Genomic DNA, 112395 nt, shown 5'->3' with positions numbered 1-112395 from the left:
CTTGGGTCTCCTCTCAGCACGACGAGCGAGGTCCCTTGAATCCAGCAACTCTGTCCAAGTGACTCCCACAGTCCAGTGACTCTTCAGTCCAAGTTTAGTGGAGGTAAGTCCTTGCCTCCCCACGCCAGACTGCATTGCTGTGAACCGCAACTTTTGCAGCTACTCAGGCCTCCGTGCACTTCCAGCGGTAATCCTTTGTGCACAGTCCAGCCTGGGTCCACGGCACTCTAACCTGCATTGCACGACTTCCTAAGTTGTCCTCCAGTGACGTGGGACTCCTTTGTGTGACTTCAGGTGAGCACTGTTTCACGCATTTTCGTAGCCTGTTCTGGCACTTCTGCGGGTGCTGCCTGCTTGTGAGAGGGCCCTTTGTCTTGCTCGACGCCCCCTCTGTCCCTAGATGCAATTGGCAACATCTTGGTCCCTCCTGGGCCACAGCAGCATCCAGAAATCCTAACCACACAATTTGCAGCTAGCAAGGCTTGTTGGCAGTCTTTTGGCGGGAAAATACTTCTGCACAACTCTCCACGGCGTGGGGGATCCATCCTCCAAAGGGGAAGTCTCTAGCCCTTGTCGTTCCTGCAGAACCTTCAGCTTCTACTGTCCAGTAGCAGCTTCTTTGCACCCACAGCTGGTATTTCCTGGGCATCTGCCCATCTCCGACTTGCTTGTGACTTTTTGGACTTGGTACCCTTGTTCCACAGGTACCCTCGACTGGAAATCCATAGTTGTTGCATTGCTGGTTTGTGTCTTTCCTGCAGAATTCCCCTATCACGACTTCTTTGTCCTTAGGGGAACTTTAGTGCACTTTGCATTCACTTTTCAGGGTCTTGGGGTGGGCTATTTTTCTAACCCTTACTATTTTCTAATAGTCCCAGCGACCCTCTACAAGGTCACATAGGTTTGGGGTCCATTCGTGGTTCACATTCCACTTTTGGAGTATATGGTTTGTGTTGCCCCTATCCCTATGTGTCACTTTTCATCCTATTGTAACTATACATTGTTTGCACTGTTTCCTAATACTATTACTGCATATTTTGGTATTGTGTACATATATCTTGTGTATATTTGCTATCCTCATACTGAGGGTACACTCTGAGATACTTTGGCATATCGTCATAAAAATAAAGTACCTTTATTTTTAGTATATCTCTGTATTGTATTTTCTTATGATATTGTGCAAGTGATACTATTGGTACTGTAGGAACTTCACTCGTCTCCTAGTTCAGCCTAAGCTGCTCTGCTAAGCTACCATTATCTATCAGCCTATGCTGCTAGACACCCTATACACTAATAAGGGATAACTGGGCCTGGTGCAAGGTGTAAGTATCCCTTGGTACTCACTACAAGCCAGTCCAGCCTCCTACATTGGTTGTGCAGCGGTGGGATAAGTGCTTTGAGACTACTTACCACTTTTGTCATTGTACTTTTCATAAGAGAAAAATATACAAAACAAGTTCAGTGTATGTACACCTAACCAAAAAGGTTTGCATTTCCTCTTTTCACTCTTTTCTAAGTGCTGAAAAGTACCTCTAAACTTTCTAAAAAGTTCTTAAAAGTTTAAAAAGTTTTTTTTCTGTCTTTCTAAAAGTTCTGAAAACTTTTTTTCTCTTTTTCTATCACTTTAACTCTTTCTAAATTGTCTGGCACAGGCCAAAATGTTGATCTGTCCAAACTTGCATATGACCACCTTAGCTGGAAAGGAGCAAGGAGTCTCTGTGTAGAAAGAGGTTTGAGTGTAGGGAAGAATCCTTCCTTGGAATTATTGCTTAACATGCTTAGAGAACAAGATAAGGCCAAAAGGGCCCCATCTGTTGAAAAAGTAGCTAATGGTTTCCAATCTGATCCAGGGACTCCCCTAGGAAAAGATGCAGGAAAGAAACTTCCTAGCCTGCCCATTACTAGACAGTCTAGCATAGTTGGTACTGATGTAGAGTCACACCATACAGATAGTGTTGTCTCACATCATAACAAGAGCATTCCTTCTCACCACGGTAGAAGTGAGGTTTCTGTTAACCAAGCTGTTAGGGTGCCTTCTGTAAGGGATAGGTCTCCTTCTGTCCATTCTCACCATACTTCTGTTTCTAGGCATGTCCCTCCCACCTACCCTGATGACAGATTGTTAAAAAGGGAGCTCAATAGATTGAGAGTAGAACAAACCAGACTGAAGCTCAAGAAGCAACAGCTGGATTTGGATAGACAGACCTTAGAAGTAGAGAAGGAGAGACAGAAGTTGGGTTTAGAAACCCATGGTGGCAGCAGCAGTATTCCCCATAGTCATCCTGCAAAAGAGCATGATTCCAGGAATCTGCACAAGATAGTTCCCCCTTATAAGGACGGGGATGACATTAACAAGTGGTTTGCTGCACTTGAGAGGGCCTGTGCTGTGCAGGATGTCCCTCAAAGGCAGTGGGCTGCTATCCTATGGCTATCATTTAGTGGAAAAGTTAGGGATAGGCTCCTTACTGTGAAAGAAAGTGAAGCCAATGATTACAAAGTTCTTAAGAATGCACTCCTGGATGGTTATGGCTTAACCACTGAACAGTACAGGATAAAGTTCAGAGAGACCAAAATGGAGTCTTCACAAGACTGGGTTGATTTCACTGACCATTCAGTGAAGGCCTTGGAGGGGTGGTTACATGGCAGTAAAGTTACTGATTATGGCTGCCTGTATAACTTGATCCTGAGAGAGCATATTCTTAATAATTGTGTCTCTGATTTGTTGCACCAGTACTTGGTGGACTCTAATCTGACCTCTCCCCAAGAATTGGGAAAGAAGGCAGACAAATGGGTCAGAACAAGGGTGAACAGAAAAGTTCATACAGGGGGTGACAAAGATGGCAACAAGAAGAAGGATGGTATGTCTTCTGACAAGGGTGGGGACACATCTAAAAATGAGTCTTCATCAGGCCCACAAAAACACTCTGGTGGGGGTGGTGGGCCCAAATCCTCTTCAAATCAGAACAAGGACAAGAAACCATGGTGCTATTTATGTAAAATAAAAGGCCATTGGACAACAGATCCCAGTTGTCCAAAGAAAAGCACTAACGCTCCTACCACTACAACCCCTACTGCTACACCTAGTGTCCCTACTAATAGCAGTGGTGGTGGGAGCAAACCTACTAATAGCCAATCCAAGGGAGTAGCTGGGCTCACTATTGGTAACTTAGTTGGGGTTGGTCTTGTTAGGGAGACCACAGAGGCTGTGTTAGTCTCTGAGGGGGCTATTGATTTAGCCACCTTAGTTGCTTGTCCCCTTAATATGGATAAGTACAAGCAGCTACCCCTAATAAATGGTGTTGAGGTTCAGGCCTACAGGGACACAGGTGCCAGTGTCACAATGGTGATAGAGAAACTGGTCCACCCTGAACAACACCTACTTGGTCACCAGTACCAAGTAACCGATGCTCACAACAACACACTTAGCCACCCCATGGCTGTTGTAAATCTCAAATGGGGGGGGTTACTGGTCCAAAGAAAGTTGTGGTAGCCTCAGATTTACCTGTAGACTGTCTACTAGGAAATGATTTGGAGACATCAGCTTGGTCAGATGTGGAGTTGGAGGCCCATGCAGCAATGCTGGGCATCCCAGGGCATATTTTTACTTTAACCAGGGCTCAGGCCAAAAAGCAAAAAGGAGAGGGAAACTTGGATCCTGGAACAATGGACCAAGTGCTCCCTAAAGCTAGGGCTAGTAGAAGTAAAGCACTACATACTATCCCTCCCTCTACAGTGGATTCTAATTCTGAGGAAGAAGAATTTCCACCCTGTGCAGAACCTACACCAGAGGAGCTGGAAGCAGACACTGCTGAGCTTTTGGGTGAAGGGGGGCCTGCCAGGGAGGAGCTGAGTGTGGCACAGCAAACCTGTCCCACACTAGAGGGTCTAAGACAGCAAGCTGTCAAACAGGCTAATGGGGATGTCAGTGACTCTCACAGAGTTTACTGGGAGGACAACCTCTTGTACACTGAAGCAAGGGATCCTAAACCTGGAACTGCCAGGAGGTTAGTGATTCCTCAGTAGTACAGAAAGTTCCTCCTAACTCTAGCCCACGACATTCCCCTAGCTGGACATCTGGGACAAATGAAAACTTGGGACAGACTTGTTCCCTTTTTTCATTGGCCTAGAATGTGCGAGGACACAAAAGAGTTTTGTAAGTCCTGTGAAACCTGTCAAGCCAGTGGCAAGACAGGTGGCACCCCAAAGGCACCCCTTATTCCACTGCCTGTGGTTGGGGTTCCCTTTGAAAGGGTAGGGGTTGACATAGTTGGCCCCCTTGACCCTCCTACTGCTTCAGGCAATAGGTTTATCTTGGTGGTAGTGGACCATGCCACCAGATATCCTGAAGCAATTCCTCTAAGGACCACTACAGCTCCTGCAGTGGCAAAGGCACTCCTGGGAATATTTTCCAGGGTGGGCTTCCCAAAAGAGGCGATATCAGACAGGGGAAGCAATTTCATGTCTGCTTACTTAAAGGCCATGTGGAAGGAGTGTGGTGTGACTTACAAGTTCACTACACCCTATCATCCACAAACAAATGGACTGGTGGAGAGATTTAACAAAACTCTCAAAGGCATGATTATGGGACTCCCTGAAAAACTCCGCAGGAGATGGGATATCCTTTTACCATGCCTCCTTTTTGCCTACAGGGAGGTACCCCAGAAAGGAGTGGGCTTCAGCCCCTTTGAACTCCTCTTTGGACACCCTGTTAGGGGTCCACTAACACTTGTCAAGGAGGGTTGGGAACAACCTTTAAAAGCTCCAAAACAAGATATTGTGGATTATGTACTTGGCCTCAGATCAAGGATGGCTGAGTACATGAAAAAGGCCATTACTTCATCAGAGCTAAACATATATGTAGATGCGTCCTATATCATAAGTATTCCTTACAAACGAATCCCAGAATAATTCCGTTACGCAACTTATCTGCTGATATCAGTTATATCAATCCACCTTCCAATGAGTCAAAACGTGAAGCGCGAGTTTTGATACTTCATCGATACACACGCGTACTCGCGCTTCACGTTTTGACTCATTGGAAGGTGGATTGATATAACTGATATCAGCAGATAAGTTGCTTAACGGAATTATTCTGGGATTCGTTTGTAAGGAATACTTATGATATAGGACGCATCTACATATATGTTTAGCCCTGATGAAGTAATTGGGAAATTCCCAGACGAAACACGTGTTGGCTATCAATTTGGATGCTGCTGCTAAAAGCCATATCATCTTTTGAAGAATATGATTGAACTTTGATTAGAGAAATCTGGACTTGGACTTTGGATCATAGCAATCTTGGAACAACAGATCAATGAATTCTACTATTTGGATTTGGACAGTGATACTGTAATTGGGGATTATGTTGGAAATAATCCTATTAATTTTCAGAAATATATGACATAACATTGCCTATGTATACTGACTCATGAGTACTATTATTTTTCATGTTATAATGAGTGCCTCTTGTACTTTATATTTGCAATAGTGCTTTTAGCATCTATCAAGACCTTTTGGGTGTGGTCTTTCGAGAGTGCACCATTTCGAGATTCGACATTCTTCGTTGATATTCACCTCGCTTTCCAGAGCGCCTAGTTTTCTCCCAGTACAATACACCCACATGTAGTTCAAATATGGACAACACAACACATATTTTGCATGGTGGAACTGTCAGTCCAGATTTAATTTGACAATCACCAGGTCCCTGAGCCACAACCCATGATAGTAATGTCCACCACAACACACTAGTGCAACCAATCAACAAAACAGGAACACACACAATACCAGAAGCAAGTCTGATTCACCACTCCACCTAAAAATAACATCTGCCATGGCACATACAAAACCGATAATATGTAATATGCATGACCAACACATGTTCTCTCATTCCTGTTCAGCTAACCAAGGTTACAGCATCCAGCCATGGGTGATGACTTCTTTTGCCAACCCGACAACGGTGGAAGAGCGGGCATACAATGAAAGGCACAGAAGGACACGAAATGTGATGGACAGGACATTTGGGATCCTAAAGTCAAGGTTCAGGTGCCTGGCCCTGACAGGAGGAAGCCTGTTGTATGCAATCTTGCATGATGTATGTATTCGGACTAATGTCCCCTGGGATGAACTGTTAGATGTCACCAATGAGTAGAAGGATGACAATGGTACAGAACAGGTGGAGGGGGAACAACAAAACACTGCTGCTGGAGTTCGCAGGAGACAATAAATTGTACAGCACTTCTACACCTAGACACTGTACAACTGTTATCACCCTTAAATCACTTTGCACCAGATTGTTCATGCTGTACTCATTCTCTACTACATATACCATTGGAATGTTGCTCATACCTCAGCGAGCGGGAAAAAAACACAACAGTTAAAAAGATTGTTGAGCACAAGTCACACATAGCATCCTGTCCATGTATGACCAAATGTTGCAGCAGAAGATGTGTACAAAGTGTAAGCAGCCTAAAAAATGCCAACAATGTAGAACCAAATCAATTTCAAGCAAGATATGCCATTAATGTAGGAGAAGGTACACACATAGACCAATACTGACTGTGCAACACAACAATGCTACCATGTGAACACCCTACATATGTCCACAGAGGACGTCTAGGTCAGTACATAACCCATTCATGTTTGCAACAACAACAATGAAGATACCCATCGCATACTATTCTAACAGAAGGCAGTGACAGATGACATCATCTGTCCCTTGGGTCCAAAAACATAAACAAGGTACACTAGAGATACATGCCCTAACCAAGTTGCATATGAAAAATACTAACAATGTATTACCATTTGTGTTAGACCATGCCATACATGTACAAGCAGCCAGTCCCCTGTACATGACAGGGCAAGCCTGACATCAATTACCCCAAAGAAATTTGAAAATCCCATGCCATGGGATCACATCTGTGCAGGTGTCTGTCTGCAGTGAACTGCGCATTGCGCTGCTGAAGAGCAATCATGATGAAGGTACATCCCAGTCTAAGACCCCCTAACTCCCATGCTGAGACTACATTGATTGCTGACACAGTCAGGGGCCTGATGCATGTGCACAGTGGGCTGAGCTAAGTGAACTACAGTTAACCTGTGTCAAAACATGCAACCATGGTTCTGTGTGGGCACGCAAAGTCCCACAGGAGCAATGATGACTAGGGTGCCCTAATTGCCTGACTGCAACCCTGCTACACAATTGTATGCCATTGTATGCAACAGTCATATCAAGCATGTTGTGGTCGATTGCATGTACCTAGTTTGTACCTTGCACACATAGGTCTGATTTCTCTGCACACATGTACCACTTCAATTGTACAGGCCTGGTATTATCGATTGAAGTATCCACAAATATCTTTACACACACACACGTCACATACAAACCTTCATTGACACATGTGAATAGACCATCTCCTGCATCATAGATGCATGGGGAACCATCTGTTACATGTGTAGCATAGCAGCATGAACCCTGAACCACACAACATACCACAGTGTGTAAACAGATGCACTCCCATAGTCATGGGTTACTTGAAATCGACCCAGCCCCAGTCCACTGCATCTCTGAGTACAAATTGCCAAGGGTATCACATGAATAAACTTGTATTGGACATATCCGTTCATATCTAATGTGTTGTTGTCAAAAGTACATCTGGAAATCAGACATGACAATATGGTAGACCCACACATATGTGTTACATCACTTATGTGCACTCCCAGTACACATGTGGTAACATGTGTGTGGAAAAAGTCTACCATCACATGCACATATGCAAACAGTGTCAGTCATCGCATGCATCACACACACATATAAACATATAGGGACTGATTACAACTTTGGAGGAGGTGTTAATCTGTCCCAAATGTGACGGATATACCACCAGCCGTATTACGAGTGGCATAGGATATAATGGACTCCTGATACGGCTGGTGGTATATCTGTCACATTTGGGACGGATTAACACCTTCCTCCAAAGTCGTAATGAGGCCCTGTAGGAGGCTGGACTGGCTTGTGGTGAGTACCAAGGGGTACTTACACCTTGCACCAGGCCCAGGTATCCCTTATTAGTTTATAGGGTGTCTAGCAGCTTAGGCTGATAGATAATGGTAGCTTAGCAGAGCAGCTTAGGCTGAACTAGGAGACGTGTGAAGCTACTACAGTACCGCAAGTGTCACTTGCACAATATCATAAGAAAACACAATACACAGTTATACTAAAAATAAAGGTACTTTATTTTTATGACAATATGCCAAAGTATCTCAGAGTGTACCCTCAGAGTGAGGATAGCAGATATACACAAGTTATATGTACACAGTACTAAAAATATGCAGTATAGTCTTAGAAAACAGTGCAAACAATGTATAGTTACAATAGGATGCAATGGGGACACATAGGGATGGGGGCAACACAAACCATATACTCCAAAAGTGGAATGTGAACCACGAATGGACCCCAAACCTATGTGACCTTGTAGAGGGTCGCTGGGACTATTAGAAAATACTGAGGGTTAGAAAAATAGACCACCCCAAGACCCTGAAAAGTGAGTGCAAAGAGCACTAAAGTTCCAACAAAGAAAAAGAAGTCGTGATAGAGGAATAATGCAGGAAAGACACAAACCAACAATGCAACAATGGTGGATTTCCAATCTAGGGTACCTGTGGAACAAAGGGACCAAGTCCAAAAGTCACAAGCAAGTCGGCGATGGGCAGATGCCCAGGAAATGCCAGCTGTGGGTGCAAAGAAGCTTCTACTGGACAGAAGAATCTGAGGTTTCTGCAGGAACGAAAAGGGCTAGAGACTTCCCCTTTGGTGGACGGATCCCACTCGCCTAGTAGAGTCGTGCAGAAGTGTTTCCCGCCGAAAGAACGCCAACAAGCCTTGCTAGCTGCAAATCATGCGGTTAGCGTTTTTGTTTGCTGCTATGGCCCAGCAAGGACCAGGATGTCGCAAATTGCGTCAGGAGAGAGAGGGGACATCGAGCAAGACAAGAAGCCCTCTCAGCAGCAGGTAGCACCCAAAGAAGTGCCAGAAACAGGCACTACGAGGATGCGTGAAACAGTGCTCACCCAAAGTTGCACAAAAGAGTCCCACGCCGCCGGAGGACAACTTAGAAAGTCGTGCAATGCAGGTTAGAGTGCCGTGGACCCAGGCTTGGCTGTGCACAAAGGATTTCTGCCGGAAGTGCACAGAGGCCGGAGTAGCTGCAAAAGACGCGGTTCCCAGCAATGCAGTCTGGCGTGGGGAGGCAAGGACTTACCTCCACCAAACTTGGACTGAAGAGTCACTGGACTGTGGGAGTCACTTGGACAGAGTTGCTGGAATCAAGGGACCTCGCTCGTCGTGCTGAGAGGAGACCCAGAGTACTGGTAATGCAGTTCTTTGGTGCCTGCGGTTGCAGGGGGAAGATTCCGTCGACCCACGGGAGATTTCTTCGGAGATTCTAGTGCAGAGAGGAGGCAGACTACCCCCACAGCATGCACCACCAGGAAAACAGTCGAGAAGGCGGCAGGATCAGCGTTACAGAGTTGCAGTAGTCGTCTTTGCTACTTTGTTGCAGTTTTGCAGGCTTCCAGCGCGGTCAGCAGTCGATTCCTTGGCAGAAGGTGAAGAGAGAGATGCAGAGTGTAGGAAAGTACCATCTTGCCTGGCATGTTGCCCCCATTTTTCACTGTATATATGTTGTTTTAGTTGTATGTGTCACTGGGACCCTGGTATCCAGGGCCCCAGTGCTCATAAGTGTGCCTGACTGTGTTACCTGTGTAGTGACTAACTGTCTCACTGAGGCTCTGCTAATCAGAACCTCAGTGGTTATGCTCTCTCATTTCTTTCAAATTGTCACTGACAGGCTAGTGACCAATTTTACCAATTCACATTGGCTACTGGAACACCCTTATAATTCCCTAGTATATGGTACTGAGGTACCCAGGGTATTGGGGTTCCAGGAGATCCCTATGGGCTGCAGCATTTCTTTTGCCACCCATGGGGAGCTCTGACAATTCTTACACAGGCCTGCCACTGCAGCCTGAGTGAAATAACGTCCACGTTATTTTACAGCCATTTTACACTGCACTTAAGTAACTTATAAGTCACCTATATGTCTAACCTTTACCTGGTAAAGGTTAGGTGCCAAGTTACTTAGTGTGAGGGCACCCTGGCACTAGCCAAGGTGCCCCCACATTGTTCAGGGCCAATTCCCTGAACTTTGTGAGTGCGGGGACACCATTACACGCGTGCACTACATATAGGTCACTACCTATATGTAACTTCACAATGGTAACTCCGAATATGGCCTTGTAACATGTCTAAGATCATGGAATTGCCCCCTCTATGCCATCCTGGCATTATTGGGACAATTCCATGATCCCAGTGGTCTGTAGCACAGACCCTGGTACTGCCAAACTGCCTTTCCTGGGGTTTCACTGCAGCTGCTGCTGCTGCCAACCCCTCAGACAGGTTTCTGCCCCCCTGGGGTCAAGCCAGGCTTGTCCCAGGATGGCAGAACAAAGGACTTCCTCTGAGAGAGGGTGTTACACCCTCTCCCTTTGGAAAATGGTGTGAAGGCAGGGGAGGAGTAGCCTCCCCCAGCCTATGGAAATGCTTTCTTGGGCACAGATGTGCTCAATTCTGCATAAGCCAGTCTACACCGGTTCAGGGACCCCTTAGCCCCTGCTCTGGCGCGAAACTGGACAAAGGAAAGGGGAGTGACCACTCCCCTGACCTGCACCTCCCCTGGGAGGTGTCCAGAGCTCCTTCAGTGTGCTCCAGACCTCTGCCATCTTGGAAACAGAGGTGCTGCTTGCACACTGGACTGCTCTGAGTGGCCAGTGCCACCAGGTGACGTCAGAGACTCCTTCTGATAGGCTCCTTCAGGTGTTAGTAGCCTATCCTCTCTCCTAGGTATCCAAACCCTCTTTTCTGGCTATTTAGGGTCTCTGTCTCTGGGGAAACTTTAGATAACGAATGCAAGAGCTCATCCGAGTTCCTCTGCATCTCTCTCTTCACCTTCTGCCAAGGAATCGACTGCTGACCGCGCTGGAAGCCTGCAAACCTACAACATAGTAGCAAAGACGACTACTGCAACTCTGTAACGCTGATCCTGCCGCCTTCTCGACTGTTTTCCTGGTGGGGTGCATGCTGTGGGGGTAGTCTGCCTCCTCTCTGCACTAGAAGCTCCGAAGAAATCTCCCGTGGGTCGACGGAATCTTCCCCCTGCAACCGCAGGCAGCAAAAAGCTGCTTTACTGGTCCCTTGGGTCTCCTCTCAGCACGACGAGCGAGGTCCCTTGAATCCAGCAACTCTGTCCAAGTGACTCGAACAGTCCAGTGACTCTTCAGTCCAAGTTTGGTGGATGTAAGTCCTTGCCTCACCTCGCTAGACTGCATTGCTGGGAACCGCGACTTTTGCAACTACTCCGGCCCCTGTGCACTTCCGGCAGAAATCCTTTGTGCACAGCCAAGCCTGGGTCCACGACACTCTAACCTGCATTGCACGACTTTCTAAGTTGGTCTCCGGCGACGTGGGACTCCTTTGTGTAACTTTGGGTGAGCACCATTTCATGCATCCTCGTAGTGGCTGTTTCTGGCACTTCTCCGGGTGCTACCTGCTGCTGAGAGGGCTCCTTGTCTTGCGCGACGTCCCCTCTCTCTCCTGGTCCAATTTGCGACCTCCTGGTCCCTCTTGGGCCACAGCAGCATCCAAAAATGCTAACCGCACGATTTGCAGCTAGCAAGGCTTGTTGGCATTCTTTTGGCGGGAAAGTACTTTTGCACGACTCTCCACGGCGAGAGGGATCCGCCCACCAAAGGAGAAGTCTCTAGCCCTTTTCGTTGCTGCAGAAACCTCTGCTTCTTCTGTCCAGTAGAAGCTCCTTTGCACCCACAGCTGGCATTTCCTGGGCATTTGCCCATCTCCGACTTGCTTGTGACTTTTGGACTTGGTCCCCTTGTTTCACAGGTACCCTAGATTGGAAATCCATCATTGTTGCATTGTTGGTTTGTGTCTTTCCTGTATTATTCCTCTATCACGACTTCTTTGTCTTTGGGGGAACTTTAGTGCACTTTGCACTCACTTTTCAGGGTCTTGGGGAGGGCTATTTTTCTAACTCTCACTATTTTCTAATAGTCCCAGCGACCCTCTACAAGGTCACATAGGGTTGGGGTCCATTCGTGGTTCGCATTCCACGTTTGGAGTATATGGTTTGTGTTGCCCCTTTCCCTATGTGTCCCCATTGCATCCTATTGTAACTATACATTGTTTGCACTGTTTACTAAGACTATACTGCATATTTTTGGTATTGTGTACATATAACTTGTGTATATTTGCTATCCTCACTCTGGGGGTACACTCTAAGATACTTTGGAATATTGTCATAAAAATAAAGTACCTTTATTTTTAGTATAACTGTGTATTGTGTTTTCTTATGATATTGTGCAAGTGACACTTGTGGTACTGTAGTAGCTTCACACGTCTCCTAGTTCAGCCTAAGCTGCTCTGCTAAGCTACCATTATCTATCAGCCTAAGCTGCTAGACACCCTATACACTAATAAGGGATACCTGGGACTGGTGCAAGGTGCAAGTACGCTTTGGTACTCACTACAAGCCATTCCAGCCTCCTACATTGGTTGTGCAGCGGTGGGATAGTGCTTTGAGACTACTTACCACTCTTGTCATTTTACTTTTCATAAGAGAAAAATATACAAAACAAGTTCAGTGTTTGTACACATTGCTAAAACGTTTTGCATTTCCTCTTTTCACTCTTTTCTAAAGTGCTGAAAAGTACTTCTAAACTTTCAAAAAGTTCTTAAAAGTTAAAACAGTTTTTTTTACTGTCTTTCCAAAAAGTTCTGAAAACTTTTTTCTCTTTTTCTATCACTTTAACTCTCTCTAAAAATGTCTGGCACAGGCCAAAATGCTGATCTGTCCAAACTTGCATATGATCACCTTAGCTGGAAAGGAGCAAGGAGTCTCTGCATAGAGAGAGGTTTGAGTGTAGGGAAGAATCCTTCCTTGGAATTGTTAATTAATATGCTTAGAGAACAAGATAAGGCTGTAAGTGCCCCATCTGTTGAAAAAGTAGCTAATGGTTCCCAATCTGATCCAGGGACTTCCCCAGGAAAAGGTCCAGGAAAGAAACTTCCTAGCCTGCCTATTACTAGATAGTCTAGCATAGTTGGTACTGAGGTGGAGTCACATCATACAGATGATGTGCTCTCACATTACACTGTCAGCCAAGCTGTTAGAGTGGCTTCTGTAAGGGACAGGTCTCCTTCTGTTCATTCCCATCATACCTCTGTATCTAGGAATGTCCCTCCCACCAACCCTGATGACAGAATGTTAGAGAGGGAACTCAATAAGTTGAGGGTGGAACAAACCAGACTGAAGCTTAAAAAGCAACAGCTGGATTTGGATAGACAGTCTTTTGAATTAGAGAAGGAAAGACAGAAGTTGGGTTTTGAAACCCATGGTGGCAGCAGCAGTATTCCCCATAGTCATCCTGTAAAAGAGCATGATTCCAGGAATCTGCACAAGATAGTTCCCCCTGATAAGGAGGGGGATGACATTAACAAGTGGTTTGCTGCACTTGAGAGGGTCTGTGTTGTACAGGATGTCCCTCAAAGGCAGTGGGCTGCTATCCTATGGCTATCATTTAGTGGAAAAGGTAGGGATAGGCTCCTTACTGTGAAAGAAAGTGATGCCAATAATTTCCATGTTCTTAAGAATGCACTCCTGGATGGTTATGGCTTAACCACTGAACAATACAGGATAAAGTTCAGAGAGACCAAAAAGGAGTCTTCACAAGACTGGGTTGATTTCATTGACCATTCAGTGAAGGTCTTGGAGGGGTGGTTACATGGCAGTAAAGTTACTGATTATGACAGCCTGTATAACTTAATCCTGAGAGAGCATATTCTTAATAATTGTGTGTCTGATTTGTTGCACCAGTACTTGGTGGACTCTGATCTGACCTCTCCCCAAGAATTGGGAAAGAAGGCAGACAAATGGGTCAGAACAAGGGTGAACAGAAAAGTTCATACAGGGGGTGACAAAGATGGCAACAAGAAGAAGGATGGTAAGTCTTCTGACAAGGGTGGGGACAAATCTAAAAATGAGTCTTCATCAGGCCCACAAAAACACTCTGGTGGGGGTGGTGGGCCCAAATCCTCTTCAAATCAGAACAAGGAAAAGAAACCATGGTGCTATTTATGTAAGATAAAAGGCCAGTGGACAACAGATCCCAGTTGTCCAAAGAAAAGCACCAATGCTCCTACCACTACAACCCCTACTGCTACACCTAGTGTCCCTACTAATAGCAGTGGTGGTGGGAGCAAACCTACTAATAGCCAATCCAAGGGAGTAGCTGGGCTCACTATTGGTAACTTAGTTGGGGTTGGTCTTGTTAGGGAGACCACAGAGGCTGTGTTAGTCTCTGAGGGGGGCTATTGATTTAGACACCTTAGCTGCTTGTCCCCTTAATATGGATAAGTACAAGCAGCTACCCCTAATAAATGGTGTTGAGGTTCAGGCCTACAGGGACACTGGTGCCAGTGTTACAATGGTCATAGAGAAACTGGTCCACCCTGAACAACACCTACTTGGTCACCAGTACCAAGTAACCGATGCTCACAACAACACTCTTAGCCACCCCATGGCTGTTGTTAATCTCAACTGGGGGGGGGTTACTGGTCCAAAGAAAGTTGTGGTAGCCACTGATTTACCTGTAGACTGTCTACTAGGAAATGATTTGGAGACATCAGCTTGGTCAGATGTGGAGTTGGAGGCCCATGCAGCAATGCTGGGCATTCCAGGGCATATTTTTGCTTTGACAAGGGCTCAGGCCAAAGAGCAAAAAGGACAGGGAAGTTTGGATCCGGGAACAATGGACCAAGTGCTCCCTAAAGCTAGGGCTAGTAGAAGCAAACCACTTCCTACTAACCCTCCCTCTACAATGGATTCTACTTCTGAGGAAGAAGAATTCCCTCCCTGTGCAGAACCTACACCAGAGGAGCTTGAAGCAGACACTGCTGAGCTTTTGGGTGAAGGGGGGCCTGCCAGAGAAGAGCTGAGTGTGGCACAGCAAACCTGTCCCACATTAGAGGGTCTGAGACAGCAAGCTGTCAAACAGGCTAATGGGGATGTCAGTAACTCTCACAGAGTTTAATGGGAGGACAACCTCTTGTACACTGAGTAAAGGGATCCTAAACCTGGAGCTGCCAGGAGATTAGTGATTCCTCAGGAGTACAGAAAGTTCCTCCTAACTCTGGCACACGACATTCCCCTAGCTGGACATCTAGGACAAATGAAAACTTGGGACAGGCTTGTTCCCCTGTTTCATTGGCCTAGGATGTCTGAGGACACAAAAGAGTTTTGTAAGTCCTGTGAAACCTGTCAAGCCAGTGGCAAGACAGGTGGCACCCCAAAGGCACCCCTTATTCCACTGCCTGTGGTTGGGGTTCCCTTTGAAAGGGTAGGGGTTGACATAGTTGGCCCCCTTGACCCTCCTACTGCTTCAGGCAATAGATTCATCTTGGTGGTAGAGGACCATGCCAAAAGATACCCTGAAGCTATTCCTTTTAGGACCACTACAGCTCCTGCAGTGGCAAAGGCCCTCCTGGGAATATTTTCCAGGGTGGGTTTCCCAAAGGAAGTAGTATCAGACAGGGGAAGCAATTTCATGTCTGCATACTTAAAGGCCATGTGGAAGGAGTGTGGGGTAACTTACAAGTTCACCACACCCTATCATCCACAAACAAATGGACTGGTAGAGAGATTTAAAAAAACTCTCAAAGGCATGATTATGGGTCTCCCTGAAAAACTCCTCAGGAGATGGGATATCCTGTTACCATGCCTCCTTTTTGCCTACAGGGAGGTACCCCAGAAAGGAGTGGGCTTTAGCCCCTTTGAACTTCTTTTTGCACACCCTGTTAGGGGTCCACTCACACTTGTTAAGGAGGGTTGGGGACAACCTTTAAAAGCTCCTAAGGAGGATATTGTGGATTATGTACTTGGCCTCAGATCAAGGATGGCTGAGTATATGAAAAAGGCCAGTAAAAACCTTCAGGCCAGCCAAGAGCTCCAGAAGCAATGGCATGATCAGAAGGCTGTTTTGGTTCAGTACCAACCAGGGCAGAAAGTGTGGGTCTTGGAGCCTGTGGCCCCAAGAGCACTCCAAGATAAATGGAGTGGACCCCACACAATTGTTGAGAAAAAGGGTGAAGTCACCTATTTAGTTGACTTAGGCACTGCAAGGAGTCCCCTTAGGGGACTCCATGTAAACCGCCCGAAACCCTACTATGACAGGGCTGATCTCACCCTGCTCATGGCAACTGATGAGGGACAGGAAGAAGGCAGTGATCCTCTACCTGATCTCTTCTCTTCCACAGAACAAGATGCTCTTGTGGAAGATGTAGTTTTGGCTGATTGTCTTACTGCTGAGCAGAAAGACCATTGCATAAATCTCCTAGATCAATTCTCTGAACTCTTCTCTACTGTGCCAGGTACGACTCCTTGGTGTGAGCACACTATAGATACTGGAGACAGCTTGCCTGTCAAAAGTAAGATCTATAGGCAGCCTGACCATGTCAGGGACTGCATAAAGCAAGAAGTCCAGAAAATGTTAGAACTAGGAGTGGTTGAGCACTCTGAAAGTCCATGGGCTTCTCCTGTGGTACTTGTACGAAAACCCCATTCCAAAGATGGAAAGAAGGAAATGCAGTTTTGTGTAGACTATAGAGGTCTCAACCTTGTAACCAAAACTGATGCTCACCCTATACCCAGGGCAGATGAGCTCATAGATACACTGGCATCTGCCAAGTATCTAAGCACTTTTGATTTGACTGCAGGGTATTGGCAGATCAAGTTATCAGAAGATGCTAAACCTAAAACAGCATTTTCAACCATTGGAGGACATTTCCAGTTCACTGTAATGCCTTTTGGTTTGAAAAATGCTCCTGACACTTTTCAAAGGTTGGTGAACACAGTCCTGCAAGGGCTGGAAGCTTTCAGTGCAGCATATTTGGACGATATAGCTGTCTTTAGCTCCAGCTGGGGTGATCACCTGGTCCACCTATGGAAAGTTTTGGAGGCCCTGCAAAAGGCAGGACTCACTATCAAGGCTTCAAAGTGCCAGATAGGGCAGGGTAAGGTGGTTTATCTGGGACACCTTGTTGGTGGGGAACAGATTGCACCACTACAGGGGAAAATCCAAACAATTATTGATTGGGTTCCCCCTACTACACCGACTCAGGTGAGAGCCTTCCTAGGCCTCACTGGGTATTACAGGAGATTCATTAAGAACTATGGCTCCATTGCAGCCCCTCTTAATGACCTCACTTCCAAGAAGATGCCTAAAAAGGTATTATGGACAGCAAACTGTCAGAAAGCTTTTGAGGAGCTGAAGCAGGCCATGTGCTCTGCACCTGTCCTGAAAAGCCCTTGTTACTCTAAAAAATTCTATGTCCAAACTGATGCATCTGAATTAGGAGTAGGGGCAGTCCTATCACAACTTAATTCTGAGGGCCAGGATCAACCTGTTGCTTTAATTAGTAGGAGGTTGACCCCTAGAGAAAAGCGTTGGTCTGCCATAGAGAGGGAGGCCTTTGCTGTGGTCTGGGCACTGAAGAAGTTGAGCCCATACCTGTTTGGCACTCACTTCATTGTTCAGACAGACCACAAACCTCTACTTTGGCTAAAACAAATGAAAGGTGAAAACCCTAAATTGTTGAGGTGGTCCATATCCCTACAGGAAATGGACTATACAGTGGAACATAGACCTGGGAGTAGCCACTCCAATGCAGATGGACTCTCCAGATATTTCCACTTAGACAATGAAGACTCATCAGGTCATGGCTAGTCTTATTGCCCTTCGTTTAGGGGGGGGTTTGTGTAGGAAAGTACCATCTTGCCTGGCATGTTACCCCCATTTTTCACTGTATATATGTTGTTTTAGTTGTATGTGTCACTGGGACCCTGTTCTCCAGGACCCAGTGCTCATAAGTGTGCCTGAATGTGTTACCTGTGTAGTGACTAACTGTTTCACTGAGGCTCTGCTAATCAGAACCTCAGTGGTTATGCTCTCTCATTTCTTTCAAATTGTCACTGACAGGCTAGTGACCAATTTTACCAATTCACATTGGCTACTGGAACACCCTTATAATTCCCTAGTATATGGTACTGAGGTACCCAGTGTATTGGGGTTCCAGGAGATCCCTAAGGGCTGCAGCATTCCTTTTGCCACCCATAGGGAGCTCTGACAATTCTTACACAGGCCTGCCACTGTAGCCTGAGTGAAATAACGTCCACGTTATTTTACAGCCATTTTACACTGCACTTAAGTAACTTATAAGTCACCTATATGTCTAACCTTTACCTGGTAAAGGTTAGGTGCCAAGTTACTGAGTGTGAGGGCACCCTGGCACTAGCCAAGGTGCCCCCACATTGTTCAGGGCCAATTACCTGAACTTTGTGAGTGCGGGGACACCATTACACGCGTGCACTACATATAGGTCACTACCTATATGTAACTTCACAATGGTAACTCCGAATATGGCCATGTAACATTTCTAAGATCATGGAATTGCCCCCTCTATGCCATCCTGGCATTATTGGGACAATTCCATGATCCCAGTGGTCTGTAGCACAGACCCTGGTACTGCCAAACTGCCTTTCCTGGGGTTTCACTGCAGCTGCTGCTGCTGCCAACCCCTCAGACAGGTTTCTGCCCCCCTGGGGTCAAGCCAGGCTTGTCCCAGGATGGCAGAACAAAGGACTTCCTCTGAGAGAGGGTGTTACACCCTCTCCCTTTGGAAAATGGTGTGAAGGCAGGGGAGGAGTAGCCTCCCCCAGCCTCTGGAAATGCTTTCTTGGGCACAGATGTGCCCTATTCTGCATAAGCCAGTCTACACCGGTTCAGGGACCCCTTAGCCCCTGCTCTGGCGTGAAACTGGACAAAGGAAAGGGGAGTGACCACTCCCCTGACCTGCACCTCCCCTGGGAGGTGTCCAGAGCTCCTCCAGTGTGCTCCAGACCTCTGCCATCTTGGAAACAGAGGTGCTGCTGGCACACTGGACTGCTCTGAGTGGCCAGTGCCACCAGGTGACGTCAGAGACTCCTTCTGATAGGCTCCTTCAGGTGTTAGTAGCCTATCCTCTCTCCTAGGTAGCCAAACCCTCTTTTCTGGCTATTTAGGGTCTCTGTCTCTGGGGAAACTTTAGATAACGAATGCAAGAGCTCATCCGAGTTCCTCTGCATCTCTCTCTTCACCTTCTGCCAAGGAATCGACTGCTGACCGCGCTGGAAGCCTGCAAACCTGCAACATAGTAGCAAAGACGACTTCTGCAACTCTGTAACGCTGATCCTGCCGCCTTCTCGACTGTTTTCCTGGTGGTGCATGCTGTGGGGGTAGTCTGCCTCCTCTCTGCACTAGAAGCTTCGAAGAAATCTCCTGTGGGTCGACGGAATCTTCCCCCTGCAACCGCAGGCACCAAAAAGCTGCATTACCGGTCCCTTGGGTCTCCTCTCAGCACGACGAGCGAGGTCCCTTGAATCCAGCAACTCTGTCCAAGTGACTCCCACAGTCCAGTGACTCTTCAGTCCAAGTTTGGTGGAGGTAAGTCCTTGCCTCACCTCGCTAGACTGCATTGCTGGGAACCGCGACTTTGCAACTACTCGGGCCCCTGTGCACTTCCGGCGGAAATCCTTTGTGCACAGCCAAGCCTGGGTCCACGACACTCTAATCTGCACTGCATGACTTTCTAAGTTGGTCTCCGGCGACGTGGGACTCCTTTGTGTAACTTCGCGTGAGCACCGTTTCATGCATCCTCGTAGTGCCTGTTTCTGGCACTTCTCCGGGTGCTACCTGCTGCTGAGAGGGCTCCTTGTCTTGCTCGACGTCCCCTCTCTCTCCTGGTCCAATTTGCGACCTCCTGGTCCCTCTTGGGCCACAGCAGCGTCCACAAACGCTAACCGCACGATTTGCAGCTAGCAAGGCTTGTTGGCGTTCTGTCGGCGGGAAAACACTTTTGCACGACTCTCCATGGCGAGAAAGATCCGTCCACCAAAGGGGAAGTCTCTAGACCTTTTCGTTCCTGCAGAAACCTCTGCTTCTTCTGTCCAGTAGAAGCTCCTTTGCACCCACAGCTGGCATTTCCTGGGCATTTGCCCATCTCCGACTTGCTTGTGACTTTTGGACTTGGTCCCCTTGTTCCACAGGTACCCTAGGAAATCCATCGTTGTTGCATTGTTGGTTTGTGTCTTTCCTGCATTATTCCTCTATCACGACTTCTTTGTCTTTGGGGGAACTTTAGTGCACTTTGCACTCACTTTTCAGGGTCTTGGGGAGGGCTATTTTTCTAACTCTCACTATTTTCTAATAGTCCCAGCGACCCTCTACAAGGTCACATAGGGTTGGGGTCCATTCGTGGTTCGCATTCCACTTTTGGAGTATATGGTTTGTGTTGCCCCTATCCCTATGTGTCCCCATTGCATCCTATTGTAACTATACATTGTTTGCACTGTTGTCTAAGACTATACTGCATATTTTTGGTATTGTGTACATATAACTTGTGCATATTTGCTATCCTCACTCTGGGGGTACACTCTAAGATACTTTGGCATATTGTCATAAAAATAAAGTACCTTTATTTTTAGTATAACTGTGTATTGTGTTTTCTTATGATATTGTGCAAGTGACACTTGTGGTACTGTAGTAGCTTCACACGTCTCCTAGTTCAGCCTAAGCTGCTCTGCTAAGCTACCATTATCTATCAGCCTAAGCTGCTAGACACCCTATACACTAATAAGGGATACCTGGGCCTGGTGCAAGGTGCAAGTACCCCTTGGTACTCACTACAAGCCAGTCCAGCCTCCTACACAGAGGAACTCTGATGAGCTCTTGCATTCGTTATCTAAGGAATTCCCCAAAGCAGAGACCCTAAATAGCCAGAAAAGAGGGTTTGGCTACTTAGGAGAGAGGATAGGCTAGCAACACCTGAAGGAGCCTATCAGAAGGAGTCTCTGACGTCACCTGCTGGCCCTGGTCACTCAGAGCAGTCCAGTGTTCCAGCAGCACCTCTGTTTCCAAGATGGCAGAGGTCTGGAGCACACTGGAGGAGCTCTGGGCACCTCCCAGGGGAGGTGCAGTTCAGGGGAGTGGTCACTCCCCTTTCCTTTGTCCAGTTTCGCGCCAGAGCAGGGCTGAGGGGTCCCTGAACCGGTGTAGACTGGCTTATGCAGAAATGGGCACCATCTGTGCCCATGAAAGCATTTCCAGAGGCTGGGGGAGGCTACTCCTCCCCTGCCTTCACACCTTTTTCCAAAGGGAGAGGGTGTAACACCCTCTCTCTGAGGAAGTCCTTTGTTCTGCCTTCCTGGGCCAAGCCTGGCTGGACCCCAGGAGGGCAGAAACCTGTCTGAGGGGTTGGCAGCAGCAGCAGCTGCAGTGAAACCCCTGAAAAGGCAGTTTGGCAATACCCGGGTCTGAGCTACAGACCAGAGGGATCATGGGATTGTACCAACAATGCCAGGATGGCATAGAGGGGGCAATTCCATGATTTTATACATGTTACATGGCCATATTCGGAATTACCATTGTGAAGCTACACATAGGTAGTGACCTATGTGTAGTGCACACGTGTAATTGTGTCCCCGCACTCACAAAGTCCGGGGAATTTGCCCTGAACGATGTGGGGGCACCTTGGCTAGTGCCAGGGTGCCCACACACTAGGTAACTTAGCACCCAACATTTACCAGGTAAAGGTTAGACATATAGGTGACTCATAAGTTACCTAAGTGCAGTGGTAAATGGCTGTGAAATAACGTGGACGTTATTTCACTCAGGCTGCAGTGGCAGGCCTGTGTAAGAATTGTCAGATCTCCCTATGGGTGGCAAAAGAAATGCTGCAGCGCATAGGGATCTCCTGGAACCCCAATACCCTGTGTACCTCAGTACCATATACTAGGGAATTATAAGGGTGTTCCAGTATGCCAATGTGAATTGGTAAAATTGGTCACTAGCCTGTTAGGGAAAGTGGGTTATTGGTACGGGCAGGTAATTACCTACACTTAGCAATAGGCCACTAACCCCCACTAGGTCCAGTCAGGTCTCAATAAATTAATCCCACTCAACCTTTGGTAGCTTGGCAACAAGTGACAAGGCTTAACTTAGGAGACATGTGTGTAAAGCATTCAAAAATCACAAAACAGTAAATAAGTAAAACAAAAAACACAATAAAATCCAACATCAATTAAAAATAGAGTATATGTTTATCTTTAAAATGACTCCAAAAGGATAAAAATCAGTTAAGGGGAACCAGAGATATGAATTTTTTAAAGAATTAATGTTTTGTAGCGCATAGAAACCAAAAGCCCAGTGTGGTCATCTGGTCACACTAGACTTGGACAAAGTCAAAGTCTGAGGCCGATCGCGATGAAGCCTTGCTCGGCTACAGCAAGCAGGAGGCCTCGGTTAAAAGTTTAACTTCAGACTTAGGCCCATATTTATGGAAGGTTTGCGCCACTTTACTGCCATTTCTTTTAATGCTAAAACAGTGCTGTTAACTCCATATTTATATTTTGATGCTAGACCCGTCTAGCGTCAAAATATTGAAGTTAGCGCTATTTCTAGGCAGCACCAACCCACCTTGCATCAATGAGATGCAAGGGAGGCATTCCCTTCCTAAAAACGAAGCTAAGCCTTTAGCGCCATATGGACCAAAATAATGGTTCTAAGCCTGCTTAGCGCCATTATTTAATGCCTGGGTCAGACCAGGCGTTAGAGTGCAGGTAGGCCCATTTCCATGGGGAAACACCATAGAATGGGCACAGAGATACCCACCCCAAACACCAGCAACATTACCACCCACCACTTCCTCTGTGTTCAGACCAGGCCACTTGACACCTCATCAAGCAGCCTGGCCAGGCTGTCAGAGGCTGGCCAATCAGAAAAGGGCACTACAGAGCTGTAACTGTTAACTTTTAGGAAGAGTTCTAAAACTCTTTCTAGGTGAAAGTTATATTATATTTAACAATGCCAAGTTGTTGTATTTATTATAACAATCAGTCTGGGACCATACCTGATATGTCTAGCTCCTTTGGGGACTTTATTAATTAAAATAAAGTCTTCCTATTTTAGCCTATGGAGCCTATTCACGACAATGAGGGAAAAACACATTTGGGTATTTTTCCTCACCAGGGCTTATAAAACATATTTTATAAGGTCCCTGCTTAGAGTTAAACTGAACCCACCACTGGGGGCACCTAGGGCACACCTTAGGGGTGACATATGTAAAAATAAGGTAGTTTAAGACTTTGGAACTACTTTTAATTCCAAAGTCGAACTTGCATGTAACTTTAATTTAAAAGCAGCAAGCAAGGTAGGCCTACCTATAAAATGACACTGGACACTTCAGCAGTGCACCTATGGGTGCACCACCTATGCTGGGGTGTGTAAAATTACATGCCCTACCATAGACTATGGACTTATAGGTAGGTTGACATTGCCAGTTATAATACGCCTAATTTGCATACTCATTGTACACAGAGCACAGGCCCTAGGACTGGTTAGCAGTACCCAGGGCACCATCAGAATCAGGAAAACACCTGCAAAAAGTGAAAAATGGGGGCAAAAAGTTAGGGGGCCTCTGCAATCAGCCCAGTGTTCCCACAGGAGAGTTTAACCGGATGGTGTCAGAAAACTCTTTGTATCTGGTCATTGACATATGTAGGAGCTGTTTGCCATCTTAGCATTCAGAGTCACCAAAGAGGAATTGTCTAGTTTATTATTGACAAACATTGAAGCATGTACATTATTTTGAAAGTCTGATATAACCCCATGACAGGCCATTGATCTGCAGTCTGTTATTTCACTATGACATGTATATGTTGGCCAGATGAAAAATCAATAACTGTGACACAAATGTGTCTCATTTCATATTGAAACCTATTTTATTCTTTCTACATTTTCTTCCTAATTCGGTCAAGCAAGGTATTTTGTTTATTATCTTTTTCCCATTTCTTTCTGAATATTGTCTCTTCAGTTCTGTCAATGTCAGTGAATGCTTCTGGAGTTTGAAGTTTGTCTTTTCTCATTTTTGTGAAGCATGTTAATATGTATGGATGTAATGCTTTTCTTCAGAATTGTTTAGTTTCTATCTTTCTATGGAAAGAGACATTTAACCTTTAGGCATTAGCACACTTCTCTTTGCATAATTACTAGGACCTGAACCCCCCTAAGGACATATTTTAGACAATGTTCCAAATGTATACTTCCATCAATGGTAAAGTGTAGAGTTTTTCAGTTATGTTATTTTCATCAATAAAAAGCTCATGGAATCCTTATATTTTCACAACTGTTTGAGTTCCCTCTTGTAATTCATGTTACACATGTGAGTTGCAGAGAAGCATTACAGTATGTTTTCATACTACCGAAATGCTGCTACCAAAATAATATCTTCATTGTTTAGCTATGGCTTGCATGCTGCTCCTGTTTACAAAATGAATCCTAGGCAGAGAGTCGACCTTAGAATAATAAAAGGCTGAGCAGGACGTGCATTGATTCTGATCCATGCAAATTATTACTTATGAGTCAAGGTGCATTGTGGGTTAATCTGCTATTTCTATTCGTTATCAAAACAGTGAAAATCAGTTATGAAAGAAACATTAGTTGATATTCAATCAATCATAAAACAGAAAAGTGCTAAGCACACTGATTACAGATGTTCTGTGAAAAAACACAAAGGCATCATCATCAAGAGGCATAAAATACATAGCAAGAGAAAACAGGTCACACATTTAATTTGCATGTATTAGGTCAAAAAGTAAGGTAGATGTCCATGTGTTTATGTTAGGAAAGAGGCCGTGTGCAGAGCATCATAGTGATAATTATTACACTTGAAAAATGTGCCTTAGTATTGAAAAAGTCTGAATTCCTTCAGAATATGAGGGTCAGGATTACAATGTCTTCCCTGTTCTCAATCAAGGTTAGTGGATGTCTTTAAGGTTGGAATTATTGCAGTATTTTGTTTCTCACGGTTTCATATACCAGACCTGAGGGCATTGGAACACTTTGCAAAAGAACCAGGTGAACATCCATGGGTAGGTGAAGTGATCTGACCAGATTAACAGGATGTTCAGCTGAGACCCAGGATTTAAACATGGGCTCAGATTAGCTAAGCCTTTGCTTTGTCCCTGCATCAACAATGTAAAGGCTTAAGTAAGATTTACAAAACCACGCAAGGGGAGATATGCATGAGTTTTTAAATAAATATAATGCAGCAAAACTGCTTGCACCAGATTAATTTAGATTACATATTAGTAGGCATTTGATGGATGAAGCATGGGAATTCTGCAAAGAAATTTGATGCAGTCCCAGATTTACTGAAATCAGACAACCTGGAATTGCACCAAAATGGTACGCCACTGCAACAATGGTGTAACGAGGATAAATATGTTTATTTATCCTTGTCATTTCTCCTTCTATGCGTGATGCGTTCTGCATAGCTTGTCACCCTAACCAACTAAGGTTTACAGTTTTGAGAGTAAGCTTTTCCACAAGACTACCATCAGACACACAGTCATAAACCTAGAAAGGTTTACAAAATACTGTCTCACCAATTATGGGCTAATAGGAATTCTCACACAGCAAGCCTTCATCATCCATTGTTTGTCACACTGAATGAACCACACAAAAACATTGCTTGCTATGGTAAATATGTGGATTGCATAATACATCATACTTATCTATAGGCTTTAAAATTGATTAATATGCTTTTCACAATAAAAGTGTCAGGCCTAGTGCCTCTATCATAACCTTTAATCATAGAGATATCAGGCCTATAGTCATACTCACTGGCCTACCACTATAAACTACTCAGTCCTGCTGTATCGAGTGTAAAATGTGCCACAAACTAAAATACACAACACAAGTAGTTTCTTAGTGGAAGCATACAAATTTGGCCCATTTAAACCCAGTTGTCATGAGAACCAAGATGTGGGTGGAGCCTATGCCCCTCTCTCATTAGGACCCCCAAAGCTCTTTTTTGATGATCATTTAAGGTCATCAAAAAAGACTTCATGCTTCAAAAAAACTCCATGTAGATTAGTGAAGACCTGGGACTCAAACACAAACTGCAGTCTGAAGTGCAAAGGTAATAACCGCCCTCCTATCATCTGTGCTGCTGCCAGAGAAAAACAAACACTGTCAATTATCTAGTTATGTTAAGTTTAAGCTCAGGCAGCTGTATAAAACAAATACATGATCATAGCTGTGTGTACTGTAAGACATTTTTTGTAGAAGCACACAACTTTTGCCTAATCAAAATATGTACTCCAGGCTAACAACATGTGGACTGGGCAAAACCCTCTCTCCTATAAGTGCTTCTAAAAGTCTGTTTTTAGGATTGATTGCATAATGTCTGCAACAGCTGCAATATCGGCCAGATCTAATGATCTTGCAGATGAATGGTAGGTAAGTGATGGGCTGATTGTTGGTGAGGTCATTAGGGTCCAATGTAGGATTGTTTAGGGTTGGGACTGTCTGGCCTGTCTTGAGAGCTTCAGAGAAGATATTTTGAGTGAGAGAGGCATTGGAATGGGTGAATATGGGTGAGAAGGAGTCCCCTGAGAGAGGTTTGATGAAGGGCGAGGGTAAGACATTAAGGTCCATATTTATACTTTTTGATGCAAACCTGCGCTAGCTGAGGTTTGCATCAAAAAGATTAACGCTGGCTACCGCCATTCCAACGCACCATCTGGGCGCGATATTTAAGGCATTGCGCTAGCTGGCGCTGCGGCCTGGTTAGCGTCAAAATAAATGACGCTAACCAGGCAGCTGAGGCGTAGGGAAGAATGGGGGTTGTGCGTCAAAGAATGGTGCAAGTCAGGTTAGAGTCAAAAATATTGACGCTAACCTGACTAACGTCATTTTTTGACACACAAACCCCATGGAAATGATTCCTGTCTTGGCAAAGACAGGAGTCATGCCCCCTGCCCAATGGCCATGCCCAGGGGACTTCTGTCCCCTGGGCATGGTCATTGGGCACTGTGGCATGTAGGGTGGCCCAAGTTAGGCCCCCTATGCCACTTAAAAAAAAAAAAAATACTCACCTGGACTTACCTTGGATGGGTCCCCCCATCCATGGGTGTCCTCCAGGGGTGGGTGAGGGTGGCAGGGGGTGGCCCTGGTTGCAGGGCAGGGCACCTGTGGACTGCTTACATGGTCGGAGACCATGGAAATGAGCCCACAGGTCCCCTAATGCCTGCCCTGACCCAGGAGTTAAAAAATGGCACTAAACAGGTCTAGCGCCATTTTTTAAGGCCCTCCTCCTCCTGTGCGTCATTTTTGCGAGGGAGGATAAATATGAAGCTAGGGCCTTAGAGAATTTTTTTGCCCGGGAACGCCTACCTTGTATCTCATTGACGCAAGGTAGGTTTCCACAGTAAAAAAATTATGCTAACTCCATGGATTTTGACGCTAGGCGGGTCTAGCGCCAAAGTATAAATATGGAGTTAGCTTTGCTCCAGATTTGCATTCAAAAAAGCCTCAATATCAGCCAGATCTAATGATCTTGCAGATGAATGGAAGGCAAGCGATGGGCTGACTGTTGGTGAGGTCATTAGGGTCCAATGTAGGATTGTTTAGGGCTGGGACTGGCAGGCCTGTCTTGACAGCTTAGGAGAAAATATTTTGAGTGAGAGAGGCATTGAAATGGGTGAATATGGGTGAGAAGGAGTGCCCTGACAGAGGTTTGATGAAGGGCAAGGGTAAGACATTATCTTTCTAAGAAGTGGCTTTCAAGGAATTGAATATGATGATGATATCTGAGAGAGATAGGAATTTGAAGATGGACTATTGCTGGATTTTATGGGAAGGTGTGTGTGGAAGAGATGAAGCAGGGTTGGTGTTGTTGATGTGCTGTTGGATCTTTGTATTCTTTGACTTCACTGAAGAAGAGGTTGACAGGATTGTACTTTTCTGTGTAATGAGGAACAGGTGGGTCTGGCAGCAGTTGATGCAGTGCTTGATTTTATGCCATCTGTTGGCTAGAGGGCCTAGTCAGCTGGGAGCGCGCTCACAATTAAGGAAAGAAGCTTAGAAGATGTGAGAGCTTTACCCAGAGGTATCACATAGCAAAATGCAAGAAAAGAAGCAGATTACATAGTTTGACAGAAACTAAAGTGAAAAATTGTTATAGCAACTCCTAAAGCTCACTGCTTGGAAGCTACAGCTTCCTTCACCCTACGGTTAGCCTCTTTCAGCTCATGTATGATGTTTGGTAATCTAGCAGAGATCAGGAGCTGGTAATCTGTACTATTTTCAACCAGGGGGCGAACACTCTCTACAATTTCATTCATGATTGGCAGTATCTGATCAAGTGTTCCACTGAGCTCCATCAACATGTTGCCCACTATGGTCTTGCCAGCCAAGGTGCTCAGTAAAGTGGTGCATTTCCTCAAGGAGATGATGAAATTTGTTAACTTTTGTTGCAGAGTTCTTTCACAGTTTAAGTTCTGTTGACTGTTTTGAATTTCTCTGGTGTTAGCCCAAATTTTCTGCTTTGTGGAATGGATTTCATTACTGTAGGATTGAGACTCATCCTCATATCTGGACACAGCCCAGCTGTGATGTCCGACATCTTGTATAGCTTCAAACATAATCTTTTTAGCATTTTGAATAGCTTCATTCGCTTTACTGATTGTGATACCACCTAACAGAAATGGAAAAAAGACTACATGTTTATTTGCACAAACTAACACTGAAGTGTATGAATACATATAAATTATGAGATTCTTCAGACCATGCACGTACCAGTGGACAAAGCATATAATTTCTAATTTTTAGAATTTGGCTACGAGGGGCCTTCTTAAAAGGATTACATTTTTTGCTACTAGGATAGCATGCTGTTATTATTAGGCCTGGGTGGATTTTTTAATTCCGCCAGCAGAATTGGAGAAATTTGGAAATTCTGCTTTTTTTAAATGGAATTACTGATAAATGATGCCACTCTGCTGGTGGATTTAATCTGCAGTTGTTGAGTTCCAAACAGGGCTGGGTGAGGGAGCAGTCCCTCTATGTTTAAAAACCACTGCACACTAAAGTTTAATCTGCAATAATTTTTTGACATAGAGGGACTGATTAACCCTATTTAGAAACCACTGCCCAGCAGTGCATACCCTTCAGTAACTACTGCAGAGTATTTAAGGGCCCGAGGGATGTGCACTGCAGTGTATTTGGTATTTGGCTGCGCTATGTCTTAGTGCAAAATGCATTCTAGCCTATATGTTTGCATGCAAGGGTGCATTTTGCACTAAGAAAAGAGTGCCAAATGCCCACTCTGTCCAGTAGTGGAATTCTGTGGAATTTTGTAGAATTGTAATGTCATTCCACAGAATTCCACAGAATCAAACTCCACCAATTCCACCCACCCCTAGTTATTATATGTAAAAAACATGAAAACATTTCAAATGACACTGCTTCTATGATTCATTCGCAACCCACTATAAATGTTAGGTGCAGGGCAAGAACAATAGGGTTTTTGAGTGTGTGCTTTTGATTTTAGGCTGTGCTTGTGATGGTCGGACTGAAAATTTTAATATATGTCTATGCCAATACTGCTTGGCTTCGCAATGAACGAAACATACCTTGTAGGAAAATTGGAGGTATATTAACTAAACGTTTATCCAAAGCAGGGTAGCAAGCAAAGATGCTGCGCTGTCCTCTGTAAAATGGAAAGAGCAGAAGTGCTCCATATTTACAAAGATATGGAGCAGTTCTGCTCTCTTCTTGTGCTGATGGACTGTGTAAAGCTTAGCGCAATGCGGGAACCGTTGCACCATAGTGCAAGGTTGCCTGGGTTACAGCAAGGATTGTCTTTGAGTGGAAAGGAACACCTTCTTGCACAACAACAATCCTTAGAGGTATTTTCCTTGTTCTATGTGTGCTGCAGAATTGAGCACAACTGAAAGGAGGAAATAACAAAGATAAATAAAGATATTTCTCCTTGTTACACCTCACGTGGGAAGGAGTAACATTTCAGCACAATCTCAGCTTTACTGACCTTAGTAAATATATCATTGCATCAAAATCAATTGGTGGATGCATGGGAATGCCCATGCTCCACCTATGGAGCGCCGTCTCAATTCAGAGTAATGCAAGGCGGCAATTTGGGATAAGCCAAGCAGAGTCACGCAAGGTGGGTCCGCATGGCTTAGTAAATCCTATTTAAAGGCTTGCATTTCCTTCTGTCACCTTAGACCTTGGTGTCTTTCTATAGTTATGTCTATAGAGTTGGTATTTGTTCACCATGTGTGTGTATGGGTGGGTTAGTGTGTATGTGTTTGAGTGTGTGTTGGTGTGTGTGTGTTTGTGTGTGAGTATGTGTTTGTGAGTTATGTCTTTGCAGATGAGCCTCTTTATGTGTATGTAGGTGTGTGAGCATGGCGAGTTTCTGTGACTATGTCTTCCAGAGTGATTTGCCTGTCTATATGAATGGGTGTATAAGAGACCATGGGCCAGATTTACAAAGATTTTGCATCCGGTTTGTGTTACTTTCTAGACACAGAGCCGGTGCAAAATCAAGGATGTAATTTATAAACCAACGCAAATGACAATTTGTGTTGGTTTATGACCAAAAGTAATGCAATGCAGAGCTGTGCTCTGATTTGCATTACTTTGCATCAGGGGAGTATTCCATGGATGGTGCATGGGCATTCCTATGCATCCACCCATGGAGTTTGAATCAAATTCATATCTCTGAAGACTTGTATACATGGATTTACACCTCCATGAGGGTGGCACCATGAGAGAAAAATAAGTATGTGTTTTCCTTTCTTCCTCTGCGTGTGTGCTTCATTCTGCAGCACCCATAAACAGAGGAAATTCCATTAAAGAACAGTTTCTGTGCAGACAGGAACTCTTTTCTGCACAAAAACTATGCTGCCCACAACTCACGTGCCTGCTTTGATGCAAGGCCTGCAAAAGTCCACGAGTACTTAGAGAAGGCATCACTACACCAATTCTTTATAGATATAGAGCAGTTTTCCTCTTGCTGTCCTACGTTGCATCAAATATTTTTAAACCTGTCCCTAGGTGTTTATCTTTGTGTCTGTGGCTTTGTGATAAGAATGTGTGTGTGTTATTTTTTTTGTGACATTCAGTAAGAGCAGAAGGCCATATATACCTATTATTGGTCCAACTATAGGAATAAATATTAGGCCAATGCCTAATTTCTGTTCTTCCTCTGCAGCTTGCTTTGCTGCAAATGCTCTGTGTAAAGCATAATTTGCATTGTTGACAGCTTGCTGTGCTGCTTGCAGTTGTTGTCTGGCGAGGGACTCCTGCACTTGCAGTCCAGAGAGATGCTCTTTGAGACCTTGCTCTCGAGCTTCTAGACGCTTCATTTCATCATCCAGACTCTTTATCATCCCAACGCGCTCTTCTAAATTTAAGCTCAATGCTCTAACTTGTACATTGGATGCGTTCTCTGCCTCTGTCAGGCTCTTTACGGATGCCTTTATGAGTTGGTCAACTTGTTGAATGTCTTGCAGGAAGTCGGTGCTGGTCTGCAAGGTTTCAGCAACAGACTTTAAGGAATTTAAGCCATCCAGGAAGGGCGGCAGAACGGCCAGTCTATAACTCTTTTCTGTGACAGGAATGACAGCCAGAATGTGACCTGGAAGCACTGCTCCTTGAAGGGGAGGAGAGAAGAATGAAGGTTAGAGACCTATTCAGAAGGAGGCAGTCATGTTTTCCAATATATTTTGATAAGGAGATGTCAAAATACAAAGGCACTACTCTACAACTTGACCATATTTTACGATTAACACGGGTAAGACAACTTTCTGGCAAAAAAATAGTGCTTGAAATGCAGTGGATAGATACTTAGCTATTACTAAACCAGATCTGATTGGCCCCAGTGAAGACAACTTTGTCCTGGTGCATTAGGCCCAACACGAATATGCATCAGTATTGGGGTCAGCAGAATTCCTTTATTTCGAGTCTTAGTCCTGGCTGGGGGTTCACTGGGCACTAAACATCTTCAACATCTTTATGGCAGGAAGCTTAAAGGAGAACACAAACACCATCAGCTACTAATTCACAGGTACTCAAGAGATAAACTGTGATTTGGGGGGCAGGTTGTGTGTTCTCTGAGCTTTGTATGAAAGAATTATGCATGCACTTTAAGACAGTCAGAAAAAAATATCTTTAGGGCATATTTTGAATCTTCGAAGGTTTATATGAACTTTATGGATGCTCTATAAGGATGGCACATAAACATTTACTGTTGAGTATGTATAACTCTCAAAAGGATCATATTTTAGCAACATTGGAATAATAAAACATTGGGGAAAATAGAAAGGCTCTAAAATTATGATTAGCTGTTGAGATGCATCTCCTCGATGGTAGTCAATAAATCCATAACTGGTGGAACTTGTGTCACACCAGGATTTCTGCTACAGAGCCAGTAACCTGCTGAGCTATCTGCATAAAACACAAATATGTGCCTGCCTACTAAATCATATTTGTTGCAGCAGACACACTAAGGGGCATATTTAAGGAAAGTGGTGCTGCACCCAGTGGTATCCGCTACACAGTTTGGCACAGTCACCCACACCATCCTCATCCTCATCCAAAGCCTACACAACATTGAAATACAAGGACACATACTCCCGTGAATTTGCTCCTTCCTGACTGGAAGGATCCACTGAGTCAGCCTGGTGCTGAACACCTCAGATGTCCAAGACCTCAACTGCAGAGTTCCACAGGGATCCTCTCTGAACCCTACCCTCTCCAATGTGTACACGATCACTTGAGCCAGCATCATCTGCTTTCATGAAGTCAATGTCCTCTCCTATACTGACGACATGGTAAGAAGTCAAGTGCCTGGAAAAAATGAAACGTCTGCATGACTGATATTGCCCACTGGATGAAGACCAACTTCCAAAGCTAAACACTGACAAAACCGAAATTGTGATCTTTAGAAGGATCCCTTCACTGTGGGAGTACAAATGATGGGCAACAGAGCTGAGACTTTCTGACACCAATCCCCACCACCCACGCCAAGAACCTCAAGATCATCATCAACATCAAACTCAACATGACCACACAAGTTAATGCCATCACGATCTCAAGCTTCCATACCCTGAAGATGCTGAGTTAGATTTTCAAATGGGTCCCAAGTCACAATCACCGTACAGACAACCATCATGTACACCCTTCTCATAAGCAAACTAGACAAGGCAATACCCTCTATGCCAGGATCAACTTAAAAACTCACCAAAAGGTTGCAGACCACGCAGAACTCGATGGTTCGATTCACTCTTATTCTTACATGGCACACTCACATCACACTACACTTGAAGGAGCTCCCCTGGCTCCCATACACAAGGAAGCAAAATTCATACTCCTTTCCACACTTTTAAGGCACTACATAACAGTAGCCCAGCATACCTCAACAATAGCAACTACTTTCACAAACCTTTCAGAAACCTGCACAGATCTCACATGTATGGAACACCGGATGCAGCAGTTGAGTTGTCTCCTACATCACTCCTAAAGCATGAAACAACCTGCTGCTATGTTGTAGAACCTCCTCCTCACTTCTTGAACTCTTCAATAAGTTAAAGACCTTGCTATTCATGTATACCTACTAGGCTCTATGTTTAGCTAGACTCGCACAAGCAAAGTACCAGGCTACCCTCCCAGGTGCACTCTAAACATTTGCGTAACATAACCTACAGATTTGTGCTGAGAAATGTCTTCAAAATTTGAAAAGCTGAAGCAGTCCTGTTTTACCACCTTACAAGTGCTGTTTGCTTATCATGGGTATTTTAAAGGCATTTGCTCTAAGCTGGAAATATCACAGCATTTCTTTTCTTATCTAAGATGAAGAAGAGAACATAACACAATAAGTTGCACAAAACAACATAACAATACAAATAAAAGAGTACAAAGCAGTCAAAACATTATCCAACTCAACTCCAATTCGGCACAACAACATCATTGCATTGAAGTAACAACTCATACAAACAAAGCATCACAAAAATAATAGAAAGCATTGACAAATGTACACAAACATTTTTGTTACACATTACCACCAACATAAACTTGTTTTCATCTTAGGGTATTACAATTTCTTTGCCCGAAGCTCTTGCTTAACTTTTCACCAATCTTTGGAAAGGGCGAGGAGAGCATCACGGCCCTGTAAACTGCCAGGGGAGCCAGGAAAGAGTGATGTGTGTGCATTCATAAAGTTCATTTATAAGATGTGTGCAAACATCAATATTGGCAAAAACTGGTGTGCTTGTGAGAAGGGTGATCTTCTATCTTGATGGGCTAGCGCAACTACCTTAAAGGCTGCCTATATGAAGATTTTTTACTTTGGTACCATTTCCTAGTAGATTCTTTGCAAAGCCCCACTATGAATGAGAAGTGGCTTTGAGTGTTGAATCCAAGACACTTAGCACTAGGAGTCTGGTGCTCTAAGAACCCTTTTAGGTCAATACCAAGGAGCTAAGGGGCTGATTCACAAAGGAATTGAGATTCACTGATTACAAGTGCAAATTCAGGTCTTTGATGTACAAAATCTAAAACTGAACTTGGAAACCTACTTACTCATATTTAAAATGCTGACACTGTGGTAGGATTTTACATTTTAATCAAACTATCAATGGTGGCATTTGTGGGTTCATCAATGACATTGATTTGTACCAAAGTAGGTGAGCGTAGGTGAGGGTTCAGACAATTGGCAAGGATATTTCCACCCTCAATCTAGTTGACATGGAAATCTCTACTCTGTCTGCAATTTGCATGTGCATTTCCGCATGGATGTGGTTGGATATTTACTCTGATAAATGTTGTATGACGGTTTACGAATGGATGGGTAACATCTCCAACAGGGGAAACAAAACTGAATTACAAAAAGTAAATGCAAACACATATCTGTCATATACAAAAGAAATGTTCTATGTTTGTTGTTCTGGGTAGGCTCAGAAATAAAAATCTTAAGCATTTTGCATAATATTAGTTTTTGTTATGGGTGTACACATTATGTAACATTTTTGCATGTGGAAGACTCATCTAAACAGAAAATGTCAAGCAGGTAACTGTGAAATTGGATGTGTTGCGTGTTGCGGCTGCAAGTGTTTTGCTGAGAATGTTAATTGTATCAAACTCTTTTGAAAATAAGGCCCAGATTTACTAAGATTTTCATTGTGATTGCATCATTTTTTGATGCAGTCCTGACGCAAAATCCTTTTTTGGGATGCCCAAAGCCACTCAAACTGTAAAAGCAATGCAATGCATTGCATTAGGGTACCTTGCATTGCCTTGCATCAGGTAGGCATTACCTGGGTGGTGCACAGGCATATCATGTACACCAAAGCGTATGAATATGCATTTGCGCCAAAATGGTTCGTCTACCTGAGGCCGGTGTAACAAGGAGAAAATATTTTGTTACTCCTTGATACTTGCTTTTTGCAGCACATATAACAAGGTGAAATAGCCTAGAAGGTTAGTTTTTTTCACAAAGAGACCCATCTTTACAAAACAACTATCCTTTCCACAATGCAGGCACAGTTGGGCCATGGCACAAGAGTGCGTGCATTTGTGCTAGGCATCCCAAAGTCCACAAGCACAATGAGAGAGGAGAACTGTGCCATATATAACACAATTCTCCTCTCTGAAGTTGACACAATATAGCACAGCAGCATTGCTTACTGTGATCATTAGAAATTGTCTCTTTAGTAGGTATGTACCCTGTCCAAGTAGGGACCACAATCCTAGTCAGGGTAAGTCAGATACACACCATACATTAACCTGTACTCAGCCTCTGGTTGCTTGGCACAGAGCAGACATTCCTAACTTAAGAAGCAATGTGTAACGTATTCTGCAAAACATAATACAGTAAAACAGTGAAAACACCACACTGAAATATACCACACCTGGTTAGGAAAATATAACTTAATTTATTAAACAAAACAAGACCAAAATGATAAAAAACCAATAAGTTGAAGTTGAGATAGGAATTTGTAAAGAATATAAATGTTAATAGCGCTTAGAAGCAATGAGCGCCTATGGGGGTTATCTGGTTGTGCTGGACCAGGGCAAAGTCAAGAATTTAGGCTGACCGCGATGGAGTGCGGGCCAGATACAGGCACCATGCAGGCCCTCTGAACCAAATAACTCAGTCCTGGTCACAACAACGAGAGGAGTGGATTTTCTTCACGCAGTGGTGGCGATGCGTCGGTTCCGAAGATGAAGCGCAGAGAGGTTTTGTCTCCATAGACAATGCACCAGGTTTCTCCACAGAGTCGAGGGGTTGCATCGATCTTTCCACACTGCTCCTGCAATAATGACAATGCATTGGTTCTGCTACTCACAGACAGGTGATGCGTTGGTTTGACAGGAGCAGGCATGTGGGTTCTTTTTCAATGGATCAGGCACAGGAGCAGGAGGTAAGACTTTGTTATCCCAGAGTCGTCTCAGAAACAGGAGGCAAGCCAACAAGCACTTGGAGATCACTCTGGGATCAAGCAGAGTCCAATTCTTTCTCAGCAGGGTCAAAAGGCAGCAGGCCGCAGGGCAGTACAGTAGGAAAGCAGTTTTCCAGAGCAGCAGTCATAACAGAGTGACAGTCCTTGTAGCAGCACAGCAGTCCTTCCTCATGACAGAGTTTCTTTACAGGTCCAGAAGGGTCTGAGTTGGTAGGGTCAGAGGTCCAGTATTTATGCTTAGTTGTTCCTTTGAGGTGGGAGTGACTTCAAAGAAGGGTCTTTGAAGTGAACATAGGTCCTTTCTTTCTGCCATGGCTCCAGACTCATTACGGTGGGGTAGGCAGCCCTTTGTGTTAGAGCAAGACCCTCCCTATTCAGGTCTAATTGTCAGCTCCTCCCTTTCATCCTGCTTAGGATGGCCCATCAGGATGTTGGTGGCCTATCAGTCACACCTAAGACTCCTTTGTGTGTAGCTGCCTAGATGGAATGCACAATCCCAGCTGTCACCCCAGCCCAGATGTGTATTGGAGACAGGCGAAAGGCACACAGGGTTAAGAGCAGGAAACTGACAACTTTTTAAAAGTGACATTTTCAAAATTGTAACAATAAATCTGACTTTACCATTAAAAAAGATTTATTATCACAATTGCATAGGTACTAAACATGACATGTGTACTCCTTCTCAATGTAATAATGAATTCCCTATTGTAGGAAAGTCCTCCTTTTTGCCCTGGTCACCCCCACACTTTTTGGACAGGTACTGCTGGTTACTGACTCTTGGCTGTGCCCTGGGTACTGCTTACCAGTCCCAGGGCCAGTGCTCTGTGTAAAGTAGATATGCAAATTAGGCTAATTATAATTGGCTACGTTAACCTACCTATAAGTCCCTAGTATATGGTAGGGCATGTAGGTTTAGGGACCACAGCATAGGTAGTGCACCCATAGGTGCACTGCTGAGGTGCCCAGCGTCATTTTAAAGGCAGGCCTGCCTTGCTGGCTGCTTTTAAATTAAAGTTATATGCAAATTAAAAGTAGTTCCAAAGTCTTAAACTACCTTATTTGTACATATAAGTCACCCCTAAGGTGTACCCTATGTGCCCCTAGGGCTGGGCGCCCTGTAACTATAAGCAGGGACCCTATAAAAATAGTTTTATAAGCCCTGGTGAGGTAAAAACAGACAAATTCGATTTTCCATCATTGTAGTAAATGGCCTTCATAGGCTAAAATGGGGAGACTTTATTTTAATTTTTAAAGTCCCCTTAAACTTAAATTATGGATACCAAGAGTTTGGTATCAAATTGAATGTTATAATAAATCCCACAACTTCCAGTTGTGGGATTTAATATAACTTGTTCAGGTAAAGAGTTTTAAACGTTACCTGAAAAGTTGCCAATTTCAGCCCTGCATTGTTTTTGCTGCTGTGCTCTGCTCTCGACCGGGGCAAAGTCAAAGTTTAAGGCCGACCGCGATGGAGCCCTGCTCGGCTACAGGCCGCGGGAGGCCTCGGTTAAAAGTTTACCTTCACACTTAGTCTCTTTTTTGAAGATTGTTTTCAGCGGGACGAACCTGCCAGTCCAATCCGACCTCCTGGAGCCCTTCTCCGGATACGCATCGCGGGAATTCTCGGTGGAGATTTTTACCTTCGGACGTAGTCGTTTTTTCGAGGTGAAAATCCTTCGACCGGGGTAAACCTGGATCTTGATCCGACATCCCTGGAGCCCTCCTCGGGTACGCTGGCTGGGAGGTCCCGGTCAACTTTTTACCTTCAGACTTAGGCCCTCATTCTGACCCTGGCGGTCGGCGGAGAGACGGCGGTCGGACCGCGAACAGACCGGCGGTATTAAAAATGGCATTCTGACCGCGGCGGTCCCCGCCGCGACCGACCGCCACTTCTCCACTCCGACCGCCACGGCGGTCATGACCGCGGGGCTGGAGTTTGCGCACTCCGGCCCGGCGGTCGTCCCAAGACCGCCAAGGGTATTATGACCCTGCCTACCGCCGCGGTTTCTTGCGGGCGGGAACCGCCGTGCGAACCATGGCGGTAAGCACTATCGGGGCCAGGGAATTCCTTCCCTGGCACTGATAGGGGTCTCCCCCACCCCCCACTACCCACCTGAGTCCTCCCCCCACACCCTCCACCCCCCTGGCACCCCCCAGAGGTGGTACGAACCCCCTCCCCACCCCCACCCCGACATGCACATACATACACCCCGACATGCACACACCCCATGCATGCACATATACACACCTCCTACACACACATACACAACGGGGACACATACCCGCACACATACATGCAGACATGCGCACCTGCCGAACAGCACACATTACCCATAGACACAGCAGCACCCCCCGCCCGCATACACGCACTCACACACCCCCTCTACACACTCACACGCACACCCCCATGCACGCCCACATCACACAACACCCCCCCACCCCCTCCCCTCACGGACGGTCAACTTACCTTGTGCGTTGGTCCTCCGGGAGGCGACGGGAGCCATGGGGAGGTGACCGCCAACAGAAGACCACCAACAGAAGACCGCCACACAGAAATGTGGGTCGTAATTCTGTGGGCGGTGTTCTGCTGGCGTGGCGGTGGAGGTTGACCAGTCTCCACTTTCCCGCCGACCGCCAGTGTGGCTGCTGGCGGTTTTCCGGCGGAACGCTCCCAGCGGTCAGAATGCGCACAGCGGCATACCGCCGCGGTCGGCGGTCTTCACCGCGGCGGTAACTCGGCGGTCTTGCGAAAAGACCGCCAAGGTCAGAATGAGGGCCTTAGTCTCTTTTTCTGAGATTTTCTTTACCGGGACGAACCAGCAAATCAGGCCGGGTCGCAGTTGAGGCAAGCCGGCTTGAGTTGCCACGGCGGGTCGGTCCCTCTATGGAGCTTTTTTACAAAAGTTGTCCAAACTTCTCCAAACTTCTGGGGCTTCTCCCAGATGTCCTTTTAAGATTCTCTTGAGGTCCACAGCTCACCCCAAGGGTCCAGAAGTTCTGAGATGGTCCTTGGGGAGTGCGGACTACAACTCCCAGAATGCACCTGGCGCAAACTCCTTTTTGGCCACTGAACAGTGGTCAGCTGGTCGCTTTCTTCAGGAGTTGGTGCAGGGGACTCTGGTTAGCAATTTTTCACCTGTAGCAAACAGGGAGTCCCTCCTTGAACCAGTTGAAGCCAGGCAAAGTCCTTCTTGTGGTGAAGCTCAAGTGTGCAGCTGGTGCAGTCCTTCTGAGTGCAGGTTCCAGGTGCAGGCCAGGGGTCCAGCAGGGCAGTCCTTCTTCTGTAGTCCTTCCTTGTTGGAGGTGGTAGGGAACTGAGGTGTGGGTGCAGGTCTGCCAGTTTTATCCTTGCTCCTGGGTGAAAGGCAGGGGGGTCCTTGTTCTCCAATCAGGTGCAGGGTCCTTCCCCCTGTGATGACCACTTCCTGGGAAGTGTGGCAAAAATCAATCCCAGGAGGCAACATTCTCCAAAAATCCATCATGGCTGAATCTGATTTTTGGAGGTTACATCTGGCTGAGCCTACCCATTGGTGTGGCTAAAAATCATAAACACACCCCTCTCCTGCCCTCTCCTAATCTAATCAAGGGGGCACCTAATTATCTGGGGTTGCAGGATGGGGGGTGTTGCTGGTTGCTCCAAATGTCCTTCTCTGCCTTTGAAGACCAGTTTGTCAGCCCTCCCCCTTCCTGCCTCACCATCTGCTGAGGGGAGATTCCTTCCCACAGGCACATTCCTTTGTGTGAAGCCAGGACACTTCACACCTCATCAAGGCAGCTTGGCCAAGCTGCTAGAGGATGGCCAATCAGAGCACAGCAGCAAAAACAATGCAGGGCTGAAATTGGCAACTTTTTAAAACTCTTTACCTGAACAAGTTATATTAAATCCCACAACTGGAAGTTGTGGGATTTACTACAACAATTAATCTGATACCACATTCTTGGTATGCATCATTTAAGGAGACTTTAAAAATTAAAATAAAGTCTCCCCATTCTAGCCTATGGAGGCCATTTACTACAATGAAGGAAAAACGAATTTGGCTGTTTTTACCTCACCAGGGCTTATAAAACTATTTTTATAAAGTCCCTGCTTATAGTTACATGGCACCCAGCCCTAGGGGCACATAGGGCACACCTTATATGTAACAATAAGGTAGTTTAAGACTTTGGAACTACTTTTAATTCCAAAGTCGAATTTGCAAATAACTTTAATTTAAAAGCAGCCAGCAAGGCAGGCCTGCCTTTAAAATGACACTGGGCACCTCAGCAGTGCACCTATGGGTGCACTACCTATGCTGTGGTCCCTAAACCTACATGCCCTACCATATACTAGGGACTTATAGGTAGGTTAACTTAGCCAATTATAATTAGCCTAATTTGCATATCCATTTTACACAGAGCACTGGCCCTGGGACTGGTTAGCAGTACCCAGGGCACCATCAGAGTCAGGAAAACACCAGCAAAAAGTGGAAAATGGGGGCAAAAAGTTAGGGGGCCTCTTGTAGGAAAGTACCATCTTGCCTGGCATGTTACCCCCATTTTTCACTGTATATATGTTGTTTTAGTTGTATGTGTCACTGGGACCCTGCCAGCCAGGGCCCCAGTGCTCATAAGTGTGCCTGACTGTGTTACCTGTGTTATGACTAACTGTCTCACTGAGGCTCTGCTATCCCGAACCTCAGTGGTTATGCTCTCTCATTTCTTTCCAAATTGTCACTAACAGGCTAGTGACCAATTTCACCAATTCACATGGGCATACTGGAACACCCTTATAATTCCTTAGTATATGGTACTGAGGTACCCAGGGTATTGGGGTTCCAGGAGATCCCTATGGGCTGCAGCATTTCTTTTGCCACCCATAGGGAGCTCTGACAATTCTTACACAGGCCTGCCACTGCAGCCTGAGTGAAATAATGCACACATTATTTCACAGCCATTTTCACTGCACTTAAGTAACTTATAAGTCACCTATATGTCTAACCTTTACCTGGTAAAGGTTAGGTGCAAAGTTACTTAGTGTGTGGGCACCCTGGCACTAGCCAAGGTGCTCCCACATTGTTCAGGGCAAATTCCCCGGACTTTGTGAGTGCGGGGACACCATTCCACGTGTGCACTACACATAGGTCAATACCTATGTGTAGCTTCACAATGGTAGCTCTGAATATGGTCATGTAACATGTCTAAGATCATGGAATTGTCCCCTCTATGGCATCCTGGCATTGTTGGCACAATCCCATGATCCCACGGGTCTGTAGCTCAGACCCGGGTACTGCCAAACTGCCTTTTCAGGGGTTTCACTGCAGCTGCTGCTGCTGCCAACCCCTCAGACAGGTTTCTGCCCTCCTGGGGTCCAGCCAGGCTTGGCCCAGGAAGGCAGAACAAAGGACTTCCTCAGAGAGAGGGTGTTACACCCTCTCCCTTTGGAAAAAGGTGTTAAGGCAGGGGAGGAGTAGCCTCCCCCAGCCTCTGGAAATGCTTTCATGGGCACAGATGGTGCCCATTTCAGCATAAGCCAGTCTACACCGGTTCAGGGACCCCTCAGCCCTGCTCTGGTGCGAAACTGAACAAAGGAAAGGGGAGTGACCACTCCCCTGACCTGCACCTCCCCTGGGAGGTGCCCAGAGCTCCTCCAGTGTGCTCCAGACCTCTGCCATCTTGGAAACAGAGGTGCTGCTGGCACACTGGACTGCTCTGAGTGGCCAGGGCCAGCAGGTGACGTCAGAGACCCCTTCTGATAGGCTCCTTCAGGTGTTGCTAGCCTATCCTCTCTCCTAAGTAGCCAAACCCTCTTTTCTGGCTATTTAGGGTCTCTGCTTTGGGGAATTCCTTAGATAACGAATGCAAGAGCTCATCAGAGTTCCTCTGCATCTCTCTCTTCACCTTCTGCCAAGGAATCGACTGCTGACCGCGCTGGAAGCCTGAAAAACTGCAACAAAGTAGCAAAGACGACTACTGCAACTCTGTAACGCTGATCCTGCTGCCTTCTTGACTGTTTTCCTGGTGGTGCATGCTGTGGGGGCAGTCTGCCTCCTCTCTGCACTAGAAGCTCCGAAGAAATCTCCCGTGGGTCGACGGAATCTTCCGACTGCTACCGCAGGCACCAAAGAACTGCATCACCGGTCCCCTGGGTCACCTCTCAGCACAACGAGCGAGGTCCCTTGAATCCAGCAACTCTATCCAAGTGACTCCCACAGTCCAGTGACTCTTCAGTCCAAGTTTGGTGGAGGTAAGTCCTTGCCTCCCCACGCCAGACTGCATTGCTGGGAACCACATCTTTTGCAGCTACTCCGGCCTCTGTGCACTTCCGGTGGAAATCCTTTGTGCACAGCCAAGCCTGGGTCCACAGCACTCTAACCTGCATTGCACGACTTCCTAAGTGGTCCTCCGGCGGCGTGGGACTCCTTTGTGCAACTTCGGGTGAGCACCGTTTCACTCCTCTTTGTAGTGCCTGTTCTGGCACTTCTGCAGGGGCTGCCTGCTTTAGAGAGGGCTGCTTGTCTTTCTCGACGCCCCCTCTGTCCTCAGACGTAATTGGCGACATCCTGGTCCCTCCTGGGCCACAGCAGCTTCCAAAAACCCTAACCGCACGATTTGCAGCTAGCAAGGCTTGTTGGCGGTCTTTCTTCAGGAAAACACTTCTGCACAACTCTCCACGGCGTGGGGGATCCATCCTCCAAAGGGAAAGTCTCTAGCCCTTGTCGTTCCTGAAGAATCCTCAGCTTCTACTGTCCAGTAGCAGCTTCTTTGCACCCACAGCTGGCATTTCCTGGGCATCTGCCCATCTCCGACTTGCTTGTGACTTTTGGACTTGGTCCCCTTGTTCCACAGGTACCCTTGACTGGAAATCCATTGTTGTTGCATTGCTGGTTTGTGTCTTTCCTGCAGAATTCCCCTATCACGACTTCTATGTCCTTTGGGGAACTTAAGTGCACTTTGCACTCACTTTTCAGGGTCTTGGGGTGGGCTATTTTTCTAACCCTTACTATTTTCTAATAGTCCCAGCGACCCTCTACAAGGTCACATAGGTTTGGGGTCCATTCGTGGTTCGCATTCCACTTTTGGAGTATATGGTTTGTGTTGCCCCTATCCCTATGTGTCCCCATTGCATCCTATTGTAACTATACATTGTTTGCACTGTTTTCTAAGACTATACTGCATATTTGTGGTATTGTGTACATATATCTTGTGTATATTTCCTATCCTCATACTGAGGGTACTCACTGAGATACTTTGGCATATTGTCATAAAAATAAAGTACCTTTATTTTTAGTATATCTGTGTATTGTGTTTTCTTATGATATTGTGCAAGTGACACTAGTGGTACTGTAGGAGCTTCACTCGTCTCCTAGTTCAGCCTAAGCTGCTCTGCTACGCTACCATTATCTATCAGCCTAAGCTGCTAGACACCCTATACACTAATAAGGGATAGCTGGGCCTGGTGCAAGGTGTAAGTACCCCTTGGTACTCACTACAAGCCAGTCCAGCCTCCTACACCTCTGCTATCAGCCCTGTTTTCCCACAACCTCCTTTAGGGGTGACATATGTATTAAAAAGGAAGGTTTGGGCCTTGAAAGAGAGTTACCTTGAGGTTCGACACAGCAGTTTGAAACAGCAAAGGTAGGCCTGAGGAATGTTTGAAGGGCTACTTAGTGGGTGGCACAATCAGTGCTGGAGGCCAACTAGGGGCATTTACCTTACAGGCCCTGGGCACAGGTAGTGCACTTCACTAGGGACCTGCAGAAAGGGTCATTTCCAACAGTGTAGTTTTGCATATTTTTTTGTAAATAAATTCAGTGGGTATCTTGTGTAACATTTCCACATGAGGCATAATGCAAGTGGCTGCCAAGCACAACCCTAATAGTCCACATTGGTTTTCTGTCAGTTACATGTTCTACAAATGGGAACAATTTTATTCTTCCCAACCCTACTGTTTGAGTGGAAGCTCCGGTTGAAGCTTCCTTGGAGTATTCCAGGGAACTTGACTGTTCATGACAAGAGTCAGGTACTCAAGTGACGCAGTAATGATAGCATTTCATAAAAGGTGATTCTGAACTCATAAGTAGGTCTACTAAGGCTTTTATTTCTTAAAATAAAGATGTTCACAGGACTGGCCAGTATATTTGTTCAAAGACTGAGTTAGATGATCAGTCTTTGGTTCTTCTAGTAGGCCCATTCCCATCCTGGTTAGGGGTTTAGGTCAAATTGTGAATGCTGAAGATGAAAAAAGGGGCAGGAGAACTCCTGAAACTGATGGAGCTGATGGGAACAGGAGAACAGAAGGAACGGATCGTGGAAGTGTGTTCTGCATGTTATTCAGGTGTCAAGATTGTGGGCGATGTTTTATCTGCTGTGTCTGCTAACATGAGGTTGCATGGATAAAGGGAAACTAGGAATCTTTGAAACTTTTTATCTTTTTATTTTTAACTTTGATATAGCGCCTGCCATGTTGTTGTAAACAACTTAGCACTTTACACATGTATTAAGACAGATTAAAGTGAAATACCTACGGCTCAACATACATTAAAAATGAGATGCAGTTGAAACAAATGACAGAGAAATGTAAGCATTGTTATGTACAATAACAAAGAGTAATATATGGGCAAATGAAGGACATGCAGATGCATAGATTGATGCCCATATTTATGAGTGGTTTGCGTCATGCTTGCGCCACGCAATGTGGCACATGTCTGACCCAAACCTAAAGTCTTATTTTTTAAGCCATGCAAAGCCACTTAGCGTGGCTTTGAGTGGTTCCAAAAATATGGAGTAAGGCAATGCAGCGCAAATTGCAGTGTTGCCTTACCTTACCCTGGTAGGCGTTCCTTGGGAGTTGCGTAAGTGTTGCTACACAACTCCCATGGTTTTTGACACATTCTCAGATTTACAAGACCTTATAAACCTGGGGACGGGCCAAAAAGATACACCTTCCGAGGGGAGGCATAACAAGGAGAAATGTGTTTATTTCCCCACGTTTTTTCCTCTTTCTAAGTGTACTGCACCCTGAAGCACACATAGAAAGAGGAACATGTCTCTCAAGATTGTTTTTGTGCAGGAAAGTCCCTTTCTTGCACAAAAACAATTCTGCCTTCAACACAGGCACCTTGAACGATGGTGCAAGAGTGCCTGCATTGGTGCTAGGCTGCCAAAACGGCACCAGCACAAGGGGAAAGAACAGGAATGCACTGTATTGGATTAATGCAGTGCATTTCTGCCCTTTCACTATGATGCACGGCATCTGTGAACATAGGGCCATATGTACGAACACTTTTTCCCATAGACACAGAATGGGTAAAAACCTTTGCTACATCTGGCCCATAGTTTTTTGTAAATGTAACCAGTGTATTTACCACTGGCCATTACAACAATAAATGTGATTTACAGTGGCTACATAAGAGTGCAGATATGTAGAATGAATGGTTGGGTAGAGCTTTGCAATGGTCCATGATGTATAGGGTTGGACTGTCTATCTCACTGGTCCGTATAGCATGATCAATTATCTGCTATTTAATCCCTCTGGTGAGACTTCATACTGTACGTATGCACATTTGTGTGACATCTGAGATGTGAAATCACTAACCTGTGATAATGGTTAGAAGAAAGGAGCAAAGCTGCGTGGAATCCATGCCTTTGCTTTGGTTCATTCAGCTGGAAAAATCCCAGCACCTGAAAAACATTAAGATATGATTGTTGTCAATGAGGTCAAAGAGTCCAGAAATGGCAAATTAGTAAGACATTTGTAGTGCTTGGAAACTATTGTATAACACTAGTAATTCTACTTTTAAATCACCGTGATCAAAATAAGTGACTAGATCATATGAAATTGAATGTAATAAATACTTTCTTTACATCAAAATTGTGAATGTTTCCTATTTATGCATTTCAATGACGCATCAACACATGCATACACACATAATGAATATCTAATCTTGCTTATAACTTTGGCCCTGTTTGATAAATTTCCAAGAAACATCTCAAAAAAGTGCTACTTTCTGACAAGTGGGTGCATGGAAAGTTTCAGCGTGATCCATCAAGTAGAGGCCGAGAAAATAGGAGTGTCCCAAAATACAAAAACCCCTGTGCATTTTCTATAGTGTTCTTAAGGAAGGGCTACAGCAAAAACTACTGAAAGGATTTACACAAAAGTTGACTGGAAGCTAGATCTTTGACATTAGATTGTGATTTTTGTTATTTGGTGTAAATCCCTTAAGTGGTTTTTGAGAAATTAAGGTTAAAAAATATTTGTATATCTGGACCGTTGGGTTTGAGGGACTCTTGCAAGAGTCCTTCGAACCCAGTTTTAAAAAACAGAGCACTCCGATTGGCCTTGGGAGTTTTTTTCCCCTTGGACCAACTTCCTCCCACAGGAGTCAGACTCCTGGAGAGCAAATGCTTTGATTGGCTGCCAGCAACATGAGAAAAATGTTGTTGGCAACCAATACAGGACTTGGGGACCCAAGGGCATATGTATGGGGTTTTTGCGCCGGGAAGGTCAGCAAGTCACCTTGCTGTGCTAGCCTGCATCAAAGTGAAAGGGCAGAAATGCACCATATTTATCCAATACGTTGCATTTCTGTCTTCTTCCACTGCGCTGGTGCCTTTTTGGCTGTCTAGTGCCAAATTAGGCACTCTTGCACCATTCAGGATGGTTCTTGTGTAGGAAGGGTACCGTCCTGCACAAAACAATCCTGGGAATCTTTTTCCTCTTTCTATGTGTGTTGCACAATGCAGCACACATAGAAAGTGGAAAAAACTAGGAGAAATAAAGATATTTCTCCTCTTTGCGCCTTCCCTGGTGAGGCGTCAGGTTTTGGTGTATCCCCAGGTTTAAAAGGTCTTATAAATCTGGGATGTGTCAAATTCCATGGCTGTTGCACTACCGTGCCTCACTTCATATCTATGAGGCCATTCAAAGCCACACAAAGTGGCTTTGCGTGGCCTCATAAATATGATTGAAAGGTTTGCAAGGTTTGTGCCAGCCGCTGCATAACAAAAGGTGATGCAATGGTGGCGCAAGGGGCCCATATATATGTCCCATAGTTCTCTGTCCTAAACTTATATAAATAATAATATAAGGGCAGCTTAGGGATGCTTTGGGCCCCTGTGCCCTATGGGAAGGACCCAGAGGGACCCTCCTGGGGCCAAAACCAAAATAAATTGGCAAAAATTGCAGCAATCCTGCAGGACTCCCACAGATCATAAAAAGTGATGGCTAGAGCTGCTTTGTTTTATTAATATAAGGGGGCATGCAGCCCCCTTCCCCTAGTCTTTATAGGCACCTGTCAGCCCATCCCCAGGCTGAAATTATTGAATAAGAGAAAGGTGGATGTGCGGCCTCCCTCCCAGAGACATCACAGGCCACAGGAAGCCCACCTCCAGGGCCACAATTATTGAACATTGGGAGGGGGATGCGCAGTGCCTCTCCACGAGCCATTACAGGCCCCAGGCCCACACATAGGGCTAAACTTTGCCAAAAAGAGCAGGAGGAGATGCGCCACCTGTAGGAGGCTGGACTGGCTTGTAGTGAGTACCAAGGGGTACTTGCACCTTGCACCAGGCCCAGTTATCCCTTATTAGTGTATAGGGTGTCTAGCAGCATAGGCTGATAGATAATGGCAGCTTAGCAGAGCAGCTTAGGCTGAACTAGGAGACGAGTGAAGCTCCTACAGTACCACTAGTGTCACTTGCACAATATCATAAGAAAACACAATACACAGTTATACTAAAAATAAAGGTACTTTATTTTTATGACAATATGCCAAAGTATCTCAGAGTGTACCCTCAGAGTGAGGATAGCAAATATACACAAGTTATATGTACACAATACCAAAAATATGCAGTATAGTCTTAGAAAACAGTGCACACAATGTATAGTTACAATAGGATGCAATGGGGACACATAGGGATAGGGGCAACACAAACCATATACTCCAAAAGTGGAATGCGAACCACGAATGGACCCCAAACCTATGTGACCTTGTAGAGGGTCACTGGGACTATTAGAAAATAGTGAGGGTTAGAAAAATAGCCCACCCCAAGACCCTGAAAAGTGAGTGCAAAGTGCACTAAAGTTCCCCTAAGGACAAAAGAGTCGTGTTAGAGGGAAAAATGCAAGGAAAACACAAATCAGCAATGCAACAACGATGGATTCCTGACTGAGGGTACCTGTGGAACAAGGGGACCAAGTCCAAAAGTCACAAGCAGCTCGGAGATGGGCAGATGCCCAAGAAATGCCAGCGGTTGGTGCAAAGAAGCTCTTACTAGGCTGAAGAACTGTGAATACTGCAGGAACGACAAGGGCTAGAGACTTCCCCTTTGGAGGATGGATCCCCCACTCCTTGGAGAGTCGTGCAGAAGTGTTTTCCCGCCGGAAGGACGCCAACAAGCCTTGCTACACGCAAATCGTGCGTTTGGCGTTTTTGGACGCTGCTGGGGCCCAGGAGGGACCAGAAGGTCGCAAATTGGACCTGCAGAGAGAGGGGAAGTCGAGCAAGACAAAGAGCCCTCACGGAAGCAGGTAGCACCCGGAGAAGTGCCAGAAACAGGCACTACGAGGATGCGTGAAACGGTGCTCGCCGAAGTTGCACAAAGGAGTCCCACGTCGCCGGAGACCAACTTAGAAAGTCGTGCAATGCAGGTTAGAGTGCTGTGGACCCAGGCTTGGCTGTGCACGAAGGATTTCCGCCGGAAGTGCACAGGGGCCGGAGTAGCTTGCAAAGTCGCGGTTCCCAGCAATGCAGCCCAGCGAGGTGAGGCAAGGACTTACCTCCACCAAACTTGGGCTGAAGAGTCACTGGACTGTGGGGGTCCCTTGGACGGTGTCGCTGGATTCAAGGGACCTCGCTCGTCGTGCTGAGAGGAGACCCAAGGGACCGGTAATGCAGCTTTTTGGTGCCTGCGGTTGCAGGGGGACGATTCCGTCGACCCACGGGAGATTTCTTCGGAGCTTCTGGTGCAGAGAGGAGGCAGACTACCCCCACAGCATGCACAAGCAGGAAAACAGTCGAGAAGGCGGCAGGATCAGCGTTACAGAGTTGCAGTAGTCGTCTTTGCTACTATGTTGCAGGTTTGCAGGCTTCCAGCGCGGTCAGCGGTCGATTCCTTATCAGAAGGTGAAGAGGGAGATGCAGAGGAACTCGGCTGAGCTCATGCATTCGTTATCTAAAGTTTCCCCAGAGACAGAGACCCTAAATAGCCAGAAAAGAGGGTTTGGCTACCTAGGAGAGAGGAAAGGCTACTAACACCTGAAGGAGCCTATCAGCAGGAGTCTCTGACGTCACCTGGTGGCACTGGCCACTCAGAGCAGTCCAGTGTGCCAGCAGCACCTCTGTTTCCAAGATGGCAGAGGTCTGGAGCACACTGGAGGAGCTCTGGACACCTCCCAGGGGAGGTGCAGGTCAGGGGAGTGGTCACTCCCCTTTCCTTTGTCCAGTTTCGCGCCAGAGCAGGGGCTAAGGGGTCCCTGAACCGGTGTAGACTGGCTTATGCAGAATTGGGCACCTCTGTGCCCAACAAAGCATTTCCAGAGGCTGGGGGAGGCTACTCCTCCCCTGCCTTCACACCATTTTCCAAAGGGAGAGGGTGTCACACCCTCTCTCAGAGGAAGTTCTTTGTTCTGCCATCCTGGGCCAGGCCTGGCTGGACCACAGGAGGGCAGCTGCCTGTCTGAGGGGTTGGCAGCAGCAGCAGCTGCAGAGAAACCCCAGGAAGGGCAGTCTGGCAGTACCAGGGTCTGTGCTACAGACCACTGGTATCATGGAATTGTACCAACAATGCCAGGATGGCATAGAGGGGGCAATTCCATGATCATAGACATGTTACATGGCCATATTCGGAGTTACCATGGTGAAGCTACATATAGGTAGTGACCTATATGTAGTGCACGCGTGTAATGGTGTCCCCGCACTCACAAAGTTCAGTGAATTGGCTCTGAACAATGTGGGGGCACCTTGGCTAGTGCCAGGGTGCCCTCACACTAAGTAACTTTGCACCTAACCTTTACCAGGTAAAGGTTAGACATATAGGTGACTTATAAGTTACTTAAGTGCAGTGTAAAATGGCTGTGAAATAACGTGGACGTTATTTCACTCAGGCTGCAGTGGCAGGCCTGTGTAAGAATTGTCAGAGCTCCCTATGGGTGGCAAAAGAAATGTTGCAGCCCATAGGGATCTCCTGGAACCCCAATACCCTGGGTACCTCAGTACCATATACTAGGGAATTATAAGGGTGTTCCAGTAAGCCAATGTAAATTGGTAAAAATGGTCACTAGCCTGTTAGTGACAATTTGAAAGTAATGAGAGAGCATAACCACTGAGGTTTTGGTTAGCAGAGCCTCAGTGAGACAGTTAGGCACCACACAGGGAACATATACATGCACACCTATGAGCACTGGGGCCCTGTGTGACAGGGTCCCAGTGACACATACATATAGGCCACAAACCTATGAGCACTGGGGTCCTGACTAGCAGGATCCCAGTGACACATAACAACCATACTGAAAACATAGTGTTTTCACTATGAGCACTGAGGCCTGGCTATCAGGATCCCAGTGAGACAGTGAAAACAGTGACAAACACCCTGACATACACTCACAAACAGGCCAAAAGTGGGGGTAACAAGGCTAGAAAGAGGCTACCTTCTCACAGGTGGTAGGAGGCTTGGTGCTTTTCTTAGGACAACTGGGATCTGTTGTCCAATGGCCTTTAATCTTACATAAATAGCACCATGGTTTCTTTTCCGTGTTCTGATTTGAAGAAGATTTGGGCCCACCACCCCCACCAGAGTGTTTTTGTGGGCTTGATGTAGACTCATATTTAGATTTGTCCCCACCCTTGTCAGAAGACTTACCATCCTTCTTCTTGCCATCTTTGTCACCCCCTGTATGAATTTTTCTGTTCACCCTTGTTCTGAACCATTTGTCTGCCTTCTTTCCCAATTCTTGGGGAGAGGTCAGATCAGAGTCCACCAAGTACTGGTGCAACAAATCAGACACACAATTATTAAGAATATGCTCTCTCAGGATCAAGTTATACAGGCTGTCATAATCAGTAACTTTACTGCCATGTAACCACCCCTCCAAGGCCTTCACTGAATGGTCAATGAAATCAACCCAGTCTTGTGAAGACTCCTTTTTGGTCTCTCTGAACTTTATCCTGTATTGTTCAGTGGTTAAGCCATAACCATCCAGGAGTGCATTCTTAAGAACATGGAAATGATTGGCATCACTTTCTTTCACAGTAAGGAGCCTATCCCTACCTTTTCCACTAAATGATAGCCATAGGATAGCAGCCCACTGCCTTTGAGGGACATCCTGTACAACACAGGCCCTCACAAGTGCAGTAAACCACTTGTTAATGTCATCCCCCTCCTTATAAGGGGGAACTATCTTGTGCAGATTCCTGGAATCATGCTCTTTTACAGGATGACTATGGGGAATACTGCTGCTGCCACCATGGGTTTCTAAACCCAATTTCTGTCTTTCCTTCTCTACTTCTAAGGATTGTCTATCTAAATCCAGCTGTTGCTGTTTAAGCTTCAGTCTGGATTGCTCCACTCTCAATCTATTGAGCTCCCTTTCTAACATTCTGTCATCAGGGTGTGTGGGAGGGACATTCCTAGACACAGAAGTATGGTGAGAATGGACAGAAGGAGACCTGTCCCTTACAGAGGCCACCCTAACAGCTTGGCTAACAGAAACATCACTACCACTGTGGTGAGAATAAATGCTTTTGCTATGATGTGAGACAACACCATTTGTATGGTGTGGCTCTTCATCATTACCAACTATGCTAGACTGTCTAGTAATGGGCAGGCTAGGAACTTTCTTTCCTGAATCTTTTCCTGGGGGAGTCCCTGGATCAGATTGGGAACCATTTGCTACTTTTTCAACAGATGTGGCCCCTTTGGCCTTATCTTGTTCTCTAAGCATATTAAGCAATAATTCCAAGGAAGGATTCTTCCCTACACTCAAACCTCTCTCTATGCAGAGACTCCTTGCTCCTTTCCAGCTAAGGTGATCATATGCAATTTTAGACAGGTCAACATTTTGGCCTGTGCCAGACATTTTTAGAGAGAGTTAAAGTGATAGAAAAAGAGAAAAAAGTTTTCAGAACTTTTTAGAAAGACAGAAAAAACTTTTTAGAACTTTTTAGAAAGTTTAGAAGTACTTTTCAGCACTTAGAAAAGAGTGAAAAGAGGAAATGCTAAACTTTTTAGCAATGTGTACACACACTGAACTTGTTTTGTATATTTTTCTCTTATGAAAAGTACAATGACAAGAGTGGTAAGTAGTCTCAAAGCACTTATCCCACCGCTGCATAACCAATGTAGGAGGCTGGACTGGCTTGTAGTGAGTACCAAGGGGTACTTACACCTTGCACCAGGCCCAGGTATCCCTTATTAGTGTATAGGGTGTCTAGCAGCTTAGGCTGATAGATAATGGTAGCTTAGCAGAGCAGCTTAGGCTGAACTAGGAGACGTGTGAAGCAACTACAGTACCACAAGTGTCACTTGCACAATATCATAAGAAAACACAATACACAGTTATACTAAAAATAAAGGTACTTTATTTTTATGAGAATATGCCAAAGTATCTTAGAGTGTACCCTCAGTGAGAGGTTAGCAAATATACACAAGTTATATGTACACAATACCAAAAATATGCAGTATAGTCTTAGAAAACAGTGCAAACAATGTATAGTTACAATAGGATGCAATGGGGACACATAGGGATAGGGGCAACACAAACCATATACTCCAAAAGTGGAATGCGAACCACGAATGGACCCCAAACCTATGTGACCTTGTAGAGGGTCGCTGGGACTATTAGAAAATAGTGAGAGTTAGAAAATTAGCCCTCCCCAAGACCCTGAAAAGTGAGTGCAAAGTGCGCTAAAGTTCCCCAGAAGACAAAGAAGTCGTGATAGAGGAATAATGCAGGAAAGACACAAACCAACAATGCAACAACGATGGATTTCTAATCTAGGGTACATGTGGAACAAGGGGACCAAGTCCAAAAGTCACAAGCAAGTCGGAGATGGGCATATGCCCAGGAAATGCCAGCTGTAGGTGCAAAGAAGCTTCTACTGGACAGAAGAAGCTGAGGTTTCTGCAGGAACGAAAAGGGCTAGAGACTTCTCCTTTGGTGGACAGATCTCTATCGCCGTGGAGAGTCGTGCAGAAGTGTTTTCCCGCCAAAAGAGTGCCAACAAGCCTTGCTAGATGCAAATCGTGCTGTTAAAGTTTTTGGACGCTGCTGTAGCCCAGGAAGGACCAGGAGGTCGCAAATTGAACCAGGAGAGAGAGGGGATGTCGACCAAGACAAGGAGCCCTCTCAGTAGCAGGTAGCACCCGGAGAAGTGCCAGAAATAGGCACTACAAGGATGCGTGAAATGGTGCTCACCCGAAGTTACACAAAGGAGTCCCACGTCACCGGAGACCAACTTAGAAAGTCGTGCAATGCAGGTTAGAGTGCTGTGGACATAGGCTTGACTGTGCACAAAGGATTTCCGCCGCAAGTGCACAGGGGCCGGAGTAGTTGCAAAAGACGCGGTTTCCAACAATGCAGTCTGGCGTGGGAAGGCAAGGACTTACCTCCACCAAACCTGGACTGAAGAGTCACTGGACTGTGGGAGTCACTTGGACAGAGTTGCTGGATTCAAGGGACCTCGCTCGTCGTGCTGAGAGGAGACCCAAGGGACCGGTAATGCAGCTTTTTGGTGCCTGCGGTAGCAGGGGGAAGATTCCGTCGACCCACGGGAGATTTCTTCGGAGCTTCTAGTGCAGAGAGGAGGCAGACTACCCCCACAGCATGCACCACCAGGAAAACAGTCGAGAAGGCGGCAGGATCAGCGTTACAGAGTTGCAGTAGTCGTCTTTGCTACTATGTTGCAGTTTTGCAGGCTTCCAGCGCGGTCAGCAGTCGATTCCGTGGCAGAAGGTGAAGAGAGAGATGCAGAGGAACTCTGATGAGCTCTTGCATTCGTTATCTAAAGTTTCCCCAGAGACAGAGACCCTAAATAGCCAGAAAAGAGGGTTTGGCTACTTAGGAGAGAGGATAGGCTAGCAACACCTGGAGGAGCCTATCAGAAGGAGTCTCTGACGTCACCTGGTGGCACTGGCCACTCAGAGCAGTCCAGTGTGCTGGCAGCACCTCTGTTTCCAAGATGGCAGAGGTCTGGAGCACACTGGAGGAGCTCTGGACACCTCCCAGGGGAGGTGCAGGTCAGGGGAGTGGTCACTCCCCTTTCCTTTGTCCAGTTTCGCACCAGAGCAGGGGCTAAGGGGTCCCTGAACCGGTGTAGACTGGCTTATGCAGAATTGGGCACATCTGTGCCCAAGAAAGCATTTCCAGAGGCTGGGGGAGGCTACTCCTCCCCTGCCTTCACACCATTTTCCAAAGGGAGAGGGTTGTAACACCCTCTCTCAGAGGAAGTCCTTTGTTCTGCCATCCTGGGACAAGCCTGGCTTGACCCCAGGGGGGCAGAAACCTGTCTGAGGGGTTGGCAGCAGCTGCAGTGAAACCCCTGAAAAGGCAGTTTGGCAGTACCAGGGTCTGTGCTACAGACCACTGGGATCATGGGATTGTGCCAACTATGTCAGGATGGCATAGAGGGGGCAAATCCATGATCATAGACATGTTACATGGCCATATTCGGAGTTACCATTGTGAAGCTACATATAGGTAGTGAAATATATGTAGTGCATGCGTGTAATGGTGTCCCCGCACTCACAAAGTCCAGGGAATTGGCCCTGAACAATGTGGGGGCACCTTGGCTAGTACCAGGGTGCCCTCACACTAAGTAACTTTGCACCTAACCTTTACCAGGTAAAGGTTAGACATATAGGTGACTTATAAGTTACTTAAGTGCAGTGTAAAATGGCTGTGAAATAACGTGGACGTTATTTCACTCAGGCTGCAGTGGCAGGCCTGTGTAAGAATTGTCAGAGCTCCCTATGGGTGGCAAAAGAAATGCTGCAGCCCATAGGGATCTCCTGGAACCCCAATACCCTGGGTACCTCAGTACCATACACTAGGGAATTATAAGGGTGTTCCAGTAAGCCAATGTAAATTGGTAAAATTGGTCACCAGCCTGTTAGTGACAATTTGAAAGAAATGAGAGAGCATAACCACTGAGGTTCTGATTAGCAGAGCCTCAGTGAGACAGTTAGTCACTACACAGGTAACACATTCAGCACACTTATGAGCACTGGGGCCCTGGATATCAGGGTCCCAGTGACACATACAACTAAAACAACATATATACAGTGAAAAATGGGGGTAACATGCCAGGCAAGATGGTACTTTCCTACACCACCCCGCTTCCCTGAGCTTCTAAAGGCCCTAAGAACCCCATTCCATGGTCTGCTAACCTACTTAAAAGGGATGGGGCCATGTGCCCCAATCCCTGAGCCATTAATGGCCCGGGGACCCCATCCTACAGGACCAGCTCACTAGTTATGCCTTCTGGACATATTGGTTTTCATGCCCACATTGGCATGGCCAGGAAAACCTGTCTTTGCCCCCTCTTGGCAGGAGCATTTTGGGATCTCCCACCGAATGGGTGCCAATAGCAAGCATGCTCCCAGCTGGCAGGAGCTTTGAAAATGCTGCAGCTGGCTGGGAGCAGACCTTTGATACGTTTCCCTGCATGCACGGTTGCAGGCAGGGAAACAGATCAAATATTGCTCCCACCCAGAGGGAGCAGCATAGGTGCATGCTCCCTGTGGGCAGAAGCAATGCCTACTCCTTCTGCATGCAGGAAGATGGCTGCGATGGCCCTGGGGCTCCCCACATAACCTCCAGCAAATGCCTTGGGTGGGCACCAGGGAACCCACCTTTAATAAAGCAGGTTCCCAGCCCCAGAAAAGGCTCAGGGAGGAGGGACGTCCTGCCCCCTCCCCTTTATTTTAAGTAGTGGCCCTGGGTGATGAGGTCCCCAGGGCCTAACAAGGCTTGGGGAGGAGTGCCGCATGGGCCCCCTTATGTTTAATTTTTAAAATAAGACCCTTGGAGATGGGGCTCCCAGGATCTAAGAAAACTCAGGCAGGTGGCTGTTTGGCCCCCACACTTTTAAAAAAAAGGACCTGGGGAATGGGGTCTCAGGGCCTAATAAGGCTCTGGAAGGGGGGCCACTTGGCCCCCCTTCGCTTAAAAAAATATACACATATTACATCATTCATGACTATGAAATGATTGAAGACGTCACTGATGACATCTCAAATGAGATCATTGATGGCATCACTGATAGCATCATCCAAGTTTTTGTACATATTGCTCTACAGATTATTGTGGCATTAAAGACCTGAAAGTGAGTACAAAATAGCTCAGAAAAATATGAGGCATCATTTCTGCAATCACAGATACAACTCCCTTAGGTGTAGAAAGCATGGATCATGAGCAAAATTAACCCTATCCCATACACTTCACGGGTAGCGTCGTTCAGATTAACAATCAACCACAGACATATGGGATACCCTCATTGCATACAATGTTCAATCCGTAGAGAACTGTTCAGAGAAAGCCAAGTTCCTAAAAATACTGAACGTCTGTTCCAAAACAACTGGTCTACAACATAAAGCTTTTATCTGTATCGAACCCCTGACAGTCACTGAACCTACATTGAGAAATTATGGGGCATATTTATGAAAAGTGGCGCTGAACCTAGTGCAGCGCCACTTTTCTTGCGCCCCTTAGCGCCCACCTAACGCAACCATGTGTGCGCGGTATTTAAAAAATGGCACACCATGGCGGTAGTTAGGGGTACTAGCGTCAAAAGTTTTGATGCTAGTCCAGCACTTTACAGGACTAGATTCCAAAATGTTGACGCTAGTCCTGCAAAGCACCCAGAGGCCCATTGAATACAATGGGAGCCTCTTTCTTATGCCTGCGAAGAGCAGGCGTTAAAAATGCTGATAAAAATGGCTCCCCTTAGTGCCGGAATGCCCCCCTTGCATACATTATGCCTGGCGCAGGCATAATGTGGTGCAAGGGTTTACAAAGTTCTGCAATGCATGCATTGTGCCACTTTGTATATACGGCGTGGGGAACATGCCACGTTAGCACCGCCATAGCATCAAACAAATTACAATCTGGCAGCGCTAAGGTGGCACTAGGGGCTCTTAAATATGCCCCTAAGTTTATATGAGTAGAGAAGTGAGTACTGTAAACATTGTTCACTATATGGAGAGAGTTCTCTGCACCAAACTATTTTCAGACAGTGAAATCCTCATTAGAAATACACTACAGAGTATTCAAAAGTATCTACTAAGAGCAGTGTACTCTCTATGCAACACGACCAAAAAGACACTATTCACTTAAAACATGCAACGTCTTAAGTTGCTAAAGATTATACTACCTGCTGCCTTCATACTGTAGTGAAAACTTTACAGATAAAATTTTTAAAGCAAAGCAAGCACGTGTACATAGCTTAATATCTGGTGCACACGGTTTTCAACATTATGTAAAAATTGTCACGCTGAATCAATTCTGTCTAATAACTCAAGGCTGCTTACAATACAAGGTGCAATCTTTGCCCTATTGCAAACATTTTCTTTTTCTACAGTGTCTAAAAACTTGTGTGGAACATGCTGATCAGATGCTGTCAAAAGTCACACAGGGTTACTTTTCAATGTAAACATTTATAATGTGTTTGTTAGACCAAACTGCTTTAGGGTGGTCGTCCCCCAACTTTTTGCCTACGCCCTCCATTTTTCTGACCCTGTCTTTGCTGGTTTTAGGACTCTGAGCAATTTACCACTGCTGACCAGTGCTAAAGTGCATGTGCTCTCTCCCCTAAGCATGGTAACATTGATCCCCACCCAATTGGCATATTTAATTTACTTGTAAGTCGCTGATAAAGTGCACTAGAGGTGCCCAGTGTGTGTAAATTAAATGCTACTAGTGGGCCTGCAGCACTGGTTGTGCCACCCACAGTAGTACCCCCTTAACCATGTCTCAGGCCTGCCATTGCAAGGCCTGTGTGTGAAGTTTCACCTCAACTTGGCATTTTAAACTACTTGCCAAGCCTTACACTCATACGCAGGGTGCTATGTAAGTCAAAGGCTGGACATGTACTTATGTGTTTTACATGTCCTGGTAGGTGAAAACTCACAATTTTGTTTCCACTACTGTGAGGCCTGCTCCTCTCATAGGCCAGCTTTAGAATTACCCTTATATACTTTTATGTGGTAGATTCTGATCTCAAAGGAGTAGCCCTGACATGTTTAGTAAGGCCAGAATGGTAATAGAAAATCATGCTTACTGGTGAAGTTGGATTTAATAATGCTATTTAAGAAATGCCACTTTTAGAAAGTGGGCATTTCTCTGCACTTACTGCCATCTGTGCCTAACAGCCTGTCTCCAATCCACCTCTGGTCTTTGTTGGTTGACACCTCCCCTTGTGCATTCGGCCCAGACAGTGATAAACACAAGACACTCTTTCACATCTGTATTCATCTGCATACTGAATGGGTCTTCTTGGGCAGGAAGGATGGAGGGGCTCTCTCTTACACTTCAAAGGCCAGTGGCCTGCCCTCATACAAAGGACTGATCAATCAATCAATCAGGGGATCTGTATAGCGTGGCTAATCACCTGTGAGGGCCTCAAAGTGCTGGGGGAAGGAAGGAGGGGGTGAGGAAGGATCAGTCGAAGAGCCAGGTCTTGAGGTCCTTCCTGAACTAAGACAGAGTGGGGGACTGCCTGAGGTGGATGGGGAGGGTGGTCCAGGTCTTGGCGGTGATGTGGGAGAAGGATCTTCCGCGGGCTGTGGTTTTCCAGATGCGGGGGACCTTGGCGAGGGCCTGGTGGGTGGAGCTGTCTGGTGGGAGTGTAGAAGGCCAGTCTGTGGTTGAGGTAGGCTGGTCCGGGTTCATGTAGGGCCTTGTAGGCGTGAGTCAGTAGCTTAAAGGTGATTCTCTTGTCTATAGGCAACCAGTGTAGGTCTCTTAGGAGGGTGGAGGTGTGGCTGTGTTGTGGGGCGTTCTTAATGAGCTGGGCAGAGGCGTTTTGTATGCGTTGTGGTCTTCTCTTGGTCTTGGTGGTGGTTCTGGCATAGTAAGCATTGCTGTAGTCGAGTCAGCTGCTGACAAGGGCCTGGGTGACTGTCCTTCTTGTTTCGGTGGGGATCCATTTGTAGATCTTTGAGAGCATGCACAGGGTGTGGAAGCAGCCCGATGAGACAGCGCTCACCTGTCGGTCCATTGAAAGCGATGAGTCTAAGATGATGCCGAGGTTGCGGGCGCGGTCGGTGGGGGGGGCGTTTCAGAGCTTTTGGTGGTGGTCGGGTTGTTGGTGAGAGAGACTATCAGTTGGGTGTCATCGGAATAGGAGACGAAGTTGAGTGCATGGCTTCTGACGATGGCGGCTAGTGGGGTCATGTAGAGGTTGAAGAGGCTGGGAATCAGCGAGGATCCATGGGGGACACTGCAGTAGATCGGTGGCTTCGGAGAGAAAGGGGGGAGTCGGACCCTCTGTATTCTGCCGGTGAGGAATGAGGAGAGCCATCGCAGTGCTGCGTCTCGGATGCCAGCGTCGTGGAGGCATGTGCGTAGTGTGCCGAGAGACTGTGTTGAAGGTGGCAGACAGATCCAGGAGGATAAGGGCGACGGTTTTGCCTCAGTCAAGAAATGTGCGGATGTCATCTGTGGCGGCGAGGATGGCGGTCTCGGTGCTATGGTTGCTTCTGAATCCTGACTGTGAGGGTTCCAGGATGTTGCTGGTTTACAGGAAAGCAGTGAGTTGTTTGTTGACTGCCTTCTCAATGACTTTGGTCAGAAAGGGAAGCAGGGAGATGGGCCGGTAGTTCTTTAGGTCTGTCGGGCCAGCAGTGGGTTTCTTCAGTAGAGGTTTGATCTCGCCGTGTTTACAACTCTCTGGGAAGGTGGCAGATTCGAAAGAGTGGTTGATGGTATGCCGGAGTTTGGGTGCGATGATGTTGCTGGCTCTCCTTATAACCCCCCACAGGGATCCTGGCAGACAGGACTGGGCTGAAAGGGGAACCTGTGCACTTCAAAACCACTATTCGAAGTTCCCACCACTTCAACGGACTTTTGGGTATATATACTGAGGCTCTGACCCCACCATATCAGACACTTCTGGATCTACACTTGGACTCTGTCAGAGGAACTGCCTGGCTGCCCAAAGGACTCATCTGGACTGCTTCTCTGAGATGGACTGCTGCCCTGCTTGTTGCCCTACTGGGCTGATGGCCTCCGACTTTGCTGGAAGGACTTCACCTTCTCCAAAAGTGCTCTCCCCGGGCATTTATTGAGCTTGCCTCCTGTTCTGAAGTTTCAGGGCCAACAAAGACATCACCTACCAGCTCCTAGGTAGTTTTCCGACTTCAGCAACTCCAGCACTGTCGCCTCTGCTTGATGCCGCACCACTGCCTGCTCCGGCTCCATGGTTCTCATTGAACGCAACGACTGCGGCCTGCAATGCAACATTGTTGTGACACCACTGACATCCCGTGCCGTGATCGCGGCACTGCAAAGTTGACACATCACGTCTTGACAGACTGGATTCATCTGCCCTGTCGGGTCACAAGGAACCGATGCCTCGCCACCGAAAAATGTTGGTATTTTAAAGCTACCTGTAAGGAAATGCCTCCTTGGCATGGTTACCCCCTGACTTTTTGCCTTTGCTGATGCTATGTTTTGAATTGAAAGTGTGCTGAGGCCTGCTAACCAGGCCCCAGCACCAGTGTTCTTTCCCTAACCTGTACTTTTGTTCACACAATTGGCACACCCTAGCATCCAGGTAAGTCCCTTGTAACTGGTACACCTGGTACCAAGGGCCCTGATGCCAGGGAAGGTCTCTAAGGGCTGCAGCATATCTTATGCCACCCTGGGGACCCCTCACTCAGCACAGACACCCTGCTTGCCAGCTTGTGTGTGCTGGTGAGGACAAAACGAGTAAGTCGACATGGCACTCCCCTCAGGGTGCCATGACAACCTCACACTGCCTGTGCAGTATAGATAAGTCACCCCTCTAGCAGACCTTACAGCCCTAAGGCAGGGTGCACTATACCAGAGGTGAGGGCACCAGTGCATGAGCACTGTGCCCCTACAGTGTCTAAGCCAAACCTTAGACATTGTAAGTGCAGGGTAGCCATAAGAGTATATGATCTGGGAGTCTGTCAAACACGAACTCCACAGCACCATAATGGCTACACTGAAAACTGGGAAGTTTGGTATCAAACTTATCAGCACAATAAATGCACACTGATGCCAGTGTACATTTTATTGTAAAATACACCCCAGAGGGCACCTTAGAGGTGCCCCCTGAAACCTTAACCAACTACCTGTGTAGGCTGACTGGTTTAAGCAGCCTGCCACACTCGAGACATGTTGCTGGCCACATGGGGAGAGTGCCTTTGTCACTCTGTGGCTAGTAACAAAGCCTGCACTGGGTGGAGATGCTTATCCCCCTTGCAGGAGCTGTAACACCTGGCGGTGAGCCTCAAAGGCTCACCCCCTTTGTTCCAGCACCACAGGGCATTCCAGCTAGTGGAGTTGCCCGCCCCTCCGGCCACGGCCCCACTTTTGGCAGTAAGACCGGAGGAGATAATGAGGAAAACAAGGAGGAGTCACTGGCCAGTCAGGACAGCCCCTAAGGTGTCCTGAGCTGAGGTGACTCTGACTTTTAGAAATCCTCCATCTTGCAGATGGAGGATTCCCCCAATAGGGATAGGAATGTGCCCCCCTCCCCTTGGGAGGAGGCACAAAGAGGGTGTACCCACCCTCAGGGCTAGTAGCCATTGGCTACTAACCCCCCGGACCTAAACACGCCCTTAAATTTAGTATTTAAGGGCTCCCCAGAACCTAGGAGCTCAGATTCCTGCAACCTAAGAAGAAGAGGACTGCTGAGCTGAAAAACCCTGCAGAGAAGACGGAGACACCAACTGCTTTGGCCCCAGCTCTACCGGCCTGTCTCCCCCCTTCGGGAAGAAACTGCTCCAGCGACGCTTTCCCCAGGACCAGCGACCTCTGAATCCTCAGAGGACTGCCCTGCTCTAAAAGGACCAAGAAACTCCAGAGAACAGCGGCCCTGTTCATCCAAGACTGCAACTTTGGTTCCAAAGAAGCAACTTAAAGACAACTGCATTTCCCGCAAGAAGCGTGAGACTTGCAACTCTGCACCCGACGACCCCGACTCGACTGGTGGAGAAACAACGCTTCAGGGAGGACTCCCCGGCGACTCCGAGACTGTGAGTAACCAAAGTTGTCCCTCCTGAGCCCCCACAGCGACGCCTGCAGAGGGAATCCCGAGGCTCCCCCTGACCGCGACTGCCTGACTCTAAGATCCCGACGCGACCAGGACCTGAAGGATCGGAACTCCAGTGCAGGAGTGACCCCCAGGAGGCCCTCTCCCTTGCCCAGGTGGTGGCTACCCCGAGGAGCCCCCCCCTTGCCTGCCTGCATCGCTGAAGAGACCCCTTGGTCTCCCATTGATTCCTATTACAAACCCGACGCTTGTTTGCACACTGCACCCGGCCGCCCCCGCGCTGCTGAGGGTGTACTTTCTGTGTGGACTTGTGTCCCCCCCGGTGCCCTACAAAACCTCCCTGGTCTGCCCTCCGAAGACGCGGGTACTTACCTGCTGGCAGACTGGAACCGGGGCACCTCCTTCTCCATTGAAGCCTATGCGTTTTGTGCACCACTTTGAACTCTGCACCTGACCGGCCCTGAGCTGCTGGTGTGGTAACTTTGGAGTTGCTCTGAACCCCCAACGGTGGGCTACCTTGGACCCAAATCTGAACCTCGTAGGTGGTTTACTTACCTGCAAGAACTAACAATTACTTACCTCCCCTAGGAACTGTGAAAATTGCACTGTGTCTAGTTTTAAAATAGCTATATGTGTTTTATCTGAAAAGTATATATGCTATTGTGATTATTCAAAGTTCCTAAAGTACTTACCTGCAATACCTTTCAAATGAGATATTACATGTAAAATTTGAACCTGTGGTTCTTAAAATAAACTAAGAAAAGATATTTTTCTACACAAAAACCTATTGGCCTGAGTGTGTGTTCCTCATTTATTGCCTGTGTGTATGTACAACAAATGCTTAACACTACTCCTTTGATAAGCCTACTGCTCGACCACACTACCACAAAATAGAGCATTAGTATTATCTCTTTTTGCCACTATCTTACCTCTAAGGGGACCCCTTGGATACTGTGCATACTATTCCTTGCTTTGAAATAGTGCATACAGAGCCAACTTCCTACACTACCTCTATAACATACTTGGATTTGCATGTATAAGACTAGGGGAGTAAAAGTTGCTGCACTTTATTGCTACATTTATGTGGGTCATGATTATAACGTATACACTCCTATTTAGAAGGATTTTGTTTAGCAATGATAATTAATAGTAGCACATATCTTATGTAATGTATAAAAGGTAGATAATGACGGTTATTTATATTGAAATTACATGTTATCATTTATTTTAAGAAGGTCTTTTGAACTACAATGGATGTTTTTTATTTGCATGGAGTGAGTTAGTATTTTTTAAATGTATGATGTATTGGTTTTTATTTATTATGCATTTAATAATAAACTTGAACTTGACGCCTCGCCACCAATGCTGCATCAGCTTCCCTGCAACCAGGAGGAACCAACGCCTCACCTTCCCTGCCTCACAGTTCGGAACCAACGCCTCACCTCCCCAGACACCATAAGGGACCGACGCCGCACAACGTCTTTGTTTTTTCATTTTCAAAGGTACTGTGTCTGGGGATCCGTGCGACTCTCTTACCAGCAACGATGTCGTGATAGCCCCAGTTAGAGGTATTGCGTTTCTGAGTGCTTTATTGGGAATTAATCTTTAAAAAATCATATCTTCGCCTGTACACATTGGATATTCAACATTTTGACCTTATTTTGTTCAGATAAAGATTATCTATTTTTGTAAACTGATGTGGTGTACTTTTGTGGTGTTTTTACTGTGTTACTGTATGAGCTATTGCAAAAATGCACATTACCTTCTAAGTTACGCCTGCCTAGCCTGTGCCAAGCTACCGGAGGGTTAGCACAGGATAAATTTGATTGTGCTGTGATTTACCCTGAGTAGGATTGTGTTCCCTAATTGCACAAGGGTGTATACCTCTGCCAACTGGAGACCCATTTTCTAACAATGTACAATGCCTGTAAACAGCTATGATGGATTAGGAGCACATGCGTTTTTTAAACACTTAACCTATTAACGTGGACACAGGCTGAACAAAATGAGAGAAAGGAGTACTATAGTGATTATGAGCCACTATGTAAAGTAAAAATCAAGCTAACACAATTATTAGATGATGTCATCAGTGATGTCATAAACAATGTCATGTAAGATGTCATTAGTGATGTCATAACTAATGTCATAGAACATTTAATGATTGATGTAATATCTGAGGTCATAGGCCGTGCATGGCAGTGGCACAAGTTATAGTTATCTCTGCTACCTATAATTGGTGAATATATGTGGTTTTGAGTTCAAAACGTTGTGTTGGCATTGGCATATTTATCTAACTGTAATGTCACTTTACCCTTTCTAAGTGATTTTTTTAAACGTAAAGTAAAATATAATACCAATTTGTAACAATAACATCACACTATCCGTTGTTTTTTAGTGAAAGAAATATATGTGTGTATATATATATATATATATATATATATATATATATATATATATATATGTATATATAATGTAATTTCAAATGTAATCAGTGATGCTATCAATGATGTCTTAGAGCATGTCATGAGTAATGTAGTATGTGAGGCCATAAGCATTTATGGTGAGGGCACACCAGGCACTGCTCCCAACCCTGGCGGGCAGCCAACTCCATCCAAGAATGCTATATCATGATGCAGTAACACTATACACTACTAATCTCTCTGTATCTTTGCATGCAGTGCTAAATTTGTAAATAAAAACGAGCCGTACCTACAGCCCTCCTCTGAAACACAAGGCTGCTGCATTTAAATGTGCAAGCACAGAGTTCTGAGGCAGCGTAATCCTCAAGCCATCTCGGGCCTCTTTAATCTATTTACAGCCATTCCCTGCCCCCTCACCTCACTTTTGCAGCTTTCTGCTTTCTCCCTTTTTGACACTTTTCCATCTTTCTTTGCTCTATCTTTCCCACATCTGTCTTTTGCATGCAGTCAGAGGCGGCTGATGCAAAGCAAATATCAAGGGGAGGGAAGGGAGGGATGGAGGTGAATGCATTTTGTTTTTTAAATGACATCGTTCGTCGCAACCACTGCTCGGTCATCCTTCTTTTTTGTTCTGGTGCCCCAGCATTCACTGAGACACCAGAGCAGGCTATCCTGACACTGCTTACATGTTCAAGCTAGCATGAAAGTGCTGATCAGACACAACCCTAGGGCCTGTGCAGTTTCTCCAGTCTGGCAGTGTTCACAGCCAGGCTGGGGAAACCTAAGAGCGCATGTGTGTTTGTGGGCCCTCTTAGGCTCTCTCGCCTCATCACCCTCCCACCTCCCGAGGCCCGGCCCCACCCCCTCCCTTCACAGGCTGGCTGAGACAGCAGAAGAAAAATAAAACGATATTCAAGTATTGTTTTATTTTTCTGCTGCTGGCTCTTAGCCAGTGGGGTGACGCTCCTCCGCCATTGCAGAGGAACCACCCCTGCTCACAGTAAATTGCCTGATGCAGAAAAATAAGTGGAGGCCTTCAAAAATAAGCGCCGGTGCCCCCCACAGGCAACTACCCACTAACATTTAATACTGTTTGCACGTCACCATGAACAGCTCTCTGCTGCCCTCTAGTGAGGTGCCTGCTATACTGATTCGACATACATGCCCAGATGTTTACTTGTGCACTCACTGCCTCTCTCATTTACTCACAATTCATAATTATTCCAAATGCACGTGTGGAAATGCCCCCAGAACAGGAGGAGTGGTTGAAATGTTCCTGTTTCATTTCGTTATCAACATTGAAAACTATTGTTCTTGATGGAGATAAAAAGAATCAAAAAGAAGTCCATTGAAGTGCACAATTCCACACCTTTTAATCCCTGGATTAGGGGCAAAGAGAGTACTGGTGGAAAAGTATTATTTTTAATGACTGCTGTCACATCTGATTTTATTTTGAGTTTGTGAATAGACTGAATCCACGGTGAGCTCAGTCGTACAACTCACCGAAGTTCTATTTTTAGAGATTTGGGGCCGGCCTTCCCCAGGAGTACATCTAAGAGGCTTTTTCTATTTTGAAACAAAACAGTTTATCATGAACAATCTGCGTTCTGAGTACAGCTTCAGCCCTGTTTCCAGGTGTTAACAGCTTGGTCCATAAACCCTAGGATGAGAGTCACGCCTGTCCCTGGTTCGCTTTGTTACCTCAGTCAGGGCCGGTGCGTTGCATCAGGTAGTGCCCTGGGTCAGTCCCTGCATCAGGGGCGCTGGCCTGGGCCCATGCACAGTTCTTGTCCCTTACCTGGTGTCTGAAGAGGTCTCTGCAGGGACAGATGCTTCTCTCTATGCACGAAGGATCCCTCTGCACAGTGCCTGCCTCTGGGCGCAGAAACTCTTCTTTTAAAGAGCCTGGAATGCAGAAGTGTGAGGAGGCAGAAGGTGGGATGTACTTTTTCACGATAACCACTCCCCTGTCACTATTTACCGTGCGTGCAGAATGTCCTCACCCGCCGCATCCCCGGCATGTTGATGCAACTGAAAGGCCGGAGGAAAGAACATTCCACAGTACATCGCAAAAAGTCATTTAGATATCCCAAGATTTATAGTGTGTAGAATACCTGTAAACAGCTATTATGTATTAAACTACTTGCACGGTTTCACACGTGGCACATACGGAGATAGTTTTCCCCAATATAAACTGCAAATGAACGCTGAAGCCCGAGGAATACATGAGGAAGGGCTTGGGACAGATGCAAATGAAAAGGTAAACAAGAGGAATATCAGCCTTTGATTCATAAAATGCAGCACTCAGCAGTTCATCACACAAACACTGCAAGGGATGATAAATGAAAAACAAGGGGATTAGTTACAATATTGTGCTTCTTTCAGCGCTGCTCTGTGACCCACATTTTCTTATACAGCCTCCTCTGCCTGAGGGTGTAGCGGGCCAGAATTCTACTAGCAAGGTGAATCCTAATTCACTTCCCCACAAACTCTCCAGACAGGGAATCAAAAAAGATTGATGTGTTGGGGAAACATATGTTCTCACCCCTTCTGGATATGGTCAGTGAGCTCTTGTCAGCTGTCCCATCGGAATTTAGGGCCTCCAAGGCTTAAATCATTCAAGAAAGCCAGGATTCAGCCATATATGTCATTCGGGCAGACATGGATAATCTTTATTGCTTGGGGTGAGTGGGTGCCACTAGTGTGGTGCTCTGTAACCATGCAAGGATGCAGTCTGCTAGCCTTTCTGGAGCTGTGCAAACATCCCTCATGGAGATGCCTTTTCATGGAACCGCCGTTATGGTGGAAAGTCTCATTCCACCTTCGAACAAATGAAAGAAAATAGAGTCATGGTACGTTCTGGCGATTCTACTTTGGACAGTTTTCTCATAAGTTTTGCCCTTCCCTAGCTGCTCCAGATGGTTCCTGTATAGATAATGGCAGGCCTCTCTGCTGTCACAGCAGTCACCAGAGTCCTTTCATGGCAAGGACGTGGACCAAGCAGACATCGTGCAGGTCACCAGAGTAGGAGTCTGGCCTGGCTTGTAGTGGGTACCAGGGGGTACTTACACTCTGCACCAGGTCCAGTTATCCCTTATTAGTGTAGAAGAGGTGTTTCTAGCAGCTTAGGCTGATAGAAGGTAGCTATAGCAGAGCAGCTTAGGCTGAACTAGGAGACGTGTAAAGCTCCTACTATACCACTGGTGTCATATGCACAATATCATAAGAAAACACAATACAGATATACTAAAAATAAAGGTACTTTATTTTTATGACAATATGCCAAAAGTATCTCAGTGAGTACCCTCAGTATGAGGATGCCAAATATACACAAGATATATGTACACAATACCAAAATTATGCAGTAATAGCAAAAGGAAGTAATGCAAGCAATGTAAAGTTACAGTAGATTGCAATAGGAGCACATAGGTATAGGGGCAACACAAACCATATACTCCAAAAGTGGAATGCGAACCACGAATGGACCCCAAACCTATGTGAGCTTGTAGAGGGTCGCTGGGACTGTAAGAAAACAGTGAGGGTTAGAAAAATAGCACACCCCAAGACCCTGAAAAGTAGGTGTAAAGTGCACCTATATTCCCCAGAGAGCACAGAAGTCGTGATAGGGGAATTCTGCAAGGAAGACCAACACCAGCAATGCAATCAAAGTGGATTTCTGGACGAGAGTACCTGCGGAACAAGGGGACCAAGTCCAAGAGTCGCGACAAAGTCGAGATTGGGCAGATGCCCAAGAAATGCCAGCTGAGGGTGCAAAGAAGCTGCCACCGGATGGTAGAAGCTGTGGATTCTGCAAGAACGAAGAGGTTAGAAACTTCCCCTTTGGAGGATGGATGTCCCACATCGTGAAGAAGCTTGCAGTGGTGTTCCCACTCATAAAGACCGCAAACAAGCCTTGCTAGCTGCAAGGGTCGCAGTTAGAGTTTTTGGATGCTGCTGCGGCCCAGGAGGGACCAGGATGTCGCCACTTGGATGAGGAGACAGAGGGGGCGCCCAGCAAGTCAGGGAGCCATCACAGGAGCAGGCAGCACCCGCAGAAGTGCCGGAACCGGAGCTCACCCGAAGACACAAAAGGGAGTCCCACGACGCCGGAGGACAACTCAGAAGGTTGTGCACTGCAGGTTAGAGTGTCGGGGACCCAGGCTTGGCTGTGCATGAAGGAAATCCTGGAAGAGTGCACAGGAGCCGGACCATCTGTAAATCACGCGGTACCCAGCAATGCAGTCTAACGTGGGGAGGCAAGGACTTTCCTCCACCAAACTTGGACTGAAGAGCCACTGGACTGTGGGAGTCACTTGGACAGAGTTGCTGAGTTCCAGGGACCACGCTCGTCGTGCTGAGAGGGGACCCAGAGGACCGGTGATGCAGTCTTTTGTTCCCTGCGGTTGCCGGGGGAATATTCCGTCGACCCACGGGAGATTTAGTCAGAGCTCCTAGTGCAGTGAGGAGGCAGGCTACCCCCACAGCATGCACCACCAGGAAAACAGTCGAGAAGGCGGCAGGATCAGCGATACAAGGTTGCAGTAGTCGTCTTTGCTACTTTGTTGCAGTTTTGCAGGCTTCCTGAGCAGTCAGCGGTCGATCCTTTGGCAGAAGGTGAAGAGAGAGATGCAGAGGAACTCTGATGAGCACTTGCATTCGTTATCTAAGGAATTCCCCAAAGAAGAGACCCTAAATATCCAGAAAAGGAGGTTTGGCTACCTAGAAAGGAGGATAGGCTAGCAACACAGGTAAGAGCCTATCAGGAGGAGTCTCTGATGTCACCTGCTGGCACTGGCCACTCAGAGCAGTCCAGTGTGCCAGCAGCACCTCTGTTTCCAAGATGGCAGAGGTCTGGAGCACACTGGAGGAGCTCTGGGCACCTCCCAGGGGAGGTGCAGGTCAGGGGAGTGGTCACTCCCCTTTCCTTTGTCCAGTTTCGCGCCAGAGCAGGGCTGGGGGATCCCTGAACCGGTGTAGACTGGCTTATGCGGAGATGGGCACCATCTGTGCCCATCAAAGCATTTCCAGAGGCTGGGGGAGGCTACTCCTCCCCAGCCCTGACACCTTTTTCCAAAGGTGTACAACATATATACAGTGAAATATAGGGGTAACATGCCAGGCAAGATGGTACTTTCCTACACTTGTCCCCTTAATATGGATAAGTACAAGCAACTTCCCCTAATAGATGGTGTTGAGGTTCAGGCCTACAGGGACACAGGTGCCAGTGTTACCATAGTAATAGAGAAACTGGTACACCTTGAACAACACCTACTTGGTCACCAGTACCAAGTGACCGACGCTCATAACAACACTCTTAGCCACCCCATGGCTGTTGTGAATCTCAACTGGGGGGGGGGGGGGTTACTGGTCCAAAGAAAATTGTGGTTGCCTCAGATTTACCTGTAGACTGTCTACTAGGGAATGATTTAGAGACATCAGCTTGGGCAGAAGTGGAGTTGGAGGCACATGCAGCAATGCTGGGCATTCCTGGGCATATTTTTGCTTTAACCAGGGCTCAGGCCAAAAAGCAAAAAGGACAGGGTGACTTGGATCCTGGAACAACGGACCAAGTGCTCCCTAAAGCTAGGGTTAGTAAGGGTAAATCCCTACCCACTATCCCTCCCTCTACAGATGATTCTACTTCTGAGAAAGAAGAATTTCCCCCCTGTGCAGAACCTTCACCAGAGAAGCTTGAAGCTGACACTGCTGAGCTTTTGGGTGGAGGGGGGCCTGCCAGGGAGGAGCTGAGTGTGGCACAGCAGACCTGTCCCAAATTAGAGGGTCTAAGACATCAAGCTGTCAAACTGCAAAATGGGGATGTCAGTGACTCACATAGAGTTTACTGGGAGGACAACCTTTTGTATACAGAGGCAAGGGATCCAAAACCTGGAGCAACCAGGAGATTGGTCATTCCCCTGCAATACAGAGAGATCCTCCTAACTCTAGCCCACAACATTCCCTTGGCTGGACATTTAGGGCAAATTAAAACATGGGAAAGGCTTGTCCCCCTGTTTCATTGGCCTAGGATGTCAGAGGACACAAAATACTTTTGTAAGTCCTGAGTGACCTGCCAAGCCAGTGGCAAGACTGGTGGCACACCAAAGGCTCCCCTTATTCCACTGCCTGTGGTTGGGGTTCCCTTTGAAAGGGTAGGGGTTGACATAGTGGGCCCCCTTGACCCTGCTACTGCTTCAGGCAATAGGTTTATCTTGGTGGTAGTGGAACATGCCACAAGATATCCTGAAGCAATTCCTCTAAGGACCACTACAGCTCCTGCAGTGGCAAAAGCCCTCCTGGGAATCTTTTCCAGGGTGGGTTTCCCAAAAGAGGTGGTATCAGACAGGGGTAGCAACTTTATGTCTGCATACTTAAAGGCCATGTGGAAGGAATGTGGTGTAACATACAAATTCACCACACCTTATCATCCACAAACAAATGGACTGGTCGAGAGGTTTAATAAAACTCTCAATGGAATGATAATGGGACTCCCTGAAAAACTCAGGAGGAGATAGGATGTCCTGTTACCTTGCCTCCTTTTTGCTTACAAGGAGGTAACCCAAAAAGGAGTGGGCTTCAGCCCCTTTGAACTCCTATTTGGACACCCTGTAAGAGGTCCTCTAGCATTTGTAGAGGATGGTTGGGAACAACCTTTAAAAGCTCCTAAGCAAGACATAGTGGACTATGTACTTGGCCTAAGATCTAGAATGGCTGAGTATATGTAAAAGGTCAGTAAAAACCTTCAGGCCAGCCAAGAGCTCCAAAAGCAATGGCATGACCAGAAGGCTGTTCTGATTCAGTACCAACCAGGACAGAAGGTGTGGGTCTTGGAGCCTGTGGCCCCAAGAGCGCTCCAAGACAAATGGAGTGGACCCCACATTATTGTTGAAAAGAAGGGAGAAGTCACTAATTGTTTGACTTGGGCACTGCCAGGAGTCCCCTTAGGGTGCTCCATGTCAATCGTCTAAAACCCTACTATGACCGGGCTGATCTCACCCTGCTCATGGCAACAGATGAAGGACAGGAAGAAGAGAGTGACCCTCTCTCTGATCTCTTCTCTTCCACAGAACAAGATGCTCTAGTGGAAGTTGTAGTTTTAGCAGATTGTCTTACTGCTGAGCAGAAAGACCACTGCATAAATCTCCTGAGTCAGTTTTCTGAACTCTTTTCTACTGTGCCAGGCACCACTTCTTGGTGTGAGCACACTATAGATACTGGAGACAGCATGCCTGTCAAACGTAACATCTATAGGCAGCCTGACCATGTCAGAGACTGCATAAAACAAGAAGTTCAGAAAATGCTTGAACTGGGAGTGGTTGAGCACTCTGAAAGTCCATGGGCCTCTACTGTGGTACTTGTACCAAAGCCTCATTCCAAAGATGGGAAAAGGGAAATTAGGTTTTGTGTAGATTAAAGAGGTCTCAACCAGGTAACTAAAACTGATGCTCACCCTATACCCAGGGCAGATGAGCTAATAGATACACTGACATCTGCCAAGTATCTAAGCACCTTTGATTTGACTGCAGGGTATTGGCAGATCAAGTTATCAGAGGATGGAAAAGCAAAAACTGCATTTTCGACTATTGGATGGCACTACCAATTCACAGTAATTCCCTTTGGTTTGAAAAATGCACCTGCCACTTATCAGAGGTTGGTGAATACAGTCCTGCAAGGGTTGGAGGCTTTTAGTGCAGCATATCTAGATGATATAGCTGTCTTTAGCTCCACCTGGAATGATCACCTGGTCCTCCTATGGAAAGTTTTGGAGGCCCTGCAAAAGGCAGGCCTCACTCTAAAGGCTTCAAAGTGCCAGATAAGGCAGGGGAAAGTGGTTTATCTGTGACACCTAGTAGGTGGAGAACAGATTGCACCACTTCAGGGGAAAATCAAAACTATCATAAATTGGGTTCTACCTACAACTCAGACCCAGGTGAGAGCCTTCTTTGGCCTCACTGGGTATTACAGGAGATTCATAAAGAACTATGGCTCCATTGCAGCTCCTCTTAATTACCTCACTTCAAAGAAAAGGTCTAAAAAGGTATTGTGGACAGCTAGCTGTCAGAAAGCTTTTGAGGAGCTGAAACAGGCCATGTGCACTGCACCTGTCCTAAAAAGCCCATGTTACTCCAAGAAATTCATTGTTCAAACTGATGCATCTGAATTACGGGTAGGGGCAGTCTTATCACATCTCAATTCTGAGGGCCAGGATCAACCTGTTGCTTTTATCAGAAGGAGGTTGACCCCTAGAGAAAAGCGTTGGTCTGCCAAAGAGAGGGAGGCCTTTGCTGTGGTCTGGACACTGAAGAAGTTGAGGCCATACCTGTTTGGCACTCACTTCATTGTTCAGACAGACCACAAACCTCTACTTTGGCTAAAACAAATGAAAGGTGAAAACCCTAAATTGTTGAGGTGTTCCATATCTCTACAGGGAATGGACTACACAGTGGAACATAGACCTGGGAGTACCCACTCAAATGCAGATGGACTCTCCAGATATTTCCACTTAGACAATGAAGACTCATCAGGTCATGGCTAGTCTTATTGTCCTTCGTTTGGGGGGGGGGTTGTGTAGGAAAGTACCATCTTTCCTGGCTTGTTACCGCCATATTTCACTGTATATATGTTGTTTTAGTGTATGTGTCACTGGGACCCTGCCAGCCAGGACCCCAGTGCTCATATGTGTGCCCTGTATGTGTTCCCTGTGTGATGACTAACTGTCTCACTGAGGCTCTGCTAACCAGAACCTCAGTGGTTATGCTCTCTCTGCTTTCCAAATTGTCACTAACAGGCTAGTGACCAATTTCACCAAATTCACATTGGCATACTGGAACACCCTTATAATTCCCTAGTATATGGTACTGAGGTACCCAGGGTATTGGGGTTCCAGGAGATCCCTATGGGCTGCAGCATTTCTTTTGCCACCCATAGGGAGCTCTGACAATTCTTACACAGGCCTGCCACTGCAGCATGAGTGAAATAACGCCCACGTTATTTCACAGCCATTTAGCACTGCACTTAAGTAACTTATAAGTCACCTATATGTCTGACCTTTACCTGGTAAAGGTTGGGTGCAAAGTTACTTAGTGTGTGGGCACCCTGGCACTAGCCACGGTGCCCCCACATTGTTCAGGGCAAAGTTCCCGGACTTTGTGAGTGCGGGGACACCATTACACGTGTGCACTACACATAGGTCACTACCTATGTACAGCATCACAATGGTAACTCCAAACATGGCCATGTAACATGTCTAAGATCATGGAATTGTCACCCCAATGCCAACCTGGTATTGGGGAGACAATCCCATGATTCCCCGGGTCTCTAGCACAAACCCGGGTACTGCCAAACTACCTTTTTCAGGGGTTTCACTGCAGCTGCTGCTGCTGCCAACCCCTCAGACAGGTTTCTGCCCTCCTGGGGTCCAGCCAGGCTTGGCCCAGGAAGGCAGAACAAAGGACTTCCTCAGAGAGAGGGTGTTACACCCTCTCCCTTTGGAATAAGGTGTCAGGGCTTTGGAGGAGTAGCCTCCCCAGCCTCTGGAAATGCTTTGATGGGCACAGATGGTGCCTGTCTCTGCATAAGCCAGTCTGCACCGGTTCAGGGATCCCTCAGCCCTGCTCTGGCACAAAACTGGACAAAGGAAAGGGGAGTGACCACTCCCCTGACCTGCACCTCCCCTGGGAGGTGCCCAGAGCTCCTCCAGTGTGCTCCAGACCTCTGCCATCGTGGAAACAGAGGTGCTGCTGGCACACTGGACTGCTCTGAGTGGCCAGTGGTAGCAGGTGACGTCAGAGACTCCTTCTGAGAGGCTCCTTCAGGTTTTGCTACCCTATCCTCTCTCCTAGGTAGCCAAACCCTCTTTTCTGGCTATTTAGGGTCTCTGCTTTAGGGAATTCCTTAGATAACGAATGCAAGAGCTCATCAGAGTTCCACTGCATCTCTCTCTTCACCTTCTGCAAAGGAATCGACTGCTGACCGCGCTGGAAGCCTGCAAAACTGCAACAAAGTAGCAAAGACGACTACTGCGACCTTGTAACGCTGATCCTGCCGCCTTCTCGACTGTTTTCTTGGTGGTGCATGCTGTGGGGGTAGTCTGCCTCCTCTCTGCACTAGAAGCTCCGAAGAAATCTCCAGTGGGTCGACGGAATCTTCCCCCTGCAACCGCAGGCACCAAACAACTGCATTACCGGTCCTCTGGGTCTCCTCTCAGCACAACGAGCGAGGTCCCTTGAACTCAGCAACTCTGTCCAAGTGACTCCCACAGTCCAGTGACTCTTCAGTCCAAGTTTGGTGGAGGTAAGTCCTTGCCTCCCCACGCTAGACTGCATTGCTGGGAACTGCATGTTTTGCAGCTACTCCGGCTCCTGTGCACTCACCGAGGATTTCCTTTGTGCACAGCCAAGCCTGTGTCCCCGGCACTCTAACCTGCATTGCACAACCTCCTGAGTTGTCCTCCGGCGGCGTGGGACTCTCTTGTGGAACTTCGGGTGAGCACCGATTCACTCCACTTTGTAGGGCCTGTTCTGGCACTTCTGCGGGTGCTGCTTGCTTCTGAGTGGGCTCTTTGTCTTGCTGTACGCCCCCTCTGTCCCCTCACGCAATTGGTGACATCCTGGTCCCTCCTGGGCCACAGCAGCATCCAAAAACCCTAACAGCGACCCTTGCAGCTAGCAAGGCTTGTTTGTGGTCTTTCTGCGGGAAAACACTTCTGCACGACTCTTCACGACATGGGACATCCATCCTCCAAAGGTGAAGTTTCTAGCCCTTGTCGTTCTTGCAGAATCCTCAGCTTCTACCATCCGGTGGCAGCTTCTTTGCACCCACAGCTGGCATTTCGTGGGCATCTGCCCACTCCCGACTTGATCGTGACTTTTGGACTTATTCCCCTTGTTCCACAGGTACTCTCGTCTGGAAATCCATCGTTGTTGCACTGCTGGTGTTGGTCTTTCCTGCAGAATTCCCCTATCACGATTTCTGTGCTCTTTGGGGAACTTTGAGCACTTTGCATCTACTTTTCAGGGTCTTGGGGTGGGCTATTTTTCTAACCCTCACTGTTTCCTTACAGTCCCAGCGACCCTCTACAAGGTCACATAGGTTTGGGGTCCATTCGTGGTTCGCATTCCACTTCTAGAATATATGGTTTGTGTTGCCCCTATCTCTATGTGCCCCCATTGCATTCTATTGTGACTATACATTGTTTGCACTGTTTTCAATTGCTATTACTGCATATTTTGGTATTGTGTACATTTATCTTGTGTATATTTGGCATCCTCATACTGAGGGTACTCACTGAGATACTTTTGGCATATTATCATAAAAACAAAGTACCCTTATTTTTGGTATATCTGTGTATTGTGTTTTCTTATGATATTGTGCACATGACACTAGTGGTACTGCAGGAGCTTCACTCGTCTCCTAGTTCAGCCTAAACTGCTCTGCTAAGCTACCTTTTCTATCAGCCTAAGCTGCTAGACACCCCTCTACAATAATAAGGGATAACTGGTCCTGGTACAGAGTGTAAGTAACCCTTGTTACCCACTACAAGCCATGCCAGCCTCCTACAGGGTGTTACACCCTCTCCCTTTGGAAAAAGGTGTCAGGGCTGGGGAGGAGTAGCCTCCCCCAGCCTCTGGAAATGCTTTGATGGGCACAGATGTCTAAACTGACATGTCACTCCTATTTGTACCTACCGGCTGGTAGTGATTTTATCTGTTAAGAGTTCCAATTTGTTTTTGTTTTCAGCCTTGAAGAAGTCTGTGAGGACAAAACACGTGTTGGCTGTTACCGAATTCTCATATATTTATTTAACATATGGACGTTAATATCTCTGTACATGGATTCGATCTTTCATTTCTAAGGATTAAAAATTCCTCTGCAAGCTTATCCATCTTGGACTTATCACTTCGGAGTGCCCTGGTTGCTCTTTCTGCCTAGCATGCCCTCACACAATATAGACTCTCATCCCATAGAGTGTGTCTGGGGCAGGGTAAGGTAGAGGCAGGGTCTTGTGCACTACAAAGACTTTCCTGTGAAGTTTGCCTACTTCAAAGGCAGAAATGAGTATAACTATTGGATCGCTGACTCCACTTCTTCATCAAGAGGAACCTCTGCCAAGGAGAAGAGCTTGATGCTTTAAGAGGACCTGCCACTCTGCTGTTGCTTTGCTGTGCTGGCCTGCTGCTGCTGCTTCTGCCTGAGAGGGCAAGGACTGGACTTTGCTTTCTGAAATACTGCTTGTGAAATTTCTCCAAGGGCTTGGACTGAACTTGCCTCCTGTTAAGAAGTCTCAGGGACATCAAAGACTTCACCTACCAGCTTTTGGGTATGCTTGCTGTGGATCCTAACTTGCAAGTGGTGTCTAGTCCAGTTTCTGGGCCATTGGGATTAAAAACTGGCCTAAAAACAAAAAACAAGAAGAACCAGCTGCACCGACTCTGGACGACTCCAGGACCGATGCCACTGCTGGACTCCACGACGCTATCCGGCACCCAAAACTGCGTTCCTCGCTGGAGGGTGATGACTGCGACAGAGGCTGCAGGCCTGATGCTGCCACAGCCCCGCTGATGTCCCATGACCTTGTGAGTCCTGAGTGACGTGTCACTGTTGTCCATGACACCGGACTCCACAGCAGCGCCTCTAGCCCTATGGCTTGACCGCAACCCTGAGAGGTCACCCAAAGCGTCTTGACTAGCTGGATTAAATTACCCTGCCGGATCATAACAAACCAACACCTCACTCCGACGCCACGTCACCTCCCCTGCTCTGCAGTAAGGAACTGACGCCGCACCGGATCCAGCGACGCCTCACCTCCCCGACTCTGTGCACCAGCTTGTTTTCCTCGTTACCAAAGGTACTGTACCTGGGGGTCCTTGCGACTCCATGACCGGTGTGGCCTTCCCTGCAAGTGGCATCAGACTGTTGGGAACTACTCCGTCAACGACATCATGATAGCCCCTGTTGGAGCTATTGTGTTTCTGAGTGTTTTTATTGGTATTACATTTTTCAAAATTCATATCTTTGCTTGTGTATGTTGGATGTTTTGTTGTTTTGGTCTTGTTTGATTTACATCAATATTGGCTATTGTTCTAGGCTGGTGTGGAGTCCTTTTGTGGTGTTTCCACTGTGTGTGTTTGTACAAATACTTTACACATTGCCTCTGAGATAAGCCTGACTGCTTGTTCCAAGCTACCAAGGGGGTAAGCAGGGGTTATCTGAGCTGTGTATCTCCCTTACCCTGACTAGAGTGTACCTGCTTGGACAGAGTGCAACTGACTGCCAACCAGAGACCCCATTTCTAACAATAGTACATAAGAGCGCAAAGCACCAAACATTGTCGCACCAGATCATGGCAAAGTCACAAATTCAGGCCAACTATGATGGAGAACGTGCCAGCTACAGGTACCCACCTGGGCCCATTGAACATAGTATATTAAATCCTGGTGCACAGTCTACGCAATGCTGCTTTGCGAGGCTTTGTGTGGTCTGGCGTTGGTTACGAGAAACTGTGCAGTGAGGTGCTTGCACCTTTTCACGCAGGCTGAAATGGCAGGCCTGCAGACACTTTGCATGGGCTCCCTATGGGTGGCAAAATATATGCTGCAGCCCATAGGGATCCCCTGGTACTCCAATACCCTGGGTACCTAGGTACCATATACTAGGGACTTACAAAGGGGAACCAGTTTGCCAAATGTGGAGTGAAACACAGAGTTTTGGGAGAGAGAGCATAATCACTGGGGTCCTGGTTAGCAGGATCCCAGTGAACACAGTCAAACATACTGACAAAACAATTAAACACACTGACAAACAGGCAAAAAGTGGGGGTAACAAGTCTAGAAAAAGGGCTACTTTCCTACAATGTGTATAAAAAGGGAAGGTTTAGGCCTAACAAGAGATTATGGCCCTCATTCTGACCTTGGCGGGCGGCGGAGGCCGCCCGCCAAAGTCCCGCCGTCAGGTTACCGTTCCGCGGTCGAAAGACCGCGGCGGTAATTCTGACTTTCCCGCTGGGCTGGCGGGCGGTCTCCTTCAGACCGCCAGCCAGCCCAGCGGGAAAGAGGCTTCCACGATGAAGCCGGCTCGGAATCGAGCCGGCGGAGTGGAAGCTGTGCGACGGGTGCAGTTGCACCCGTCGCGTATTTCACTGTCTGCGCAGCAGACAGTGAAATACATTTAGGGGCCCTCTTACGGGGGCCCCTGCAATGCCCATGCCAGTGGCATGGGCACTGCAGGGGCCCCCAGGGGCCCCGCGACCCCCCCTACCGCCATCCGGATCTCGGCGGTCCGACCGCCGGGATCTGGATGGCGGTAGGGGGGGTCAGAATCCCCGCGGCGGTGCAGCAAGCTGCGCCGCCGCGGAGGATTCAATGGGGCCGCGGTACACTGGCGGGAGCCCGCCAGTGGTGCCGGTCCGACCGCGGCTTTACCGCCGCGGTCGGAATCCCCATTGAAGCACCGCCGGCTTGTCGGCGGTGCTCCCGCGGTCCTCCGCCCTGGCGGTCAAAGACCGCCAGGGTCAGAATGAGGGCCTATATAACTGTTGTGTAGCCATGTTAGTTATAGCTCCATGCACGTTATTTTAGCACACTTGGCCACATTTGCGGTCTTGTTTTATTTCTCTCTATCTAGCTGTTCTTTGACTAGGCCAGCACTGCGTTCTTAAACAAGACATTTCTTTCACTCTGTGCTTTTCTCAAGGCTGCAGTAAGATAGGTTGCCAGTAAAACGTGGTAACGCTTTGTCGCTGGTGTTCATAGAAATATACACATCCTTACGTAGGGACATTTTCTCAGAACATCAGCTGTTTTATTATAAAAACACTTCCCTGTCCTACACACGTTAGAGGGAGATTCCTGCCAGATGACCACAACTGTATACTGATTGCTGAACGCTTCGCTACAACTGCTTATGCAGACTTCAGGCCTTTGCTTAGGTTTGAGGGATGGTGTCTTCCTGGGGGAACCTGAAGGGCAGAACTAGCGCTTAACATGCTGTGCTCTAATATAGCCTAGGTAGGAATTAGTCTATTTGACTCTATTGACAATATGGTAGCGTTATTTCTATGCTTCACTCTCCTTGTGACAATTTTAATCCTGTAATGCTTTATTACCCTGGTTATTGCAATACATGCTTTATTATCTAAGATGCAGTTGCTTCATTAAAACCTTATTGAAACATATACTGCCTCTGATTGTCCTTGTATATGTGAGACCAATGTAACTGAGAGAACCGGATGCGAACTGAGTGACCACGATTTCCCTGAGGAGTCAAATGTGTCATGTGCTTGGCTGCCCAATCATCCCTGCTCTTGGGTAGAGATGAGGCACTGCTAGTTAGCCAGAGCTTGGATTGGGGCTACAGGTATCACCAGTAGTGGATTAGACTTAGTCTCCCACACCGCAGGCGATTCTGGCGATCAAATCCAGTAGTCTCATTAGAATAATGAGAGCCCACGCGACATAACCAAGTCGAAATGTCAGTGTAAGCTGCACAGACAGGCTCTGGAATGGAGGGCCTGAGCCATGGTTAGAGGGCTACTTAAGTCTGTGGCACAATGAGTGCTGCAAGTCCACTAGTGTCATTTAATTTACAGTCCTTGGGCACATGTAGTGCACTTTACTACAAACGTATAAGTAAATTAAGTATGGCAATTGGAGATGAGCCACTATTACCATGTTTAGGGGAGAGAGTACAAGCATTTTAGCTCACCAAGTCCTAAAACCAGCAAAAAGGAGGTGAGAAAATAGAGTAGGTCGGCAAAAAGATGGAAGGAAGACCACTCTAAGGCTCTCAGGTCTAACATGTGCTCCTCAGCTGAAAGTGGGGAGAGCTAACCAACACCTTGGGAGTTCTCTTCACTAAGATGGAAGAACCTGGAAAGACCCTCAGCATCGACATGTTATGTTATGTTATGTTATGCAGATTTATTAAGTGCATGGCTACCTGAAGGCCTCCCAGCACTGATAGCAGTCCACTTGGAGTTGACAGAAAGTTAAGATTTAAACAGCCAGGTTTTAAGAGCCTTCCGGAAGGATAATTCATGATTGATCATGCGAAGGGTAGGTGGCAATAGATTCCATAATTTGGCCCCTTGGCATGCCAGAGAGCTTCCACCCCATCTAGACTTCTTCACCCTGGGGATCACGGGTTGTCTAGACCTAGGGATCACGGCTAGACAAGCCTTAGAGGACCTTAATTGTCTAGTGGGTGTATAAAAAGAGGCCAATGTTCTGAGCAGAAGGGGGCCTCTCCTGTGCAAAGCTCTGTGCATATAGCACAGGGACTTAGGGCCAGATCTAGGTAGGGAAACATAAGCGAGTCGGAAATTGCGAGTCTTTGCGACTCGCAATTTCCGACTCGCTAAATGTAATGCAAGAAGAAAACGCGACGACAATTAGCGACTCGCAAATGCATTCGCATCGCAGACAGCGAGTCCGCTGTTTGCGAGGTTGCTTTTTGCGACCGCGCAAAAAACGGACACGCAATTTGCGAGTGGGTGTCGCAAATTGCGACTGTGCCGCAAATTGAATGCAGGTGCTGCAGAACACTCTGGAAAACACTTCCTGGCACATGATGATGACATCACAGCCAGGAAGTTTACAAATACACCTGGGAGGAGGGAGGATCACACCCATTTCAACAGCAGAACTGCAAACAGACAGAACAGCAGCTACCATGGCAGAGACACCAAGGAAGCGGAAACTCAAGTTTGCAGAGAAAGAGCTGGAGGTGTTGACCGATGAGTGTTGTCAGCACCATGACCAACTGTTTGGAAGGTCAGCCCACACCGTTTCAGAGTTGGAGAAAAGGAGACTATGGATGGACATCCACGAAAAAGTGAACTCCCTGCGTGTCAGCCACCGGAGCATCGATGAACTCAAGAAAAGGTGGTACGACCTGCGCTCCCGGACCAATGAGAGGGTGGCAGAGCGGCTCTGGGAGATGAGGGGCACCGGAGGGGGACCGTCAACATTACCACCACCTACACCCCTGGAGGAAAGGGTAGAGGAGACCCTTGAGCCTGAGGCAGTATGCGGGATGGGAGAGCTGGACACATCTGAGCCAGGACCATCAACCGGTAAGTACCATGAGACATGCATGTACCCTCATTAATGCCATACCCCCACCCACCTTGTACACAGCAGCATGCACAACCAAAATAGCTCCATTTCATAGTAGCAATCACCAGAAAGGTGCATTATGGGCAATGTAGTCAAGTAGGCAGTTTATAGGCAACAGTTTATTAGGAAGTTGACAACAGATAGTAGATACTGACAGTGTGTTCCCTATGTCCCACACGTCTCCCACAATACACCCCCACCAGCCAAAGCAGCCAGGGGCCACTGGTCAGCCAGCAGACAACAGAGGGATCAGGACCAGCCACCACTGCGACCTGCACCACCAACACCCTGTCCCCTCACGAGACACCAGTTGGCATATTGGTGTGTGAGCCTGCACCAGGTCCCAGCCAAAGTGCCACGGTAGATGTCACAGAGCCTCCACTGAGTCGCCGGCGACGTGTACATTCATCATCACAGCGGCAGGCAGAGTCAGGGGACGCCTCCATTTCACGTACTGAGGCCGCACTCCGACGGGGTCAGCGCCTGCAGACACAAGAGATTAGGAGGATTACAGTGGCACTGCAGCGCATGGAGCGCAATCAAGGCAACAGCATGCAGCTTGTACATACAGAGTTGCAACAAATAAATACACACATGGACGACCTTGTACTCTCCATGCGTCAATTTGTGGCTGGACTGCTAATGCAGACAGAGAGTGCACAGCGTCGGTACAGGCAGCTACTGAACCGCCTGGACAGAATGTCAGCATCCATTGTAAGGCTGGCCGTGAACACTACTGGTCTTTCTAGGCACACAGTCAGCCTCCAAGTGGACATGGGCCACTTTGCCAGTGACGTGGCACGTGGACTGGGCCGTCTCAGCCACGCTGTGGATTTAATGGAGGCACGGCAGGTGGCCAGGGGCATAGGCAACACGCCACAAGATAGCGAGGAGGGCTCCACCGTCAGCAGTGTCTCTGCCGGTGACACTAGGGTGCTGCGCAGTGGAAGCGCAAGGCACGGCACTGCTGACCCCCCAAGTACCAGCCATGCTGGCCGAGGCCGGCGTAGGGTTTGAGCTCCACACAGTCCTGGGGTTGGGGCACATGAAGTCAATGTGTCCCATGCCAGGTGGACTTTGACAGCCCCTGACCTGTTCAAAATGTATATAGTTTTTTTGTTCGCACTAATTAAATCACTTGTTCTTTCCACTTAACACATGGACTCTTTGTGTGTGACATTAGTGAGTATGGTAACAGTTAGCACATACCTTCCAAAGTATTGGTTTGCAATGTGTTCCCGTCTCAGTCTGCCTTGATTTGCTATGCTTCTATCACCATGATGGCGATGTGGTAGCTCTTGCTCTTTATCCTCAGAATCAGGGTCTTCAGGGGTGAGAGGTAGCCCACGTCTGGTGGCAATGTTGTGCAGTATAGCGCATACAACAACGATCTTGAACGCTGTTATTGGGGTATACTGGAGGGCACCTCCACTTCTGTGGAGGCATCTGAATCTTGCTTTCAGCAGTCCAAAGGTCCGTTCAATAATATTCCTGGTCCTCTTATGTGCACTGTTGTATCGCCTCCCTGTCTCATTGCTGGGTGTTAAGTACGGGGTAAGTATCCATGGTCGGAGTGCATAGGCACTGTCACCTGTTTGGCAAAAAATGTACAATGTTAGCTGGGCATGGATGGTTTCAGCATTGACCTGTGTGTATGTCTGCAAGGTGTATTCAGCTATACCTAGGAGGTATCCGTCTCCAAACTCCCCACGTTCTAGGCATTGGTGTATCCCACTGTGCCTAAAAATGTAGGAGTCATGAGTACTCCCTGGAAATTTGGCAACCATGTCAGTGATGACATAATGGGCATCACATACCACCTGGATGTTGAGTGAGTGGGTACACTTCCGATTGCGGAACAGATATTCCAGGTTTGCAGGAGGGCATATTTGTATATGTGTCCCATCTACACACCCTATGACATGTGGGAAGTTGGCAATCCTGTAGAATTCCAACTTGGTGCTGTTGATTTCTGCCTCATTCCTGGGTAGGTATATGTATCTGGACATGTGTGTGAGTAAGGCATCTAGGAATGCCCTAAAGAACCGTGAGAGTGAACTTTGGGATACCCCACCTGCCACAGCAATGACCCCCTGATAGCTACCCGAGGCCAAGAGGTGCAGTGAGCATAGCACTTGCACATGCATAGGGATGGCGCAGCCGCGCACAGTCTTGCGTTGTAGCTGTGGTTTGAGTAATTCTATTAAATCTAGTATAGCTGCACTGCTGAGTCTATATTTGTCATAAATCTCCTCCTCTGTTTGTTGGAAAAGTGTCTGCCTGGTTCTGTATATCTTCTCCTGTCTCTGGCTCCTCCTCTTCCTCTGCTGTGCGGCGTGGGCTCTCCTCCTCATTCCTATCACATATATCTCTGCCATCTTGAGTAACCCAGATGCCTTCTGGGTTTCCTTTTACACTTTGGTAATGGTTACCACCTGCTCTGAGTTAGTGGTAAATTGGAAGTGCAAAATGGGCTTTTTGCGACTAGTCACAATTTGCGAGTTGCTATTGCATATGGTTCGCGATTCGCAAATTGCGACTTCCTATTTGCGGGTCGCAAAATGGGGTCGCTAATTTTGCGAGTCGGTAATGGCTTGCGTCGCATTTTGGGGGTCGGAAATGGGATTTTTGCATTCCATTTCTAATTTTGCGGGGTCGCAATTGCGATTCGGGCCTTTTGCGACTCGCAAAAGTTTCCTACATCTGGCCCTAAAATTCTATCCGCCGTGCTCCAGGAAGCCAATGAAGAGAAGAGATTGCTGCGTTTACAGATTCGTATCGTATATTAAGAAACAGATGGGCCGAGGCACTCTGTACCACCTGCAATTTTTTAATCACAAATTTAGGGGATCCAATGTAAAGAGCATTTCCGTAAACCAACCGTGAACTAATCATGGCCTGTATACTGAGTCTTTTAGTAGCAAGAAGAAGGATTTTAAAAACCTTACTCAAAAGCCTAAGCAAGCCAAACGAGGTTGAGGAGATTTTGTTGACTTGTTGAGCCATAGTAATTTGGGGGTCGAGCCAGACACCCAGACTTTTTTTAAGCATTTTAGGAGGCAGAAGATTTTCCAAGCCTTTCAGGAACAAAGGATTAGATCTAAACTGTGACTGATGTCCAAGTATCATCACTTTAGCCTTCTTATCATTAGGTTTCAGCTTACTTTGTAACATCCATACCGCCACCGCTTGACGGCAAGAAGCAAGTTTTGAGCCGTTGACATTGGAATTCGTCAAAAATGATACTACCAACTGTGTATCATCCGCATAGGAAACTAGGGACATCCCAAATGGCTTGACGACTTCTGCCAGAGGTAGCATATAAATATTAAACAATGTAGGACTAAGAGCAGAACCCTGTGACACTCTGCAACTATTCATGACAGGGGATGAGAAGTAGGACCTGTCAAATACCTGATAAGATCTGCCCTTTATAAAAGAGGTGATCCAGTCAAGGGCAGATGATGATATTCCAATCTCTCGTATTCTCCCAAGTAATATATCCGGGTCCACAGTGTCAAATGCCGCACTGAGATCCAAGAGAATAATCGCTGTAACAGCCCCTGATCCATACGCCTTCTTGCCTCTTCAGTAACTGCAATCAGGGCTGCCTCAGTACTATGGAAGGGGCTAAAACCCATCTGCGTATAATGGAGGATATTATTATCCTCTAAGAAATGGGACAGTTGAGTATTAACATGCTTTTCAATTATCTTGGATAGAGCAGGCAATAGTGATATAGGTCTATAATTACTGAATATTATGGTATCTAAATTAGGTTTTTCAGCAGAGGTTTGACAATGGCATGTTTCCATTGTTCCGGTACTTTACCCCAAGACAGTGAAGAATTAAGAAAATCAGTGATAACGGGTGCTATCACTGAAGCACCTAAAGCCAGGTCCTGGGGAGGAGCTGGGTCAAGGGGGGAACATGACTTAAGAGTAAAGAGAGATTTCAGCACCAAGGCCCTCATTCTGACCTTGGCGGGCGGCGGAGGCCGCCCGCCAAAGTCCCGCCGTCAGGTTACCGTTCCGCGGTCGAAAGACCGCGGCGGTAATTCTGACTTTCCCGCTGGGCTGGCGGGCGGTCGCCTTCAGACCGCCCGCCAGCCCAGCGGGAAAGAGGCTTCCACGATGAAGCCGGCTCGGAATCGAGCCGGCGGAGTGGAAGCTGTGCGACGGGTGCAGTTGCACCCGTCGCGTATTTCACTGTCTGCGCAGCAGACAGTGAAATACATGTAGGGGCCCTCTTACGGGGGCCCCTGCAATGCCCATGCCAGTGGCATGGGCACTGCAGGGGCCCCCAGGGGCCCCGCGACCCCCCCTACCGCCATCCGGATCTCGGCGGTCCGACCGCCGGGATCTGGATGGCGGTAGGGGGGGTCGGAATCCCCGCGGCGGTGCAGCAAGCTGCGCCGCCGCGGAGGATTCAATGGGGCGGCGGTACACTGGCGGGACCCCGCCAGTGGTGCCGGTCCGACCGCGGCTTTACCGCCGCGGTCGGAATCCCCATTGGAGCACCGCCGGCCTGTCGGCGGTGCTCCCGCGGTCCTCCGCCCTGGCGGTCAAAGACCGCCAGGGTCAGAATGACCACCCAAATCTTCTGTTGTATGAGAAAATTCTGAGAGGGAGACAGAGCATGAAGGATTCTGACTCATCCCTTCCGAGGTCAAAGCAGTATCTGTAGGGAGAGTTGAATGGATATCTAGGACTTTTTGCTGAAAGTACATTGCAAGGTTGTTACTATGTTCTTGAGATGCATCCATGGGCATCAAATTTTGTTGTGACTGGGTGATCTTGTTAAATATCTGAAAAATCTGCTTAGGGGAGTTTGATGGCGCCTCAATTTTGGATGCATAGAATATAGATTGAGCTATTTTAATTTCAGCAATGTAGGACCTAATGGCTTTTCTATATTCTGATTTTAGAGAACCATCATAGGACTTTCGCCAACTTCTTTCCAATTTTCTGCATTCTCTTTTAAGCTGATGAAGATGCGGGGAAAACCAGGGTGTGCCCTTCCTGCAGTATCCTCTGGCTTTAGTATAGCATGGCAGGAGTACATCTAGGCTACTGGTAATCCAGCTATTAAAGGTTTCTAGCATGTCCATCCTATTGTCCTTAGTGGGGGGTTTTAGCCTCTCCAAAGTATTAATCCAGTTGTTAGCCTTAAGGTTATGCCATCGTCGGTAAGGTGAAGCTAGGTCATGTGAAAGTTTTCTAGGAGTAGGAATGGCTAATTTAAGGGTTCTCAAAGAATGATCAGACCAAGCCAGAGTAAGGGGAGACAGAGAAGTCAACTCTGCCATATTTGAAAAAACTAAATCAATGGTGTGTCCCTTCACATGCGTAGGGCCCTTGATCAGTTGTACCAGGTTTAAAGCGTCCATATCCAGCAATATAGATCTAGTAGAACAACTGTTTGTATCCTCTGCATGAATATTAAAATCACCGAGCAACGTAAAATTGGGCTTAGAACATGTAAGCTCCGAAATATGTTCTGAAAGGGAATATAAAAAGTTTTCAGGTGGGCCAGGAGGGCGGTATATCAGAGCGCCTGAAAAGGTAAACTGGGCGTTCAGGGTAATCGAAAAGTACATACTTTCACACCCTATTAGTTGCATGGGATGTGAATTAACAATTATGTTATCCCTGTAACTAATCGCAAAGCCACCACCTCTGGCAAAACCTCTATCAATTCTACGTGTTCGATATCCTTGTGGTAAGGCCAACACAATATCCGGAGCCGATACTTCATGGAGCTAAGTCTCCGTGAGGAAGAGGGCCATAGGGGAATGCTACTCCAAAAGTAAATGTATTTCTAATTTATATGCTGCCAGGGAGCGGCAATTTGCCAAAAGGAAAGTACACTTGTTTTCCTCCTGGATCATAGGATCCTTGTTTTCCGAAATAGGCCAAGGCGACCAACAGCAATCAATACAATGGTCAAAGTTGGCCATGGGGTCAAAATTATGCGAGCAAATACTCAAAGGGACTGGCCTCAGGGCCTGAAGGGAATCAGAGGAGTACACAATTCTTTTTATCTTTAAATGCACAGGGGGACCGGTCCCCGGGCCCGACCTGGCGCGGACGGGCGCAGACGGGCTTGCCTTAGGCACACCATGTAGGAAAGTACCATCTTGCCTGGCATGTTACCCCCATTTTTCACTGTATATATGTTGTTTTAGTTGTATGTGTCACTGGGACCCTGGTAACCCAGGGCCCCAGTGCTCATAAGTGTGCCTGAATGTGTTACCTGTGTAGTGACTAACTGTCTCACTGAGGCTCTGCTAATCAGAACCTCAGTGGTTATGCTCTCTCATTTCTTTCCAAATTGTCACTAACAGGCTAGTGACCATTTTTACCAATTTACATTGGCTTACTGGAACACCCTTATAATTCCCTAGTATATGGTACTGAGGTACCCAGGGTATTGGGGTTCCAGGAGATCCCTATGGGCTGCAGCATTGCTTTTGCCACCCATAGGGAGCTCTGACAATTCTTACACAGGCCTGCCACTGCAGCCTGAGTGAAATAACGTCCACGTTATTTCACAGCCATTTTACACTGCACTTAAGTAACTTATAAGTCACCTATATGTCTAACCTTTACCTGGTAAAGGTTAGGTGCAAAGTTACTTAGTGTGAGGGCACCCTGGCACTAGCCAAGGTGCCCCCACATTGTTCAGAGCCAATTCCCTGAACTTTGTGAGTGCGGGGACACCATTACACGCGTACACTACATATAGGTCACTACATATAGGTCACTACCTATATGTAGCTTCACAATGGTAACTCCGAATATGGCCATGTAACATGTCTATGATCATGGAATTGCCCCCTCTATGCCATCCTGGCATAGTTGGCACAATCCCATGATCCCAGTGGCCTGTAGCACAGAGCCTGGTACTGCCAAACTGCCCTTCCTGGGGTTTCACTGCAGCTACTGCTGCTGCCAACCCCTCAAACAGGCATCTGTCCTCCTGGGGTCCAGCCAGGCCTGGCCCAGGATGGCAGAACAAAGAACTTCCTCTGAGAGAGGGTGTGACACCCTCTCCCTTTGGAAAATGGTGTGAAGGCAGGGGAGGAGTAGCCTCCCCCAGCCTCTGGAAATGCTTTGTTGGGCACAGATGTGCCCAATTCTGCATAAGCCAGTCTACACCGGTTCAGGGACCCCTTAGCCCCTGCTCTGGCGCGAAACTGGACAAAGGAAAGGGGAGTGACCACTCCCCTGACCTGCACCTCCCCTGGGAGGTGTCCAGAGCTCCTCCAGTGTGATCCAGACCTCTGCCATCTTGGAAACAGAGGTGCTGCTGGCACACTGGACTGCTCTGAGTGGCCAGTGCCACCAGGTGACGTCAGAGACTCCTTGTGATAGGCTCCTTCAGGTGTTAGTAGCCTATCCTCTCTCCTAGGTAGCCAAACCCTCTTTTCTGGCTATTTAGGGTCTCTGTCTCTGGGGAAACTTCAGATAACGAATGCATGAGCTCAGCCGAGTTCCTCTGCATCTCTCTCTTCACCTTCTGATAAGGAATCGACCGCTGACCGCGCTGGAAGCCTGCAAACCTGCAACATAGTAGCAAAGACGACTACTGCAACTCTGTAACGCTGATCCTGCCGCCTTCTCGACTGTTTTCCTGCTTGTTCATGCTGTGGGGGTAGTCTGCCTCCTCTCTGCACCAGAAGCTCCGAAGAAATCTCCTGTGGGTCGACGGAATCTTCCCCCTGCAACCGCAGGCACCAAAAAGCTGCATTACCGGTCCCTTGGGTCTCCTCTCAGCACGACGAGCGAGGTCCCTCGAATCCAGCGACTCTGTCCAAGTGACCCCCCCAGTACAGTGACTCTTCAGTCCAAGTTTGGTGGAGGTAAGTCCTTGCCTCACCTCGCTGGGCTGCATTGCTGGGAACCGCGACTTTGCAGCTACTCCGGCCCCTGTGGACTTCCGGCGGAAATCCTTTGTGCACAGCCAAGCCTGGGTCCACGGCACTCTAACCTGCATTGCAAGACTTTCTAAGTTGGTCTCCGGCGACGTGGGACTCCTTTGTGCAACTTCGGCGAGCACCGTTTCATGCATCCTCGTAGTGCCTGTTTCTGGCACTTCTCCGGGTGCTACCTGCTTTAGTAAGGGCTCTTTGTCTTGCTCGACGTCCCTTCTCTCTTCAGGTCCAATTTGCGACCTCCTGGTCCCTCCTGGGCCCCAGCAGTGTCCAAAAACTCCAAACGCACAAATTGCGTCTAGCAAGGCTTGTTGGCGTCTTTTTGGCAGGAAAATACTTCTGCACGACTCTCCAAGGCAAGAGGGATCCGTCCACCAAAGGGGAAGTCTCTAGCCCTTTTCGTTCCTGCAGAAACCTCAGCTTCTTCTGTCCAGTAGAAGCTTCTTTGCACCCGCAGCTGGCATTTCCTGGGCATCTGCCCATCTCCGACTTGCTTGTGACTTTTGGACTTGGTCCCCTTGTTCCACAGGTACCCTAGATTGGAAATCCACAGTTGTTGCATTGCTGGTTTGTGTCTTTCCTGCATTATTCCTCTAGCACGACTTCTTTGTCCTTAGGGGAACTTTAGTGCACTTTGCACTCACTTTTCAGGGTCTTGGGGAGGGTTATTTTTCTAACTCCCACTATTTTCTAATAGTCCCAGCGACCCTCTACAAGGTCACATAGGTTTGGGGTCCATTCGTGGTTCGCATTCCACTTTTGGAGTATATGGTTTGTGTTGCCCCTATCCCTATGTTTCCCCATGGCATCCTATTGTAACTATACATTGTTTGCACTGTTTTCTAAGACTATACTGCATATTTTTGCTATTGTGTATATATATCTTGTGTATATTTCCTATCCTCTCACTGAGGGTACACTCTAAGATACTTTGGCATATTGTCATAAAAATAAAGTACCTTTATTTTTAGTATAACTGTGTATTGTGTTTTCTTATGATATTGTGCATATGATACTGAGTGGTACTGTGGTAGCTTCACACGTCTCCTAGTTCAGCCTAAGCTGCTCTGCTAAGCTACCATTATCTATCAGCCTAAGCTGCTAGACACCCTATACACTAATAAGGGATAACTGGGCCTGGTGCAAGGTGCAAGTACCCCTTGGTACTCACTACAAGCCAGACCAGCCTCCTACACACCACCGGTGCGCATTCGCTGCGCGTTGCCTACATCGGGCTAAATATAGTCCGACCGGTCAAGGAAAGCGGCAACTAGATCGCTAACTGACACAAAATGGCAGCCCAGAATGTGTTAATATGGGAGAGAAGAAATGGCTCTCTCCACGAGCAGAGACTTGTGTTATTTCAAAAATAGGAAGTACCCCCAAAGAGGGGAGGCAAAAGAAGCCTGGATAAATACACCCAGCCCCCAAAGCCGCGAAACACGGGCTGGTGGGGAGGAGCAGAAGGAAAAGAAAAATGATATAGCCTAACTGAAAAATATAGAGTGCTGCATAAATTACATTAATAAATCGAAAAGGTCTGACCCTGGGCAATGGTCCACATAAAGTCCATTCCCTATGGGGAGATGGACCACCTCAACATTTTGGGATTCTCAACCCTCATCTGCATGAGCCATCTGATGGGTATGTGGTCCACCTAAACCAGGAAGTGAGTTCCACACAGGTATGGTCTCAACTTCTTTAATGCCCAGACCACAGCAAAAGCTTCTCTTTCAATGGGACTCCACCTGTGTTCCCATGGGAGTAGCCTGCTACTAATAACGGCTACTGAATGGTCTAGGCCCTCTTCAATGAGCTGTGTTAGGACTGCTCCTATGCCATGCTCTGAAGCATTTGCTTCTACAATAAATTAGTTGGAGAAATCAGGAACCTTGAGTGCAGGTACTGCACACATGGCTTCATTAAGGGAATCAAAGGCTTTCTGATAAACCTCAGTCCAGATTACCAATCTGGGCTGCTGTCAACTCTGTTAAGGGGCAACAATGGTGCCATAAACCTTAAACAATCTTTTGTAGTAGTCTGTGAGACCTGGGAATGTTCTCATCCCTGTTTGGGTTTTAGATAGTTGCCAGTCAATTAAAGTCTCAGTCTTGGCCTGGAGGGGCTGCACCTTGCCCCTACCTACCAGCTGTCCCAGGCACACCACAGAACCCTCCTCAATCTGTCACTTTCTGGCCTTGATGGTCCATCCTACCTGTTGCAGGGCCCAAAGCATCTCATAGAGGTGATGCAGGTGTTCCTCCCAGCTATAAAAAGCAAAGTCATCTAGGTAGGTGGCACAAAGGGACTCCTTACCAACCAGGACTCTGTAAACAAACCTTTGGAAAGCAGCAGGGGCAATTGTCAATCTAAAAAGCATCACCCAAAACTGGAAGTGGCCCTCTGGGGTTGAACATGCTGACGTCTCTCCGGCCTCCTAACTCAAAATGATCTGCCAGCACACTGATGTCAAATCAAAAGGTACTGAGGAATTTGGCAGCGCCCAACCAATCAATGAGCTCATCTGCCCAGAGGATGGGGTGTGTGTTAGATCTGACAGCCTTAGGGTCGTCTTCTTCAAAACTTCTTGCCTGCTTGCCTAATATTTTTGCTGATTTTCTGTATTGGCCCTAGGACTCAAAGAACTTTACCACTGCTGTTCAGTGCTAAAATGCATGTGTTTCTCCTCTAAACATGGTTACATTGGTTTATCTGTAAGTCCCTAGTAGAGTGCACTACCTGTGCCAAGGGCCTGTAAATTAAATGCTACTAGTGGGCCTGCAGCACTGATTGTGCCATGCATACAAATAGTCCCTTAAAAATTACTTAGGCCTACCACTGCAGAGCCTGTATGTGCAGTTTACACTGCCATGTTGACTTGGCATTTAAAACCACTTCCCAAGCTTTAAACTCTCCTTTTATTACACATAAGTCACACCTAAAGTAGACCCGTGGTAGCCCACAGGGCAGGGTGCTATGTAACTAAAAGGTAGGATATGTACTTTTAAGTTTTACATGTCCTGGTAGTGAAAAACTCCCAAATTTGTGTTTCATTACTGTGAGACCTCCCCTGTCTCATAGGTTAACATTAGAGATTCCTTATTACATTTAATAAGTTATCATTCCTAAATGAGAAGCAGTAGACAGGTGAAGTTTAGTACCTATGGAATTGTAAAGCTAAATCCTCTTTAATGGTAAAGTCAAATTTATGATTACAATTTTGAAAATGGCACTTTTAGAAAGTTGGCATTTTCCTGCTCTTAGCCCTGTGAGCCTGCCTCCAATATATGTCTGGGCTGGGGTGACAGCTGTGCCTGAGGGGCCATCTGCATGTTGATGGGCCATCCTGGGTCAGAATGGATGGGAGGAGCAGACACCATCACCTGAAAAAGCAGTATCCTGCTATCCCAAAAAGGACTGCATACCCCCTGTAGTGAGGTGGAGCCAGGGCAGGAAGAAAGGACATCTCAGAAGTTCAAAGATCGTTCTTTGAAGTCACTCCCACTTCAAAGGCACAACTGGGTATAAGTACTGGACCTCTGACCCTACCAACTAAGAACATTCTGTACCTGTTAAAAACTCTGGCAGGAAGAACTGCTGTGCTGCTATCTGGACTGCCACTCTGGACTGCTGGTCTGGAAGAACTGCTTTTCTGTTGTGCTGCCTTGCTGCCTGCTGCTCTCTGCCCCATTGAGGAAGGACTGAACCCATCTCAGTTGCACCCAGATTGGCTCCAAGGATTTTCTGGCTTTCCTCCTGTTATCTGAAATCTCAGGGACATAAAACACTCACAACTATCCTGCTACAGTATCTGGACTCTACCAACTGTGAGTCTTGCCCTGCCAAGTGGTGCCAATCCAGTCCTGGGCCCTTGGAAGTGGGTTTATTCTGTGCTGCACCTACAAAATATACCCATTGAGGTGGGAACCAATGCATCTCCCCTCGGTGCTGACGCATAACTGCTACCCCTGCGGAGAGGATCTCACATCTTCGGCTGCGTGGCTTGAGGACGACATATCACCTTCACCAAAATGGGTTCGACATCTGACTGCGTGGTTTGGAACTGACACATCACCTACATTGCCAGGACGGATGACAATGCATTGACTTTGCATTGCTTCTCGAATTCGATGCACCTCCGAACCAAGGTACTGTTGTGGATGACTAAGACTGGTCCCTGTATCCGACTAGAGCTCCATCGTGGTTGGTGTTAACTTTGGAATTACCCCAGTCTAGAGCGACAGGATCACCCAGGTTGATGCTTTAAGCTATTAAACGCTACAGTTTTATTTATTCTTTTAAAATTCATACCTCACCTAACTTCCGCTTATTAGATTTGTGTTGGACTTGTTTTATTCATAAAAATATAATCTATTTTCCTAACCTGATACAGAGTATTTTTGTGATGTTTGCACTGTGTTGCCTTACACATTGCCTCTTAAGCTAAGCCTGCCTGCTCTGTCCCAAGCTACTAGACAGTGAGCACATGTTAATTTTTGGTGTGTATCTGACTTACCCTGACTAGGACTGTGGTCTCCTATTGGACAGGGTGCATAACTCTGCAAACTAGAAACCCAATTTCTATCAGAGTGCAACAGTCCTGGTGACTGAGTTGAGTCCTTACTAGTCCACGCGGTAACGGAATTCTGTTGTGGTGCCCGGTGGGGCAGCCTTTGGTATCAATATCTTAGGACTGGACCAGGAACTATTAGAGGGCTCATTCACCCGTAATGTCAACATCTTGGAGACTTCCTCCTTGATGCTGGCTCTTACCTCTTATCCTGTCTGACAGCCTGTAAAAAATGTTCTTCACAGGTGGACTACCTCCATTGTCAACATCATGGATGCACAGATGTGTTGGTCTATGGGTGAGTGAGAGCAGTGAGGAAAACTATCCTAGCAACTGGCAACAGTCACACTGCTTTTCTAGGGTCAGGTTGGAAGAGAGATTAACATCTGATACTAACCCATTGTGTGTCTTTACAGAGAGGAGGTCAGGGAGAGGTTCACTCTCCTCTTCCTGTCCTTCATCTGTCGCAAAGTACATGTTCACGTCAGAACTCTCAAAGTGAGGCTTAAGTCTGTTCACATGGCACAACCTTAAGGGGTTCCTAGGGGTCTGGAGATCCACCAAGTAGGTGGTCTCCCACTTAAGCTCCTTGACTTTGTATGGGTCAGTCTTGCAGACTTAGAGAGCCATGTGCACTACTGGGTCATGACCGATACTTCCTGGCCAGGTTGAAACTTCCCCAGCATGAACATAGAGTCATACCAGAGTTTCATTACTTCTTGAATGGCCTCTAGATAATTTTTGGCCTTATTCCAGCAGCAGTGCATCTGGTTAAAGAGGGCCAGCATGTAGCTGACCACATCCTGTGGGGGGAAGGGTATTTGAAAGCTTTCTCCCACCCATCCTTTACAAGGTTTAGAGGTCTGCTAATAGCGCGGCCATAGAGGAGTTTGAAAGCGATTAACCATACTCCCTTCTGTGGCACACCCCGCTGTAGGCAAAAAAAAGGCATGGCAAGAACATGTCATATTTACGCCTCATGGGCTCTGGTAGACCCATAAACATGCCCTTTAAGGTCTTGTTGAATCTCTCCACACGACCATTGGTTTGAGGCTGATAGGGGGAGGTGAACTTGTACATTATACCGCACTCATTTGACATGGACTTCATGTATACAGACATGAAGTTAGTGGATCAGTCAGACACTGCCTCCTTGGAGAAACCCACACGGGTAAAGATCCCCATCAGAGCTCTAGCTACCACAAGTACAGTCACTGACCTGAGAAGGATGAACTCTGGGTAGTGGGTGACATGGTCCATCAATAACAGGACAAACCTGCTGCTTAAGACTGTCTTGGTGTTCAAGGGTCCTATGACATTGATGTGCATCAATGGAAAATGGATCACCCCAAACTTGTTTCCTTCCTCCTCTTCTTTTTCTGACCTGATTGGTTTTTGCTTGAGGACTCTGGACACTTTACAGCTGCTAACAAGTGCTTAAGTGCATATGCTCTCTCCCTAAAAACATGGTAGCATTGGCTCATACCCGATTGGAATGTTTAATTTACTTCTAAGTCCATGGTAAAGTGCACTACATGTGAACCAGGCTTGTAAATTAAATGCTACTAGTGGGCCCATAGCACTGATTGTGCCACCCACATAGGTAGCCCCTTAACCATGTCTCAGGCCTGCCATTGCAAGGCCTGTGTTTGCAGTTTCACTGCCACTTCGGCTTGGCATTTAATACTACTTGCCAAGCCTTAAACTATCCCTTTTCAACATAATAGTCATATCATGGTTAGTATGGCCAAAATGGTAATAGAAAATCCTGCTTACTGGTGAAGTTGAATTTAATATTACTATTTAAGAAATACCACTTTTAGAAAGTAGGCATTTCTCCCTGTGACAGGTCGGACCGATCCGACCCGCACACAATTGCGACCGGTGCTGCTACTGCTTGGGATGACCCGGAAGTGACCCCGAGGTCAGCCCTTCCTATTGGTTCTGAACTATACCCGTGGGACTCTGGGGACTTAAAAGGCGAGGTCCCGGTGTTCAAAGGGAGCACGGATGGTTGGAGAGGAACCTTCCAGGAGGCGTCAGAGGATCCAACTCAAAGGCTTGTGAGGACCCAGGTGAAGAGGAGACTCCTAGGATTGTCGGGAATCCCCGAGGACAGAGCCCGACGGGAACAAAGAATCATCACGGTCCCAACCGGGGACGAAGACCACCGGCCCCGGGAAGCAAACACATAGGACCCGCCACATTTCAGGAGAAGCATGGCCAAGCCAGGTACGGGGCTGGGGACGGGTAGGGTTAGGGAGGACGGAAGGGGGGTTGTACACAAAGAGAGAGCACAAGCACGGGCGGGAGGTACATTGAAAGAGGTGGGAGGGCAAGAACGGGGAAGCACTATGAGCATAAAACAGGCGACTATTAGGAAGGAAACAGGGTTCAGATACCAGCAGAAAGACGAAGAGAGAAAAGCCTAAAATGTAAAGAAGAAGACTCAAGAGCCTAAGGAAAAGAGAAAGAGAAAAGAGTATACAGGATAATAAAGAGAGAAAACGACCAGAAGAAAAGCTCAAACAGACAGGTCTGAGAAAAGACAGAAGACAGGATAAGAAAGGAAAGAGCAGAACCCAGGGCTAAGGAAGAAAGAGAGAAAGCGCGAGTAAGACAAGAAAAGAAAAGAGCGGAATACAGGAAAAAGAAAAGAAAGAGCAGAAATAAGAGACTAGGAGAGAGAGAGAGAGAAGAAAGGAAAAGAGAGCGATTTACTCAAACACTTACCGTACCTATTCTTCTTCTGTCCCCACATGCCTCCCGAGAGGCCAATGGAGAAAACAAAAAGAAGAAGACGAGATTAGTCCACCAAGACGGGAAGAGACATCTGAAGCCAACTACCACGGACTTACTCACCATAAAGTGTTCTGTAGAACAAAATAAATCTTACTTACCTATAGACACAATCAGTCTTGTGTGCTTGATATCGGCCAGCCTATGACAAAGTGGTGTCAAAAGTAGGATCACTGGAAGACTCCCATAATGGAGGACAAACCCACCACGGCGGACGCTATAGCACAGTTAGCGGAGGGACAATGTCACCTCCAATTAATGTGGGAACAACAGATGAAGGAAGCAAGAGAATAACGCAAGGCCCTACAGACAGCCCTTAAGAGCCAGGCCACAATCATGGCAAACAAACAACTAGTCCATGAAACCGCCCTAGGAAAACTTACTGACACAATAGCCCACACTAAGGTGCATTCCAATGTACCAAGTAGTGTCTTACAAAAATATCAGGACCAGGAAGATCCAGACTCCTTTTTCCTCAATTTCGAAAGAGTGGCAAGCATGGCTAGTTGGCCAGAGGATAAGTGGGGGCAGTACATCGCCCCTTTACTAACAGGGCATTTCCAAGCAACATACCAAGCAATCAATCCCAGTGGTACTCTCCCCTATAAAGAAATAAAGAAGACCATCCTAGAAAGGGTAGGGCTTGACAGTGAGAGCTACCGGTCCAAATTTCGCCATACTAAGTGGCAACCACAGGAAAACCCTTGTACCCTCTACTACAGGGTGCAACACGCTGCTGGTCGATGGTTACATCCCACTGAAAAAACCCGAGAAGAGATGTTTGATGTAATCGTCTTAGAACAATTTTTAGACGCCCTACCAAACACAACCCGTAATTGGGTTCGCCAACACCCATGGTTGACCAATGACACAGCCATTGACCTTGCTTGCGCTTTCCACAGGAGTCCAGACTTTAGAGCTACCTCCAGCAGAACCCCAGTCCCTTCCCCTGTGCTCCCCACCATAGGAAAAGGAGCAGCCTCAAGACCACTGGGGACGCAGGATCCAGAGAGGATATGGATACCCCATCCTCCACAAACAACTTTTCCCACTACGGGTCCTCAGTGTTATCACTGCTCGGAGTGGGGTCACATAGCCCGATATTGCCCCCAGAAAAAGGATATGGAAGAACCAATGGAGATTGGTGTTGCAAAGGGAAGAGTTTTCTGGGCCGGGGAAACCAAACCTACATACACCCTCCCTATCCTTCTCAATGGCATGGAACGGGTGGCCCTGGTTGACTCAGGATGCAGCCAGAGTGTCATCCATCAGGAATTGATCGAACCCGGACAAGGGTTACCCCAGGCACAAGTATTGATCGCCTGTGTCCACGGGGATCAGAGGTATTATCCAGTGGCAGTCATCAACTTCCAGAGGAGAGAAGAAAAAGAAACCCTCAAGGTGGGTGTGTTACCTCACTTGGAGGAGGACATTATCATTGGAACTGACTATGCAGCCTTTTCCCTTCTGTTGACAAAAGCAGGACAAGAACACACTTTGAAAATGTGGTGGAAGGAGGTCCCATATGACGCCGGGGAGGAAGCTAGTAGTAATCCTAGAAAGCATTCAAGTAAACAACAGAAAAGGATACAACAGCAACAATATGCGGAAAAAGCCTATGAATCCACCAAGATGGATCCAGGAGCCACAGGCAAGGTGTATATACGGTGGCAGGAGATTTTTAGACAGAGTCAGAGGGATGATCCCTCCTTAGAGAACGCATGGCAGCAGGCCTCGAATCACGAGGAACATGTGGTAGGTCCAAAATTCCTCGTCCAGAACCAACTCTTGTGCAGAATACCCCAGGCCAACGATGAAAGGCAGAAACAATTGCTAGTCCCCAGTAGTCACAGACAACAAGTCCTGCATCTTGCTCATGGGGACAAGGGGGAAGGGCATCTAGGTAGGGAGAAGACCGAGGAGGCCGTACTCCGGCAGTTCTACTGGCCTGGGTTTTCGGAGATATCCGTAGACATTGTTAGAATTGTCCAAAATGTTAATTATATAATCCCGCTGCACACCCACCTGCTCCATTACAGCTGTTACCAATCATAGAGACCCCTTTCTCCCGCGTGGGCATGGATATCATCGGCCCTCTCAACCCATCCAGTAAAGGTCGACAGTATGTCCTGGTGTTGGTTGATTATGCCACCCGATATCCAGAAGCTATTCCCCTCCCCAGCATGCACACAAAATTAATCGCACAAGCCATGATTGAGTTTTTTCGAGGGTAGGTTTTCCAAAGGAGATCTTAACCGACCAAGGCACACCTTTTATGTCCAGACTCATGGGTGAAGTAAGCAAGACCTTAGGAGTAAAGCAGATCAGAAGATCCCTATATCATCCACAAACTGACGGTCTCGTGGAAAGATATAATCAGACTATTAAGTCCTTACTTAGAAAGAGTATCACCGAAGATGGTAGGGATTGGGAAAAAAAATTACCCCTAGTATTGTATGCAATACGCACACATGTTTAGTCTTCCCTAGGTCATAGTCCATTTGAATTGTTGTTTGGGTGACCACCTGAACCCTTCTCGAAATGCTTGCTGAACAATGGGAAGAGAATGACGATGAGATTAAAGATCTCCTTACATATACCAAGGAGTTGAGGGAGAGCCTACATTCAGTATGGGAAAAGGCCCACACTACCTTACGCAACTCCCAAGAGAAGCAGAAGAAGGGGTATGACACCAGGAGTGTGCTCCGTAGTTTAAAAGTAGGGGATAAGGCACTTGTACTCCTTCCCAGTAGTGAGAGCAAACTATTGGCTGGATGGCAGGGACCATACGAGGTGCTTGAACAAATCAACCCCACTACCTATAAACTGGCTCTTCCCCATGGCCACGGTAGGGAACAAATATATCACATAAACATCTTTAAAAAATGGCAGGAACCCGTTAGTGTCCAACCAGTCCGCTACATCACAAATAACAGTACAGAGGACATCCCATACCCAGCCCTTTCCTTACCACACTGTCAGGAGGAGTCTAGGCCTCAAAATAATACAACCTTCCCGGATACACAGCTTGAACCCCTATTACACGTTATTGTTGCATATCGGGATGTCTTTTCCAAGCAGCCCGGACATACCCAGTTAGCCGAACACGTGATTCGAACTAAAAATGAGTCTATATTGAGACAAAGACCCTATCGTATCCCAGAAGCAAAAAAAGCCCTAATAGAACAAGAGGTCCAAACCATGTTGAAAGCGGGAATCATAGAACCCTCCAACAGCCCATGGTGTACTCCGGTAGTACTGGTCCCAAAACCGGATGGGAGTACTCGGTTTTGCGTAGATTACAGGCGGGTCAATGAACTGACTTATTTTGATGCCTACCCCATGCCCCGCATTGATGAACTGCTGGAAAAATTGGGACAGGCCAGGTTCATGTCCACCCTGGATCTAACAAAGGGGTATTGGCAGATCCCCTTGAAAGCAGCCGATAAGGAAAAGACCACCTTTACGGCCCCATCCGGTTTATACCAATTTACTGTTCTCCCCTTTGGGTTGCATGGGGCCCCCGCCAAGTTTCAAAGACTCATGGATAAGGTACTACGTCCCCATCAGCCATATGCAGCCGTGTATCTAGACGATATAGTGATATACAGCAAGACATGGACAGATCATCTAGAACACTTGGGGGCGATCTTACAGGCATTAAGGGAAGCCCATTTAACAGCTAACCCTGAGAAATGTAAGCTAGGGTTTACGACTATCAGGTATCTAGGATATGTATTGGGGGAGGGAATGGTTCGTCCCCAGATAGAAAAAGTAGACGCTATCCAACAGATACCCTTACCAAAGCCAAAGAAGGACGTACGTGCTTTCCTCGGTCTTGTTGGGTACTACCGGCGGTTTATTCCACAATTTTCGACAGTGGCCGAACCTCTCACCAACTTACTGAAAAATTCAACTCCCAAAACCTCCTCGCTTCCCGACGCTGCCCGCCACAGTTTTGACCGTCTAAAACACGCCCTATCAACCAACCCGGTATTATGCTGTCCGGATTTCCCAAAACCTTTTTTTCTACAAACGGACGCATCAGATGTAGGACTTGGGGCAGTGTTATCTCAAACTCAGATGGATGGGTCCATCCACCCTCTACTGTATATTAGTAGGAAGCTGCTTCAGAGAGAGACACACTACCCCACCATTGAGAAAGAATGTTTGGCTATTAAATGGGTAATTGAGGCATTGCGCTATTATCTCAGTGGGCGAACCTTTACACTTCTTACGGACCATGCACCTCTCACCTGGCTTGCTCGCAACAACGACTCGAACGTTCATGTTCTAAGATGGTTTCTCTCTTTGCAACCCTTCTCCTTCCAGATACTACACTCACCGGGCCGCCACATGTTGAATGCTGATTACTTATCCTGCTACCCTGCTCCTGAGCGTCATCAGCAGCCGCTCTCTAGGGGGAGTGTCTGTGACGGGTCGGACCGATCCGACCCGCACACAATTGCGACTGGTCCTGCCACTGCCTGGGATGACCCAGAAGTGACCCCGAGGTCAGCCCTTCCTATTGGTTCTGAACTATACCCGCGGGACCCTGGGGACTTAAAAGGCGAGGTCCCGGTGATCAAAGGGAGCTGGGATGGTCACAGAGGAACCTTCCAGGAGGCGTCAGAGGATCCAACCCGAAGGCTCGTGAGGACCCAGGTGAAGAGGAGACTCCTAGGATCGTCGGAAATCCCCGAGGACAGAGCCCGACCGGAACAAAGAATCATCACGGTCCCAACCTGGGACGAAGACCGCCAGCCCGGGAAGCAAACGCATAGGACCCGCCACACTTCAGGAGAAGCGTGGCCAAGCCCAGGTACGGGGCTGGGGATGGGTAGGGTTAGGGAGGATGGGAGGTGGGTTGTACACAAAGAGAGAGCACAAGCACGGGCACTGGGCGGGAGGTATATTGAAAGAGATGGGAGGGCAAGAACGGGGAAGCACTATGAGCATAAAACAGGCGACTATTAGGAAGGAAACAGGGTTCAGATACCGGCAGAAAGACGAAGAGAGAAAAGCCTAAAATGTTAAGAAGAAGACTCAAGAGCCTAAGGAAAAGAGAAAGAGAAAAGAGTATACAGAAAAATAAATAGAGAAAACGGCCAGAAGAAAAGCTCAAACAGACAGGTCTGAGAAAAAACAGAAGACAGGATAAGAGAGGAAAGAGCAGAACCCAGGGCTAAGGAAGAAAGAGAGAAAGCGCGAGTAAGAGAAGAGAAGAAAAGAGCGGAATACAGGAAAAAGAAAAGAAAGAGCAGAAATAAGAGACTAGGAGAGAGAGAGAGAGAGAGAGAGAGAAGAAAGGAAAAGAGAGCGATTTACTCAAACACTTACCATACCTATTCTTCTTCTGTCCCCACATGCTTCCCGAGAGGCCTATGGAGAAAACAGAAAGAAGAAGACGAGATTAGTCCACCAAGACGGGAAGAGACATATGAAACCAACTACCACGGACTTGCTCACCATAAAGTGCTCTGTAGAACAAAATAAATCTTACTTACCTATAGACACAATCAGCCTTGTGTGCTTGATATCGGCCAGCCTACGACACTCCCCTTAAGCTCCTTAACTTTGTATGGGCCAGTCTTGCGGTCTTAGAGAGCCCTGTTCACTACTGGGTCCATGACCCATACTTTCTGGCCAGGTTGAAACTTCCCCACCGTGGCCATCTGGTCATACCAGAGTTTCATTACTTCTTGAATGGCCTCTAGATTGTTTTTGGCCTTCTTCCAGCAGCAGTGCATCTGGTTACAGAGGGCCAACATGTTGTGTTGTGACTTACCTGACTAGGACTGTGGTCCTTACTTGGACAAGGGTGTATACCTCTCCAATTGGAGATCCAATTTCTTATACCCAACCTTTCAAAGAGGGTACCAATGACGGGTAGTGGGACAAAGGGAGCTTTGTGCTTTCTCCCTGACTTTCCACTTGCCTGGTAGGTGGGGCAGGACCTACAGAATGCACCTGAGGCTGTCTTCAATTTGGGCCAATAGAAGTGGGAGACAAGAAAAGTGAAGGTCTTGCCATGCCCTAAATGTCTTGCCAAGAGTATGTCATGAGCTAAACCCCATAGGGAGGTCATGTAAGAGTGGAGTGGGCACCAGCACACAGGCTGTCCCAGAGCCATGAGCCTTGGGCTCACTATAAAGGAGATCATTCTCCCAGCAGATTCCCTTCACCTGCTGCATGGGCTGAGGCCTGTCACCTCAAGCCCCCAAGAGTGGGACACTCATATGTTTGACAGAATTCTCCACCCTCAACTTGCTAGCCAGCAAGCTCAGGTAGGTCACCTAGGTCGGCCATGTCCTCCTCCGTTGGCTTGGAAGCATCCTCTTCAGGGACCATGTGAACCTCCACTGCGAGAACTTCAGGGTCTGGTTTCCTAGGTCCCTTGCCCCATTTTCTTGGCATTTGTCTGGGCCACTGTTTCAGGCTCCAGACATCCTTAACTCCCTTTCTGGGAAGCCATGGTTTGTGTGTTCAAATAGACCTACTCAGGCAGTCCCATCATCTCCAAGTGAGACCTGAGCTCTACCTCTCTCCAGGCAGTGTGCTCCGGGAATCACCTAGCAAACAATCAACAGGCATGGCAGGGCTCACAGCAACGTTCAAAGACTCCCCCCATCTCAGAGGGAGCCATACCCACCGGTAGATAGCTCTTGTGATTGTCAGCGACTACTACTTGGTGGAATGTGTACGGTAGGACCTGTTCTGCAGAGTCCATCTGACAGTTGACAGTTGTCATGCTGGCTCCTGTGTCTCGGAGAGCCTCCACCTGTTGCCCATCAATGGTGGCCCACTGCCTATATTTTGAAGTATTGGAAGACTGGGGACTTTTGGCACGATTTCCCTGCCCCACAGGGAAACTATGATCACCTCTGTCTGTCCTCCAAGACTAACTGGTGCCACCTCTACTCTGAGCACTACACTCGCTTACCCTCGTGTTTGCCCACATTTGGAGTCACCCTTGTTGTGCCCATATTTGCAGCACTCTGTACATTGGGGTACAAACCTCCCCGTTTTGTAAACAAAGAACCCCCTCTTCTTAGGATCAGACTGGGAGTGGTTACCACTGCTCCCTTGGGAATTATTCCAGGGGACGTTCAAGAATTATTTAAGTTTTTTTCTCCCCTATTTCTTCTGATGGGAACCCTGACCATCTTTGTGCTTGTCCCCCCAAATGCTTTTTTTGAGACTCTGGCACTAGCCCAGAGATCCATCTCCTCAACAAGCTTCCTGGGGTCAGTCAGCTCACTGTCAACTAGGTGCTGATGCAACCCAGAAAACAGACACTGAGAATGAGCTCTCTTATGATTAAATGGTACAACCCATTAAAATCACTAACCTTGCTGCCCTCAGCCAGCCATTCAGGGCCTTACTGGAGTAATCCACAAAATCTACCCAGGGTAGTTTTCCCTTATTCTTTAGTAATACTTTTCAGGAGTCAGCTCAAATTTGGCAATTAAAATGATCTTTATAGGGGTACACTTTGGGGGTTATTCTAACTTTGTTGGAGGTGTTAATCCGTCCCAAAAGTGACGGAAAAGTGACGGATTTACCACCAGCCGTATTACGAGTCCATTATATCCTATGGAACTCGTAATACGGCTGGTGGTATATCCGTCACTTTACCGTCACTTTTGGGACGGATTAACACTCCTCCAAAGTTAGAATAACCCCCTTTGTTTGGTTCCCAACCTCTAATGTTAGAACTGTGCCCCGCCCAAGAGTTGACATGTGTTTCTACGGAGCCTCCTCCCCCAGTGCTCCTCAGGAACCCTTATAAACCTTCAGTGCAACTTCAAAGGCAGAAAAACATGTTTCAATGTCATCTCTCACCAGCTAACTGGGCACCAAATCCTAGGGTATATGAAACCTTTTGTCTCCATAAGGTACTGCATGTATGCTGCCACCATCACAGCTGAACTCCACCTGGCTGACATTTTCTCTTCCAAGACATTTTCGGCCTTCTTTTCCTCCCAGGCCCTCTCAGACTGTTTGTCCTCCCTTTCAGTATTTTTCTCTTCAGTCTTTATTTTTAATTTGGCTATCTGCAGCCTGAATTATATCTCATCCCTCCTCCACCTCATTCCTCTGGGGAATGGTCATGGGAAGAGACACTGCTTCCTGCTCTCACAGGGAGCTCAAATCCATGGGTGTCCCCCTCAACTGTAACAGGTAGTTCCTCAGAAAAAACATTCTCAGACTCCCTCATTTCATCATTCTCTCTTGAGGGGATTTCTGTTCAGGCCCTCATCGCCTTTTGAAATTCCACCTTCTTGGTGGCACCCTTGGCAGGAACTGCCATCCCCTTGCAAAATGTCTTCAAGCTGGGACACTGTGTACTTGTCCAAATTGGCCAGCTTAAATTTCATGGCTCCAGATGTAGAAACAGCAGTCTGAGACATGATGTGGGGGACAATTAAAAAAATTCAAATCTGGGAGAGATTAAAAAATTAGAAATGGTTTTGGATGTGAATGGGTAGTGTACACTAAGTTACTTTATGGCACTGCACAAACACAAGTACTATCCTCACCGCTGATCACCAATGTTAAAAAATGAGGGCCTCATTTACCAGGCCCTTGTGCCGCCGCTGCTTCTTTATTTTGGTACGACGGCAGCACTAAAATAACTCCAGATTTACAAAGTGACCCTACAGGCCTCTAGCACCACTTTTCACCCCTGGGCGTAATTTTTTCATAGCGTGGGATATGGCTTTGTCAAATACCAACAATGACATGCAAGGTAGGTGTTCCTCCTTAAAAATTCATGCAGAGCTGACGCAGCCAAATTTACAAGCTTTTTGGAAAATTATGTACCCTTTGAAAAAGTCATGCTGAGTTTCCATTGCATCAAAAAAATAACGCCTGATCAGATCAGAAAATGGGACATTGTCACGGGTACATAAGTAGAATATATACAAATCACTCTGGCAGGCTGTAGGATAACATGGACTTACTCCTACTTCAGTTTGGAGCACCAAAAAGACAACGACAACCACCACTATGACCACAACCTCCACCATCACCACCACATCATCCAGAGAGGCAGTGCAGGAGAAGGGAGCAAGTATATCGGGTGCAGACCTCACTCACTGGCCTCAGAGAGGAAGAGGTACTCTCCTATTACCTCCTGAAGAGAGAGTCCATCATACAGTTGCTCCATCTCATTGCGCCAAGACTACAGGCACAGTCAAGAGGGTCACCAACATCTCACCACAGACTGGCTTCCTATTGAGAAAAGAATTAACTTAAAACTCCTCATCCACGTATACAAGGCCCTCCCCGACCTAGGACCCGCCTACCTCAACCACCATATCACCTTCTACTCCCCCACCAGACCTCTGCGCTCAACAAGCATTAGCCACTGTACCCTGCATACGGAGGACCTCGACTGGTGGAAGGACCTTTGCCTACCTCGCGCTAGAGAGCTGAAACACCCTGCCCCTGCACCTCAGACAGTCACCATCGCTACCTCAATTCAGGAAGGAACTTATAACGTGGCTCTTCAACTGAAGCTTGGAGTACGAACCCCCTCAGCGCCTTGAGACCCTTACAGGTGGGTGGTTGTGCTCTATAAATCCTGATTTGATTCATTTTTATTTGATTTGAGACCAAACTCCTGGCTGTGCTACACATGCTGGAGTCTGGGTCCTTCCAGACAACTGCAGCAAGAGTGGCTGGAATCTCACAGCCATCATTCTCATCATTCTTACCCTCTGTCCTAGATGCCATCATCTGGCTCACACCCCACCACATTCTTCCCTAACACCCAGAAACTGCAGCAGAAGATAAAACAGGGATTCTATGCCATTGCTGGGTTCCCACATGGATTTCATGCATGTGCAACTCATTCCTCCTGCTGCGACTGCCCATCTATACAGGAACTGCAAACACACACACTTCATCAATGTCCAGGCTATTGTTGACCATCGTGAGTTGATCAGAAATGTGCTGGCTAAACACCTCGGCAGTGTGCATATTCCAGCACCCCATCATTCACCATCAATGTCAGGATGGATAAAATGGGAATGGCCTACTTGTAGGTAAGCAAGCAGCAAGTATCAAACAGACACAATAACAAATAGATACGGGGGACACAGCTCACTGTCTGACTATACAGATAGGGACTCCAGTATGAGGTCTGTTTCATATACATGCAACATGCATCAGTCCACACATGCAATGCACATCACTCTGACATACATGTGAATACATCTCAAGCCAGTTTTGCAGATGTTGCATGATGTAACGGCACACAGAAAATCTGACCTATATCACTGTGTGCAAGAGAGGTGTACCATATCTACTGGGGGTGTTCACACACAACACACATAGGCCATCAGCCATGTCATGGCTCACACACCAGGAACTAGGTGCAAGATGCCAAAGCATGGCTCATGGACACATGACATGTAACTGTGCAAAATCACTTACATCTCACTTGTGATGTGTAATGCTAGTCACATTCTTCAATCACCATGCCTCTGAGGCAGCAGCCTTGGCTGGAAGATGCAATTGCACAGACAAATGCAATCCTGGAAGCAAAGAAGAACCCTTACAACTCCTGATGCAAGTGTGAATGTGTAATTGCTAGGCAACTTGTGTGCAAGTCTAGTTGGAACTACCCACAAGGGGAGGAGGCGACAAATATTGTGTACCATTTCTCCTTCTCAAAGATGTTATACAGTGCAGGATGTTTCTGGGGGTAAACTGTTATATTCACCCTCCTTCTGTAAAATTATTTTGGTTTGTGCCAAACTGTACCATACATGTGTGCGCACTAATGTCCCATGGGATGAACAACTGGAGGACCCAAGAGAGGATTAGGACAATGCACCAGCACATGGTGGCGAAATTCAAAACAGCTGCTGGTGCACATAGACGCACACACATTGTGCAGAATTTCATTACAAAAGGATGTCAGTGAATGAATGATAGTGCTTCAACATGTAAATACATTTTTTTGCAACATATGTTTTGGACTTCATGTCACAGTTTAACTCAAAAACATCTCACCCACATCCAGGAAACCATACGTAGTCCAGCAATCAAGTGTGAACATGGTCATGATCCCCAAAGTACTAGACACTATGCACTGATCAATGGTAAGTGTGGTCTGTAATGTTTACATTGCCTGTTGAACAATCATGCTGAACTGAAAACACACATATCAGCCAATTATGTGTTTGAAAAAAAAGTAGAACAGACAGATCAGAACTCCATGTAATGAATTCCGTCCAAATGTGATGCTTACGTGGTAAAATAACAGTCACAACCTCCAACAATACATCAGTGTGAGATATGTGGCAACTCTATGGCCAAATTACAAATCCACATGTGACAACTCACCACATCCACCTCAGTTGCACTCACATGTATCACAAATAGTACGTGTATTACAGAGGATAGTGCACCTGTACGTATAGCCTAGTAATCATCTTGCATGTATGGCAAACAATGTCATAGCACATCTCATACTGTTGGCAAACTGTATGAGTCAATCAGGAAACAGAACAATTTGTATATGGACGTGGGGCCATTAGCTGTCATGACTATTTACCCAATCAACCATTTTATCATTGTGCATCTGACAAAGGATATAGAGCTTCATTACAAGTCTGGCGGTCCATGGACCGCCAGACCTGCGGTGGCTGTCCGACCGCAGACAGGCCGGCGGTACAGACCTACGTATTACGACCTCAGTGGTGAACTGACTGCACCACAGCCAGTTCACCACCTGTACCGCCAGGGCAGTCGGACCGCCGGGCTTGAGGATGAGCACCTCCGACCCGGCGGTCCACCTCCGACCGCTGGTGGTATTGCGAGTCACCTTTCCGCCAGGGATTTTGTGCAGTGGTGGAAAGGCTACTGGTGACAGGAATTCCCATTCCTGTTGCCAGTAGACAACTCCTGCACCCCTTCCCCACCATGTAGGAGGCCCCACACCCCTGACCCCATCACTAACCCCCCACCCTCACCCCCAAACAAGGAACCCCTGCCCCCAAACAACGTATCCCCCACCCCCCAAATACCGAAGCCCCCACCCCCAAACACTGAAGCCCCCACCCCCTAACATGGAAGCTTCCACACCTCTTCCCCAGATCCCATACTCACCCCTCTTCCAAGCGATCCCCGTACTCACCCTCCCAATCCCTGTACTCACCCCCTGCACCGCATCCATACTTCTACACACCCTCTTTATGCACGCACATACCACTCACCCATTCATTCACGCTCCCACCACTCACCCATTTATTCATACTCCCACCACTCACCCGTTCATTCACGTACCCACAAATACGCACTCACTCACACTGACTCAACCCTTGCACTCACATGCACACACACACACTCACCCTCCACAGCCATACACGTACGCATGCACACACACGCATTCACACACACACATGCAGACATACACACACTCACACTTCCAACACACATTCATTCACACGCAGACACATACCCACCACACCAAACCCCCCACAGCCACACACACACCCATACACACACACAGTCACGAACCCAACATAAAACACCACCCACTGCCTCCCCCCCCCACCCTGTTGGACAATCACCTTACCTGGTCGTCAAGGTGGTTGTCTGGGAGTCAACGGGGTCCACGGCGCTGGCACTGCTGGCAGCGCCCCGCCAACACAACACCGCCACGCTGTTTTCCAACTTGGAATACAGCGGGCGGTGTTTTGTTGGTGTGGCGGTGTCAGAATGGCAACCGCCACTAGACCACCGACCGCCATTATGACTGCTGGTGGTTATCCACCCAAATAGTGGCAGAAAGCTGCCATCAGTCGTAACGTGGCGGTCTGCAGACCGCCAGCACTGGTGGTCAAATGTCGGCCGCGGCTTCGGCAGTCTACGGTAAAGGCTGCTGAAGTCGTAATGAGGGCCATAGTCTGAAGCTGTGGGTGAGTACTCATCACAAATAAACCCATACGGAAGGCCAGCAGAGGCACACTCATTTCCTTAACAGACTGGGCACATTGTGGAGGGGACTCACAGACTACACAATCAGGACTTCAGGAGTCAGGATTTGTGTGGCGGTCAATCACTCAACTCACCACAAATGGTTACCGACCTAATACTAGTGTGCTGCATATTGCTGAATATATGTGCATGGTCAAATACCCCATGGGAACCACATAAACGCAACTTTTCACAGGCAACAGGCAATCCCTCTGACTTTTTGCATACAATCCACATCACACTATACATAAATAGACATGTTTTCCTCATTGCGTTAAAAAAAATGCATGAGACCAATGCATGTTTTTTCAGCCATCGCATTGGCAAAAATTGCCTCATTTTGCTTTGACCGTCCTTCTGTATAAACCACACTTGCACTGAAGCGTCAGAAAAAAAACACATCGGCTGAAAACATGACGCATTTGCACAGGAAGTGATGCAATTGATCAGCCATGCTACAAATAAGAAACTGTGAAGTTACTTTCACTTTCTTTTGAACTCACAGTCCTTCTGTCTGTGCTTGGGAGTGGTTGTGTTGTGTTGTTGGTGGAGAGAGTAGTACTGTTTGAAGAGTCGGTTGTGCTGTCTGCTGTCCTTGTTCTGTCCCTCTTCTGTCAATTATCCTTTGTATTGTATTGTACTATGTATGTTTGGTGTTTGTCTTTGGGGTTTTAGAGTTCTTAGGGGTAGTTGAGGGTAGTGTTGTTTTTTTTTTGTGGGTTGCTAATCATGTGTTTGGGGTGGGATATGTTGGGGAAGGGAAGGGCGAAAGGCATGAGTGCCCAGGAGCTTGGAGGGTTCCTTTGGCTAGTGACACTGCCTGCCATATATGGTGATCATAGGAGGACATACGATCCAGAGCTACAGTGGGAGAAGATCTGCTTCTGTCAACATCAGGACAGTGCGCGCTCTACGGGTGACATAATGCAAAAAGCCAATCCTTATGTAATGTAAGGTCACCATTGTAGGGGTGTCAAAACCACCCTGGTCACCATTGTAGGGGTACTGCAGGACCTTGTCAACGACAACCACCACTATGACCACAACCTCCACCATCACCACCACATCATCCAGAGAGGCAGTGCAGGAGAAGGGAGCAAGTATATCGGGTGCAGACCTCACTCACTGGCCTCAGAGAGGAAGAGGTACTCTCCTATTACCTCCTGAAGAGAGAGTCCATCATACAGTTGCTCCATCTCATTGCGCCAAGACTACAGGCACAGTCAAGAGGGTCACCAACATCTCACCACAGACTGGCTTCCTATTGAGAAAAGAATTAACTTAAAACTCCTCATCCACGTATACAAGGCCCTCCCCGACCTAGGACCCGCCTACCTCAACCACCATATCACCTTCTACTCCCCCACCAGACCTCTGCGCTCAACAAGCATTAGCCACTGTACCCTGCATACGGAGGACCTCGACTGGTGGAAGGACCTTTGCCTACCTCGTGCTAGAGAGCTGAAACACCCTGCCCCTGCACCTCAGACAGTCACCATCGCTACCTCAATTCAGGAAGGAACTTATAACGTGGCTCTTCAACTGAAGCTTGGAGTACGAACCCCCTCAGCGCCTTGAGACCCTTACAGGTGGGTGGTTGTGCTCTATAAATCCTGATTTGATTCATTTTTATTTGATTTGAGACCAAACTCCTGGCTGTGCTACACATGCTGGAGTCTGGGTCCTTCCAGACAACTGCAGCAAGAGTGGCTGGAATCTCACAGCCATCATTCTCATCATTCTTACCCTCTGTCCTAGATGCCATCATCTGGCTCACACCCCACCACATTCTTCCCTAACACCCAGAAACTGCAGCAGAAGATAAAACAGGGATTCTATGCCATTGCTGGGTTCCCACATGG

At 47.1% G+C, this 112395-nt stretch overlaps 1 protein-coding gene across 2 annotated transcripts; it reads right to left on the bottom strand.

Annotated features, from left to right (window-relative positions):
- Positions 1-26996: 26996 nt before the first annotated feature.
- Positions 26997-67024, bottom strand: LOC138251232 (uncharacterized). 2 transcript variants are annotated; one of them, XM_069205633.1, is made up of 4 exons: positions 66923-67024; positions 46060-46145; positions 31172-31678; positions 26997-28699 (listed from the first exon to the last, which is right to left on the bottom strand). In XM_069205633.1, exons 2-4 carry the CDS (start codon positions 46121-46123, stop codon positions 28200-28202), a joined length of 1071 nt encoding a protein of 356 aa, XP_069061734.1. In that variant the 5' UTR covers positions 46124-46145; positions 66923-67024; the 3' UTR covers positions 26997-28199. The 2 variants fall into 2 exon arrangements, with proteins under 2 accessions (XP_069061734.1, XP_069061735.1); XM_069205634.1 differs by having other exon boundaries at positions 31172-31672.
- Between the last annotated feature and the right edge of the window lie 45371 nt (positions 67025-112395).

This window comes from Pleurodeles waltl, chromosome 1_2 (genome assembly GCF_031143425.1).
Source record: "Pleurodeles waltl isolate 20211129_DDA chromosome 1_2, aPleWal1.hap1.20221129, whole genome shotgun sequence".
NCBI classification, from domain to species: domain Eukaryota; kingdom Metazoa; phylum Chordata; class Amphibia; order Caudata; family Salamandridae; genus Pleurodeles; species Pleurodeles waltl.
Note: the sequence above shows the minus strand (reverse complement) of the source record. Positions and strands in the feature narration are given on the sequence as shown.

Excerpts from the sequence above, each read along its gene's own strand:
- LOC138251232 (XM_069205633.1), bottom strand. The coding sequence starts at position 46,123 with ATGAACCAAAGCAAAGGCATGGATTCCACGCAGCTTTGCTCCTTTCTT. Across the intron at positions 31,679-46,059 it reads TCTTCTAACCATTATCACAG|GAGCAGTGCTTCCAGGTCAC; the intron begins GTTAGTGATTTC and ends CTCCCCTTCAAG. Across the intron at positions 28,700-31,171 it reads TATAGTTGGACCAATAATAG|GTGGTATCACAATCAGTAAA; the intron begins GTATATATGGCC and ends CATTTCTGTTAG.